The following is a 144179-nucleotide window of genomic DNA, read 5'->3' as shown; positions in this document are numbered from 1 at the left end:
AGAAAAAAGGTTGAGGCAGGAGGGGAACTCCTGAGAATCCCTCAGAGTGACAACGAACTGCAGGAATGGATAGAAAAGCTGGAGAGTAAGAGATTCGCAGCGATAACAAACCAGCTTAAAATATGTAGAACTGGTGGAGTTATACTGCCGTCTAGAGGTTGCGATTGGAATTAAAGCCATTGGCTTGAGTTAAGCAGGGTAGAATATATTTGGTTATTGTGATTGAAATCCTTGTATAAAAACATGCAAGTATTCTTTTTAGATTTGAATATTACTTTAGGGTGACCATACGTCCCCGTTTTCCGGTTACTGTGGGTTGATTGACAGAAATTCCTTCCACTCCGTTTCTTTGTATAATCACCGACATTCTACTATCTGTAGCCTATCAGTCTAGTTTGTTGAACTGACCCGCTCTTGTTTCAACTGCCGGTAAATCCAGCTTCAGTACACACTGGAGCGAGTGTGAAGTACTAACTGCATACTGTACAGTAGGATGTCAGTAACGTTCGATTTATATTTTCAGGAATCTCCTGGTTACCCATATCCCAAAGTTCCCAGTATGTCCATGTGTAACCCTGGCTACTTAGCTTTGACTTTAAGGCAGCAGGAGAATTCTTAATACTTAAGTAGGCTCTTGCATATTGCCTTTTTTGTTTAGTATGGGGAATTTTTAAAATGTCTGCTTTTTTTTGAAAATTTAAAGTTTTTTTGCAATTATTGCGGAGAGTGTGTTTGTTTCTGTAGGTTATATGCATACTTGTTTTCTATTTGTAATGAATATGTGCAACTGTTAAAATATAACCTGCTCGCGATACACTCTGTACATGTGTCTTGGCTACTTTGCTGTGCTCCCATAACGGTGTCCCCGGATTTGGTTTACAAAATATGATCACCCTAATACTTATATTTGATACATGTTTTAGAACGGTTAGTTATGTATATAAATAAGTTAATATAGGTCTACAAGACGAGCCTGCAGTATTTAGATGTCACAATTCAGTGAGTTGAACTCGCTCTCACCAGTGAAAGCGCTGCAGCAGGAAGCCAAAACATTGCAGTACTGAGGCACAGGGCACATAGTGCCTGATGAAGCTGCCTGGTCACCATGGCAACTTACCATTCCTTACCATTAGTCACTCGATGAGGGCGTTGCCATGGAAACCAGGGTCAGTGAGGCGCTGGTGGAAAAGTTGCAGTACAGCAGTGTTGTTGGAGAATGTTATGTGACCAGTCAAAATCACGAGCCGCCACTGGTTGAAATTGAGTTTGTAATCCAGGACCGGATCTTCTGATGGAACGGTAAATTGTGCTGGCTCTGTGGGAGTGGGTGCTAAGTGGGGAGCGGGGGAGGGGTACCTGATAGCAGGCGAGGAGTAAAGACAGATTCAGCAGACAAAGCTTCCTGGTAGATAAATAGAACTAAGACAAGGCAATCACGAGGGAATGTCGATGTCTTGGCGGCGGAGCTTTGAAAGTTTAGCGGAGGACCAATCTTTCCAATGAAGACGCGGAGAAAGTTGAGTAATGGAGCTGGCGCTTTGAACGGTGCTGTTGCTGGGCTGGAGACTGGATGGAGCAGGAAAGACTAACGCTGGAGCTCCTGCAGCAAAATACAGAAGCTGAATGATAAGATTCACTGGAGCAGGTAGGAAAAGAATTGATACTATCTTGGCAGCGCTGTGCAGAGAAGTGACCTGCAGTGAAAGGAGTGAGGCAACGAAGTTTAGATAGCGAAGACGTTAAGCTGAAGTCCGAATGACACAGTCTGAGCGTTTGCTACAAAACGAAACATTACACAGCAATGGTGCAGGTGATCAGGGCTTAAATAGTAAAATAGGTACTAATTGACAGGAAATTAGAAGCCCCAGCTCCATGCCCCCCGAACTGAGCAAGCTAACACTTAAACAAAAGAAATGCAAAAGCAGAGTAGCGTCCGTGTAATTTATGGAAATTTACTAAGTGATGATGAAATTGCTGTTGTTCCTGAACCTGTCCAGAAATTATTTTTCAATTTTCAAGGGGGGATGTTTATGTGGAAGTGAATTTGTAATTATAAAAACTTTTTTTTACATTATGTTGATGTATAAATTGCATTACTTTTCTTTAGTCCCTTTTTAGTGTTATGTTTGAAATGTGTAATATTATAAATAACAAATTGTTGAAATGATTGTTGTGTAATAAAATGGTATTCGCTTCTCTGTTGAATTGTTCCGGCTGGTTTCGTTGACGAAAAAACATTTTTCTGTGGATTTGTAGCACAAATTGCGAAACCGAATTATGCCATTTCCATTATTCAACACTTAATCGAACACACGGCAGCAGTGCTTTAGCAGGGGGCGGGAGGGTAGTAGTTGCTCCGCCAATTAAAACCAGGGCTCAGACTACGTCACCTGTCATTACTAGGACTATGGTTATCGAGATAAGCGTTTATAACGGAGGCTTGTCTCTGATGAAAAAAACACTGTCTGGGCTCCTCCAATTAAAACCTCTGCTCAGATCGTGTGATCTGCTACTGCAGAGTTTATGAAGACTTGTCTCCTTTGAAGAGCCAGTACCGCTGTTGATATAGGAATGTTGAATCTAGGGTTTTGGTTAAAAAATGTAAAATGTTCTTGCATTTTAGACAATATTTTTGTTTTTGTTTTACTGAACATTATATATATATATATATATATATATATATATATATATATATATATATATATATATATATATACAGTATATATATACAGTATATATATATATATATATATATATATATATATATATATATATATATATATATATAATGCATGTTGCAAAATAATAGCAGAATTTGTTAAAATAGATGCAGCTTGACCTGGTTTGAATACAGAACTAAGTAGGTGCTCAGAGGAGCACCTACTTAGTTCTGTATTTAAATACTACTGACTTTGGTCATTGTGGATTGTGGTGGGGTGCCCCGCCCATGTGCGTATTTTTGTGTTTTATTTTTTATGTTGTGTGTATGTATTGGTGCATGGAGTGTGGGTTATGTATCACAGGTTATTTAAAATGTGTATTTAGGCACGGGGATTGCACAGTCACTTCACGTGCAGAGTAAAGTGTGTATTTGTATGTGAGCACGGGGATGTGTGTGTGGAATAGTGGGAGACAGGAAGGCAGTTAATCCTCCCTGTAAAAACACGTGGTGTATAAATAGAGTGATCACGGGTGACACGAGGTTGGGTGTTCAGTGTGGAGAGAACGGGAGAGAAAGTCGGGAGTAAGCTTTAAAAACAAATACAATTGTTATTCGTGCTGGTTTTACACTTGATACTTGTTTTATTCAATATTTCTCCAGTGTTTGTTTTTAAAAGGAATTTGACTGATACTGTACCTGACACAATGAAGGTATTTCAGGTGTACTGGGGATAAATGGGTTATTGTCAATTATCACTAGGGGAAGAGAAGTGAGTGTGTTTGATTCCCGGAGACAGCGGAGGTCAGAGTGAAACTAATGACAATTAAGAGATTTAAAAGAGGATTAAATATAAAGATGGGGCATGTATCTATAAAAAAAGAAAAGTAAAGTCTATGTGAAGGGTGAGTGAGCAATAAATGATCATTTTAGAGGTAGGAGAGGTTGCTGATGTAGGATTGCCAGCAGGTCTAGCCATGACCAGAGCCCTTTTCCATTCTAATTGGCCTGTTAACCTTTTGTTTTTAGATTAGGGTTTGGACAGGGTATAGATTTAAATTAAAACATATATAAATGTAAAGTTTTAGAAAAATAGCAGGAGTGCGCATATCTGGGGCCAAGTTAGCTTGAGAGAGACAGTCAGCAAATAGGGTTGTGTTATTATTTTGCACAATATGAATTGTGTGTATGTGTTTTCACAATAAGTTAATTACCAATTATGGAATATAGCATAGGGGTTATATATATATATATATATATATATATATATATATATATATATATATATATATACACACACACACACACACACACTTGTAGTCAAAAGTTTACATACCCCAATAGGAATTTATCATTTCTAGACATTTCTCGAAAATGAAGAAGTAGTTTAGGGAAAATCTTTTGTAGCAAAAGTTAGGCTTTTGTGGATGAAGAAAAAAAGTTACAAGAAATAGTTTATTATTTATTTAACCATTTTTCTTTTTTGCAAAACTACAAAAATGCTATTTTTTTTCTTGATTTATGCACCAACAATTATTTATTTAAGTACAGTAATGAGATGGAGAGACTAATTCATGCAAACCTGCTAAACTTGGTCTGATGGAAACAAATGGATTTCATACATATTACATTTTAGGGCACCTACCCTCAGATTACAGTCCTAGACACTGTTCCACTCAATTACATTTAAACTGAGCAAGTCATTCAAAAGCATAATATTTTTCAAGATTTAGTGTGTACGACAAGGTAATGCCATTCATTTACTTACAAGATGAATCACTTGGTGTCTTCAATTATATTATCTTTCAATAGTACTTCTGAGGTCCTGCATACAGCTGGTCAATAATAAGATTCAGTGAAGCTTTTCAGTGGCCAAAGTGGCTGTGGTGTTTATCTAGGTGTAAACAAATTAGCTGAACTAACATAACATAGGAAAACTAACCAAGCTGAATCTGTATACAGTGCAGCTGAGGTGAGATTTTGCAGAGAAAATTCATTGGATCAACGACATGGATCAACAGCTAAGTCAATGCTTATCTGCCTGAGCAGTCTAGCTAGCAAATGCTTTATTTAACAATGAAAGTCTGGTTTATATGAAACGGCACAGAACATTCTTACACAGTAGGCTTGACGCTCTAGCACTAATCTCAGACATGAATGTAACTGGTTTGAACTTAGTTTATTTTGACATCCTTTTTTTCTTTTATTAAAGGGAAGAACTACCAGTACAACAGATTTCGTAATCTTCTAAATTAATATTATTCACAAAATAGGTGTATTGAAGGAAGACTTCTCTCGGGTATCTGGCAACACACTTGGCTGTGAAATGCAACAGACGACAGATGTCGTGTTTAAGTATAAAAATTTATTTTAAAAAAAATACATTTCTGTTCTTTGATAGAAATGTATCTGTTTATTATTTGATGCGATGTGTTCTAAATAATAAGTTTATGTTTCTACACTCATGGATATTTGTCATGTTCAATAAAGTCGCTAGCCTATTACTTACATTGGGGAATTCCTGAGATATTTCTGTGATAAGGCCAGTATAGTAATGACCACTGGGGGTGCACATCCCATGATCATCCCAGTATCATTTCTATACAGAAATTTAGAGGATATAAAGTATTCCTTAATGTGTATGTGTATTTTCCAATATAGCAAATACTGAAACCAACTTATACAATATAAAATAAAATACATTAAAGCCATATTTGCCACCTATGTTTTGGTGCAAACCCCTTTTGTTACCTCTTGTTTTAATTACCTGAGAGTTTATTGTTACCAGCACACACATGCAAAACTACCAGTGGCAAGTGGAAGTGGAAGTCAGATGTGTCATGCACATCATACTTTACATAACTTGTACCAACTAGTTTATCTCACACACAGAAAAACAACTAAAGACACTGCAAGAAAAAACAGCTCTTATTTTAACAGCAAGAAACTCTGAAAAATATGGTACCTTTGTTAGGATGAACACACAGTCCCCATACAGGACAGACAATATACTTTTACTTTGTTTTTCAACAAAATGTATTGAAAGCAGTAGCAGTAAAATAGCTGCTGTTTATTTGTTCTGCCCCTCATCTAGAAAAAGACAAAACTGTAATACAACAACCTCCTACCCTCCCCCCCAGAAAAACACAAAACATTAAAACAAAATGAGTTTCACAGACTTGTGCACATGAACATAAGGAATAACCTTGAAAAAAGGCTAAAATTCCCCCAAAAACATAATGTGTACTAATATATATATATATATATATATATATATATATATATATATATATATATATATACACACACACACACACATCCTTTTTAAATAATGTGTTTTTTATGAAAGTATATACTTGAGAAATGTCTTTCAAAGTAGTGTACGACTTTGATTACTGTAGCTCTGCTTTCCAGTCCTCTGAAACAATAATGGAGGACTGCTGCTTTGCTTAGACTGCTGGTGGTCCATCCTCCTTCTCCCCTGGATTGACTATCTCTAGACACTATGCTATTGGAACCAGATGCTGATTCAATGCACTTTTTTTAATTATATAGCAATATTTTCTGAATACGAGTAATTACTTGTGTAAAATTGCAATACCCTCATTGCAAATATTTATTTGTACTCAAAATCTGGACCAGTGAGATCTGGACCAGTGCGGTTGTAATGAGACAACTTTAATGTTCAAATTATTTTAGCCAACCAGTTTTCTGTTTGTCCATGTCCTTTGAATATTACAGAGAATGTATTTTGAATGTGAAAGACTACGTCTTTGACTGTGCACAGAAGAAAGGCGATTAGTGTATGCATTTAGGAGCACATGACGTTATCAAACATATAATATGCTCCACTGTCATTTGAGACACTGTAGTAATGCAAGGTTTAATATAAGGAGACTGAACAGTCCAGTATCATTACCAGACTCCTTTCTACAACATTTTCTCATACAGGCTACAACACATCCTACTGCTATCATAAGGCTTTTTTAGTCTTTGTCATGTGAAAAGCTTTCTTTCAGATATTTAACCAGGAGAAGCCTCTTGACAAAGTTAGCTACTGTACAGGACACAGTGAAAGGGCAACCGAAAGTCAGACAGGTATCACATGAAAATATATACGACTTTAAGCGCAGGATTTTTTTTACAACTTTTATAAAACAAAAATAACAAAAAACAAAATAAATAAATCAGAAACCAAAAAGTTGCTTTATATCAAGCAACAGAGATCGGTCAGTCAATCAGGGTTCCAGTTTTTCCATCTCGGTCACATTTTCAAATGTTCATCCCTGCCAAACACAAAAGCACCTAAAAAAAAATTCAACATTTACCACATTAACAGCCTCAACATACAAAAATATTTACATATTTATCACTTTAGGGTCTTCAATCTGTCACCATACAAATATGTAGTAGAGATGCAAGCTTTTTGGTACCTTTGAAAATACTGTTCTTTGGTGTAAAATATGAGAATGTAGGGTTTTGTCTTAAGAAGCTTTAATGCATGCATATCATCCAATGTTGCAAATTCTGGTGCAAACTCCTTTTGCTACCGTATATATTAATGTATATTAAGTAACTGCAATATAATGTAGATTTAATTCACCCTTGGCTGAGTGTAAAGGATTATTTTATTAAGGGGATTTTTCAGTCTGAAGCCTGGAGGGCTCTGAATAGCAACATTACATAACCAAGAAATAAGGAGTGCAGAACACTATTTGATAGCCTGTCTTAAAAAATGTATTTATGTATAGAAAACATAAACAAAGATGAGATCTGGTGCTCTTCTTCTCTGTTGCTCAGACTCCCTGTCATTGCAGGCAGTGGCTTTGCAGATGGTGCACAGTGAAAGAAGGGCAGGATCTGCCGGGCATTCCTACTGCCAGGGTTCTCCCTTCCACCAGGGTACTGCTCAGGGTCAGGGAGCTGCAAGCGGAAAAAGCAGTCTTCATGGGTGATTAACTCTTTGCATTTTCTTTCAGTTTGTTTTAGCCAAGAGAGCACAATATTTGCTGTCAGAAGTACTGATAATGATTCAGTTTGATGAGTGGTAGTTGCTTACCAATCCCTGCCCAGGGTTGGGATTCACAGACCCTGAGATAAGGAATTGTGTTTTAATTAGGCCCTCGGGGTATCTAGTTGGATAGTTCAAATGAAGTCCTGCTGGGCTACTGCACAGCTCAAGTAACCCTCTGCAGGACACTGCAGTCGAGATACAGAAGTAATTTGTACCAATTTGGCACTTAAGGGGACAGGGAAGCCATTGTAGATCATAGGTGCCATGCGTCACCCTATCTAGGAGCTGCATCAGTGGGCTATTCATTAGCAGGAAACAGCCAAATGCTGTACATGTGATAATCTAGCAGACAGGGGCCGACAGTAAGTGTCCGAAGGTTAAACTTGTAGTACTCAACTAAACCACAACCAGTTTTACACAGGTAGAATTATAGAAAAGGACTTAGCACACCTAATTATGTGTCACTCTTATTTGAAATTGCACACAGGTTCTTTAAATAGGGCAATATTGAAAACTGGGGTATAACCAGTAAAAAAGGAACAGAGGGAAGGATATAAAATGTTTGTTTAAACAGACACCAGATAGGAGATGAAAAGAATATGTTAACAGTTGGTTACTAAAAGCAATTAGCAGCAGCTTTTCAAGAATTAAACCACAATTTCAGCAGTCTTCTGCCATGGATTGTCACAATACAAAACTATTAGTATACTATCTAATGGAAGTCTGTGTGATCCAATAGTTAAAGGAAAGGGTTTTGTAACCAGGAGGTCCCCGGTTCAAATCCCATTGTGTGACCCTGAGCAAGTCACTTAACCTCCTTGTGCTCTGTTTTTTGGGTGAGATGTTGTAAGTGACTCTGCAGCTGATGCATAGTTCACATACCCTGGTCTATGTAAGTCGCCTTGGATAAAGGTGTCTGCTAAATAAACAAATAATAATAAAGTGATAATACAGCAGAACCTATAATATCCAGTCCTGTAAGATATGATACCTTCAATGGACCTCTGGTATGTGTCATTTACACATGCTGGTACCACTTGAACGGTACAGATGGAAACTGATCAATGCACATTTTATTATAGAATGGATTCATTTGCAGATACAAGCCAGACACTAGAAAAGATGGTGCGTCTTGGAAGGCAGTTTGGCTTCTTACATGCTGTTACTTCATGCAAAACAAATTGCCCTGTTTAACCATGCTCAATAAAAGAAAACAAGAAAGCAAAGGGTTAATATAATTACTGTATCTTTTAAAAGCTGAAACACGATTTCTTTTTTTTTTTGACCTCTAAAGCCAGTTTGTGTTTGTGTGAGTGCTTTTTGTTGCTGTTGTTGTTTTAAACATACTATCTGTAACAGGCTAACATGCACCTATGGTGCAAAAAAAAACCCAACCTGTTCCCTTACTTTGGCGTTGACTGAAAAATCATGGTAAGAACTGTTTTTGGAATGCTGTTTTGTAAATTGCCAAATACTGTATTAGAGTGCTTTGATTTGCAATCATTTTCACGGATTTTCTTTGTATAGTGTAGGTCCAGTACCGTACTTTGGTATTTTATACACAGATGTACTTGAATTTGTTCATTTATAATGCACTGACTGTAATAAAGCTGCTATAATGCAGTACCTCTGAGATATGATATTTTCACATATCTGATGGGCCCCTGGAACCAATTATATCGGGTAGGACAGGTTCTACTGTACTAATGTTATTAATAAACAGTAACAAAGATAAAGAAACAATAACAGTTTGGCTGGAAAGGCATCTATTTTGGACTTCTGCATGGTTGACTCTTGGCTTGTCGTTTTATGTCATTTGTTTTAAAGAGGCTACGGGACGTAAGTCCCTTTCCTATAAATAGCAATCCAACTCCCAACAGAGCCTCCCTAAAATGTGTGACTGATCAGGCATTTGGAAAATAAAAATTGGGTTACGCTGGCTTACTAAAACATAAGGTCCTAACAGGGTCTGCAAAATCTGTTCTGCAATCAGTCGAAACCTGTTTGACCCCTAATGAAGATGTGAGCTGACAGCCTATAAACACATGGCTTCCTTCCAAGTTGGCTGCATATGATAATATTAGGAAGGATTCCAACTAAATACTAAATCACAATATGCAATTCTAATTATTTAACGAAGTGTTCTCTTCCTAATTGGTTTCTCCCAGACATACTGTACAATTAAATTGTTTGGCAAAAGCAATAATATTTATAGTGTTTAGGTTTTTGCTTGCCAACGTTCATATAGCATATAATGCCAGCCAATTCAATTCTTTGAACATTTCATTTTTTTGAACTAGCACAATCTGGCTTCTGTGTATGCCAGTCTTGTGTAAAGTAAATAACACATGGAAAGTTATGCTCTCAGCAAAGATGTTCTTACTTGAATCTTCAGGGAAGGCTGTGGTTTTTGTTTGCTGTAGTACTGTACTGCACTTCCTTTTGAAGATAGTACTGAAAGAAGCCAGCAGATGGCACTATAAAACCACACCGAAGGAGCACTGGCATTGTTGTACACATTCAAAAAATCTCAAACTATGATTAACATATTTATTTATTGTACTTGTGGCAAATGTATGTGTTTGTATGGAACCCCTAATGGAAATTAAAACATTTTTTTTTTAACTGGAGCTCAGTATCTCATGCACAACAGTTAATGTACCATTCTCACCATGTAGTATTTTGTCAGCAGTATCTCAGGAGTACTACTGAAACACAGATTCATATTTACAGTACGTACAGCAGGATTATAATCAAATTCTTTCTTTTTTTCCTACCAAAACCAAACAAGTTATCAAGTTACTGAATCCCGAACAGGGCCTAGCATTAGAAATCTGTTTAGACTTTTGGGGTGCCTGACCACGATGAAGTGAACTATGCCTTACAGATTTTTTTTACCAACTTTGGCTTTCCATCAGTTTTCATTTTTCTAGATCTAAGTGCTGCATTGATGCTGTAGACCAGTGGTACTCAACTCTGGCCCTCCAGATCTACTCCAGGCCTTAAATTAGTTAATTGCCTCTTAACAGCTTCAATTAACTACATTACAACCTGCTTGGAGTAAACACCTGGACTGGATTAGATCTTGAGGGCCAGAGTTGAGTACCACTGCTGTAGACCATTCCATCCCACTGAATCGTCTTGGAAGCACACTGTCTGGCCTTGTCCTATCCTGGTTCAAGATTATCTTTCGGATAGGTTTGAGTTTGTCTCTGTTGGGGAGGTAAAATAGGCGTTATCGGAAGTTGTCTGTGGTGTTCCACAGGCCCCTGGTTGTTTTTCATTATATATGGTACTATTAGGTGACGTTATCTGCAGTCACGGAGTGAACTTCCATTGCTATGCTGATGATACCCAGCTATATAAGAACATAAGAAAGTTTACAAATGAGAGGAGGCCATTCAGCCCATCTTGCTCATTTGGTTGTTAGTAGCTTATTGATCCCAGAATCTCATCAAGCAGCTTCTTGAAGGATCCCAGGGTGTCAGCTTCAACAACATTACTGGGGAGTTGGTTCCAGACCCCCACAATTCTCTGTGTAAAAAAAGTGCCTCCTATTTTCTGTTCTGAATGCCCCTTTATCTAATCTCCATTTGTGACCCCTGGTCCTTGTTTCTTTTTTCAGGTCAAAAAAGTCCCCTGGGTCGACATTGTCTATACCTTTTAGGATTTTGAATGCTTGAATCAGATCACCGCGTAGTCTTCTTTGTTCAAGACTGAATAGATTCAATTATTTTAGCCTGTCTGCATACGACATGCCTTTTAAACCCGGGATAATTCTGGTTGCTCTTCTTTGCACTCTTTCTAGAGCAGCAGTATCCTTTTTGTAATGAGTGACCAGAACTGAACACAATATTCTAGGTGAGGTCTTACTAATGCATTGTAAAGTTTTAACATTACTTCCCTTGATTTAAATTCAACACTTCTCACAATATATCCGAGCATCTTGTTGGCCTTTTTTATAGCTTCCCCACATTGTCTAGATGAAGACATTTCTGAGTCAACATAAACTCCTAGGTCTTTTTCATAGATTCTTTCTTCAATTTCAGTATCTCCCATATGATATTTATAATGCACATTTGTATTGCCTGCATGCAGTACTTTACACTTTTCTTTACTAAATGACATTTGCCATGTGTCTGCCCAGTTCTGAATGTTGTCTAGATCATTTTGAATGACCTTTGCTGCTGCAACAGTGTTTGCCACTCCTCCTATTTGTGTGTCGTCTGCAAATGTAACAAGTTTGCTTACTATACCAGAATCTAAATCATTAATGTAGATTAGGAATAGCAGAGGACCTAATATTGATTACTGATTGTGGTACACCACTGGTCACCTCGCTCCATTTTGAGGTTTCTCCTCTAATCAGTACTTTCTGTTTTCTACATGTTAACCACTCCCTAATCCATGTGCATGCATTTCTGTGTCCCTAAAGCCAGGAATTTCTTCTGCCTGGGTGTTATTAGCTACTTGTCTTACAGACATCAAGCATTGGATGTCACAAAATTTTCTAATGTTGAATTCAGATAAAATAGAGCTTATGGTAGTGGGCTCACAGAACCAACTAAAAGTTAATGTGGGATTACAGAAATTAAAAGTTTGGGGGTCATTTTTGATCCTGATCTATCATTTGAGAATCATATTAGGGAAGTTACTAAAGTATATTTTTACCATTTGAGAAATATAGCCAAACTTAGACCAATTACTTCTGTATCTGATGCCAAGAGAGTAGTAATAAGCTATAGCAGAGATCACCATGTTAATTTTTAACCAATGAGAATGCAGCATTTGGTTTTGACAGGCAGTCCCGCATCCCAGTTCCGGTCATGTGTTTGTAATCTTTAAGCAATTCCGGAAGTCCCACCCATGATTGTAGTTTATCACATTAAAATGGGGAATTAAACAAAAGCTTTGGGTGTTATTTTTAATTTGTGTAATATGTGTTATTTCAGAAAAATAAATGGATCAGTGAAATGGGCAAAAAACAAGGGCAATACATGGGATTTAAAAAAGTTTTTTTTAGAAAAATAAAATAAATAATAAATTCCTTTAGGTAGAATGAGAACAGTTTCAAAGAGGGGAATGGCAAACAATTTATAAATGAATTAAAATAAGAATTTGCTTTGTTGGTGTTTGTGTTAAATAAATAATAAAAAAAGCAGTCATTTATCATATCGATAGCCCCTCTCAATAATGACATGGAACACTTCTCGTTACACAGTATGTCACTCCTGTTTTAAAGTTTTTCATACATAGGACTGTTATGTATTTACAGAAAACTGCATGAAAAACTATTCCGGGTAGCCTGTTAAGTGCTCAGAATAGCAGGGTGCCTGTATAAAGAAAACAAGTGTCAAATTGGTTAACAGAATTGGTTGACAGACCAGTACGCTTACACGATGCAGAAACCAAATAGGGAGCATTTTTAAGAGACATAGAACGGTGGTTGCTGACATTGAGTAGTGAGGTTGTTTGGACTATGGATGGCGGTGCACACATTCATTTAGTAGTACTGAAATATGTATTCAAAAGCACTGAAAAGAGCTGTGTTGATCGACTTAAACAACTAGGCTAACAATCTATGTTTTGCATGCAATTAAGTGCAGCAGGCAGCACGCTTCTTGTGCTGCAGTGTGTAGGAAATGCTACACTCTCTGCCCTTTGTGGTTCTTCCATCACAGTTCTCTCTCCACTATATCACCATTTCTGATGCTATCCATCCATTAAGTCATCTAGCCGGGGATCCTGGTTAACCAAAGCAGGCATTTCAAATGCATTCAACGTCATGCCTATACACTGTTCCTTACTCCATATCTTTGGTACTCGTTGGAAGGAGCAATTCTATTTCGTCACCCAGCTAACTTCCAGCTGCCGCAGCAGCCCCAAGTTCTTCGATTCGCTCCCCGAAGCCCACTGTGGGATTCTGCTCAACACTCATCAAGTCCCCTTCATGCTGCACTTACAGGGTGACTTTCTTCTCCCTCGGACCCCCAGCAGCACAAACAAAACTCAGGTCCCTCTTGTCTACAGTCGGCGTTCTCCTCTCAGAGGAGAAAACCACAGGTCCTGTCCACTCTCTCGAATTTCACGGAATAGCTTTGGACGGTCTCCGCTTCAAGGTGCGCCTCCCTCCTGATAAACTGGATTGCATTCCGTCCCTCATTCAATCCTTCCAGATCCTCCGCACCATTTCAAAACAGGATCTTTTTTGCTCTTGGAGCATTTCAATTTCACCATTCGCATCATATCTCAAGGCAGGACTTTCATCTCTCGTCTCCTTGCTCGCTCTACTACATTAACATTTCTTCAGAAGCCCGGAAAGACATCGGGAGGTGGTCTCTCCTCTTTCAGCACTGGAATGGCCTTTCTCTGGTCTACAATGACTTCATATCCTATATCCACCATTCATTCTGTATTGGTGCAGAAACCTCAGCATCAAAGTAATGTTATCCAGTATTTAATAAAAAATGACATGTAGCTATGGCTGTGTATATAAAAAATGACATATTCACTACATTTCACTGTCTACAAATATATATATATTTCAAGATGTTCACGATTTAAACATAATATTTATTCCGTCCGTATAGGTGCAGCACCAAAGTCAATGTTAACAGGTGAAGTCTTGTGTTCGTTCCTCTCCATGATATGTCTATGCCCATCAGAGTATTGCTAGTATGCCCGGAGTGCTTTTTGTTTACAATAACCCCTATTTATATAGGCTGCATCACATGGTAGTCGTAGTTGTGGAGTGGCCAGAAACCTTGAATGGGATGTTTGTATGCCTGGTGCTAAATCACCTTTGGTAATGTAAACAAACTGGCAAGACTAGTTTCTGATGAAGCAAAGTGTATGAATAAGGGAATAAGGACATTTGGGAATAAGGAAATTTGTAGAGATTGACAGCTAGTGTTAACAGAGAAGCAGTATAGCTGTGATGTTTCCAGTCCGAAAGAGGCTAAAACTCTTACGTTTAACATTTAAGGTGACTTATGGTATTGAGAGTAACACCTAAAACTTTTAATTAGAAGAGTGGTTTTGTGTTAGATCCTGAAAAAATAATCTGGATGTTGACAGTTAAGCTTGTGTGAGCCATAATAACCTTGGCTGCAGTAATCCCATTGTGGCATTGGTACAGTAGTTTAATATTAGGCACACTGGTGTATACGTTGTACCGGCGTATTAGTCGCTCCCCCCTTTTATTGGCCCCACATAAATGCCTAGAAAATCGACTTGTACCACAGTTTTTATGGTAAGTCTTTTTACTGATCAGCCTAAGCAGGGTTATCCAAAAGTATTGCAACATGACCATTGATACTATTGAACCCTCTTTATCAGGATGACTATAATGCTAATCATTGCAAGAAGGTCAAGGACAACTTCCCCGACTTTTTATTTGTCAGCACTTTAACCCATATTTGTTGTATTGTTTGCCAAATATGTCCAGGTATTTTCGTACTTGCACTGGCATACCTTACTGTTCACTGTAAGTCTCTTTTTGGCCAGGCCGTCATACAACTTTATTCACTAAATTCCAAAAGAAATTACAGAAGGGCAGTGGAACCACAATATTTTATTTCTCACTTTAAATGTAATCTTTGATAAGAAGTCATTTATAAGGGAGTGAATCTTGCATCCCTCTGTTGCTGCACAGTTAGACGTCTCTCTTGACAAAGTTGTTATATCGGAGCCATCTTGAATAATTAAATCAGGTATTCATGAAACCTATGGGAATGTGTATAAACACAAAACAGTCCTTTTGTGAACATGGTCCTTTATTTCTTTTTTAGTTTTCTTTAAAAATGCCAGGTCAATGAAAACTTCATAAAAGCAGAAATAGAATTTGTCTCGTTCATTGCTAAATCATTTTCCAGGCCAATATTACTCAAGCAACATCAGTGAACCCTTAGAAAGATATCAAATAACGTAACAGTTTTATACTTATCATTAGTGTTTTTCTCCCATGAACAGACTCAACCTGCTACCCAAGAAAACAATGTGACTGTACTGTATTTGTGTCTATATATACAGAATGCACACTTCTTTTTTTTTACTTTCTAAATTTTTTCTAATTTATTTTTTATCTAACTTAGTCAACCCATTTACAACGTACCTGGGATATAACGTACACACGCATATAAAGAACCAGCATCATGGAACCGAATAAAATGGTATTAAATCCTGTTTAAATTCTCCTTTTAGTACGTACTCTAAAAGGAGAATTTAATGGCACGCAGTGGTCTGTGCTGCGCATATTGTGTACTCGTAGGCCTACTTCTTGCTGTTTGAACTTGACCTTGCTCTCTATTACTGTAATTTATGCAGTATTATCATGGCCAGCGCTGAATGATCGTCAATTTCACTTAAGGACAAACTGTATGTTATTGGAGAAATCTTAAAGGGAAGAAAGTAGTCAGAATTATGCGCAAAGAGCTCAAGTTTAAAAAGCAGCAGTCACTGAGGCAGTCATCTAAGGCCCTGGCCACATTAGAGCAAAAAAATAAATAAATAATAATATCGACAACCAAGTTCAAAACCAATTTACCTGAACCCTAGCCCAACAGTGTTAGAGCGCTTCCAGACTGCCGTAATGAAACTGGGTTAGTTTAACTCAACTGTTGTTAAAAACACTTTGCTGGATGACTGTAACCCAGAAACCACTGTAATGTATACACGTTGTTCTTTTCCTCTCCCCCCTCGTAAATGTTGTTTATGTGACGGCGGGGCGAGGCACCTCGCACAACTTTGCTGCCCCAACCTAATAAGGCTAGTTTCACCCAATGTAACTAATGTATGCCGATCTACGCCACCCAGTGTTTTCCAGGGCACTCGGAGAGAATGAATAGAATAAACCTAAATAGAATAAAGTAAATACTAGATAGAAATATATCCCCCTCTGACCACAGGTTCAAATTCTGACTAGTTTGGTGCAGTTGTATTACCAGACCCAATACCAAGCAGGAGTGCAAGAGGCAGGTTTTTAAAGTTAATACACAATGGGTTTATTGCAGAAATGGATAGTAGCACATACAAGCTTAAAAGACTCCACCACTTGGCTAGGAGACAAAGTAACAAAAGAAAATACGAAAAAGGGACTCACTCTGTTGGCTGAGAGCCAAAGTAGCAAATAAATGGAAAGAAAAACTCATAATTTGCTAATGTTGCCGTTTTCTTCAAAAGGGCTTGGGCAAACGTGAAATCTACTTCAAAAGTTTGATGTGTTTATATAACCAGCAACATTTCTTATGCCTCCATTGACTCTTCATAGAATTTTTTGCCTAACTCTCTATATACCACAATGCTTTGCACGCAGTGAGACGGAAGTCTCCATTGAAAATCAGCAGAGTCGAGTATCTTGTTCAATAGAATATCTTTTGAAATGCCCTTCTAATAAACTGCAATATTATTGGCTGAAGCAGTTTTGAGTGGGACTGGATTTTCGTCGATTAAAATACTAGTGTGTGCTCCCATTGGCTAGAAAGGTTGCAGTGTTTTTGGCGCAGTGCGAGATTGACATTTGGAAGTTTATCTGTTTGTTGGGAAGTTTGCAGGGAAGTTCGTCTGGTTGATTGGAAATTTGCAGGCCTTTCTATTACTGAATTGACAAATTAATTAGTGAACTATTAGATGAAGTAACAAATACGTTTATGAATTGACGAATTTATGGACGAATTGCTGGACAAATTGACCAATTCAGGAATTGAGAAACGAATTGACAAATTAATGGCTGGATACTTTTGGCATAAATGGCGCTCCATATGAACCCTTAACTCGGTTCTAAAACGCTCATGTGGCCAGGGCCTAAAAGACTTCTTAAAATAGCGTACAGGCAATGATTACTGTACTGTACCTGAACTGACAGTTTGTATGGTAATGTTTTTTGACTTGTATATTATTATTATTATTATTATTATTATTATTATTATTTCTATAATTTATTATTATTGTACTGTGTTATTTTTTATTAATTCGTTTATTTTACTAATTACAGTACAGTATTATTCATTACATTACATGTTTTTTTTATAATTAATTTAGCTGACCATCTTTATCCAAGGCAACATAGAATTACTGTATTAAATAATTAAAATACAGAATGTTACATATTGTATAGTAATGCACAGTACTAGTTACATTGTTTTATATTGTTTCTTCTGTAATAAACCTTTTATACTACATACATTGTATATGTACATTAATCAAATAGTACTGTACTAGGTTTTGATTTTTGTGCTGATTTGCTGGGTATGTGCATGTATCTGGTTATTACATACCTCGGTTATAACATATGAGCTTTATACAAGCCTTTTTTTTTTTTTTACAAACAGGCAAAAGCTCAAAAACTTGTGCGAGCTCCAAGGGGCTTGTTAGCTGCACTCTACTTATCATTGACCCCCCTACAAAGCTGGATTGAACAATTCTTTAACTTGCCACCACTAAAATCACCAAACAAGAAATAAACAACCCAGGTATTTAATATAGGTGCTATTGGATAGTCTTAGGTAGTTTTAAAATTGTGATAGTTGTTTTTTTGTTTTTTTTTCAGAAATCAATTCTGAAAATGCTAATAAACAATTTTGGTGTAAAACGCTTTCAAAATCTGTCCCCATGTGTTTTCAGTGCCCACTGCTTATTAAAAGACATACATGATTAGATTCTCAAAGCTATACTTGTCATTTGCACATTTTATTCAGAAAGGGAAAATGCAGCCAATAATTATACTAAACTAGAAAAAAAAACACTTCAGGGTGAGGAACAGTAGCAGAAACATTTTCATATATGTGTAATATATGTTTTATTTTATGCATGTAAACCAAGCTTGCATTTTTTAAAGAATGTTTTTCGAAGTCTGTTTTATGAATACAATTTCTTAGTAAACTGAAATTTTAATTCTTATAGTTTTAAATTATGTTCTGTCAAATTCTTTTTTTTATTTTCCTAAAAGTATTACTTCTTTAAGTAAAATAAGTAATAGTCGCCCCTGTTTTCTTTAAATATTCTTATTTCAATACAGAGATACTGTATACATCAAAGCAGACACTCACAAAAGGCCCCCTTGTGGTACCCATACCTTCCAAAACTGTGTTGTAAACAGGATACAGATATCACTGCTTTGCTTCAGCCAAAATCTTTAGTTTCTTTTATTAAAAAAAATGAAATAATTTTCTGTATTCAATGTACTAAATCTACATGCAGCTTTACCTGTAGAATAACAAACTACAGTTACATACAATGCAGTTTCAATTATAGTGATCATAATTAAAATTTCTCTAAAAGCAGTTAAACTGCAGTTACAATGCATGTCAGCCACAATCCATAATCCGCTGGCTGAATGCAAGAATATTTACAAATTTCAGTACAATACAGTAGAAATTTCCCCGAAATTAAGAGACGCCTGAGGACTGATGCACATAATTTTTTTTTTTTTTTAGTTACAATGTATTTTTCTGTATTTACACCTGGGCTGAGTTGAATTAATTTCATACAGTGAATGACAGTGTTTCGGGCAGCCACAAATGTCCATTCCCTTTGGTTAATTCTTTTACAGCTTAGTTTAAAATAACATAGTTTATACCTAAAGGACATGCTAGCTTGTGTAGTGGATTTACTCTCCTCTATCCAAAGAGACTCAGGATTCAGGTTGATTATCCAGATATTTTAATCAATGTATACAAGGGAAGAGTCTACAAGAGACTGTTAACGTACACAAGGGTTACAGTAGATTTTATACAGTGTTTTACAGGGTAGGATGTCACAGAAGTTTGTGGTAAGGCCTTTTGTTCATTAAATGTCGTTCCAGCTGTGCTGTAGCCTACCAGAACCAATTGTCCTGGGCAGTTCTTTATTAATTATTATTATTATTATTAATTGTTTATTTAGCAGACGCCTTTATCCAAGGCGACTTACAGAGACTTACAGAGTGTGTGAACTATGCATCAGTTGCAGAGTCACTTACAATTACGTCTCACCCGAAAGACAGAGCACAAGGAGGTTAAGTGACTTGCTCAGGATCACACAATGAGTCAGTGGCTGAGGTGGGATTTGAACCGTGGACCTTCTGGTTACAAGCCCCTTTCTTTAACCACTGGACCACACAGCCTTCCAGTTCTTTCCTGGGGCCAAGGTGTAAATCCTTTGATCTGATGTGTTGTAACTGTGTTGTAACACCTCTCCTGTCTCAGGCAATCCTTCGTTATCACAGTACAAGATAGAATCAGAACAGAGAGTGTCTCAGAGTTATCAAAGTTGGTGTCCTGGGGATGGGGGAACACTGTTGTTCACAAGTCCGAAGGGCCAGCTGCAGCTGATGCAATCGCTGCTTGCTACAGTCTCAAAGGCACCTCACATTCAATTAAATGTATATAGAAATACAAGATACACACATAACACAAGATTTCAATAATTTTCCTCTTCACTTGTAACTCAGATTACATGGCAGTTTAGGCAATTGTAATACAGAATAGTAAAAACACTGGTGTTGAGTTTTATTTTTATATTAGACAACTTATGACTGCTAAAGACGTAGCATCATACACCATGTTAGATAAAATTCCAAAAAGAAAGGAACAGGCGGGAACAAATCACATAGTTAAAACATTTTTAAATGAACTGGTAAATGTGTGAAACTGTGAAATTCCTTATAGATTATATATTTTGTTATTTTTTCCTTATTAATTATTTCAATTCATTAGAATCGTAGACGATATTTAAACTGGATGTCTCTGACTGGTTGCATAGATCCAAAACCCCAGCGTGTGACATCAATGGAAGGGATTTCCTCATCAGGGTTTTCCAGCTCAAACTCAAAATATGTCAGCATGAGAAAGACAAACTGTTTGAGCTCATTTGTAGCAAAGAAGCGTCCCGGGCACATAGTGACTCCAGCACCCCAAGGCATGTTATAATATTTCAGCTTCTTACCATCTTTGAAAAAGTCAGTCTTTTTGATCCCCTCCGGGGTCAAGAATCGGTCATATTTAAATTTGTCTGGGTCCGGATGTACGGCCGGGTCCATCTGCACTGCAGTGTATGGGAACAGCGCCACTCTGTCCCCCTCTCGTATGCTGTACTCGCGTCCATCTGCCATCCTGAGTTTCATGTCCTGCATGACAGCCCTGGTGAGGACAGGGGCAGCAGTTAAGCGAAGGGTTTCCTCCACTGCACTGTCCAAAATAGGGGTCTTGAGAAGCATGTCTCTAGTGAGATTAATTAGTGGGCCCCCAGATGTGACCTCTTGGCCGGTTTCCTTTAAAAGCTGGTCCACTTCCCCCTGGACTGCCTTCATGGCTTCATGATGCTTCATGAGGAACAGTAGCAGCCAGAATGCAGATGGACCAGTGTTGCCCTGGGAAGCCCAGAGGAGCAGAAACATGTATCTGTCCTGCATGGATTCCTTCATTCCATTCTCAGCTCTCACCTGCTGCTGATCCAACACCCAGCCACTGATGTTGTCTTTGTTAGCTACCTTCTGCACAGACAGTATGTCCCAAAACAACCTCTTCAACCTCTCTGCTTCCATCTTTTCCTTTGGCGGCAGCACTCCATATGCCAGCCGGGGGAAGAGTCTATCGTACTTGCGGAACTCTTGGAACAGTTCCTCAGATTGGATCCGGTCTTTCTCTTTAGCTTTCTCCAAACTGCCAGCTTCCTTGGCAGTCTCGTTGCCGAAAAGTGCAAGGTAGCCAGCCCTGAAGACAATGTTGTAGCTATAGTTGAACAGTCCACCCTGGCTCCATGCTGTCTGCTCTTTCTTCGAGCCCACACTATGCAGCATCAGGTTCTGCAAGTTCTCCATCATAGCCTGGGTCATAACCACCAAGCCGTCGCCCATCAGGTGCTTGTTACTGGAGGTTTGCAAGACCTTGTGATCATTTTCCATTGCGTGATAGCCAAAGACCTTTTCTACCAGCTGTACAGCAAACTTGTTAAAATCAAGCTTGGCTTTGGCCTCTTTCACTACAGTGCCAAAAGAAAGGGGGTCCATGAGGAAGGTGAGGTAGTGACCTGCTAACTGCACAGTGAAAATGCTCCCATGCTTCTTTTGCATCTTCTGCAGGAACTTAGCTGTGTCCCTTCGGAAGTCCAGCACGTGGCCCAGCCATGGTATGGGGCCCCTGTCCAGGGGAGGCTCTCCGGGTCGTCTTTTACGAAAAGCTCCCAAGAAATAAAGGCCACTGAGGATGGAGATTAGCAAGGCAAGGAGGACTGGAAGCAAGAGAGACATTGTGTCTTCTTGTTACTCTGAGCACCGCTCTGACTGACTGAGAGCTAAGAGAAAGCTGCAAATAACACTAGACACTAGCTCCTCCCTATGGCCTGCTAGCCAATCAGGGCAGAGTGTACTGAGTGGGCGATTACTACTTTTAAAAGAAGTATCTGTATGTTTGTAATGTTTACTCACTGTACAGAACAGCAATATTTTAACGTTATCATTTTTTTACCATCAAATAAATCTTCAACATTAATTTTAAGCTCAAAACATATCAATGACACAGATCACATATCCATTACTTAATGTTTTCAAATCATTCGATTTACATACTTGCGTTTTGTTTACAATCCCCTGTATTTATAGTTTTCTTTGTATAGATTTTAGTTTAACTACCCCGATAAAAGAAAACAACAGGCTGCACCAGACAGTAGTTGTAAATCACCTTTGGTAATGTAAATAAACTGGCTAGGCTAGTTTCTAAGGAAGTAGATGTACATGATTGTAAGAATATAAAATACTGCAAGGATCAGCATCGCCTATCTGACAATGGCAAAACTAAGTCTCCCACTAATGTATCCCATTGTGTGTTGGGTTTGCTAATGATACATTCACCCAGAAATCATGTTATGGTAACATTTAACTGAGATGTTACAGTATCCTACAGTAATGTTAAATTATACACAGAAATATGATTTCTGGGTTAATGTATCATAGTAGCATGACAGTTCTTATTGGGAAAAGTAGGTTGGTTGATTTATGCTTTGCTTAAACATATCTTCAACATAAAAAGTATTTTTACTTATCAGCCTAAGCAGGGTTGTCAAAAATAAATATTGCAACATGACCATTGATACTACTGAACCTCTTTATCTGGAAAAGGTATAATGTTAATCATTGCAAGAAGCTCAAGGACAATTTCCCTGAATTTCTATTTGATTGCACTTTTTTAACCCTCATTAGTTGTATTGTTTGCAACGCATTTTCAGGTATTTTAGTACTTGCACTGTCGTGCCTTACTGTTCACTGTAAGTCTCTGTTTGGATGGTCCATCATAATGAGAGTGATTTCTCTGTGATTTTAACAGGATGGGTTTGATATTTAAATTAACACTGCTGTCAATAGAACATGATGGAAAACAGCAATACCTTATCAGGTGTATCAAGGTTTAGGTTTATGCTGTTTACACGTGTCAAATGTCCCTCTTGATAAGGGACTAACCCTCCTAACCCTTGTGAATATGGATACATTTGTATATGTTGAAGGTATTTACATTGAAGGAGCAGTTTTAGCTAAATACTGTATCTGTGAGTTGCCAGTGACCTAAATTAAAGTTTACCGTGTTCATTGTTTTTATTTTTTTCATTTTCACTGTTTTTAAAATCTATTGCCATACTTTATTTTATTTTATTTTTTTGCCACGCCTACCTATGCTGTTGCTTGCATTTCCTGTGACTTTTAGTCAAATACTTAAATACATGCAATCGCCGTGAAGATATTGTCAGCAGCAGCGCTGGGCAGAGATATAAACTCAGTGCACCAAGAGACTGACTGATTGCTGCTGACTGACTGATGATATCCACACTGACCTATTTGATTCTCCATTGTTGTGTTTCAGGAATAAAGTTGACTTGGCAATGAATAGTGACCTCTTCAGCGTCGTTATTCAATATTACCACACCATTAGAGGGTAACACCACCTCAAAAAAGTTTCACATTATACATAGATACATTACATCAAAATCAGCTTTAAAAAGTTTTAGCCACCTGTGGCAATGTGCCCCGTCCGTGTGCATTTCTGTGTTGTTGTATGTTGCATGTGCTGTGTTAATGTTGGTGTATAGATATGGCTGCACGGGATATAAATGGGTGTGTGCAGCACGAGTTATTTAAAATGTATAATTGTATTTAGGCACGGGATTGCACATCACTTCACGTGCATTTAAAGTATTTAATATGTGAGCACGAGGTTGCACATAATTAATTCACGTGCTGGGATTCAAGTGAATAATTAATTGGTAATTGAATCCCGGCACAACAGTATATATAGATGCACGTTTTACTCACTCGGGGTTGTGTGTTCGGTGAGTGGAGAACGGGTGTGGAGAAGGAGGTAAAATAAACGAGAATAAAAAGAATAATAATAATAACGACTGTTTAAACTCACCGTGTTTGTTTGTCTGTGCATCCACCGTTTGTTAAGTGTTAGTCCGTTTTGTTTGTCTATTTATTTTGGCCTCAAGTGCCGTGTCCTGTGTTTTGTTTTGTTCAAACCTTTTATTTCACAATAAAATGGCGCAAGCAAGCGCATTTACCATTTCATCCACCGTCTGTCTGTGTACTCCTTTCTGGTCTGACGTAACCACTACAGCCTGCTTGTCACACTACCTCCAAAAAGTTTTAGCCACCCCAGGAAAGTGACCAATCACATTATACATAGAAAAATTACTTGATACCAGCTTTAAGTAGTTTTAGCCACCTCACTGACGAATCACATTATACATATATATGTAACTGTATATAAAGGGTGATTCCTGGGCTACAGGCAAGACTTATTTATATTTGGTATGTAAATGTATCTTTTAAGCTGTATCTTATCAATAATAATAATAATAATATTGTGTGTACTTTCTCCCCATTCTTGTGTATACAAACATTACACCCGTAATCATTTTTTCTATTCCTTTTCTCTAATTATATATTTATTAATATATATTTTTTCTTGATGTTTCTCGTTCATTTCTTGTTTTATGACTGTATTGGGACATATGAAAGTTGTTTTTTTTCAGGCTGTAATTGAAACATTCAAATGTATCCTCTCTGTTAGTGTCGACATATTGCTGTAAAATCTGCACTGAAAATTAAATTGAACATTGAAAACTTACTCCCCTTTGCCTGATATTTCTATTTTATTTGTAACTTTACAACACTGTTATTTTCTTATATGTAACAAAACAGCTGAATGTTCAGGAATTGTGAAGGGGTCCTGCAGGAATCACAGCAGGATCTTTACTCCAGTCCTGCAGGAATCACAGCGGGATCTTTACTCCAGTCCTGCAGGAATCACAGCGGGATCTTTACTCCAGTCCTGCAGGAATCACAGTGGGATCTTTACTCCAGTCCTGCAGGAGTTATAGCAGTAATGCAGGAACTGCAATTATGTCCTCATGCAAATCCTGCAGGAATCGAGACAGTTCTACAAAGCACACCAATTGTGTATTTGTATACTATTTTGGCCCATGGGTCAGTACTACAGTACTACATTTGTATATGGAAAGAAAGCTGGCATGTCAACATCGCAGTGGCCTTGTTGTGATTTAATTCTTTTTCATTGGATGGAAAGACTCCAATTCCACAGACTGATTTATGTGGAAGGCTGTAATGACCTTGGGAAGGAAAGCAGGGTTTGTACGCAGTGACACCCTGCTGCCATTGTCCCAAATATGCATACAGGAGCTGTGCACCGACAGCGCCTGCAGCTGTCGGACCCGCTTTGCGGAGATGATAGCCAAGAGGAAGGCTATCTTCATAGACAGATGCTTCAACTCTATAGAGTGTATAGGCTCAAACGGTGCCTTCATGAGAGCCTCTAGTACAACATCAAGGGTCCATTCGGGGAGAATGGCCCTCCTGGGAGGGCGTAAACACCAAGCGCTTTTGAGAAACCGGGTAGCCAAAAAATGCGCACCCGGAGATACCGAATCTACAGGGGCATGGCACGCAGAGATAGCCGCTAAATACGCCTTCAATGTGGAAGATGAACCTGCAAGATAACCGGTATGGGGCAAGAAACTGGGTCATGACCTCCAGTCAGACACCAATTCTGAAAATACTTCCACTTATAGGTGTACAGCGACCTAGTGGAGTGTGCCCTAGCGCTCTGCAGAGTTCCCACAACCGCGTCTGATAGCCTTAGGGCTGTCCAGCGGTCCCGTTCAGGGGCCAGACCTATTATTGGAATCTCTCGCCTGACTGAGGAGATCCAGGCGAAGTGGGATCTCCCAGGGCTGGCCTTGTATGAGCTGGCATAGGGTCGAGAATCAGATTCTCCTGGGCCACCGAGGGGCCACTAGGAGAACTGTTGCTTTCTCTAACCGGACCTTCTCCAAGAAGGCCAGGTGCAACGGTACTGGCGGGAACACATAAAGGAGCATCCTGGGCCACTCGTGGGCTACGGCTTCGACGCTGAGTGGACCGCATAACCAGTGGAGGGAATATCACAAGGGGCAATGCATCATCTCCGCCAAGTCAAAGAGATCGACCTGCACCTTCCCAAACTGGTCCCAAATGCGCTGCACCACCTGCGGGTGGAGTCGCCACTCTGACGGATGTGCACCCTTCCTTGACAGGAGGTCCGCTGCCCAGATCGTCACTCTGGGAAGATGTGTCGCCCGTAGGTTCCGCTGTGCCATAAGGCCCTGGTGGTTGACATAAGCCACCACTGATGTGTTGTCCGTTCGGACTAGCACATGTTTCCCGTGCAACACTGGAAGAAAGTGCTGGAGAGCCAGGAAAACAGCCTGCAGCTCCAGCATATTTATGTGCAGGGCTATCCAACGGCCCGACCACGTGCCGCAGACTCCTATGCCTTCCCAGACCGCCCCCCAACCTAAGTTGGAGGCGTCCGTCGTCACCACTTGGTGAGATAACACCACTCCCATCCTCACCCCCTCGCGCAGGTGAGGGGGCATCCTCCACCATTGTAGGGCCGCAGAGCACATGTGAGACACTGTCAGACGACGGTGTCTGTCTCGCTTGGGGTGTAAGTGGAATGCATTGAGTCACGCCTGGAGCAGGCGCATGCGAAAAATAGACCCAGCTTGATGGCCGTCAGACCCAACAGTTTTTGGAACCGCACCAAGGGGACCGTCGATCCCTGTTGGAACAGGGAGAGGCAACCCTGAATAGCTGCTACTCTGTCGTCCGACAGGTATGCACGCATCATATTGGAGTCCAGCCGGAGCCCCAAGTACGTCGTGCACTGCATCGGTATAAGCCGACTCTTCGCATCGTTGATGGTGAGGCCCAGCCTCGCCAGATGCTGCGTCACAATCGTCATGTGGGCCACTGCTCCCTCTCGGGATTGAGCACAAATCAGCCAGTCGTCGAGATAGTTGAGTACTCTGATCCCCTGCAATCACAAGGGGGGACGGATAGCATCAACACAGTTTGAAAATGTATGAGGAGCTAGGGAAAGGCCGAACAGCAGCACGCAGAACTCGGAAAAGCTTCCTTGCACAGCAAAGCGGCCACTTCCTTTTTGAGTACAGAGACCTGAAGAGGGTCCGACATGGATGTGTGCATGACTCCTCGGAAGGGGGGAGGTCCCAAATGGGACACTGCTGCTGTACCCTTGAGCAAGGTACTTTACCTAGATTGCTCCAGTAAAAATCAAACTGTATAAATGGGTAATTGTATGTAAAAATAATGTGTAAAAAATAATGTAATTGTATGTAAAAATAATGTGATATCTTGTAACAATTGTAAGTCGCCCTGGATATGGGTGTCTGCTAAGAAATAAAATAATAATAATAATAACTGTTGTCCACGGAAGTGAGCACCCAGGTGTCCGAGGTGCAAGCATGCCAGTATTGCAGCTGTTGTGTGGTGAAAGGATGGATCTGAGGCCGCAAGCCTTCAGGGCCCTTGCTGGGACTGCTGAGGTTGGGGCGGAGCACCCCGAGGTGGCTGCCTAGGGCGACGGCCCTGGAATTGCCTCTTGGAACGCTGTTGTGTGGACACACCACACCCTGCATTCCTTGTGCTCTGTGGAGGGGCTCGGTTTCCCATCGCTGCTGTGCCTGTAGGCGATGCCTCAGGTCGCCCAGAGGGGCCATGGGCACTGGGATCGTCCCTGTGACGGTACGCTCCAGGGGGGCCTGCCAATGGCTCGACCTACCCCGCGCCGGAGCACGGGGAGGGAGCAGCGTGGCCACCTGTCGAAAGGAGCGCTGTAAAATCTCCTCCACAGCCAGCCCGAATGTATGTCCCAGGGATATCAGCGCATCCAGCAACGCCACCTTATCTGCGTCGGGCACCCTTGCTTGCGACAGCCATAGCTGTCTGCGAGCCACCACCAGGCTTGCCAGGCTCCGGCCTAGGGTTTGCCTTTGAAGACTGGCGATCTGGAGCAGCGTACTCGAGAGGAGGCGGAGCTCCGTGGCCACAGGCTCCGCTGCATAAGCCTTCTTTAGCACTGAGGGTTCGGGCACATAGGGTCCCTAGACAATCCACCCAGCAGCGGGGCCTTAACCAAGGCTGCGATGGTGGCGTCAACCAGGGGGAATCCTGCCAGGCCCAGTTTCTCTGTGCCTTCCAATGAAGCAAGCCGAGCGGCTTGCTTAAACCCACTCGTTGCTGACACCGGTCGATCCCAAGAGGAGCGTACCTCCTCCATAAAATCAGGGAACGGTGCGAAGGGCTGCACTGTGGGAGCCACTGCCTGCGTCTGAAACATGGACGCGCAGGGCTCTGCCAGTGTCGCCCAAGGGACCTGCAAAAAGTTTGCAGCGTGCCCCAACAGTGCCGGCATGGAGCTGGGCAATGGTGGCAAAGTCTCTGAGGCAATCCTCTTCTTTCTCCATCTCTGTGGGGAAGGAGTCCTCATCTGGGGAGGCTGCTAAAGATAGCATGTCCTCCTCCACCATCAAAGGCTGTGGCTCCGGCTCGGCCTGGACTCCCATGGGAGACCCAGGGGTCGAAGCTGGTGCGGGTGGTAGCGGGGCCGGGACCTCTACCGGTGCCGCAGGAGCTTACTGCCTCGACAGTAGCTCAAGGACCTGGGCCATCTGCTCCTTGAGATAAATAATATTTCTCGCCTGCTTCACCCTTCTCATCTGGGGGGAGGGGGAGCGACAGAGGTTTTGGCACAGGAGCCTGAGCCTGGGATGGGGCCCCGAGGGCTGCTGACGGCTCTGCCGTAGGAGACTGAATGTTTATCCCCAAGTCCCTTCTGAGCCTATTGCGATGTACCCTGGGCTGAAAAGCCGTGCATATGTCGCAGAAGTCCTCTCGGCCCATGGCCTTCGTGGCATGTTGGACCCCTAGGCACCGTGTGCACTGAACACTGTGTGCACAAAGCACCGTGTGCACCGAGTACCGTGTACACCGAATGCACCGAGGCGATATGCACAGAGCACCGTGCGCACTGAGTGCACGAAGCACCAAGCGCACCTTGTGCATCGAGTGTCGAGTGCACTGGGTACCATGTGCACCGGGGTAACATATGCACGAGGTGCTATACGCACCGAGGGCACCGAGCACCGTGCGCAACTGGTGCACTGAGCACTGAGCACACCGTGTGCACCAAGCACCACGTGCAGCTAAAGCAGCGGTGCCTGCCCTAACCGCGTCTAGTAATACACCTGGTCAGCAATAACAACAATATTACAGGGGAGCACACTGCTGTTGTTGTTGATTTTTTGAAGGCCCAACGCACCAAGGTGGGCGGGCCCGGGCAGCCAGTTAGGTCTACTCTACAGTGGGTCTAGAAAAATACAGCCCGTGGAGGACAAAGCCTGCTGTTGACAGCGGGGGTAAGGCAGAGCCTAGCCCCGGCGGAGGACGTGCTCTCACACGAGTGAAAGGCTGTAAAAGACGACAACACTCACTCCTTTAAATCAATACTGGACAGGCAGTTGACTCACGTACTACAGATAGGAAAGTAGTAGCCTGCAATGCAACCGCGCGCAGTTTGCTGAGGTAGAAAGAAAGAAAAAGGCTAAATCAGGAGTCAATGGTTACGTGAAAGCGCCAAGCCAGCTTGCAGCCTGAAAGGCAAGGGAACTGCAGTAGACGCAAAGTTATTTTTCACAATACGCTCAGATACCAACACAGAGGGTCTTACCTTAACGTCTTGAGAGGCAACAAGTGAAATGGCTTCCACGGTATGACGGTTTTAATCCCTCGGTAGGCAGGACTGAGGGCGTCATCCCAGGAAGGGGTCTATCGGCAGCTCTGGTATAGAGAGCCTAGAAAATACCTACCAATAGGCAGGCATATCCCATACGTAATGTTGTTGTTGGTGTTCATCTTCGAATTGAAAGGGAACTGACATTTTCACGGAGAACTACATATTTCAGGGCAATCAGTAAATCAGTGTTAACCGTTGAAAAAATACAGCCTTACTCATAATACATAAAAGTAAGACCAAGTGATTATCTGATAAAATGGCTCTGCAGTACATACCAGAACCAGATTCAGCAGTTGGGAACGTCTGATCTAGCTGCCCTGTGAAAATTGCAGAAATTTTCTTTAAAATTCACGGCAGTGTCACAGGTAAAGTATCGTACTTCGCGGAATGTGCACAGAACTATTTTATAAATGATGTGTACAGATTATTATTTTTTTTAAAACATCAAATATAGAGATAAATGAGATTAACAGCCTGTAGGTAAAGTGTATCTGCAAGGACAGCTTTCAGTTCCAGTAAGTCAGATGCATGTTCATCATTTAGGTCTAAAACAAATACAATGTGTAACCCATACTGGTCTTGGGCATTATTCGACTCGTCAGTGACCACTGACAAGCAACCAGACTGTTTTACCAATTCCATAATCTCCTGCTTGTGATACTCGGCAACTTTAGGTAAGTAGCTATTCATGTCTCAGCTGGGCTGATGAAGGAATCACTCCACCATTTGCTACACTCAGGGCTCTATTCATCAAAGTGTCGGTTTCAAAATTCGTTATTATGAATAGATTAAGAACGGTATAAGAACTGTTTGTGATTCATCAAATACGTATTTCGTCGTTTCCAATAACTGAATGATGTCATGTCATACCAAAAAGCGACTGTTTTCCACAATCCGACAAATCCTAAAAACCGTGTTTCCTAATTTGCATATCATTGACTATAAAAGTCAGAAAAGGGAAGCGAGCCATCATACACTTTTGGTGTAAAGAAGGACCTTTTTCAGTTGATGTTTACCACCACGTCTCAGCTGTTCTTAAACACGGACGGGCCTGCGGTATTGGCAGAACATGCCAATGCATTTGCAGTTGTAGCCCTTGCAGCATATGATCTAGAAAACCAGGTTGCTATGTAACATTTTTTCTTTTCTAAACATGCCGAATGATGAGATGAAAAGAAGATTCTGATACAGCTGCAATTTTCGACCTGTGTGAGGAACTAAGGGGAGATTTTGAAAGCCAAATGGCTATAACTCATGCTTTACCAGTGCACATGAAAGTTCAAATGGCACTGGGGTTCTACACCACTGGATCATTCTTCCTCTAAATTAAATGAGCCCCCAAACATAGAAACTTACTTCACTTAGATACAAGTGGCCACCCCCAAATTGTCAATCAATTAACCAATTTGGGGAATGGTGACATTCCACACTTATTTTTTCCTGCCAAACTTACATTAAAAATACGGTAACTTTATTTACAACCAAATCACACACAATATTTACAAGTGCAGGCCCTCAGCTTTGTCACACTGCAGTAAAAATATTTGTTAGCTGTACAGGTCATGTTGTTTTTCAGTTCTTTCTGGTTCTCCTCCTACCTCGCTTATCGCATGAACCAGGTGTCCTGGCGTGGCTCACCCTCTGCCTCTTGTTCTCTTTCGACAGGTGTCCCCCAAGGTTCAGTCCTGGGACCCCTGCTGGTTTCTCTCTACACCAGCTCCCTGGGTCCCCTCATCTCCTCCCATGGCTTCTCGTATCATCTCTATGCTGATGATGCCCAGAGCCTCCTCTCCTTTCCCTTGACTACTACAACTCCCTCCTGGCCTCTGTCACAATAATAATAATAATAATAATAATAAAAATAATAGGTGTTCAGCTGAATCAATTTGGATAATTCTAACAACTCTTTCCTTAAAGGGTACTGTCCTGATATGTTGAAATCAACAGTTCTCTTTGTTTGTTCAAAATGTGCTGCTATCACAATATGGAAAAAACATGTTTCTAAACAATATGACAGTGAGGGTGGAGAATCTCCAGACACAGTTCTACCACTGTATACATAGGAGTTCCCACTATTGTTTAGGTTCTGGCATCTATTGTCAGTGTTGTAGGACTCAAGAAGGTTTTTATCCGCTTCAGTGTTGAGAAACACCATTCTGCCTCTGCTGTAGTCATCGGAGTGGTAATGTTCAGTAGTTTTGTAATCTCTGGAAATGTTCTGTCCAAGTTTTTATATATCATCAGTTCAAGCATACTTAATGCATTTTCAGCATTTTTAAAATCTTCTGTTTCATACACTGTTTGTAAGTCAATGCATAAGGAAGTCTTACTAAGCACTGGATATGCTTGAACTGTTTCCTCTAGTACACTGTCCGGGAAATATACCTGATATTCATCAAAACAGTCACTCTGGAGCAATTTTGCAGAGACAAGCTGCTTTCTGAAGGCATACTATTCCTTTGCGTGAGTGATGATGATGTCACAAATTTGCAAGGCAGCTGTGTCATAATGTTCTGTGGTATGTGGGCCCCTTCGTCTTTTTGGCATTGGTGGCAGGTTCTCAGGAAGGCTGGATTCCAGTGTTTTAACAGATGCTCGGATGTTCTGAATGTTTTGAACAAATTGAGTTACCGCTTCATTTGCATCAACAGATGTGATATTCCTTGCCTGGAGTTTCCCATACAAAATATCTACCTTCATTATTATATTTTGGAAGTACAGGAAGTACAAAAACTCTCTGTCCATTGGGCTATGGCAAAAACCATTAGCTTCTCTAACTGTGACACTGTCAAAGTCTCCTGAATCACTAATTGTTTGAAAACACTCAGGTGATTGCACTGTTCAAACACTGTCCTCACTGCTCAACTATGAAAATTCCACCTAGTTTGAGGAGCAGTTGGTAGTCTTTTCTTTACAACTTCATCCAAAACAGCAGTTTTCTTTGGAGAGCAAGAGAAAAAAGCTGAAAAACCAGAGAGGGTCTGGAAAACAATGTGAGCTTCTGAAACTTGACTCGCTGCTTGTCCCATTATTAGATTTAGTTGATGGGCATAACAATGGACATAACGTGCATATCGATATTTTTCCCTTACAAACCTCTGGACCCCACCAGTCTCGCCACGCATTACACTAGCTCCATCGTAGCTCTGTGCAATTATTTTAGCCTTTTCAGTTTCTTCTGTGAATATGGCATCTAGCTGTTGCATAATGGTAGTGGAAATAGCTTCAGCATTTCCACTTTGCAACTCAGTAAATCCAAAAAAACGCTCAACAACACATCCAGTTTTGGGAACAATGTACCAAAAAACTAGTACACTTTGGGAAATATTTGTAATGTCACTGGTTTCATCATTATTATTATTTGTTTATTTAGCAGACGCCTTTATCCAAGGCGACTTACAGAGACTAGGGTGTGTGAACTATGCATCAGCTGCAGAGTCACTTACAACTACGTCTCACCCAAAAGACGGAGCACAAGGAGGTTAAGTGACTTGTTCAGGGTCACACAGTGAGTCAGGGGCTGAGGTGGGATTTGAACCGGGGACCTCCTGGTCCTTTTCTTTAACCACTGGACCACACAGCCTCCAATAATCAGCCTTATATAATTCATCAACTTTAATAGTGACATAATCAGCCTGTTTCAGTTCTTTCACAATATTTTCGCTGCAAACCTCTAACATGCAGCCTAGACATTAATTTTGAACTGTCTTAGAGGTGCCTTTAAAGACTGGCCTTCCTCAAGTATGTTTCCATTGCCTGATCAAGCTTTGAAACAAAATCTACCAGTCCAAGAAACACACCAGGATTGGAAGATGTTGATGATTCATGATGACCTCGTAAGGCCAATTCAAAAGCTCCACTGAACTTTATGCATTCAATAATGCGTGTAAGTATGTGTCGGTTTTTAGACACTTCTTCATTGTGCTTCTTTATAGTATTTTGGTAAGCAGTGCTAAGCTGGACAGCAATATTCACTCTCCCTAGCATACCTAGAGGCATTTCACATGTCTTAAGAACTCTTGAGTTCTCATGTTTTTTTCATTTAGAGGAGAGATGTTGCAGGTCTGTAACTCCGGTTCTTGACCATGCTGCGTCAGTGTCACCCCGAGCCTTAGCAAAAAGGAGGCAAGGAAAGCTAAAGAGTACATTGTTGTTTTCACTTGCACAACCCCATGGCCTAAGCTTATACTCCGACTCGTTAAAGGTTCGAGTGTATGCCCATCCTCCATCACTATTCACCTGCACTAATGTTATTGGAGGTCTGCTGGGTCCCAACCTTTTGATCTGCAGTTTCTGCACTTCCTCCATTGCAGCAAAATTATTAGCAAGAAAAAATTCTACTGTATTCATGTCTTCTTTTGATTAACTTAGAATATTAAAACCTGGCAATATATTCAGAAATTCCTTTGTAGACCACAGAATGCTTAGGGTCATTAAAATATATTTTGGATTCATCTAACCATAAAACCATAAAATCTGGTTGAAGAAATCATCAGGGTTCTTCAAGTATGCAATGGAAAACTCCAATCGCTTTTTTTTGTGTATTGTTTTTAACAAAGACATCTTGGTTTTCGCCCATGGACATTCATATTGTTAAGGTATAATTGAATTGTTCGCTTGTGAATTTCTTGACCATCTTCTCAATTCTTGTGTCAAATATTTTGCAGTAATCAGAGGATTTTGCCGGTCTGCTCGAACGATTCTTCTTCCAGATTTTGCAGAAATCTTTCACACCTGGAGCTAGTTGCAGTAGTTCCTGTTCTCATGTATTTGTCAATAATAGCCCACACAGTGCTTTTCAGTAAACCGAGTCTTTCTGCTATTTTTCTGGTAGTTTCTCCTTTTTCGATTAGTTGTGTCACTGCCATTTTGAGATCGCTGTACTCTTTAGTTTGAACCATTTTTGTTGTTTTTTTGAATCACACATTTCCAATTTATTTTTCAGAACTTGATGATTATGTATTTATTTATTCAATAATTATCATCAGGTGTTGGTTTTCAATCATGATAATTGTCAATAATTAGCAACAAATGGGTTTTATACAAAATATGTTGATTGCCCAAATAATTTTTTCCTTACATTAGAATTGTAGTAATTCAAAATGGGTTCTTTTTGTCAAAGTTCTGATTCCACCTTTGAATGTAAACATCAATCTCTCTTACCTAGTTTCACCTGAAGTCTTGAAACCTTGTGATTATGTTTTGTTTAGTCCAATAAAAGGTATCACATCTCCTTCTCTTTGTCTATCATCTCTGGACTAATACGGCTACTGATGTAACTTAAAAAAAAAAGGATGGTGAGTAAGTAGATTCAAGAAAATGCACAGAGTCCTTTTCTTCAATCAGTTGTTAGGTTTATTGAAATATGCAGGGAGTCTGGTCCCAGGTACAGGACAAACAGAATACTCGTTCTTACAATTGTTGCATGACATTAAATACCCTTCTGTATAGATGGTCCACCTCCTCTTTCTCTAACACTTAACCAATAGAAAAAGGTACAACACATTATCCTGTTACCATATATTTCATTTAGTGTGAGTGTGTGTGTGTGTGTGTCTGTGTGTGTAGTCTAGTGTGACGACCTCTGAACTCAGTGCATTCTTCAGACCCCTGGTGCCAAAAAGGTCCATACATCTGGCTTTTGTTATCCTCTTGAGACCCTTTGATCCCAGTGGAATTATCTCTTTAGATCTCTCTGAAGTCTTAGAGCCTGGCCCCTTCTGGTCCCCCTGAAGACTAGCTTTATGACCCCCTCATAAACCAGCTGTATTTTCTAAGCAAAAACCTGTTTAATTAGTTTTATACCCCAGTGGACTCCTCGAAGGACAAACGTCTTTCATGTCAGGGCTGGAGGTCAAAGGACTTGTTTGTACAGCCTTGCTTTGCTTTGACACAAAAGAATCATTTCCAGTTGTCATAACTTCAGGGTAACTTCTCTACCATATTGCCTTCAATTTACTTCTAATGTGCAGTTGTTTAAATATAGTTAAATATACGTTAACTTGGTGTTTTTCTTAGCTCTCTGCTACCATCCATTGCTCAATGAAGCTGCTATTATTTCTTGCTTACTCGGAGTCAATGCAGTGCAAGTATCTATATACCCAGAGTATATAGCCAGCCTTCATCTATTACAGCAGTGCTTGCATTTTTGGAACTAACAGTTTTTTCTATCCAATGTTAAATCACTTTTCAGAAAAATAACATGAATACAGCCGTCATTCCTCATGCGTAGCAAACTGCTATTCAATACTTGTTCCATGTTTTCCAACAGCTACCATTTCATCTATCAATAGAACAATTCGAAATTATAGAAATCACTTTCTTTGTGGTTTTTCTCTTTTTTTTTTTAACTGCCCAAATACTTGTGTTACTCATTTCTTCTCCATTGGCTGTATTGTTCAATGTGCCTGTAGTTTCTTTTGACCTGCCTTGTTGGTGGTGCAGGCCTCTAATCTATATACAAATGTGAGTTGAGCAGTCTAGGTCAAAAGTGGCCTGGTGGCTTTTTCACTCACCAATAAAGTTTAAGTGTCTACGTGTCAGTTTGTAGACAGGCTTCAGGGCGAGGCGTGAGGGGCTACTTCATTGTTCTTATCCATACTATATGAAGCTCACAGAGGACGCAGCATGATAATACATAATAGGACACAAAAACTAGAAGTTGAAAGCTTAGAGGGATATAACATGGGGTTAACTGTAATTATGTGTCTGGATGACAGATTAAAATCATATCTGGGATGTGGATGGAAGAATACTACCAACCAAACAAATTTTGAGTGCCTTTATTCAATTGAGCCAGTAAAACATGGCTATAATGATATGTTTTATTGGAAATAATACTGTATTAATTCTATGTATACAGGTGGAAAAATGCTGGTGTATCTAAAGGTTCTTGGCGTTGACCCTAATCCAGATATGCAGGTATAGCGTGTTAATATAGATAAGAATGGCCTTGCACACACATAAGAAAACACTTACAATAAGATGATGGAATGAGTTGTATAGTTCTGTTGCAGGAAATGTGGGGGGTGTGTTCACTGCTGTAGCTTATATAAGGAACAGCAGAAGGGGGAATGTGTGAAAACAGGGCAGCAGTGTGGAGTAGTGGTTAGGGCTCTGGACTCTTGACCAGAGGGTTATGGGTTCAATCCCCAGTGGGGGACACTGCTGTTGTACCCTTGAGCAAGGTACTTTACCTAGATTGCTCCAATAAAAACCCAACTGTATAAATGGGTAATTGTATGTAAAAATAATGTGATATCTGTATAATGTGAAATAATGTATAATGTGATATCTTGTAACAATTGTAAGTCGCCCTGGATAAGGGCGTCTGCTAAGAAATAAATAATAATAATAATATATTGGGTAAAATTCCACGGACAGTTGAAATTTGGTTTTGTTTGCTAAATGTACAACAGCTGGTTTCTTGCTAAATGTTAACCAAATGTCGATTGAAAATTTAATTGCATATCACGTCCATTTATATTACGTTTTGTTACCCTTGAAAATATGTAATAATGTCCCATTGTTTACATGTTTTTTAATTGAAATTACAGTTAATCTGACTTAAATGTTAATGGAAAGTAACAAGGAATAATTGAACGTAAATTTAATATCAATTGCATAGCTATAAAATATTAACTTAACATTAATTTAATATGCAATTGCATATCTATTTAATATTAATTTATGCCACGCAATATAAAGCGTTACCAACAAATCTAAGCTATGCTGTTTGAAAAGCTGTTTTAAAATATTGTTAGGTGGGTACTACTCAGAGAAAGCTAGAATTGTATAAACTATGATTTGGGGAGGATTTGTCACTGGGTACTGGTTAGAGATTTGCATCCTGTTCTAGATCTAGATCACTTCACATTTGATGTGCAAATTCACCTTATTCACTAATTGAATGAATGCACTTCTATCAATTCCTGTTAGCCAATATTCCAGTAAGAATATAATTTATTGTGAATCAACTGAATTTACTACAAAATATGCTCACCAATGAGTAATACACATGATCTTAAAATTGTGGATAAATTATAACCAGTGAGATCCATGGCAAAATTGAATATTATTATTATTATTATTATTATTGTGAAATTGTGACTGCCGAAGCTGAAGCAGGTGATACAATAGACCAGGCAGAGGTGAATACCCAGCTTAGGCCCATCCCTGAGGATGAACAACCGACACCACCAGTGAAATTGCCCAGGTTGCTGGCTCGTTATCAAAGCCACAAGAAACGCAGTAGCAGTGGAGATCAGCGCAAACTCCCAAATGGCCAAGTAACAGGAGATCATCCAAGATTTTGTACAGGTTGACCAAGGTGTACTTCAGTTTTGGGCTGATAACCGCCAGAAGTTCCCAAAACTTCACCCTTCGGCTGTTAAGGTTTTGTCAGTCCCTGCATTTACCTATTGAGCATGTGTTTGGCAGAGGTGGCTTTATTATGCGCACATCTGGGTTCTAAAACGCTCTAATAACTGGTAGTTTTTTTTAAATGTAATGAAGGCTGTAGCAGGGCAGTAAGAAAGCCCTGCACATGAAAAGTGGGCAGGGCCAAGCCCTGCTGTTTAAATGTATTGTTTATTTATATTTAGAACGGAGTCTCCCCCTCCGCCCGTGTTATTTTGTATCTGTGTATTATGATTTATTTATTGTATTTATGATGGTGTGTTATTGTTTATTTGTGATTTTATTGGGTGTGTGTATATATATACAATAGAAAGAAAGAAACGCTGATGTACAGGTAAGTAAGCTGGGCTGAGTTGAGTGGGGGACGGAGGGGGGTGATGCTGGGACGCCAGAATCACCGTCGGGGAGTCCACTTGAGGTGTCGTGGGCTAGTCGACGAAACACTGAGGATGGAAGGTGCCCACTTGAAAACCCCAGAGATGTACCCTACTTAGCTCAATCCAGACGGTTGTCATGCTGATGCGCTGGGGAGGCCGCACTTTGGTTGATCCCCGGAGCCAGCATCGCAGCTGTTGTGTGTGCTGATGCGCCAGGGAGGCAAAATAAGCTGATCCCTGGAGCCAGCATTACACTTCAGCCATTAACACCAGACAGAAGGATATCTACATCATCATATGGAAGGAAACGTAAATGGATGGAGACACATATGGATCACATTAGTTTACTGTAAAGCTACGTCTTAGTTGGTGCTTATCTTGGCGAGAGCCGAGTTCAAATCAGCATGAAGTTTTAACATCTACTCTCGTGTAATGGAAATCATTATATATATATATATATATATATATATATATATATATATATATATATATATATATATATATATATATGACGGCGAAGTGCCGTATGTTATTGTTTTGTTTTTATTTTAAATGTATTCTGGCAGAGGCGAGGTTGGTCACTTGTCCTCTGCCAGGAGTAATTTAAAAACCTTGTGCAGAAGGTGGCCATCTCCCAAATTAATTCAGTGATTAATTTGTTGCTAAATCGGGAGATGGTCACCTGCATATAAACCTCTCGGTTCCAGGTGGGTGTTCGAGAGGAGGAACGGGAGCGAGAGAGGAGTGTAAAAGTGAAATTAAAAATATGCAGGATCAGTGAAGGCATTTGCCCAGCCTGACCTGGCTTTTTTTTTTTTTTTTTTTGTTTAACCTTTTGTTTTTGCTCTGTGAGCAAGTGTTTTTATTTAAAAGGGGCAGCAGTGTGGAGTAGTGGTTAGGGCTCTGGACTCTTGACCAGAGGGTCATGGGTTCAATCCCATGTGGGGGACACTGCTGCTGTACCCTTGAGCTAGGTACTTTACCTAGATTGCTCCAGTAAAAACCCAACTGTATAAATGGGTAATTGTATGTAAAAAATAATGTGATATATTGTAACAATTGTAAGTCGCCCTGGATAAGGGCATCTGCTAAGAAATAAATATTTTATTTTGTTTTGTCATTTAAATAAATGGCGCACAGTGAGTCTTTTTGCCCTGCAGTACTGCATTTGTTTTTTTTCTGTTCCTGCATCTGGTTTGACGTCACCACAACGTCATCCTGTCACAAAGGCAAACTTGGTGACTGACTATAATGTAGACCGTTTGTGCTGGTACCTATGTGGTAGCAGCAAAGGATAAAAAGAAACCATTCCTAAATCTGTGGGACTCTTTTTTTTGACTTATGGGTAAAACATGTTTTTGATCATAAATATTTTTTTCCAATACTTAATGATAGAAATTATAGCATAGCAGCAACATGCATAATCAGTACTGCTTTGCAGGATGCTAAGCCCTTTTGTCACTCATTTCTTCTCCATTGGCTGTAATGTTCAATGTGCCTGTAGTTTAATTTGACCTGCCTTGTTGGTGGTACAGGCCTCTGATCTACATAGTAAAACCGAGTGTTAAGCATGAAATTTTGTTCTAAAAGTTATTCCCTTATCTATCCAGATTCTCTGTAGTTTACCAAGTAAATATATTGCTTAGTATGCTGCTTTAAGCGCATATTTGTTTTGAATATAGGGCTCCTTACCTTTTTCTCACTTCATGTATTCTGTTAGGGCGTGTTTCAGTGCTTCAGCATCATCTTTGGTTTCAGCACTAAGAACAATACCATGTGCAAATCATAGATCTTTCATTTGGTACACATTTACTTGAATGCCCAGATTTGAACATTCTATGAAGGCCTCAGTCAGTGCTTTCCACATAAAAATGAAACAGATCCGGTGAAATCAGACAATCTTTTTGTACGCTTACCACAGTCATGAACCGCACTGTAAAAGTATTTCCATATATTTTTATTGTTTACACAGATATGAATGTATTGAATGTAGTATTATTTAGTAGACGTAGAGATATTATTATTATTATTATTATTATTATTATTATTCTAAATTATACTATCCAAAATTCGGCCAGTCAACTTTTTGTTGGACTCAAAGACTCGACTCAGACTGGGACCCCTGAGGACTTGGTCTTGGACTCAGACAGTCCAGGTTTTGGTCTTGACTCGGAATGGAATATGGTGGACTCGACTCCAACTGTTGTACACATACTGTGGCAAGGGATAATGCTGGTTTAAACAGTAACTGGACATGTAAGGTTATTTGAAGTAATGGAGGGGGAGGGGGGTTGAATTTATGACATGGTCAGAGTCTATCTTTGATACAGTGATTTCAGGAACATGAGCCAAATCTCTAATCAATAACAGCAAGTTCATGAGGTACAAGGTTACACACAATAAAGTTGAATAGTTACGATATGGTTTTCAAGACTTAAAGCAACAGAAACAGAAGTGATACAGTATATAGTTTGTACATCACTGAAAGCAGGGTGTTAGATAGTGACTTTAAATATGCCTATGTGTCTGTTTGTATGACTCATTTTTATTATGTAAAATCTAAATCCAAACTTTTATTAACTCACCAATGTACTGCAAATTTAAGCCTGATACATGTTTTCTTTGTAATTATTACATTTAACATCTAATCATGTAGTCTAAATATGTTCATAACTTGGGTATTGTACACAGTACAGATTTCATTTACCTTTGCTAAAGGCCACTTTATTAGGTTGATCTACACACCGAGTCTGTGGGCTGTTCAGAAACTAAGAACATAATTGGAAGCTATCACAGTAAACACACAAGTAAATTACACACACAAAATCAACAGTTTCAGTGAAAAACTTGAAATACTCTAGAAGAAACTCTTGGAAACGTAAGCGGAAATGGCATAAATATTTCATTGACATTTTTTAAAAATCGAAAGCCTGAGTGGAAGAGCATGACTGTAATCAGGTTCAAGTTCCCTACAAGCCTTATAGTTCAGAAGCAGGACTTTCAAACTTACAAGTAGAAAGTAAATAACGCAGGCTATTTACCATATCCATCTTAGATCAGAACTACACACTTTAACTGGTGATAGAAATTCTGTAATGAATTTTGGCTCGCCACATATCTGCACTAATGTAAATGATGTGATGTCATCACATTGTCAAGTTCCATGTCTGTTTCCCCTGGCTTTTTTTCTTCTGTGCTGCTGGAAACACAACTCCTGGTTGCTTATGTCAGTTTAGGCGTAAGATGAGACAGAGTGGGACAAGACCCTTGCTGGTTTGCTTTTAAAGAATACTTTTAAACCTCCTGATAAAACTGAGGGTGTGCAATAGCCTTAGTTGCAGGTTGATATGATGGGGGCAGAGTCCTGCGTGGGTCCGATTTTTACAACCCGCTTCTGTCCCGGACCCGCTACTACAGGACCCGACCCGAACCGAACCCGCAATCCGCTGCAACACCATCTTTTTATACGCAACCCGACCCAAACCCGCAAGTGTTTGTCCTGCACCTACTGCCTGCATCGATTGACTCGCTCTCACATTCACATACAGATATCTCTACCATTCTCCACAGATTTAGTTTATACAATAGGCTATACAGCGTGGTAGCTCCCTCTAGTGGTCTGGATATATTATAACAGAGTAACATAATAACTGTCTACTTACTTTGCTATAAAAATACCTGTATATTACATTCGTGCCACCAGTTGAAAGGGAGCTACACCTGTACTTTCGTGGAGATGATGTACCAGTTTTGTGGCTGTCATTTACAAAAACATGATGACAGATTTTACAACCAACAAATCCAGTCACATGTTCATTATTTTCATTCGGATTCCAAAGTAACCACTCTTCTGATTTACCTCTTGAACTATTACCCACCACATGATATATAAACCCTGTGCTATCTTTTGTTTCACCTCGTCCACAGACATGTTAAATATCATCAAGCTGAAAAGGAGCTTGCGACGTATCAAACAAGCGGCTAAACAAACCGAGTACGCTAGTCAGCTGACTTCTCCCTAATCGCGTCCTGCTTGCAGGAAATACATTTACCCTCTACGTTATTTGGGAAATTGTTACAGACGAAAATGTTTTGGTGATTCAAATTCATACCCGAGACTAACCCGAAAATGACTATTTCTGACCCACACCCAAACCGCAAACCGCGAAAAGGTTCACATTCCGACCCAAACCCGACACGCTTTGCGGGTACCCTAGCCGACTCAGGACTCTAGATGTCTTCCAAGCGCTACGGACTACTTCTTATAAAATATTAAATATAAAATGGACATCCGCCTACACAGGATAAAAAAAGCAGCTGTACTAATATCTTAGTCTAAGGATATCTAATGTAGATTCATACACATGTAGTAGATTCTATGCATTAAAGCTCATATAATTAATATGGTTACTATCTGGAGTGATGGAGATGTAGAAGAATATGTATTAATTGCCTGCTCATTACAGTAAATATAATTGTCTCAGCTTTGACCTAAAAAAAACAGGTGTTGCATCAGAGGCGGATTAAGACTTCTTGGGGCCCTAGGCAGTGGCGTAGCTACTATGGCGCAAAGGGGCGCCACTGCGCCCGGGCCCTGAGCCCGAGGGGGCCCTTCTGACAGGGCCCAATAATAATAATAATAATAATAATAATAATAATAATAATAATAATGCAATTAGAAGTCTTAACTATGCACATATATTTGTCAGCGGTAGCGACAATGAACATCGCAAAACCCGTAATTGTAGCAAAGGTTTAAACTAACAATGAATAACAACACAGTGTTGCCACTCAAATGAATTTCCATGCATCATTTCCTTTGACAAAAATGTAACAAAGCGTATCAGTGTCAACTAGCATGTAGTAATTTTTAAAGGTTGCCACTGTACTTACATTCGTTAGGGTTGGTACTAGTGGGGGAGTGGGGGTGTTCTGACAATCTGAGCTACCTGCTCAGGATGAGCTACCCAGTAGCTCAGATTGTCAGACTAGTCTGAAAAAATGTGTTACCCCTCAGAATCAGCTACCTTAATTGAAGTTGTATTTGAAATGTATTTGCTTACGATTGTAAGTCGCCCTGGATAAGGGCGTCTGCTAAGAAATAAATAATAATAATAATAATAAAGTATAGCAGAAGTTCATTCAAAGGCAGTAAACTATACCCTGAGAAGCTTGCAGTCAATAGTGTCTATACTTTTTTTTTAACAAAATATGCTTTTTTAAAGGATTTTTAATACTATAAATCAGGTGATGCTTTGCAATGTGTCTGCGAGTTAAAGACTGTGGATCAGAGGGGGTGTACTATCTCATGGTGCAGTTTTTCATGCTACACCGGTTTTAGATAGCCCATGCATGCTTTTCTAAGCTAATATTTTACAACTTACCGAAAATGGTAGCTTGGATTTATGGGCGTGTATCGAAGAGGAAGTAAAGTAAAAAAAAATATCACGCCGCATGCGAATTTTGTGTGGGCATGTGTACTTTGTGTAGGTAGCTCATCCTGAGCAGTAGCTCAGATTGTCAGAACAGGGGCACCTACGTGCAAAGGAAAACACTTGTTAGCTGTCACTGCTTGTTATTCTCAATGCTCTGAGTACTCTGTGAGTCCATGCTATTGTTGGGGTTTATATTAGTTTTCTTTTTTATAATTTAACATGACAAGAGAAATTTTAAGTGGTGCGGCAAAGAAAAAAAGATGCCGAGATAAAAGAGGAAAGTTTAAGTAAGTTGCCTAAAATTGACAATTTTTTTTAAAAGTCAGTGATAGTGATGCCAACATCGTAGCTGAAGAAAATAGTGACTCCGATTTCAAAGAAAAAGTGTTGGACGATTTTTCTGCCACAGTTTTTATGACCTGTGATGATGTTACAGCCTCACAAAGTAGACCAACTTCTGATTCATTGTCTTCGGCTTCTGTTTCAACATCTCTTACAAAAAGTCTCCCTGATTCAGAATTAGAATTGAACACAATTTCAGAGTACCCTATTGACAAAGCGTATTTCTGAGATAATTTAAATTCTCAAGAGAAAGGTTTTGTTTTACAACATGGGCCCTGTAGGCCCGTTATGAATTTTCCACCAGACTCGTGTGGGTCTAATAAAGGCCAAGGTTTTAACTCAGTGTACTACAAACAAATATCAAAGGAAGAAATGAAACTTCAGCGTCATTGGCTTTGCTATTCGCCAGTGTTATTGTGAGCTGTGCTGGTTGTTGAGGGATCAAAGAAAGCCATCTGATGTGTGGACACGTGGTTTTTCAGACTGGCAGCATTTGAAGAGAAGCATTGATCGCCATGAAACTTCATCAGCTCACGTTCAAGCCTGTGTCAATTATGAGCAATGGTGCTCACATGGAAATTTGGACGCATCTTTAGAAGCACAAATCAGGCAAAAAGCTAACTATTGGCACCAAGTGCTTGAGAGAGTAATTAATGTGACGCAAACCCTGGTGTATATATAGAGTCAGTTATCCGATCTTTGATCAACTGTACTATCTAATCAACCAAACGCACCTGTAATCACGTGAATTATGTGTGGTGTATTACGCACACAGCTTCTGCTGCTAAAACGGCTACGAGATTTAGCTGCCAAAAAAAACGACTAGCGGACTGAGGCAAATGAAAGTTACAGAATTATTCAGACAGGCAAAACCTTAGATGGAGCATTGTGTGCTTTAAATTGTTGCAGTTAAGCAAATTAAAACAGTCGCCTCGTTCTTGATTTTTCTTCTATTTCGTCAATAAGGGCTGGAGATCCTGTCTATGTTATTGCGCAGCTATGAACTTGTATTTGATTCATTTCATTTGCACTTTATTACAATGCCTTAACAGCAAGTATCAAAGTATAGAAACATTTTACTACATTTTTTGAAGTTTAATGATTCCTTAAGTTCTGTAATGTGTCAAAGTTGTACTGAATTGTATTCTTTGATGATTTTCAAAGTTTGGTATATGGAACATGGAAAAGAAAAATAACAGCAGATATTATTCTGCTTGCTATGAATGATCAGCCTGTTTTACAGCATACACTTGAGTGACTAAATTCACAAATCTCCTATTCACTGTTAGTTCATAAGGATTAGCAGAGGAAGTGGGAGCAAGTGGTAAGGTCATCTGAAGTTGCATATTCTTGAGAAAAACAGGAAGATGGTTAAATTAGCCAACAGAACCTTCTACAACGAACAACGGCTGACAGCTGGAAAAAAAACGGACAAACCCAAGATGATAAACACAACAATAGCTGGTTAACATAAATGGTCATTTCTTGCTGACAAGCCATTTACAAGGCTACCTCAACACATATCATCACATCTTTGGAACACATCTCAATTGGGGTACACACACACACTACTTTCGTTTCTGTATGTGTGCATTAAGAAATCTGAACTTTTCTTTTCCTCCATGCTTAAGTATCTCACTCAGACCATGCAACAGCATGGGCGGACATTTTTAACCATTTTACAATTCTCTAGTTATAGTAAAAAGGAATAAGTCCTTAACTATCTCTTCCTCTGTAATCTCACACATCGCCAAACATCCTGTCTGTCTGGGGAAACAGGATAAGATCTGGTGACTTTGAATTTCAAAGGACCCTTTCAAATTCAGGCTTTGGCTGGGTGGGGGGCATGCAAAAGTGCCAACACCCATTAACAAGTCGCTTTACCATTGGTTATAAAAACAAAACAACAAACAAACATGTCACATGAAAAAAGTTTAAGAAATATATAATGTAAACACCAGTAACTAAATTAAAAAACAATATATATATATATATATATATATATATATATATATATATATATACACACATATATATATATATATATATATATATATATACAGTGCCTTGCATAAGTATTCACCCCCCTTGGACTTTTCCACATTTTGTAGTGTTACAACCTGGAATTAAAATGGATTTAATTGGGATTTTTACCATTTGATTTACACAACATACTTAACACTTTGAAGGTGCAAAAATATTTTTTATTGTGACACAAAAGTTAATTAAACAAAAAAAAGACATTTGTTGGTTGCACAAGTATTCACCCCCCTGAGTCAGCAATTGGCAGCAATTACAGCTGTGAGTCTTTTTGGGTAAGTCTCTACCAGCTTTGCACATCTGGATCCTGCATTTTTTGCCCATTCTTCTTGGCAAAATTGCTCAAGCCCTGTCAAGTTGGATAGGGACCGTTGGTGAACAGCAATTTTCAAGTCACAGATTCTCAATCGGATTGAGGTCTGGGCTTTGACTGGCCATTCTAAGACATTCAGGTTCTTGTTTTTAAACCTCTCCAGTGTAGCTTTGGCTGTGTGTTTAGGGTCATTGTCCTGCTGGAAGGTGAACCTCCGCCCCAGTCCCAGGTCTCTTGCAGACTGAAACAGGTTTTCCTCTAGAATTTCCCTGTATTTGGCTCCATCTATCTTGCCCTCAATCCTGACCAGTTTCCTGGTCCCTGCCGATGAAAAGCATCCCCATAACATGATGCTGACACCACCATGCTTCACCGTGGGGATGGTGTTCTCAGGGTGATGAGCAGTGTTGGCTTTGCGCCACACATAGCGTTTTGCGCTAAGGCCAAAATGTTCAATTTTGGTCTCATCAGACCAGAGAACCTTTTTCCACATTTGCTGTGTCTCCCACATGCCTTTTGGCAAAATCCAAACGGGATTTGATATGGCTTTCTTCTCACCACTCTTCACTAAAGCCCAGCATTGTGGAGCGTCCAGGTTATAGTTGTCCCATGGACGGTTTCTCCCATCTCAGCTGTGGATCTCTCCAGCTCCTTCAGAGTTACCACTGACCTCTTGGTTGCTTCTCTGACTAATGCCCTCCTTACCTGGTCACTGAGTTTTGGTGGACGGCCTTCTCTAGGCAGAGTCGCGGTTGTGACATATTCTTTCCATTACTTAATAATGGATTTAACGGTGCTCCTGGGGATGTTCAAAGTTTGGGATATTTTGTTATAACCCAACCCTGATTGGTGCTTCTCCAGAACTTTATCCCGGACTTGTTTTGATAGCTCCTTGGTCTTCATGATGCTGTTTGTTTAGATATGCTCTCTAACAAACTGGGGCCTTCCAGAAACAGGTGTATTTAATCGGAGATAATGTGACACTTTAATTGCACACAGGTAGACTCCATTCAACTAATTATGTGAATTCTGAAGGCAATCTGTTGCACCAGAGCTTATTTAGGGGTGTCACAGCAAAGGGGGTGAATACTTATGCAATCAAGACTTTTCAGTTTTTTATTTGTAAATAATTTTGAAAAATATGCAGATTTTTTTCCCCACTTCGACATTATGGACTATTTTGTGTAGATCAGTGACAAAAAATCCTTATTAAATCCATTTTAATTCCAGGTTGTAACACTACAGAATGTGGAAAAGTCCAAGGGGGGGTGAATACTTATGCAAGGCACTGTGTATATATAATGCAGATAAAATACAAACAGATACAACAATAACAACTAAAACAGATCCATACATACATATACATATTATAAAAATGCCAGCTCAAAGATATGTTTTTAGTCTGGTTTTAAAAGACAGAGTCTCAGCTTCCCTCACATGTGTTGGTGGCTCACTCCAAAGTTTGGAGGCTCTATAACAAAAAGCCATTCCTCCCCACTTAACGTACTTTACTTTAGGGATTACCAGCAATCCCATATTCAGGGATCTAAGGTTACGATCAGGGATATATGGGGTAAGCAGTTCTCCTAAATAGGTTGGTGCCAAGTTATTTAGGGCCTTATAAGTTAATAACAGTATTTTAAAATCAACTCTAAAATTTACAGGAAGCCAATGCAAAGAAGCCAACACTGGGGTGATATGTACCCCTTTTCTAGTTTTAGTCAAGATTCTAGCAGCAGCATTCTGAACCAGTTGCAAATGAGACAATAAACATTTTGGGATGCCAGAAAATAACACATTACAATAATCAATTCTGGAGGATACAAAGGCATGTACTAGTCTTTCAGCATCAGATGTAGAGATTATAGGTCTAAGTTTTGCAATATTTCTCAAATGATAAAAAGACGATTTTGTAATCTTTTTGATAGGTTTCTCAACTAAAAGAGTAGGGTCGGAGATCACACCTAAATTTCTCATTTCTAGTACAGGTTCAGAAGGTAGTCTCGCAACATTTTTCATATGTGATATATGATATATTTTTTCAATAACATTGAAAACTGTAAAACATTTTAAAATTAAAAACTTTTACAATTTAAAAAATTTTAACAAATTTTATAACATAAAATTCCGAGCAACAATTGTCCATCTTACCTTCCAGAGTTTTTTTGCAGTGCTCGCAGGTGAAATGAGGTGTCCAGGGTTTGTCTTGATCCCCGACAGGCATGCCGAAATATGCCTTGTAGGCCTCACACATCTTAGCAGATGCTTCCACTGAGTACTTTTTCGTTCTTGTCTTGATAAATTGGCCGCAGACATAGCAAAATGCGTCTGCCGGATGCTTGCAGCCTCTTGATGCCATCTCAGAAAAATGCAGATATGTATCCACTTAGGCAGCTGGAACTAAACTGAACTGGTGGGCTTAAGGCCCCTGTATTTATACTACTATTTATATTACTGGAAAGTTCTAGAAAGTTCTAGAAGTTACTCCAAGTTTACTCAGCACTGAATCTATCTGGAATGTTCTGGAAAATAGGTAAATTTCAAAATATCACGGTCCTGGTCACAAAAGCAAAGTTTGTGGGGAATAATAGCCATTTTCTATACTTTTGAGGCATAAGCAATTAAGAAATAACACTTACTACCTAGGAACAAAAAAAAAATTGTTACACGGTGTAATCGTAAAATTTTAGTTCTCTCCTCAGTTGATCCCCAAATCTGGGCGGCTGCAGAATGCTTCCAAGTCGCTGACAAGTGCAGACAAGCTCTACACTTGTCGTGCTGCGCACGCGTACAGCGCTTGCCTGCGCTGTGGTTGTTATGAAGCTGTCAATCCTGAACTTTCCCGCGAGGTCTCCGCTGTCACCAGAGGTTGCAAGCAGTGTAGGGAGATGGAGTTGATTCAAGCTGTAGTTTCAGTGAGCAGTGTATATGAATAAAAGGTGTGTGAGGTACACAGGTACACTACACACAGCACCTAATCAGTAGGTACTTGTGTACCAAGTACTTGTGTATGTTAACTTTATTCTATACATTATTAAAGGTAAAGTAATTGTTATTAATACCGGTTTGATTATCTATACAAATTGATTATGCTAACTAGTATCGGTCCCAAACAGTTTGGATAATTATAATATAATGTATATAAGGGTATGTTTGTTTGCTTGCTTTACAATTAAAATGGCTTTTTGCATAAAGTATTAGTCATATAATTGAGTCTTGATTATAAGTGTTCTTTTACAGTTTTATGTTTTAAATGTTTTGTAGCACTAAGCTTTTATATAAGCAAAATTATAAAATCCTCTAGTCTGCAACTTATGACACATCATGTGAAAGCTGTGTGCAACTATTCAGCAACAATCACGGGAAAACAGAAGAAGAAATCCTGTCAGGATTTTGGTCAGTGTTTTCACAAGGGGCACAGTGGGTACCAGTGCAATAGGTTCTTTCCTCAACACAGCGGGTGCATTCACCAATGTGTCAATCAAGACAATTTGCTATGTGCTCCTGGAATGGTGATGTTTGCAGAAATCTAAAAAGCACAACTCTGTTACGAATGCAAGTGCATTGTTACAAAGTCAATACATGACTAATTATTACGTTAACATTTTAAGCTGTTGTAAATATAACCTGCTTGTCTTTATAGTTAAGAAACATCTACTGAAGGTTGTGTTTCAGGTATTATCTGTATCATTTTTAGCTCATTTCATTCATTTCAATCTGAGTTGTGGGTGTTCTTGTGCTAGAAAACTTTAAAGAATAGTCTGTTCCTCTTCTGCAAATATTTTTTGCAATGTTATTAAGGTATTTCCTAAACTTTTTGTTCACAAAAGCATACAGGAAGGGGTTTAGGCTGGAGTGGACAAAAGCAAGGCTCTCTGTCACTTGAAGGGCGAAGTCTAAGTCCTTGCTGATCTTGCAGTCTGATATCACATGGAGGTCTTGCAGGGAATGCAAAAACAGGACCACGTTGTAGGGGAACCACAGCACAAAGAAGACAACCACTAAGGTGACGACCAGTTTTAAAGCTTTGCTTTTTTGCTTGGAACCAGTCTTGTTTATGATGCAGGCTATACGTGAGTAAAAGAAAAATATGGCTAGAAAAGGTAGGAGGAATCCAAGAACGTTGAGCTTGAACTGGAGGATAACCTTCCATAATGACATATGTTCATCACCATAATCATGGATGCAGATAACCTGCCCGTCATGATGTTGCAGCTTGATGAATACAGAATCAGGAACTGAAGCCAGGATCGAGATGCCCCACACCGCAGCGCATATTATACAGCTCTTGAATGTTGTCCTAAGATTTTTGGTGGAAAAGGCCCACGCAATTTCTAAATACCTGTCCAGGCTCATGCACGTTATGAACAAAATGCTGCTGTAGAAGTTTATTGTGTAGATCAGGGTTATCACTTTGCACCCAATGTTTCCAAAATACCACTGGGACTGGGCATAAGTGGCCCAAAATGGAAGTGTGGCTGCAAACAGCAGGTCTGAGATGGCCAGGTTCAGCAGATATATGTTAGTCATACTTTTCAGCTTTATGTACCTAATCAAAATGCCTGCCAACAGCCCGTTTCCAATTAATCCGAACACACACACAAATGTATACAAAACTGGGAGGAATATTCTTCCAAATGCTTTGACGTCTTGCTTTTGGCACACTGCATATAGTAAGTAGTCTTCATAATTGTAATATTCATCTTCCTCCCCAGAGGTTCTGCTTGTTGTGGAATCCATATTGATTTACACTGAAAAGGGAAAGAATTGACTGTTTAGTGACAGTGTTTCATTTATACTGATGAAGGCGCTTGTCTATGCATTTAACTCACTGTTTTAATAGAACCCAACAACTTTTCAAAGAGCAATGTTTTGTTCATGCTTCCTTCATGTTTTATAACACTTTTAAGAGTGTAGAAAATGCTGTGACCCCTGTTTAGAAAAACCAGCTTTCTAATGCTGATAAACAGTGTAGAGTGACAAGACATTAAACTGGGGGTTGAAATCTGCAGAGACTCTTCTCAAGGACAGCCAATAAAATAGGGTCTTCACTTTTGACACTGTTCCTTTTGAAAATAGTGCATAAAAAAGATCACAGATGATAATGATGGTACTAAAGTTTAAGAATATGGATTTAAAAACATTAGAAAGAATACCTTTAAAGATCTATGTGTGGACGTTGAATTATCACTTGTTCAATCAGTCGTCGTACAATATAGGGCTCTTCATGATTAATTATATATTATATTATAATATATATATATATATATATATATATATATATATATATATATATATATATATATATATATTATTCATTCTGCAAACTACCCTTCACTCTGGCTCTCTGTGTTTTTCACATTATTGCAGCAGTGTTTGTGACTAAGAGTTTCCAGTCATATGTTCTCCATCAGTTTGAATAACACACTGATGTCCTTTCCGATGATGGAAACTAACTAGCCCTTGTCTGCTTCTGAAATAATATTTGTGTTTTGTAATAACAATAAAAAAAATACTCCAAAATGCTCCGGAAAAGCAGCACTTTGCACTGATTACACATGGTAAATAAAGAGATTACCACATAATTGTTTACTACTGTATTTCTTATCCAAGTACACAAATCAATGGTTAATATCAAGGCTATTTTATACAGGAAACTGTTGTAAGTCCCTTTGTTTTGTTTTCACAGCAATAATAATTATTAGAAATGGCTTTAACCTGGAATACCTGCAAAAAGATGTAGGCTAAAACAGAAGACCATCGTGTTTATGTCAAAGTATAAAAATGTGCAGATTTTTGGTAGCTTGTTACAAGTTTATAATTTAGATTTTAAAAATACCTTGATAAAGTTGGTTCTCCAAAGTATTTGCAGTATCTTGAGAATGTTTCCCCTTTCCATTAAAATATTTTTCTTCACAAGCTGCCTCGCGGTACAGTATCCAAAATGTGTATTGCTGTCACACACGCACTAATAATACTGGGCTTTTTGTTTGTTGTTTACAGTGCTTAATTTGTGTCGGGGCATGCGGGGAAACAGCTCCAGAACATCTGGGTGTGCAGAGTCGTATTCCCGGTAACTCTAGTTAAAAATCTCATAAAATGCTTTCTTTTTAAATTCTCAACACAGTTGTATCAAGTCTGCAAGTTCTTGCGTGCGCGCTGAAGACAGACAGTCCGCTGCCACGTTTAGCCTACTTTATTTAAATTACTTTACGATTTGAGCTTGAGTGCCTTAAGTAAGATGACGCTGGCTGCAACTCTACTGTCGTTTTTAATACACAAATAAGCTTACTTGATTTGAAAAAAGGCATGAACGATTACTTGGTTTGATTAAATGAGTCGTACATAACAAAATATGAAAGCTGAACATTAATTTCAACAAAGAATAACGACAACCTTTTAATGGCTAAAAAATAGCCTATTTTGCCTTTCACCTCCGGTGAGTAAACAAGGTAAGTATAAACTAACCTTCTCCAGTTGTGTGATTGACTCTTAAGAGATATCTGTATCGAGTTCGTCTACAGTTCCCTTGCAATTGTATTGCTGGAAGTGGGCTCAGCACTTTCCTGGAATCAGAAACTTGGCAGCTGATTATAGTCTGCTTTCAATTGCTGCATGTGTTTCCTCTTTTTGTAGCTGTTTTGAAAGTAAAATTAAGAGAAAGGAGAACGTGATTCTCCAGCGACACCTAGCTTTGCTGCGCGCCGTTGTTGAATCGAAAACTGGGAGACCTCGGCACGCCCACTCGCTGTGAACGGCCTAGTGCCCCTAGGTTGTTTGTTACTATTGTATTTTCATTACTGCTTACAGTAAAAAAAAAAAAAAAACTAGTGCTTCCTACTGTTGAGCAGACCCTACGCGTTTCTCACCCATAAAAGCAGTGTGTAAGTCCAATATAAATAATTATTAAAAAAAGAGAGCCTCTCTCATCAGACTACAGTGCTCCACTCCGCTGTAAGCTTTGCTGATTGTATAAGCCACAGGCTAGACACACAGCTCAGTACTCTCGGTGCTTGAAGTCCTCAGTACTTGGTGCTCAGTGCTTCAGCACCCAAGTGTCTCGACGCCCTTGGTACCCTCGGGTCCTCTGTGCCTCAGAGCCTCTGTGACCTACAGCCTTGGTGCTCAAGCACTCCCCTGCATCGGTGGCCTCGGTGCCCCATGGTGCTCCATTGCCTCGGCGCTTCAACATCCTCGAGGCCTCGAGTGCCCTTGATGCTCCTGATGCCTCAGAGCCTCGGTGCCTATCCCTCAGTGCTTAAACACTCACTGCATCGGTGCCCTCGCTGCCGTGGTGCCCTTGATGCCCCCTGTCTGTAGGCAGTGCTCCACGCCGTTGCAAGCTACATGCTGCCCCGGTCCTGTGACTGCGATCCAGACTAGGCACCCTTGCCAGTACCCCGGTGCCTCGATGCCCGCTGCCTGTAGACAGTGCTCCACTCCGCTGTAGGCTACGCGCTGCCCCGGTTATGTGACTGCATGCAGTCCAGGCTAGATACCCTTGTCCAGTTGCTGTGATCGAGACTGTGTAAAACAGCTCTCTCTCGAGTTTTCTGGAGTTCCCTTGCAATTTTATTGCTGGAAGCCGGCTTGCCACTTCCCTGGAATCAGAAACTCTGCTTCTGTGAACTGAGCTGCGTTTACTCTTTTTCGTCACTTTCCGATTGTAGTCTGCTTTTCTAACCTTGCAGCACTTGCTGTTTTGTGTTTTCTCCTCTGTTATTGCAGTTAAAAAAAAGAAAGAAAAAGGAGACGCGTGATCCTCCACCGGGTCCCTGCTCTGCTGTGCCCAGCTGTTGAGTGGCATCCGCTGGCTTGTTTCAGCCAACCTACTCGGCGCGTTGGTAAAAAAAAAAAAAAAATGCAGTTACACGTGTTGCCGTGGTGACTGCTATTTTACTCTCACAACTTTACTGTTGTGTGCATGTATGTTTTTTTTCTTTACTGCTCCACTCCGGCATACGCTACTCGCTGCCCCGTTGTGTGACTGCACGTGGTCCAGAACCAGGTTATTGCCACGCTGCACCGTGCGCTTCCCTGTACTGCTCTCCTGATTGCCTACCGCAGCCACTCGAGCCTGTGTATCCACACCGTTGTATGCTATGCACTACCCTAGGTTGTGTTGACTTCACGCAGTTAAGGCGAGTTGCCTCTTGGTGCTTCGGTGCCCTCGATGCTTAGATGCTCCATGCCTTGGTGCTTAGTGCTACAGCATGTCAATAACATTTCTTCGGTGCACCAGTCCTGTATTCTACCTCACTGAGTGTCCTCGGTGCTTCTGCACCCTTGGTGCCTGAGTGCTTCAATACACAGGTCTACACCCTCCGGTGTTTAAACAACGCCCTTGGTGCTGTGCAGACATCACACATGGCTAAAAAAGCTAGCATGGCTCAAGCCCTTGCCCTGGCCCTGGCCCCAGCTCAGCCGATAACGCCGGCCCTGGAGCTGACCCTGCCTGCACCAGTGGTCACCCCAGATGTTACAGAACTGGATGTCAGCATTGCTGAGGAGGACCATGATGCGATTTCGATCATGGCCTCATGGGAAATTGGCTCCATCCTTCAGAAGCAGACCCTACCTTCCCTGACCATTTCTCTGGACCAGCGGTTGAGGAATTGCTGCAGCGCTCTCACCGAGAACGCAGTGCATCTCGGCAGGTAGCCTCAATGCTCCCCTCCTGTACTCTGGTACGGGAGTGAATGAGACGCTGGCGTCTATCGTACTCACCAGGCTGTCAGACCGGGGCGAATGGTTTATCACAGTGGACCGGAATGACGCGTATTTCCACGTTCCTATCTGTCCAGCGCACAGGAAATATATCCGCTTCGCCTTTCAGGGGACCGTTTTCCAGTTTTCCGTGTGACCTTTTCAAAGTGCATGGATGCCATCCTAGCTCCTTTGCAGCTGCAAGGGATCAGGGTGATGAATTACCTGGAGAACTGGTTGATTTGTTCCCAGTCCCAGGAAGGAGCAGTGGCCCACACAGCGATTGTGACAGAGCATCTGTCTAGGCTGGGTCTCACCCTCAAAGCCAATTAATACCAGTGCAAAGTACGATCTACTAGGGTCTCCGGCTGGATTCCATTATGATGCAAGCCTACCTGTCGGACAAGAGTAGCTGCCATTCACAACTGTCTGGCCCTGTTTCAACAAGGGCCCACAGTACAATTGGTGTTGTGCCAAAAATTACTGGGTCTGATGGCCGCAGCTTCGTCAGCCATCCAACTGGGGTTATTTCACATGCGCCCGCTTCAAGCGTGGCTCAATGCCTTTCGGCCACACCCCAAGCTAGACAGACACCGTTGGCTGACAGTGTCTCGCCTATGCTGGAAAGGGCTAAGCTGGTGGAGGCAAGCACCTACCACCTGAGCAAAGGCTTAAAGATGGGAGTGATTTACAACAGCAGAGATGACCCGTTGCCCCCTGTGGTTCTCCCTCCGGAGCTGCAGAGGTCCACTAGGCGTTGACGAATGACCCAAAGCACTTTTGTACGCTTTCCCACCTAAAACGCTGCTCCCTGCCTTCCTCGAGATGGTCTGGAGAGACGAGGCAACAGTTCTCCTGGTGCTCCTTGAGGTTGCAAGCTCACACCACCAAACTAGATGGCGGTAGCAAGATGTCCCTCATATGCTGTCTGCTCATTCTCCCTCGCGACGGCTTTGGTATACTTTCCCAAAAATATTGTTTTGGTGGTCATCTTTGAATTGAAAGGGAATGATAGGTTACGGATGTAATACTGGTTCCCTGAAAGAGAATGCAAAAGAGACTGAAGTCTACGTGCAGTGACTATTTATTACCTTGGGGGGCGGGACCGAGGACGTCACTCCACGGAGGGGCCTATTGGCAGCTTTGATATAAAATGCTCAGTAAATCCCTGACAAGCAGACATATCCCAAAAGTATTGTTTTGGCAGTCATTTTCTCTTTCAGGGAACCGGGGTTACATCCGTAACCTATCGTTATGTTGTATATGTAGCACATTGTATTTTTAATACTTGAAAACCCTGTAAATCGCCTTGGATACAGGCATCTGCTAAATGACACAATAATAATCTTGGTAATGCACTGAAATGTCCCTTTGGATTTAAAAAAATTAAAAAAATAATATATATATATTGTAAACGATCCAGTAGCGTGGTGCTGCTGACCACTGGTTTCCCGTTCCCACCAACTGGCACAGACTCGATACGTTTGCAGGCAAGTATGTTTTATTTACAATATTTACACAATACAGCAGTTTCTGCTAAAGGCTAATGCCCTGTACGGGCCACTGACTAACTCACTTCTTCGACCCTCTCTAAGCTACTTCAAGGCTACTACACTTCTACAGGCTTTGGCCTGTGCACGATCCACTTAAATGGGACCGAGTCCACTGAAGCGAACCACACTGGCCACTGGAGACGTGGAGACAGGAGAGTAGTACCGAGATTCCTTCCGCCGAAGTGAGTCAGTCCACAGGTAAGAACAGGGCCAGCTCTCTTCCTTAGAGCTGTCCTGGATCACAGGTAAATACAGGATGGACTCCTCCTGCTGGAGTAGTCCTATAACACAGGTGAACACAGAGCTGGCTCCCTTTGCTGGAGTAACTCTGCAACACAGGTAAGTATACAACAGACTCCCTCTGCTGGAGTAGTTCCGCCACACAGGTAAGTATACAACAGACTCCCTCTGCTGGAGTAGTCCTGTAACACAGGTAAGTGCAAGACAGGCTCCCTCTGCTGGAGTAGTCCTGTAACACAGATAAGTACAAGACAGGCTCCCTCTGCTGGAGTTGTCCTGGAACACAGGTAAACGCAGGATGGATCCCCTTTAAAGAAGAATCCGAGGAACACAATTGAGATGACCCCAGGCGTCCAGAGAAGTGAACAAAGATAGAACAAGTTATATCCAGGCTGTGGGGAAGGAACCCCTGCAGCCAACTCCTGGTCGTCCACGGAAGCAAATTGTGCCCCAACTAAAAGCAAGTGTCCACTTTTTCTGTGTAAACCATATGCAATGTGTCTTGTATCTGTATTACAAAAAACAATTTCTTGCACTTCCAGTCTAATAAATCCGTTCTTTCTGATTATTATTCACTGTCTCTACAGCGCGTGAATAACCAATACACCTCCTGGTTGTAAAGCATAAAACTAAACACCCTGCTGTTGTGACGGCGCTCAACCGCACAGCGCGGAACACCGCGGGCCTCTTTTAAATTGCTGAGAAGTAAAATAAACTTCGACTAGCAACACGACAAAAGAAAAATAAATAAACTTTCACCAAAACAAAAGGCTACCTCAACAAGAGGAAAATCGCGCTCAGTTTAAACTAAATACTCAACTATATTCTAAATACAAACGATCACTTTACCTTACGATGCTCTACCAACACACTGGAGTTTGCAGGCTTCTTTTCTGCAGAACAATAGGGTGGTGTTCCTCACAATCACACAACGCCCCGATGGTTCTGCCCTGCTTCCTTATAAACCCAGAAACCCCTCCCAATCAATTGGCACTCGGATTTCTGGGTTATGTAGTTTCTCCCCTAGTGCCGCCATTTCTTAAAGGCGACACTACCCTTTCCTCACTATATATATATATATAAAGAAGAATCCGAGGAACACAATTGAGATGACCCCAGGCGTCCAGAGAAGTGAACAAAGATAGAACAAGTTATATCCAGGCTGTGGGGAAGGAACCCCTGCAGCCAACTCCTGGTCGTCCACGGAAGCAAATTGTGCCCCAACTAAAAGCAAGTGTCCACTTTTTCTGTGTAAACCATATGCAATGTGTCTTGTATCTGTATTACAAAAAACAATTTCTTGCACTTCCAGTCTAATAAATCCGTTCTTTCTGATTATTATTCACTGTCTCTACAGCGCGTGAATAACCAATACACCTCCTGGTCGTAAAGCATAAAACTAAACACCCTGCTGTTGTGACGGCGCTCAACCGCACAGCGCGGAACACCGCGGGCCTCTTTTAAATTGCTGAGAAGTAAAATAAACTTCGACTAGCAACACGACAAAAGAAAAATAAATAAACTTTCACCAAAACAAAAGGCTACCTCAACAAGAGGAAAATCGCGCTCAGTTTAAACTAAATACTCAACTATATTCTAAATACAAACGATCACTTTACCTTACGATGCTCTACCAACACACTGGAGTTTGCAGGCTTCTTTTCTGCAGAACAATAGGGTGGTGTTCCTCACAATCACACAACGCCCCGATGGTTCTGCCCTGCTTCCTTATAAACCCAGAAACCCCTCCCAATCAATTGGCACTCGGATTTCTGGGTTATGTAGTTTCTCCCCTAGTGCCGCCATTTCTTAAAGGCGACACTACCCTTTCCTCACTATATATATATATATATATATATATATATATATATATATATATATATATATATATGGCAGAGAGCACTGTTCAGGCAGCTCGAGGTAGATGGATATGCCCCCCCAACCATTTCCGATGAGACGGACCTGACGGCCGAGTCCTCCTCTTCCGCCCAGACGGAACAGGATTGGTGTTCAGCTGCAGTTGATGACTGACTGGGTTAGCCGGGGAAGGGGGTCTCTGTACTTTCCTGGGTCCGGCCAGAGCAAGAGCTGGTTCTCCAAGTATATGGAGTTCCCCCCCAGACAGGTCGAGCTGGCCGCCAATACGGCGGAGGAAATCCAGCCCAAGAGTGCACGGGTCTAGGACTGGGGCAATCCACTCCGGGTGTTTCAACACCGGTCCCCCGATGTGGATGGTCAATGTCCCCTTCCCCCCCATCGGCGCCAGCTCCCCCGTCGCTGTCCACAACTGGGCAGTGGTCGCCTCCACTGGAGCCGGCCCCCACTGGTTTTGTTGTAGGATGTCCAGCCGCACAAGGGTGACCGTTGAGCCTGTATCAACCAGGGCAGAGAAGGGCACCCCTTCAATATGGATCAGAACACGACAGTGGTCACCCACAAAGTCCTCACGACCACCAGCACCGGGTTGACTGGCTCCGCCACAATAGGGGTATGTGCAGGGTCCACCTTCCCCTGTTCAAGTGGACCCCTGGGAATTTTCTGGTGTCGGGCAGGGGGCCCTTAGCTCCCGCAGGACGGCGCCTTGTAAGGCATTCAGTGCGGCGATGACCAGGCCGTTCACAGCCCCAGCAAAGGAGAGGTTGCCGTGGACTGTCTCCCGGGTCATGGCCCGCTACCGCTCTGAGAAGAGCGACGACCTCTGGGAGCCATGTTGTTGGCGCCTCAGTGGGGGTGAATGGCCCCGTCTCAAGCTGTGTCATGTGGACTGCTGGCCGGCTTCATCCCACTGAGCCCTGTCGCTCCGTAGCCCAGACCACCTCCCTCTCATGCGCTAGCTCCATGGCCTCCCAGAGGCTCTGGGGCCGGAGTAGACGCACCTGCGTAATTCTCCGGTCCCAATAGCCTCCCCAAACTGGTCCCTGGCCAACTCCTCCTGTACTTCGGAAGGTACGTGGACAAATGCGTGCCAGGTTAGTATCTCTATGGCAGCCGCCAGCTCGCGGAGGGACTCCCCTGCCCTCCTAGTCTGACCTCGGAGTTCATTGCTCAGCAGCCCTGGCTGATGGCTGCTGCCAAACCGACCGGAGGACCTCACTCAGCTCTGGGGTGACGGTCGGTAGGCAGGGCAGAGCGTCGTTTAATCCTGGCAAGTTGGAGGGCCTTTTCCTCGCCGGTCCATCCTTTAAGTCAGGCTGAACAGGAGTTCGAGTGCAGCCTGTCGGAACCAGAAAGTCTGCTACAGGAGGAAATGGAGGCAGCGGTCATCCCGACACCACACAGTGGCAAGCAGAGTGGAGTCAAGACCCCCCCCCCCCCCCCCGCTTCAATTGAAAGGTTGACTGGGATGCTTTCCACGCTCAGTTCAACCTTTCAATTGAAGCGGAGGGGGGGGGAGGGGGGTTAAAGACAATTAAAGACAGTAAGTTTTTTAAGGCACATGCAGAGGATATGCAGAACAACATTAAGCTGAAAACTCAGTTTTACAATGTATGTTTTATTCTGTAAGAAAATGTATTATTTTTACACCTACAGACTATAATAAAAATTACTTTGACTTGCAGTTTCTCGCTATTGTTATCTCAAGAAGACACTCGACAAAATATTAAAACAGAAGCCCTTTATTTATTAAGTCATAAAATGTAACATATACATTGTATTATAACTCTTAGTATTCACTAGTTAGGATGGACAGTTTGATTAACTTTCAATATGTGCAGTCGATAAACTTTGTCTCTGTCTTTCTCTCTCTCTCTCTCTCTCTCTGTCTGTCTGCCTGTCATTCACTCACTTTTCAACTCTCCTCCCCGTGCTCAGGCATGCCCTCTTATTTACCTCTTTCTAAACCATGCCCTCCATCCGCCCTCACCAATACCAGTCATGCCATTTGGACCCCAATCTCCCGCCATTCTGGAGCTGCAAATGCATGTCCAAGATTGGTGAGCCCAGACAGACAGGCAACCAACACTCCCCCCTCCCCTTGTTAGCTCGTAGCGTGGCACAGCAAAACTGTACAACATGTGAAACAAACATAAAGGACAAACAACTAGGACAGTCACCAAGTGTTTTTTGCAGCGCAAATGCCTGGGTTGTTACAATATCTTAAAAACCATAGCTGCACAAACGTTCGTTTCAACAGCATAAACCGGCACAAACGAATGATATATGACTCAACCTTTGTACTGTTTATAGGGGGGCCAACTTCACGGAGCTATCCAAAACTCATCTGTTGCAAAGTTTTGGGTTCCAACTAAAGTTAGCTGTGATTGGCTGAACATGTCGGCAGACAGCAAGAGCAAGCCCTGATTTCCTCGATGGAAGTGAGCGAGGCTGAGGGGAATGATTGACACTTTGTGCTTGCACAGTTAAAGTAAAATTTATTTAAATAAATTGTGGAGTAAAAGTACACAGCTCAAATGAAGAAATTGCACCCCCATAAGTTGAATTTTCATTTAAGGGAAGCTGTTTTTTTGTACACAGCTCAAATAATGAATTGAATTTCAATTTAAGGTATGCTGTTTTTTAACCTTGAGTAAATTTAATTTTGATTTACGTATGCTGTCTTGTTGTTAATAGATTCATTTGTTGTTGATAGATGAGTTAGTATTATAATATTCACTTTTTGTTACTTTCACCTCATACCAACGATCCCTCCCTTTAATTCAGAAATTCAAGCATGCACAGTATATGTGATAGCAACTTTTTTTTTTCCACGGCCTACCAGTTTCCATTGACAACTGGACGGTTTGCAAAATAAAACTGTATCATAGGAAAGCATACCAAGATGAAACATATGATAGGTGCAGGATAGGAGAGTAGGGTGAATCATTCATTGTTTTATTTTTAACTTCAGAAAATACATGGAGTTTATTTGTATCGAATACCAATAAATGCATACAACTAACAGTTTTAATTAAAATACAGTGTATTTTTTTTTTAATAAGCCAGTAGGTGGCAGCAACAAACAAAGTTGGCTGAAGCAGCAATAAAATAAAAAAGAAAATTGGATGTTGAGCGACTGTAAACCCAGTAACAAGTTTGGGACTTGCAGCCCAAAGGCATGCACTTTTTAAAGTTTTAAATATACAATTTACTAACTCAAGTACTTTGTTAAAAAAAAAAAAAAAAAAAAAAAACTCTAATTGGGGTTATTGCTATTTGAAAAATACCTTGTAAAATCCCTTGTTTTAAATATTCTAACAGTTAGAAATGCATTGGAGATAATCATATTCACTGTAGCCGCTGTTATGATCAATTAAATATAGACATCATTGTAAACCTTTTAAAAGGTGCAGCTTTCAAAATACATGTGTGATGATTAAAACTAGTCAAACTGTTTCACACGTATTTACAAAATTTAAAAAGCTCGTAACTTCTTATCAAAAAAGTACCTCCATAAATGGTAAAAGAAACACAGTACACAAAATGCTGGAACAACTATGTTGATTCACAGTTCTGCACGTATTAACTTGCGTGCCAAGAAATAGCACGCACTAAAAAAAACTGAAGGGGTGGCTTGCAAGTTTTCGAGAAGGGTATACGTGCAAGACGGACGCACCACGACTTGTATGGGTGATTGGTCTGCAGGGAAGTCCGTCGATGCAGTGTGCATTGTGGGAATTGTAGTACACTATATCAAAATAATAATAGGCCTAATCTACCCGCTACCAAACCACGCCCCGGTCTTGACTGCTTATGAATAGGCATAACAGTGACAATTTCTGTCTGCACTTCGGCGATAAAGAGCTCTTGTCAGGCCAGGTGAAAACATCGATCGTAGAAATAACAACACGTATATGTTAAGGAGGGTACGTGTCTAAATAAATCTAGGTGAATCGTGTTTAAAAATGCAATCGTTTTAAAAGCTTGGAATAGGAAATGAGGCAGATTTTACATTATACAGATAGGGGATAAGGTCAAGGAAGTGCTTACAAACGTACCACGAAATGTTCCTGTCAGGACACTGCACTCTGATTGGCTATCATATTATTGTTAATAAAACAACGAATAATTCTGTCCCTACACCGAAACCCTAACCTTTAGGTCAGTATCCTATACTGCAGTCATTACACATCTAAAGTAGTTCATGTTTGACAGTGAATAAGCGTTTTTGTTACTTTAAAAAAAGTGACCTCTTCCAGGGGAGCAAACTGTATAAACTGTCTTTTTAAATAAATGGGCCTTGTCTTTACTGGCACTTGTCACAACTACAATCTGAGTGTATTGGAGACGCTCGTTTATTCCTGGGATGTATTACACCCGTGCAGGACAGTTATGGAAAGTCTCGTAGTTCAGTCTGCTCACATAAATACACTAATCTGGGCACACCATGGGCCATTTTAATGTCTCTAATATAGTATGGACTTGCCTCCATATCTGACACTTTCCACAGCTCTTTGCTGTTTTGTTTTGCTGTCAGTGGGTATTTGCAACAACAGATTAGACAAGGAGCCTACCTGAACGAACACCAGTATTTTATGTATTCTCCACACCTTGCCAGGCTCAAGGGTTTTGATCAACTCCATGACAATACCCAAATAAATGAAAAATTACGGTAACACACAGCCCAAAACAACATTAAGGAGGGGGGCAGCTCTCCTTCTATCGGTAGCCAACCCTCTCAGGGTGTGGTGCCGAGGCTGGACACACTAGGGCTATCATGCAGTCAGAAACACCCACAGACTGGGCACACAATAAGAGCATTACAAATTAAAAACTGAACAACAAATGAACAATAAAAATCCCGTGGGGCACTGCTGATGTATCCTTGAGCAGGGCAGTGTACTTTACCCACGTTGCTCCAGTAAAATTAACCCAACATATAGATAGATAGATGTATGATTAGTTTACTATATGACTAACTAATATTGTAAGATGTCATAAAATAAGACGTTCGATTTTTGGGGGTTAAGTCCTAACTATTATTATTAGTAGTAGTCGTATTATTATTATTATTATTATTATTATTATTATTATTATTATTATTATTATTATTATTCGCATCATTATTATTATTATTATTATTATTATTATTATTATTATTATTATTATTATTATTATTCAGAAATCGGCCGGCAGGTTGTATGGGCATTGCTTTAAACCTACAACACCTCATTTTAGTTTGTATCTATTATTTTTTTGGTCACGAAGGTTGTCAACATAATTAGCCACGTCCACCCAATTTCAGCGGCTACCGGTTGCTATGCAGAAGTCACTTGACTCCGCGCAAACCTATTGAAAACCCATTTAGAACGCATTAATGGGGTCTTTTATCTACGTTAGTGTAACAGCCTGGCTGCATTTTCTCTGCAAAAAGCCTGTACCAAGGCTATGCACCTATTTGAGTGATTATACGGTTTTCTTTAAGTACAAAGTTTGGTTTAACTTCGCTTACAATAGAAACTACAACTCCCAGCAACGTCGTCCGTTGTGAAAAGGTCAGAGTTCACGCGATTTTTAATGCAATACTTACGTAAACTTTTTATTTTATTTTATTATTGTTATTTTAATATCTGACTTTTAAGAAATATACGTGATACGAGTAAACAGTTAAACTTGTGAGCTTGGTTAAATATACTGAGTTAAAATATTACGAAACTAGGGGGTTTACGTCACCTTGACGTTTTCCTTGTGACAGCCGGTGTTTGGTTTTTTCTTTTTAGCCGGTTCCATAAATAAAAGTAGAGCAGTACAGTACGACAGTATCTCTGTACGAAGAAACTACGCCATTCAGTTTGAAGACCACTTCCTAATTCTACATTAATAGGTAGGCCGACTACTTAACATGACCAGTGTTTTAATATAAATATAAACTATGTTTCTGATGTGTTCGACACAATCAGCATCTAACAATTAATTATATAACGTTATACAATGTGGAAATTACTTGTGTAGAATTTTCAGTCAGAATTTATTTTCTGTGACAATATAGCTACCACATGTCTTCATATGAAGTAGTCGGTATATCTTCTTTTTTATTTATTTTTAATAGTAGGGTTTCACAAATGTGTGATTTATTTTTTAATTCCTATACTGTATATCAGTAGGCCCAGCAAGTCGGTGTAGTTGTGGTATATTAAAATAAAACAATAAATAAATAAAATTAAAACAAATTAAAAAACCGGAAGCGCACCTGTGAAGATTAACTTTGTCAATCCCAGTGAAAACTGACCAGAACCTTCACCATTGTGGTATTTGTGTTATGTAAAAAGTATATAATTTAGTTGACGTCGTGTTTTTTTTTTTAAATAAAAGTAAAGTTGAGTATAGGATCTAAATGTCGCATTTTTTTTTTTTTTTACTAAAACATTCGTGATGTCGCTGGATTAACTGTAAGAACAATTATGTCCCTGCGCTGTTAATAACAAAGGGATAATAATCGCCACAGTGAGTTTGCGAGATTAAACTAAATACAAAGAGAAAACCCTAATTTAATTAATCTGCTGTTTTTTCCCCCCATAAAGAATACAATTGTGTAACGTTTGTTAAATACATTAGTTTTACGTATATCGGAAACAGCCCTCCCAAATTGCTACAGCTGCGCACTTCACCTTGAAGTCGCTTGACCTCGATTTTAGTTCCCTGTGCAGCGTGACCAAACTATATGCAATTCCTACTACAATCCGTAGTTTTTTTTGTTTTTGTTTTTTTTTTTCAAAACCATTGGCAACACATCAGGTTTTAATACACATCAGGTGAAATTGGAAATTATATGACAAAGTTGCTGGCTTTTGTTGTACAGTAAGGTCCAGAGGAGTATAATTATTTCTATAGCAACTGGGCAAATCTAATTGATTGCCAAGATCCTTTCTTAATATCTTTAAGGTTGTTTTTGGTTTTTTTTTCCCTTTATAGGGCAAACTGAATAGTTTAACTTATGTCCTTAATGGGTAGACTGAAATAGACTTCCATCTGGTACAGTTAGCCCAGCCCTTTATAATCAAAATACAACAAACATAAAATTCATCAGACACATCTGTTACTGATGGATACTGGGGATAACATTGTGGTACATACAACATCAGGTTGTTTTGCGCTTTTTTTTCTGGAAACTTGGTTATTTGTCAATAATGTGTGTAATTTTTATAACCAGTTTTTCTTTTAGATAATATTGAAATGTAATATTAAAACATAGAAGGGGGATTTGTCATTTAGCTTCAGGTATTTCTACTCTTTTCAAGACTGTTCGCTCAGACATTGAGTCACTGTCTGGGTCACCTTTTGTGACCGCTGCAATTGTAACTTCCTGTGAGCTGCTTTATTTCCTTAATGATTGTGCTGTGTCATTACAATATTGTGTCACCGCCATTCATCGGAATTGTTCATATAAGCAGCAGGGTAGTGGCTCTCATTGCACACCTATATTGTTTGCATCAACCAGAAATATGTGACTCACATGTTAGAAGGAATTATTTTTTTGTGTGTTACAGCGATCATGTCTTCCATTATATCTGCTTACCCAGATGATAGTCAGACATCAAAGTTCTGGCAGAAATCAAAGGAGTCTCCATTTGTTCCAGTTGGTATGTTGTGATTTATTATTTTATTAAAACAATGCTGTAGGTGATCACAGTTGCATCTTCAGGCAGACTGTTGTGTGTAATTATACTTCTCAATAATGTGTTATACCCTATATTATCTTCCTGGCAGAAGTGGGACATTAAAATTTGTTAATTATTCTAACTTGCATGTGCAGCCTTGTCAAATTCAGTAAGCCCTTCCTGTTGGTGTAAAAATGTCTGCTACAAGTAACGTGTAGTTAATGGGGCCTTCCATCTAGAACTGATGGATTCTGGGGATAAAATTGTGCTACAGGTAAATTTGGGTTACCCAAAGCATTTGTCTACCTGAAGTAGCTTCTTCTAAATGTACATACTGATATGGGTTATGGGGGGGGGGATTAAATCTGCATGTACAGCTTGTTCTATTTGTTGTTTACTTTTATTTAAAGGAATGGCAGGTTTTGCTGGGATAGTAGCTTTTGGCCTGTACAAGATGAGGACACGAGGAAACACTAAAATGTCTGTCCATCTTATCCACATGCGTGTGGCAGCGCAGGGATTTGTTGTTGGAGCAATGACTATTGGTAAGTGGCAAAGCATGTGCACCCTTGTCAGATTTAGTATGCCTCTTATGGTCTATACAGAAAACTGGTACTTCATGGGCCCCACATTTCTCAACGTATGGGTACTGGGGATACAATTGTGGTACTGCCACTTGCTCTGCTCCTACATAGCAATGCCAAAGCAGATCTGGATGGTTCAATTATTCATGTACAGTACTTGAATGATTACTTAGACTCTCCATCACATTGATCCTAGTTTGCTCTAGAATTGTTTGCCAATTTAATATTTTCAGGAATATTTGTCTGATGGTAAGTTATATTTGATAAAGAACAGATTTTCAATTAAATACCAACCTTGAATAATACATATTTATTTGTTCGAAGTGGATCCAAATACCATATTCTTCTGTCTTGGTTGATTACATACATGTGGCTTGCAGATGAAACAAGAAACATTTTAATGCATTTCTTCTTCATATTTCAGGAGTTGTTTACTCAATGTATAGAGACTTCTACTTGAAGCCGCGAGAGCAAGCAAAAGCCCTGATGGAGAAATGAGTCTGTTGGAACTTTCTTTAGCAATTTATGTGTTTTTTTTTTAAAAAAAACTCTATTATAATATCTAGTATTTGTTTTAATTAAGGAAGTATCATGAAAAACCATGACATGCATCATTTATCATGGGCCTTCAGGTGAGTTTGTTATACTTCAGCTACTCACCACCTATAACGTTAACACCATATGTCATGATTTATTTAAAAAAAAAAATGTTATGACCTGTCTTGTTTATTATTATTATTATTATTATTTATTTCTTAGCAGACGCCCTTATCCAGGGCGACTTACAATCGTAAGCAAAAACATTTCAAGCGTTACAATACAAGTAATACAAGAAGAGCAAGAAATACAATAACTTTTGTTCAAGTGTGTGTGTGTGTGTTTCGGGCAAAGCCCAGAATAAAAATTAACATAACTCGAACAGAGTCCGAACCACTCCCTCTGTTCATTCATTCCTGTTCTGAGTGGCAGGCAGACAAGCAATTAACATGAGAAGCCCCACTGACACTTGCGTAGCAGCAGCCGGATAGGAATCAAGATTATATATATATATATATATATATATATCTCTCTCTCTCTCTCTCTCTCTCTAATAAATATATATATATATATATATATATATATATATATATATATATATATATAAAATCTCAATTCCTATATAAAACCTCTGTCACACTTCGGAACAATATTACCCGCAACGTCGGAATAAAAATTAACATGAGAAGCCCCATTGACACTTGTGTGTAAAAAGGACAGTATCATTAATAATGTAATAACAACCAATAATAATAAGGAGTTGTATTAAACTGTCCAGTTGGAGAGATGGATGCAGTTACTGGGTGGAACATGAATGAAGTGAGTGATCAGGTAGGCTGGTCAAACAAGATCTTCAATCGTAGCTCTGTATCTGTCCTTTTCAACATAAAATAAAAGATCTTGTGATTCATTTCACACTTTGACAGGGCATTGTTGGGCACTCCTAGATCTGCCCAGGCAAAACCCGGAATTAAAGATCTTGTGATTCATTTTGGACTTTGACAGGGCATTGTTGGGCACTCCTAGATCTGCCCAGGCAAAACCCGGAATTAAAAATCTTATGATTCATTTTGGACTTTGCCCAGGATGTCTGCGAATTCCCAGTTTCAGGGTTTGCCCGTAATTATATATATATATATATATATATATATTATTTGTTTATTTAGTAGACGCCTTTATCCAAGGCGACTTACAGAGACTAGGGTGTGTGAACTATGCATGAGCTGCAGAGTCACTTACAACAACGTCTCACCCGAAAGACGGCGCACAAGGAGGTTAAGTGACTTGCTCAGGGCCACACAATGAGTCAGTGGCTGAGGTGGGATTTGAACCGGGGACCTTCTGGTTACAAGTCCTTTTCTTTAACCACTGGACCACACAGCCTCCTATAATATATAAATATATATATAATATATAAATATAAATATAAATAATCTTCATGTAGGTACGCGCAAAAATCTATATTTCTTTAATATACATGCTCCTACATCATGACGCTCCATTCACAGCTTCATTTAAAAACAAACTGTTGCCATTATCACTCTTGCTGCAACAGGCACAGTACAACAGAGAAGAAATAATAAATAAAAAATAGACAAGGACACTGAACCAAACAAAGAGGTTCATACCAATAACAAAATAATGTAAAATGTTTTTAAAAGAGCAAGAAAATACAAGGACAAAACCCATGAACCTCACAACGTTGTACTGGCGTTCTGTGAGAGGTACAAGAGAAACAAAATAAAATACTGTGTGATAATGTATTCTGACCCATATATTATTGCACTGAAGACTATTGTGGTCTATGGTATTTGGTTTAATAATGTTGAACTATTTATTTCTGTGGAGGTTTTAAACTAAATATAGAGTGTAAACTGTAGGGTCTGTGTGAGCCCTGATGGTTGTTTTTACAGTAATACTGGCTGGATAAATTAATGCTTCTGTGTTATGAAAACAGCCACTCTGTTCTCTACATCTCTGCTAACTCATAAATAATGAATAACCAGTATTGCATACTGATATTCTATGTAGTGCCTTTTATGAAAGATAATGTGTACTCTTACTCTATTCTAGAATTCGAATACTTGGCAACCAAAAAACTTAAACTAAATACTGTAACTTCAAGCCCATTTGACCTATGTTTTTATACTCCATTAGAATAATGCTTACAGGATACACATACTTTCATTTCAAAACCTTTTTTTTATGTTTTTAATAAAATATATTATGCCTGAGGAACCCTCAGTGCCCTTTGTGTTTCTAGTTGTATCTGAAAGTGTGACACTGTTTTAAATACTGTGCTATAAAATGTGTTCCAATTGTATATATGATGCTCTGTATACATTGTTTTAGTTCTCATGTTTAGTGCTCATGTTGTATGTTCTACATTCTTATGAAACAACGGTAACAAATTAAATATTAACATTAAATGAGTCAGTTGTAATTCTTATTATTCTAAACAGTGTATCTGGATTATTTTCTTTATCATAAAAAAGGTTCTCTTAATGCAAGTAAAATAAAATCTTAATTATGATTGTTTGGAAATTCAGGTTCCATTTTAATTTCTCTATACTGTAAATGCATTTTACTCTCTTCACAAAAGTGACACCTGTTACAGCTTGGGAAATAATTTATCAGAATGTGATGAAACTGCATGGACTTTTGTTACAGAATTCTTATAGGTGGGTGAGGTTCACATACTGTTTTACAGAAGGGGGCAGTGTTATAATGCAATCTGTTTTCTGGTTGGGTGTCCACTGAACTGAATTATGTAAGCCAGTAGTTACCAGTTGGCATCAGATCTAAAACAACAAGAACAGACAAATGAAATCAACCAAAGAAAACAGTGAATTCCTTCAGTGTGGGGAAGGTTATCCCCCCATACTGTAAATGCATTTCACTACTCCATCTTGGGAACTAATTCATCAGAATGTGATGAATCTGCATGGACATTTGTTTCAAAATGATTAGAAGGTTCCAGTCCACATACTGTTTTACAGAAGGGGGCAGTGTTATCAGGACAAAGGAGTAACTGGATTATTTAAACCAGAGGTTTTCAACGGGTTACTTCTCAGGGTCATAGGAAGTACGCAGCATGACTCAGAAATGCACAAATAAAAAAGAAAGTAAAAGAAAAAAAAAAAATTTAAATGTATTATATATTCTCTAAAACACTGTGTATAATTATGTCATCTTTCTTTAGCAGCTCAAAGTGAACTGCAGATGAAAACAAATGGCTTTTATATAGGTTAAGCGAGCGTGTTGATTGCGCATATGAAGAGTGCTCTGTGCTGCTCCTGATCTTTGCTGTTTTCAACTTGTTGTATCAGTGAAGCACAGTGTTTCTGCGGGGGGGGGGGGGGGGGGGGTTGGTTTATTTTTCCCCCCACCCCCAGAAGTGTAAATGCTCCGGTAAACATAAATAGTAGGCTAATCACAATACTCATACTTTGACGCTTATATATATATATATATATATATATATATATATATGCTCTTTGGATAATAATGCTGGCTTAAATAAAACAAATTAAAAACAATTAAGTATCATTGTTGGGTATTATAGTTTTATCTTGAGGTTAATGTGTTTTTGATGTTGTAAACATTTTAAATGGCACACGTAATTATGCTGAGGTGGGAAGTAAATGGTAAAGTGATGAACATTTACAGTGCAGACTATTTTGTATTAGTATAATGATTTGCCTAATAGAAAGCTAATATGAGTGTTTCCAAAGAGATTCCTTAATACTGTCTTTTAATTCTGTACATCCAAAGACATGTAATTAAGTTTTAAGAATTAAGCCTACTATTTGCCATTCTATCTTAAACCACCAGTTTGTCAGCCCCAGACTGTTGTGAAAAAATGATATATGAAATAAACAGGGAAAAAATGTGTGAATCAGATTATTCTGCCTTTCATTGCAAACCTCCCGACAGAAGGGGTACAGTTTTAAAAAAAGTTTGAACCTCCTGATTTAAATCAATAATTACTCTTCCTTCAGTGTGGGGAAGGGCTGTTTTTAGTTCAATTGTGGGCACTATAGTTTCAATTGTATGCAGATTTGGGATCTCTGGTTAAAACTGCCACCTACACAGTGACTGAATAAATGTTATAAAATAAAAATTGGTTAGAAACTTCAATCAATAAAGAGTATGACAATTTTTTTTGTGGTTTTATTTATGATTTTTTTTGTTTGTTTTGTTTTATTAACTGCTTTTGACATTAACATAACAGTTATCATTTTTATATTTTACATCTGTTAGCATCCAAGGTGCAGAATGGCCATTTATAAGGACTGTTCAAAACATTATGCATATGATTTTTTCCAAGCAGATTCTAAATATTTAACTTAAGAACCTTATACTAGTGTTTTGTTTGTCAAGCAGCTATTAAGTACACATTTGCATTTAGTTCAGCAGTAAGATACAGTATGGGGAAACCTCATTCTGTAACAGTTTACTATAGGTACACGAAAGAACAACTGATAGATGTCTTAACAACAAATTAAGCACAAAAGGCACTATAGTCAAGGACTTAAAACCATATTTCAACTTATTTGTGCCCCGATGAGGAATACAATTTTCCTCATGTTGCTTTGATAGAGAGACCTCTGGGGATGAAAATTAGCTAATCTGTCAATGGCAGGCCTACTGTATGACATGATTTGTACGACCATGATAAGGGCAATATTTTCAGAAACCCTGTCGCTTCATAAAGGAAAATGTTATTCCTTATGGGCCAAAAAAATAATAATTAAATAAGTATTTTCTTGTTTATACCCTGACTACTACGCACCGTGTGGAACTTTCTTTTTGGTATTTTGCGCCCCCTTGTGGTTAAATAAAGGGCCATAATAATAACAATAGAAGGAACATAAAAAATAAAAGAACTCGCCTCACGCTTAAGCGCTTATTCCCTAGTTACTGTTGTCATAGAAACACTAGCGTCTGCCTGGGAATCTCGTGGACTCAGGAAGCTCTTGGGGGGAAAAAAAACAAACAACAAAAACAAACAAAAAACAACAGAATGGAATGATCGGTTTAAGATCTTAATTTAACAGATATATTTGATATTGACTGAAGCCCTTCTCATACCTTGGTAAGTTATTACTAATATTATTATCTTCTTTAATTTACGCGGAGGAAAGTGGAAACCAAGAGAAGTAGTCTATTGCCATTGCAAGGGGTCTGTTTGTGTATTACATTACTCGTTCATTAAAAACTACATTGTATCAAATGTTTCACACACCGGTGTGTGTGTGTGTGTGTGTGTGTGTGTGTGTGTGTGTGTGTGTGTGTGTGTGTGTGTGTGTGTGTGTGTGTGTGTGTGTGTTTATTTATTAGTATTTTTTTTTTTAAGCACACCGGTAATAATGTACAAAAGTCATTGTTGGTCGTTCTGTAGTGAAACTAGGGTGGAGCTAAATGGACAATGTAATACAATACCGTCGTTATCTGAATTATAATGGCACAAGACCGAAGGAGACAATGATTGTATCGATATTTTTACTGAACCTCCTTGTCACCCTGTATATTCAATATTGTGTTACGTGTTCGGTGACTACCGCATATCAAGATTAGTGTATTCTCGCGCACTCTTTTCTTTGTCATCCAAAAAGCGCTAGATAAGTAATTAAATATCAATAAAAAAAACAGACAAAAAAGCTGATATTCACGTGTTTAATATTTATGATTATGTTGTGGTTTGGAATCACTGTCATTGACATTATGAGTGGAAGATTAACACTGGGCTCTACGAAATAAATGTAGTTGACATCAGTAGGTTCCAATGGGGACATAACTTATAATGCTTTTGTGCTTAAAGATCATTATAAGTCTCAATTAAAACACTGTAGTCATTTCATTTAAAATGTTGCATTATTGTAGCACCAAACAGCGTGTTTCAAAAGTCCGGAACCATAGTAAATTTATTTACACTTTTTATAATGTTCAAATTGCAAACCATTCATTTTCATTAGTAGAGAAGCAAAGACGACCACTATGAGGTTTATCAGCAAAGCTTCTGGTGTCTCAAACGTTGCAACACTTTTGAAAGGAATCCATGACTTGGCATTGGCTTTTTAGGATGTCTTTCATGGAATAACTGGCATGCATCCCTCTGGCTTTTTCCGGAAACATGTAACAATACAAGTTCCACCTTCACTTGAGCGGTATAATTAGCCATGGGAATATTTTTTTAATTAAAAAATAAAAAATATATCGTATGGTTCCGGACTTTTGAAACACCCTGTATCAATGCAAGGGTTAAAAGGCTCAATAGAAGTAAATTACAGCGAGGGTCTCACTTTAAAAGTTACAACAGGGTTCCTGTTTTAAACCCACCTAAATGATTTGCCTTATTGTAAAACTTTTCCTCCTGCTGTTTGCAGTCCCAGCTGTCTCTGCAATGGATTGTGATGATGAGAGGGTAAACCAGAGCCTGAGGCAGCAGTTCCTGGCCTTGCAAGAGCAGCAGCAGAGGAGGCTGCAGAAGCGTAGGGAGAAGCAGAAAGAGAAACTGCAGCCGAGTCAGAGAGCTTCTGCAAGCAGGGAGGCAGACCCCTTCAGTGCTGAGGATGACCTCAAGCTCCTGGAGCTGGACAGGGAACCTGCTGGGGGCCTTAGCACAAAGTGGGTGGACTAGCAACTGTTACATTCATAACTCTATTTGTAATCACCCAATGCAGGAGAATTCCAAAATGTAAACAGAAACTCATGCCAGTTTACAGGGGTTTGATCAGTGGTACTCAAAGCTGTGCCCATGTGTAAAACTGCCTGCAAGACGCCATGCCAACTGACATAATATGTAATCCGGTTGTAGTTGTATGGCCGCCATTACAATGTACTACTCTGTACTATCTTTTGTGCCATTTAATAAATATGTAATGTATTATTTTTTACGTTTTGAAATTGGTAGCTAAATGTCATTAGAGTAAAAGTATCATGCCCTTGACCACATGATAAATATACATATGTGCCCGATGCAAAAAAGCTTTGAGGACCACTAGGTTAGAGGCTGCTACAGGAGCTGTACTATTGTTTTTCAGTTATAATGGTAAACAATGTTTTATTATTATTTAGTTTTTGCAGACAAGGAAAATATGTACTGTAACTCCATGTCCTAAAATTGATTAAGGTTTTTTTTTTTTTTAATGCATACATTTCCAGGATATTAGAGGATGAAAATGAACAGCTTCAGGACCAGCTGAGGGAGGTGCAAGATGAGAACAGCAGGCTTTACAAACTCCTCAGTGAGAGGGACTTTGAAATCAAACACCTGAAGAAGAAACGAGAGGAGGACAGGTTTGCTTTAGCAGGTTTGCAACTCATAGCTCATTGCTTAGATTAAATTAAGTAGTGCTGCACTTGCAATGTGGCATCTGAGGAATGATTTTACCCTATCCCTTCTTTGGAGAAATTTGCTAAAATTACTTTTAAGGAATTTTGTAAATACAAGTAAATTAACCACAATGTAGGCCAGACAACCAGAATAAAGCAGTGATTACCTTACACTGACAACATTCAACATAGCACTGATAGACACCTTGCCTTTATTTAGTAGATTTCCTAAATATCCATAAAAACCAACTGTGCACCTGTACGAAATCGATCCACCCACCTTGAGAAAGGGGAGTTTTGATGCCCGTTGTGACTTTAACATATTTAATTCAACCTGAACCAGATTTGTACTTAACTCACAAAAGTGTATCTACATTGACTAATTGACTGCATTGTGAGAATATAGAAATCAGGATTGGGCTAGTCAGGGAATCCCTTGAATAGCTGACCTTCCGTGACGGACAGCATCATTTTAATATACTGTGCTGCTTTGCAAGATGCAGATAAGTAAAGGGGTAAAAGAGCATTTAGAAATAGTGCAGTGTACCAGTCGTGTAATTAGTACTGTATTGTGCTTGTCTGTCAGGTACCTCTGGCATGGCAGGTGACGTGGCAGCCACTAAAATAGTGGAGCTGTCCAAGAGAAACCGGGAGCTGACAGCGGAGATGGAACGGGAGAAAGCCAAGGTGAAACAGCATAGCAACAGGGTGAAGGACCTAGAAAAGGAGGTAGGTGTTTATTTTGTTAAACATAACCGTTGGGACATATAATATATATAGAAAAGAGATTCATAGTAGTTTAAGAAAGTGTGAAAGGTCTTCCGTGTTTGAGGTTCAGTTGCACCCTTTAAAAGCAGACCCAGACACAGAACAGGACTTTTTAAAGCACTTTTGTGCACTTTTATTAATTACAAAACAAATAAACAAACAAAAACCTAACTCCCATTGGAGTGCTAACTAAACTTTTCTACGCGTTCTAAGTAACCACTGGACGGCTAAGCCGTTTACCAGTAGCAAAACACTTTAGACACACACAGGTTCACACAGTACCTTATTCATTGACCATACAGGTCTGCTCTTCACATGGCTTGTCCTTCGTCAGCCTGGCACACAGCACTGACTGCAGGGTTTCCAACCCTTTTATGAACGGCTTAATCAGCCTCAGGTGCTTCTCATTAAAATAGAGCCAGGTGACTCCCCTCTGGCTCCTGGTAAACCCCGTGGCATTCTGGGGAATGTCGTCCTGCAGCTCCCTCCTGGATTACATATTTTCTCCTCCCCCTACCCTGCCACACATCCTGCGTCATCTCTGCCACAAAAGGTATAAAGATACATTTACCCATCCTTAATATTGATTGGTGATAGACAGTATAATCACATTTCTATAATGAGACATGTGTTGTTGGAGCCTGATGTCAATTCTGAAATGGTCACCATGGTGAAAAAGACTCCAAAATCCTCATTTGTGCTTCAAGTGGACCAACGGTGCTACTTAAAATGCATTTCCGAGAATATTTTGATTATAATCACTTCTTCTCAGGAAAGACTAACCTACAGTAATTAACAGTCTTTCTACATGGATATGAAACCTTGATTTAGAGGATAGTGTTTTTGTTAAGCCACAATGGTAAACAATGATTTACTAAAGTTCCTAGGCAAAGCATTTTCCAGCTTTACAGATTATCTCCTCAAATAAGGTTCTGCAAAAATATATTAATTTGGTTACAATTGTCTCAGTATTTTTGAACTTCAGTGGTATCAGAGTCTGCCTATATGCAGAGGTTCAATAAACAGCATAGTTTATTGTCTAAAAAAATCTGTTCTATGTAGCTGCAAGATGCATTGTCTGGCATTGGTGGAAAAGAGACAGGAACCATGACATTTACCTCAAGGACTACAGGGGACCTGACGGTAAGCTTCATGATTTTCAGCTATAATTTGTATATTAACCGTGCAAAACACCAAAACGTAACAATTTCATTTTATAGAACTCACATTACAAAATGATCAATTTCAATATTTTTTGAAAAGGAAAAAAGATCATAAAGCTAAAACCATTCCATTTTAAAGCTAAGCACAAATACATTTGTAAAGCCACAAATTATTATTATTTTTTTTTTTTTAAATTTAGTCGTTGCCAATCAGTTTTTATTATTTTCTCCCAATTTGAAATGCCCAATTATTTTTAGGCTCAGCTCACCGTTACCACCCCTGCGCTGACTCGGGAGGGGCGAAGATGAACACACGCTGTCCTCCGAAGCGTGTGCCTTCAGCCGCCCTCTTCTTTACACACTGCAAACTCACCGTGCAGCCGCCTCAGAGCTACAGCGTCGGAGGACAACGCAGCTCTGGGCAGCTTACAGACAAGCCCGCAGGCGCCCGGCCAGACTACAGGGGTCGCTGGTGCGCGGTGAGCCAAGGACACCCTGGCCGACCTAACCCACCCTCCCTCCCACCGGACGACGCTCAGCCAATTGAGCGCCGCCCCCTCGGAGCTCCCGTCCACGGTCGGCTGTGGAATAGCCTGGACTCGAACTGGCGACGTCCAGGCTATAAAGTGCATCCTGCACTCTAGCGAGTGCTTTTACTGGATGCACCACTCGGGAGCCCTCAAAAGCCACACATTTTAACTTTAAATTTCTTCCTGAAGTTTTCATACAGTGCTCACATGCTAATTTCATATCTTCCCTTTTCCTGAATGAAATAACAAGCACTGTAGTTTGTCTCTTAATACTGTGTAAATTATTACATTTAGGGACTTGCTTAACAGCTTGTAGGGTATAATGGGTCAGATTTATTGCACACAACTGCGGTGCTCTTAACATTCAGACCTTCATGGTTTGTAACATTTAGGGCCCAATTTTGATCACAAGGCAAGACACTAACGCTAAGGTAAAGGTCGTTAGCAGCTGATTGGGGCATGCTAGGTGGATGCAAACATGCTAGGTTGGTGTAAACAGGAGCAATCAGACTTTGCCCTGTGCAGTGATTTTGGTACAATGTTTTGCCCAAGTTGTTATACCTGTGCTACCGCCAGGTGTCGGCCAAAAGTTTGGAGTGGTCTCATTATCATTTTCATCTAAGCAATTTTAAAGATGGAGCAAAGGCTTGTCTAACCCTAACCCTAACCCTAACAAACCTTCTCAAAGCAGGTCTTATCAAAGAACAGACACTATCGCATGGAAGCTACAGAATAGCATTCATTACGTTTCATATTGTACTATTAACTGGTGGTGGGCTATTAACTATAATGGAAACAATTAATGTTTATTTATTATTAACAAAAAAACATAGAAAACCCATGTGTAATGAGATGTATTCCACAAGGGGAATCAGCTTCTCTTCATTTGCTAACCCTTTTTTTCTTCCCACTTTCCATGGATTGCCCAGCGCTATTCGTATCGCACTAGCATCCAGCGTTTGCGCTGTTCTGTATTACAACATGGGTGATATGCAGGATGCAACGCAAGCACTCTTGAGTTTGCACATTGCATTCCTGTTTTTAACTGTCTATTAAAATTAGGCCCTTACAGATTTGTTTTAACTGTGCAAAAACCTTGATTTAAATGTATCCCCTGATTGTGTCTTTGTAATATATTTTATATTCATCCCTTTTTGTCTCTCAAGCCTGAGAACCCAGAGGTTAAGGCTCTGCAGGAGAAGCTGTCTGTAGCTAATCTGAAAATGACTGAGTACCGCAACCAGATCCAGGCTATGAAGCAAGAAATGAAAATAGCACACAAGGTATTGCATAAGATAAAGTGGTGTGGTCTTAAGATATATCATTCATAAGTAACTAGCATTTAAAAAATGCTAAAAGAAACATAAGTTCAAAATACATTTTTACTAGAAATGTTTGTCGAACACGTTTGTCATTGACACAGCATTTAGTATTCTACTTATTTAATAGAGCTTGGTTTGTGTTTGTGTATTAATAGAAAACATACTGTACTTAGAATAATTATGAATCAAGGAATGTCAATCTTCCAATCAGAGAGTAAATAATTTTGTACATTGTATGCATCCAGTTCATTCACTGATGATCATTCTAAATCTGCAATGAGAATACTTTGGCTATACATAAACTTTCAGAATTGCAGCTGTATAACTATGTAAATAATCCCTACATTCTGTAGCCGTAAATAGTTCCAAAGCTAACTTCACGAATGCCATACATGCTGTTCTCATTTTACCCTTCTGCAGGTTCTGGCTAATGAAGTTGGGGAAGAAGTCAGCATTCAACAGCTACTAAGTACATCTGGAAACTGGCGAGGCCGGTCTCAGCAGATCCTGGCATTACAGAACAGGGTGAGGTATCAGGAGGTCATTTACTGTAGGTTTTATTGCTTTACTAAAGGACATTTTCTGCAAACTTTATTTGCGTTCCATTAATATCATTATAAATCATGAAGTCACAATGCCAAATTTCAGAACATACCAGTACATCTTATTTTACCATAGGTGTCATCTCATGCACAGTACATTACCAAGCGACAACAATTCTAAAGACTTGGCTAACAGCATTAACTGTCGAATTATGTGTTTTTTTCTCATTAAAACTAATAAGTTAATATATACAGCTGACCCTGTCTCTTCTTTTCCTCGGTCCTGAGACCAGGTTTGTTAATAGAAAACGAAATTTGCGAAAAACGCCTTATTTGCGTTACATTGGACCACAAAAACATACAAAATATAGGACCAATATTGAACAATCAGTATTCTAAACGTCTGTAACCAAGGGCTCTCTGGCTGACAGTAGCACAGGCAATTTCAAATGAAAAATGTTCGGTATTCTGAACAAATGGACTGAGGAGATATAAGAGTGTCTTCTATTGAGCACTTTGCTTTTGCCCACCCAAAGTGCTCATGCATGAGAAGACACTCAACCTGAAGAGACAGGGTCAACTGTACATGTCAACTTCTATAATAGATCATTTCATGATGTCCATTTAATTGGTCATTTAATTACCTTTAGTTTTTCATTAAACCTGTAAATATAAAGAGGTTTTTGGCAGTTAAAAGGACTATCGGTTGCATATTTGCAATCCTTAGGTGCGGGATCTGGAGTCACAGCTAGGACAAAGCTCTCAGCGTAGGCAGGTGCCAGCTCTCACCATGGAGGAGGAGATGCTGAGTCTGGGCGCACTGCAGAGAACCCCAGTGCAGGACAGAAACCTCAGCCGCATTCGCACCATGGAGAGAGAGAGGAAGGAAACCTCAGAGGTGAGCTTGAGAAACAATCATAAAAAAAGAGTTTTACCCATAAATTAGTCATACAACACAATTATTGGTTTCATCAGAAAATACATTTAGACATTTTTTTATTCTCTATATACTTTCTGGCTCTGGGTACTAATCCCACATGCCCACAGATGTGTTCCACAGCATCCTTGTGAGTAGCCCCACAGCTGACCCATGTTTATTAAAAAAAAATAAAATTAAGATGTGTATTTACAGACTGTTGCTGTGATCAATGTTTTGATGGCTTGTGTGCAAATATATACTGATCAGCTTGTTGTAGTTTGCCAGTTATTAAACTTGTCTGGGTTATTAAAATTGCCTAATTTTATCATTTAAGTTTTATTTATGACCAGCTGTTCATAGGATTCCCTAACTCCATAAGATAATACGACTAACCACATGAAACGTGTACCATCAGAAGTCTAATTGAGTATAATTGATTTTTGCAATAATGGTTGCATTTATAGTGTACTGTTTAAAAAAATAGTATGCACTTTAAGAATGTAATATACTGTATGGTATGTATGTTTTTAAGGGATGTATTATATTCCTTTTATGTATTGCCTGATTGTCCACAATCATTGAACTATTGTTGTTGTTCCCAAGGCAGTATTATAAATGAGTCTTAAATTAGATGAGTGATGATTACTTGGGACTTGTGTTATGCAATTTGTTTTCCATTCACAGAAACTAACCTTTGACTACGAAGTTCTACAGAAAGAGCATGAGGAGTTAAAGAAAAAGCTGGAGGGCTCCAAAGCTAGAAACAAAGCACTGTGCAATGAGGTGAAATCCCTGAAGGGTCAGATCTCCACCCTCCTGGAAAAGGGCAAACATGACGACGAGCTTGTAGATGCTTTACTGGTACGAGCATTTTCAGAGATTTTTAAAAATAATATCTGATCTGATAAAAACAAGAGTAAAGTTAACAGTGACATTGTAAGTGATGGTGACAGTATGCAACAAAGGTGTTTTCAATATGTTTTAGGCTCACTTTTTTACTGTTTTCTCTTTTGTTTGGAATGTAGTGCTTATGAAATATGAGGGAGATAATAACAATAGCTACAGTCAGCCACCATGCTGGGTGGGGGCAATGCAAAACTCCCAAAAACTCCACCAATACATATTGATCTTAATATACTTTTTACAGAAGCAACAGAAACAATTGCAGGTTGTTTTGGGGCGCTTGAGCCAGCAAGAGCAGAAGACCCAGGAGGTCCAGCAGAGCCTGGGACAGCAGTTCAACAGTGAGGCCCAGAAACACGGCTCTCTCGTGGAGCAGCTAAAGCAGATGGTCGATGAGAGAGAAGCCAAGGTCAAAGAGCTGGAAGAAGAAATCCAACAGCTATCACTGAAGGTAAACTTATTAACACGAGCAGTGTGGAGTAGTGGTTAGAGGTAAACTTAATAACATGAGGGGCTCTATCCCTGTTGGGCTAATCAAGAGCTTAAATCACATGATGCACATGTTGATTGTCCCGTCTCTGTCCATCAGCATCATGACTTTTAAGAATGTCATGTTTTAGAAGTGAGATGCATTACGTTTTGTTGCAACCATTTAATTTTACACTTAAATAAAAAGCATCCAATATATCTGAATGAATTGTGTTTATAAAAATTAATTGTGCATAATTTCAGAGATACTTAGGTGAGGAGACAAAGGTACCAGAGAGACTTCACTCAAGAGAAAAGATAGATAAAGATACTGAAAGCACTTCCAGACCTCCAACAGCAGGGGGCGATCACAGTGGAAGGATATCCTCTGCCCGGTAGGAACAATGAATTTTCATATTAGCCATATTTCATTTTTATTTTGTTACCACACACTTTCTCATGTTCTTTTTCAACTTTACTATGTAAAGTAATGTACTTTTAGTGTATAGTTATATTTTATGATTCCTTTTATCTTTATCATTTTATCATGTGTCTGTCTATTATTCTATCAGCTAGCTATATAAGTTTAAATCCAAAGAACCAACGAAGCATGTGATTAGCATACATGCAATTTCTCCATACCGAGCCTGCCTGTCTAAATGCAGGGAAGAATGTGTTTCTTTCATGTCTCCATATGCCCAGTATAATCTTAATATAATAATCATAATGGGCAGCAGTGTGGAGTAGTGGTTAGGGCTGTGGACTCTTGACTGGACGGTCATGGGTTCAATCCCAGGTGGGGGACACTGCTGCTGTACCCTTGAGCAAGGTACTTTACCTAGATTGCTCCAGTAAAAACCCAACTGTATAAATGGGTAATTGTATGTAAAAAATAATGTGATATCCGTATAATGTAAAATAATGTGATATCTTCAGGAGGCTGTGTGGTCCAGTGGTTAAAGAAAAAGGCTTGTAACTAGGAGGTCCCCAGTTCAAATCCCACCTCAGCCACTGACTCATTGTGTGACCCTGAGCAAGTCACTTAACATCCTTGTGCTTCGTCTTTCGGGTGAGACGTTGTTGTAAGTGACTCTGCAGCTGATGCACAGTTCACACACCCTAGTCGCTGTAAGTCGCCTTGGATAAAGGCATCTGCTAAATAAACAAATAATAATAAAATAATAATATCTTGTAACAATTGTAAGTTGCCCTGGATAAGGGCGTCTGCTAAGAAATAAATAATAATAATAAATGTAATCATATTTAGTTGCCTTATCTTTTTCTCCAATCTTGCAGGACCATTTCCAAGCTGGGGCACACACTTGTTGAATCAGTAGCTACTCACTCCTCAGGGGGCAGCTCAGGAGGAAGGTTAGTCAAACAGTATAACCTAGATTTTTTAGTCACTTAAATTTATTTACAAATAATCATATATACTATACATTTGAAATAAAGTATATTGCAGCATAAAAGTAAATTAGTCCACATGCCACTATTAGTTGTTGTGAAAGCTCTTCATTCATTTTTGATAAATCTGGCATGCCTGACTTCTTTTGTTATTTTAACTTTATTACAGTATAAGTGCTGCTGAATTAAAGTCCCTGCAGGTGCAGTGCACTGAATTCAAGGCCTTGTATCAGGCAGCAGAAGTGGAGAGAGATAAACTCATGGAGCTGCTCACAGTCCTGCAGCAGAGGTAACATTTGTCTTTCTACACACCCTGGCCTATATCTTCAGTGATACACATACACTTATAGGTTATTTATAAACACATATGCACAGCTAAGCATGATTTAGGTTTTCTCATAGACTCTTGAGGAAACATGCACCCATATAAAAGCATGGGAGCACACAGACAAAGAACAGCTGTATCAGTTCTGTTTTAGTTTGATGAGCTGGGGGATTCTGTGAATGGTACATGTGCTGTGTACATATTTATTGGCAATGCATCACTAGCTGAACTGTTGACCATGGCTTGTGTGTTAGAGTGCAGGAGGCCAAGGAAAAGTGTCTGGAGGCTGAACAGAAGCTCCGGGGAGAGCGCCGGAGAGCTGTGATTCTGGAGCAGCAGCTTGAAAAGGCAAAGCTGGATTCAGGAAAAGGGCAAGGCAATCAAAAAGACAGCAACAGAAACAAAGCAGGTACAAGTGAAATCAATTACATTTAAATGCATAACTTTTCACATGGTTCTTCGTTTAATCTTTATACAGTACTTTATCTTGCAGTACTTACTGTACCAGCTCCAAAGATGGAAGAGTACTGCTTAATAATGGTTTTTAATGGGAGATGTAGAACAGCTTGTATCAAATTAGTTTTCTGTTAGTAAATGTATTGACATTTGCTGCTTCTAGATGAGACATCCAAAGATATCTTGAATATCAATCCTTTAAAAATGCATTTGATTATTATTATTTTTATTATTGTTATTTTTCTCAATCGATAGGTGTTTCTGCCAACAGTACCAGACTTAGCGTGAATCAAATTGACAGTAGGGACTTGTCTCCTGGTCGCTCCTCTGGAATACCTTTGGAGGTTCAAATTGAAGAACTAAATACAAGGTGAATCTTCAGTTTGAGCATTTATTACATGTGATTAAAAATGAATGTACTATCCTATTAGAAGGATATACAGTATAATCTGTCTCTGTGTTTGGTCCACCAGGCTTATTATTCAGTCGGATGAGAATAATGCCCTGAGAATGGCGCTAAAGAGCGCACTGAAGACCAAAGAGGAGGATCTTAAACTGTACCATGAAATGATGGGGCAGGTGAAGCAGGTCTTTCTGCAGGCTCTGAGGCAGCACAAACAGGACAAGAGCAGTTAGCTACAGCCAAACCAGACCCCACACAGGGATACCTACATAGATACAGCTGAATCAAAATAACCAGCAGTATGTATTTAGGTAGTTGGTGGACATCTTGAAAAGGTGTCCATAGACTCATAAAACAGTAACATCCCTAAGTCACAGAACCTGCTGGTTTGTGTTTTTTTTGCATGCAAGCTGTAATAATTCTGTTGTAGTTTTGAGAATTATAATAAATCTCTTAGGTTAGTCTGGAAAACTGAAGTTAGTCTTCAAACTCAATTAATCAGTCCTTAAAGTTTGTGAACAAGCCTGTTATTACTGTTTTTCATCTAAGTTATAATGAAAAAATATGACAATCTGGATTAATGACTACACAGACTATGTTTGCTGCATATTAGAAATAATGACATAAGTCAATAAAAAAAGGCTAATCTACAATGAAGGAATTTACTGAAATACATTTTTGTTGTACAACTTTAGTTTAACATTAAAGTAGAAAATAACTTTCATGTCATACAATGGACTTAATTGATCAGTCTGATTGTAAAAAATGAAGTGAATAGCAGCCCCGCTGTCATCTCAGTATGTTGTTTTTCTGGATATTTTTTTGTTTGTTTTTTACAAAAACCTTGACTATTGATGATCATTGAGAACTTGGATTAGGAATCACTGATTCTGGTACTCCTGATTCATTAGCAGCTGTGCAGTAGCCACCATTAACATACATAAGAGATTCAGATGCTCTTTTTTTTATTTATTTGATAACAAAATATTTAAGTTTCAGTAAATGTGTTTTTATAATACTTCAGCTAAAACCCATTTTGCATTTAGCTACCCCTGCATACATAAAATCAGATTCAGATGCTCTTGTTAACTTGTGTTATAGAGCGCCCTTGTAACTTTTATTAAAACTGGCTAAGCAGTTCTATGATATATGAACAAATGTTAGGGTGACTGTGACAGGGCGCAAGCGCTGTTGCATTGGTGTTCTTCCAGTTTGGCAGGGATAGGGTTAATACTATCCCTGCCAAATACAGGTGCAGACTGTGGCTGGGACTTAATTGATTAATTAACAATCAATTAAGACCAGCCACAGGTGTATATAATGAGCAGCCTCTGCACTGGTGGAAAGACAAACCCAGGGCAAAGAGCAGAGCATTCCCTTTTCCTTTTTCTTTTCTTCTTCTTCATGGACTGAACGCAGGTAACTACTTCCAGAACATCAAGAGATGATTAGCTGCCAGCCCAGCCTCTATAGCTGTGCCTGCTTACAAGCATTCAACTTGTTTAGTACCTTGCTTTACCTGGGAGATTGTGTAAGTAGATGTACCATATTTAAAAGAAGCATTTCTCTTTCTTTTGTGAACCATTTTATTTCTTGTAAATAAATACGCACAACAGTGCTTTAACTGCAATTCCTACGTCTCTGCCTGCTATTTGTATAGCATTAAGAGCTGCCCCACACCGCTGCTCTCCCACACTGATACACATATAGAGAGAAAGGCACTTTGAAATATACCACTCTCAATAATATGGGCAACAAAAAAAAATGTCCTTTGCAAGTTGCATCAATATTTGATAAGTGGTTTTCCACATATATTTATAAATTCAATTCCAGCAGTTATACCTATGACATTATTATTATTATTATTTATTTCTTAGCAGACGCCCTTATCCAGGGCGACTTACAATCGTAAGCAAATACATTTCAAGTGTTACAATACAAGTAATACAATAAGAGCAAGAAATACAATAACTTTTGTTCAAGCAAAGTACAAGTGTGACAAACCACAATTCAATAATACAGCAGATAATAGTGATAGTTACATCAGGATATGATTAAATAGTGATAGTTACATCAGGATATGATTAAATACAAAGTACTACAGGTTAAACACTTGGCAGATTACAGTAGTACAGGATTAAATGCAGTAAAATAGGGGGCAGATAAGAGCAAAATAAAGCACATTTACATGAAGGGTGATAATGTCCCAGGATACAAACAGGGGAGTTCTACAGGTGCTGTTTGAAGAGGTGAGTCTTAAGGAGGCGCCGGAATGTGGTCAGGGACTGGGCAGTCCTGACATCTGTAGGAAGGTCATTCCACCACTGCGGAGCAAGGGTGGAGAAGGAGCAGGCTCTGGAGGCAGGGGAGCGTAGCGGAGGTAGAGCCAGTCTTCTAGTGCAGGCCGAGCGAAGAGGTCGAGTGGGGGTGTAGGGAGAGATGAGGGTCTGGAGGTAGCTGGGTGCAGTCTGGTCAAGGCATCTGTAGGCTAGTACAAGAGTCTTGAACTGGATGCGAGCGGTGATCGGGAGCCAGTGGAGCGAGCGGAGTAGTGGAGTAGCGTGGGCGAAGCGAGGCAGAGAGAACACCAGGCGGGCAGCAGAGTTCTGGATGAGCTGGAGCGGACGGGTGGCGGACGCAGGGAGGCCAGCCAGGAGGGAGTTGCAGTAGTCTAGGCGGGAGAGTACCAGGGCCTGGACCAGGAGCTGGGTAGCATAGTTGGTGAGGAAGGGTCGGATTCTTCGGATGTTGCTCAGGAAGAATCGGCAAGTGCTGGGAATAAGAGAGGCAGGGGTCCAGGGTGACTCCAAGGTTCTTAGCGGAGGAAGAGGGAGAGAGTGTGGTAGATTCCAGAGGAACAGAGATAGAGAGATCAGAGGAGGGGGAGGAGGAGGGAAAGAAAAGGAGGTCAGATTTAGAGAGGTTGAGTTTGAGTGAGTGCATCCAGGAGGAAATAGCAGAAAGAAAGGTAGAGATACGGGAGGAGATGGTGGAGTCAGAGGTAGGGAAGGAGAGGAAAATCTGATCATCATCAGCATAGAAATGGTATGAGAAACCATAGGATGCGATGAGGGGGCCCAGGGAGCGGGTGTAGAGAGAGAACAGGAGAGGACCCAAGACTGACCCTTGGGGGACTCCAGTTAAGAGAGGGTGAGGTGTGGAGGTTGCTCCACGCCAGGTTACCTGGTAAGTGCGGTTGGAGAGGTAGGAGGAGAACCAGGCCAGAGCAGTGCCAGAGATCCCCAGGTCAGCAAGAGATGATAGTAGAAGAGAGTGATCAACAGTGTCAAAGGCAGCAGAGAGGTCGAGGAGAATTAGGACAGAGGAGAGAGAGGCAGCTCGGGCACACTTAAGTGAGTTGGTGACAGACAGGAGGGCGGTTTCAGTGGAGTGAGCAGAGCGGAAGCCAGATTGGAGAGGGTCAAGCAGAGAGTGGTTGGACAGGAAAGCAGAGAGCTGGCGGTGTACAGTCCGCTCGAGGGTTTTGGAGAGGAAGGGTAGGAGGGAGACAGGACGGTAGCTCTGGAGGGAGGTGGGGTCGAGGGTAGGTTTTTTGAGGAGGGGAGTGATAGAGGCTTTTTTGAAGGCAGAGGGAAAGATACCAGAAAGTAGAGAGGTGTTGAGGAGGGAGGAGATGAAGGGGAGTAGAGCAGGAGCAGCAGCTTGAAAGAGGTGAGTGGGGAGGGGGTCCAAGGCACACGTGGTGGGTTTGTGACCCTGGAGCAGGGAGGAGAGGTCAGAGTCTGAGAGGGGACATGAATTATAATTAGTCTTTTTTGGTATGTTGAGCAGTTTATTTAACCTTTATAAAAGAAAATCTACAGCATATGTATATATTATTGCAGCAAAATGTATATACAGTACTTGCAAGATTTAGTCCATGGGGTTCCAAAAAGTCTTGATTGAGGGCACCCCCCCCCCCAATAACAATAGGCATCGAGACTGAGGACCCCACCCTGAAACTTCTACAAGGTACTTCACATCTATGTGTATCTAAACAGAGCTATTCAAGAGTTTATGTTTTGTAATTGGGGATGGGGTTCATTTTTGATAAACATTAAAAAAAAATATGTATAAGGTCACTGTGGTGTTGGATCATTCCAGCCACCCTGGGACACAAAATGGCTGTTTAAAAATCTAAAAGTTACTGTATGCCACATTGTTAAGAAAGTGGATGTAACTCCACAAGCTTCATAAGCAGTATTTTAAGACCATTTGGTGTCTAAGAATGCTGTTGTTTAGTTATTACTCTCTAAAAGGCACCCACTTTATTTTAAAGTAAAACCGACCTAAAAGGACTGAAACAGATCAACAACGTTGCTTTATAAATGTTTCAATTACTTTTTTTCCCCCCTAGTAACTGTGTTCTTAGTACTTTGTGTTCCCAATCGTACAGGTATGTTCTGCAGCTCTACCAGGAGTAGAGAGTTGTTACTGTATGATACAAGTAATACAAGTTTGACGCTGGGGACTTCTTATTCTTCAAGTCCATCATTAAAATGGCTGTAGTTAATGTAAAACTTTTTTTTACAGATTGTGTTTAAGGGAAATGCAAGTCTTGGATGTAGAGTACATTTACTATAATGTTAAGCTTTCCTCTCAATCATATTATAAGTTATATTCCCAGTGGAACTCATTAGCACCACCTACATCGCTAATTTCGCTAAGAGTAGATCTCACACTCAGACTGCCAATGACAAAGCATTCTCAATGTTTAAATCACAACAGGTTCTATATAAACAGATTAAGTACATTGTTATCAGGTTTTCGTCTGTTTAAAAAAAAAGGTTTAAAATGTATTTCGATTAATGATGTATAATATGTTTATAAGTGTTCAGTGGCTACCTCAAATCCAGTTGAGAGTGTACTTTCTCTTGTACTCTTTGAATGACAGATCTGACTCGCTTCACTCGCGGGCATGACAAAGTGCAAGACATACACTCAACTTGATTAGAGGAAGCCACCAAACACTTAAACATACAACATATATCATTTACAATTCATATCTTATTTTTGATTAATAGAACAGACAAACTTTTTTTTTTTTTTTTTTAAGTCAGATATTAACTTACAACAAAGTGATACACGGGATGCATTCTTCCCTTTACTGTACATGTGGTTTCTGCAGTCCAGCTACTGCTGGGAACTAGACCCCCTGTTTCGTGGGGATTCAGCAGTAATACAGGCTGCTATTCTGTGTGGGATTTTACTTTTTAAATAAAGACTAATAATATTCAAGTAACACATTTTTGGACAAAATACAAACAAAGCATTCTGATTGGTGTGTTTTGTTGGCAGTAAAGCAGGGTCCACGCCTGAGCGACCAGTTGTGCAACCAAATCGCTCTCGAAATTGCGCAACTTAAATCGCCTGCAACTGCTTTGTCCACACCTGAGCCACTAGTTGAGCAAAAGATTCCCGCGTTTAGAAGTTTGTGCATGTAGTCGACAATTTCTTTCATTGCTGCATCTCCTAAAAAAAAAAAAGCTATAATTTGTTGTTTACTGTCCATAATACCTCGCTCTCCTAAACCAATTCTGACAAACGCTTGATCTCCCCAGTTAACTTTAGTAGTTCACATCTTTTTAAAAAGGACTGCCTCTTTAGCACAGGAAAGTAAACTGGCAGGAGATTGTAACAACCAATCATATTTCGCAGCCATGCACATGATAAACGGCACTACAAATCGCTCAGCAGATCGCTTGAAAGTAGAGCTTGTCTCTACTGTAAGCAACCAGTTGCGCAACTCCTTGCAGAAACGTCCCCATATAAGCGATTCAGTTGCATGCAGCCAAGTTGTGTAAATGATCACTCAGGTGTGGACCCGGCTTAAGAACAGTGCTTGGGAGTACCACGCAATGGGGATAACATACGTGACCCCTATCTAACGGAAATAACACTGCACCAAATGCCTCTCTACTGTATATAAAACACCTGCTTAAGGTGCTACCATTATTGCCAGATTGCCAACCGTCCAGGAAGGGTTTTCACACTAAGTTTAAAAACAGCGTTACTGGTTACAATGGATCTGCTAAACTATGCATGGCTATTACAGACCACTACTTATTTTTAATTGAATTCTCTACTGGTTATTTGAATCTCAATACAATCTCTTCTTCAGTTTTCAATTACTTCTTTAGAGAACTGGAGAGTTTTCTGCAGTGGTTTCAGAATATATTTTGCAAAGCCTTCCCACTGTATTTAATCTTCCCAGGAGCTCCTCGGCACCCTCTCAGCATTGGAAAGTTTCAGTCTGGGAATCTGGCTTGTCTGATGTCCTCTTTCTGTATGTGCTGGTAACACGACTAGGGAGACACAAATACACGTTTACATTAAATAGTACATTCTTAATTGCAGTAGCTATCTTTTGTCAACTATCTAACTTACAGTTTCTTATAGTTTTACCTCTGAATTAGCTATTTGAAGGAGCAACTAGGTATGGGTGTGAAAAATCAGAGTTAGATTCACTATGTATCAGTTTCAATCATCACATCCTGCCCTCAGAATCATGGCTAGCTAACCTCCATGCAAATACGTAATGTGAGCGCACACAGGCTTGCACACGGGACTATTTTAGAAAAGCGTTTGGGAAAAGGTATTCCAAATATACAGTACTTTCTAGGCTTGAATGTGGTACAACTCACCATACTAAGGTATAGTGAAGAATATTTATAAACATATTAGGTCCCCAGTACACGTTTCTTCAACCATGGAGACACTAATTTATTTTCTCAAAAAAACAGCATGTACCCATGTATAAGCCTATGCCCCTATTTGCACACTTAGAGGTACATTTGGTACACCAGAGTGTATTCATTATTAACCTGTCCCCATGCAACGATGACCCATTTTTTCTATGCGATATTTCTTCCCGATGTATTTCTTCCATCCACTATAGGTCGGGTTTTGCAGGGGGCAGGGGGCAGGAACATGGTTACACGCTGGCTATGTTTACAACAAAAATAGAGGCAGCGCATTCTGATAGGAGCCCTATTATTCTTGAAAATAAAATCCACTTGACCCTTTCCTTTTTTATTTTGATACAGATTTACAACAACTTCAGAATATCACGCAAAAATCATACATTAGTTAAGATAACTCTGTATTTTAATACCCACAACAAGCTGCTCTTAAGTGCTATGTTACGTAACTGCATCTTGTTTGTGCTACAACAACAATTATACAATAAAATCAATGAGCTTGCCTCCAGTGCAGTTAATAGAAAGTCATATATCCCTCCAATGCCACAGGGGTCCATCATGTCCCTGATGAGATGGAGTTCAGCCCCCAAGTGCTGAATCCTGCAACAGAAAGCAGCAGGGACATTTTTTTTTTTTTTTTTTCAAAGTTAAAGGCTAGCTGGTACATGAATCAGAATTGTATTGAGAAACTGTACAAGTATGTATAAATTGTGAAGTAGCATTTAGCTGAATGTATTATTAAGCTCAGGGTTGAATCAAGTGTACGAGAAGTTCAGTTTTCTCAGTATTAGCCTCCATTATATCCACACTGCAAGGGATGTACAGCCCCAGCTGGAGATAATACTATAACTATTATTATTATTATTATTATTATTATTATTATTATTATTATTATTATTATTATTATTATTATTATTATTATTAAAAAGCAAATGAGTATTGAGTGACTACAGTAGCCAAACCACAGAAACACAGTAATTACTGCCAGTTTTCATGGGGATTTTGTGATGTGGCCCAATGCCCCCTTGGCTCCTAGCAGGATTTAAACCAGAACTCAGGGCGTAGAGCAGTGTCTTAGACCAGGCCATTAGAACTGAGCCTCTCACACAGAGCTGAGCCACCGAGTATTAAGGACTCTTCCACGTATATACCTTGCTCTGGACACCACATAAATGAGCAGAGGCAGCAGGTCGTCCATGGGCAGTTTGTACTCCCTGTCCAGCACCCAGGACACGGTCTTCTCAATCTCTTCAAACGTCCTGAAGAGAGTGTCAATTTTATCTCGAGGGTCTGCTGTAGTGCTATCACAAAAACAAAAAAATCTAGCGTTTGGTCTTTACATAATGAGTAAAATAACTTTGTACGTAAACCATTATTTGTATAGATGTTAATACTGTGATTTGTCACCTCTTTGGAGGGTGAATGGTTGACAAGGCCATGAAGACTATTTTGATTACCATGGAAATTAAAACTACAACTGGCCTTGATCTGATATCTTGAGCTGTCAGGAGAGTTGTAGGCACCTGCAGTTTCAGATAATTAAGGGCTTGTGCTGGGAAAACTAATCCTAAATAATGTATTTCATTTTTTAAGCATTCTTTTACCTTATTTTCTGGAAGCACTCGATGGCTGAATGGAAGCACTGATCCTTCACTTGAGAATATCTCTAGGGATGAAACAAAGACAAAAGTTTTTCTTGTCCTCAAAGTCTCAGTAAAAACCGCAAATTTGAATTTCTATGAAGACTATGCCAAGTTTCAGGCAGGAATACACCAGCAAATATGATCATTAACAGCATCCCTGCCTATCTCTCAGCACCGCAAAGATGTAAATCAAAATGTAAAGGCAGCACAAGCGCGCCAAAGCCAAGCAAGTAAAAAATGTGTGAATACAGGCTTTTGTCAATTGTTTTTATTGCTTATGTCAACTGTATTTATTATCTAATAAAAAATGTCTTTTAACTCGCAAGAATTGTCCTGACTGAAACATGTTGTCAAAACCCAGCTTCATATGCTCAGTAATTTCCTGTATGGTCTTACCTGGTTTGCAGTCAGCTGAAGGTCCTTTAGTGGCCATAAATGCCTGAGAAAAACAATTCATTGTTGTTATAATTCAGGATTCATAGAACCTAAAAAGACTTTGAGGAACCAATATACTGTATATACTGTTAGGCAGTTAATTACTTCCTTTTGTGTCCCTGTGTCTTCTGAAAATACCAGCATGCAAAAAAAAGCTTGTGGCAGGGTAAAATATTCTCCCTTGTTTATTGGTGGAGTTTGGCCTCCTGACAGGTGGTGATGCTCTGTTCACTAACTCACGTTCCTTACCAAGATGATACGGACCTCAAGTCTAGTGTCTGATTGTGCCGGCCATCTTGGTAGAGGAAAACCTCACATGTACTACAGACGACATTTCCTTGAGTCTTAGATTAGCTGCACCTGTTCCTTAGGGATAGGTGCAGGACTGATTCAAAGGGTGGAGTCTGGAGTATATAGGGGACATGTGCATGTTAGTGAGTGAGCCGTGCTGGGGGATGCCAGGTGAGGTGAAGTGAGGTGAGGTGAGGTGAGTTGAGGTGAGGTGAGGTGAGGTGAGGTGAGTAGAGGAGAGGAGAGGATCCACACTCTACACAGCGAGATATAGGAGATTAGGAGGCTGTGTGGTCCAGTGGTTAAAGAAAAGGGCTTGTAACCAGGAGGTCCCCGGTTCAAATCCCACCTCAGCCACTGACTCATTGTGTGACCCTGAGCAAGTCACTTAACCTTCTTGTGCTCCGTCTTTCGGGTGAGATGTAGTTGTAAGTGACTCTGCAGCTGATGCATAGTTCACACACCCTAGTCTCTGTAAGTAGCCTTGGATAAAGGCATCTGCTAAATAAACAAATAATAATAATAATAATAATAATAATAATAATAATAATAATAATAATAATAATAATAATAATATACAAATTGCTTGCTGCCTGACTTTGTGCTGTGAACAGTGTTTGCAGGATTGCTGAGAACATCGATCCTGCTTCGGACTTGATACACAAGTTCACTTGGGTAGTTCCGTGGGTGGATTACCTGGCTGTCAGCTCCTGCGTTTCCTTGGATCCCTTGTAAGTGCCATTGCTGGTACTTGGAGTGACTCAATCACTGACTTTTAAAACCAGTACCCGGTGTTACCGGCGTGTTTTGTGTGCCTTGTTTATTTCACCCCACCCCGTAATTACACCTGTTACAAGACAGGTACAGTCTAAATAAACATTTGGTTTTGAACTGCTACTTTGGACTATCCAGTTTGTGTACATTGTCCTCCACTCAGTGCATTTTCCCACAAGGCTTTTCCACTGTGAAATACTGCAATTTACTTTACAATCACTAGATGGTGGTAAAACACATACGAATCACAGGGACTGGCTTGCTGCATGTAATCGCCCTAGATAAGGGCGTTGGCTAAGAAATAAATAAATAATAAAATAAATAATCATGTGCATCTAAGTTCTCAAAACTATAAAACACTCTAGTTTTACCTTCCACACTATTTTACCACGATGGTATCTGCTTTTTCCGCATCACAGTCAAATGTCTTTAAGACAACATATGAAGGGCTGTATTCACAGAACTGTTTTAAGCTTTTTGGACTGTTTTTTGAAGAATGTCTATAAAACAGTTTATAGGTCAAAAAGTGCTTTGAAGAATAAATTAATAAACCCACCTTAAAACAATGAATTTGATGTAATTAATCAAAACGGGCCTAAAAAACAATCATTAAAATATGGAATGTAGTGAACCCACTTACTTCTGTACATCAAGAAACTCCAGCAGTTTAGCGTCTGACAGCAAGCCAAGGTGCACGATGCCCTGCCAGTAGAGGGCATCGCCCTGCTCATGGTACAGCATATAGAGCATGAAGAGCTCGGGGTAGAACTTGGGCAAGATCAGCGGAAGCACCACAGTGTAACAGTTCATTTCATCCCTGTAGAGAACAACCCGGAACAATGGGTCATAGTGCATTGAACTGAAGACAGGGCAAATAAATAAATAAATAAATAAATAAACACCAGCTATACCAGGGTCAACAGGATGAAGAGTCATTATAGGGAGCCAGGACATCACTGATTTAATACGATGAAGCAATGTGTTTAAATTGTTTTTCAATCCTTCATGAATGTGTTTCCTTTGTAAAACTTTAGTTATATTTGTGCAGTCTTGCATATGGAAACACATGAAAATTGAGCACCTTGTATTTGCCATTAGTCAATGTTGGTTGTACCTGCTTTTTGATTTACTTACATTACAGAACGCGTGTGCAAAAGACTGGCAAATCAACGGCTTTGCCATTTTAGTACAGTGGAGGAATGTAAATTGTGATTATACACAATTTAGAAGGGAAAGGCTTTGAGAAAGCTATTAGATTTTATAGATCAGATAGATAGATAGATAGATAGATAGATAGATAGATAGATAGATAGATAGATAGATAGATAGATAGATAGATAGATAGATAGATAGATAGATAGATAGATAGATAGATAGATAGATAGATAGATAGATAGAGATAGATAGATAGATAGATAGATAGATAGATAGATAGATAGATAGATAGATAGATGTTTTTTTCTTTTAAATACATTGTCTCTTTGTCTTCACACTCCTTGTTGAATGACTCAGGGAGGTAATCCCTGAAATAGAAAAAAAAAAAACAGCAAAGGAATTTAACTTCCAATTAACTTGTAATGAACCCCAAAGAAAAGATGTACTGTGCCTTTAAGGTGTTGTCATTAAAGTCACTCCCCTCTTCTTAGCATATCATATCTCCTACTACACACAGTCTTATAGGTATGCAGTTGTATTTTAGTTGGGATAGCTAACATGACAGGATGGAGAGAGAGAGGGAGGGAGTAGAGCAGAAAGGTTCAGGTGGAACCAACTGTATTCGGAAGCCAGTAAAGGAATAAGCAAAAGGTTCAGTCTAAATGGTATGCATCTGTGTGCTACTTATTCTACAAACACAACCCTACAAACTGTAGTGTATTTGTACTTGAATAAGTAACATGCACAATAGTTCATAATGACAAGAGCCCCCTCCCCCGTCAAACTCTGTGCCACTCTTCTAATTGAGAACCACCAATACCTCAGACTACATCCCCACATCTCTTATGCCCCAGTAAGATGTACAGAAAGTGGTGCCTTCTTACTCCCCTTACCTGATAATCTCCAGTAGTTTTTTTGCATGGTATTTGACTTCTTCCTGGGCCATGGTCAGTAGATGCTTATTGGCACCCATCCCAGAGTAGGTGGCCTGGAACACCAAGGCCTGCGTCTGCAGAATCTTTCCCAAGGGGTGCTTGGAAGACTGGAAGGACTGCAGCACAGAGAGGCAACAGATTCATTTACCATTGTACATGGGTTCCAGGTTTCTTCAAAAAAATACAATTAAGTTTGTATTTTTTCATTTATCTTTCCACTTTGCAACAATTATTTTCTTGCAAATCCATGATAATAAAACTAATGATACAGTTAATATAAATAGTAATAGTACATCATTCAATTTTAAGATTTCTAACAGCAATTGGTTAAACAAATCATTTGTGTTTTTGTTTTTAATAAATACACTAATCATCTGTATACAAATCTAATTTTAAAAAATCTTTATGAAAACCAATACCAATCACTTTTTGTCAAAATGTATGTGTACCTTCTCCAAATATTGTTGTAGCAGTATATAATCAGGCTGTTTTTTTAGGTTTTCTATGAAGTCAGTACTCACAGAGAATTCCTCTGGTTCCCTATTACATTGAAAAAAAATTATATTAATGCAATAAACTTAAATGCATGTATTCATACATATTATCCATGTACAATCTACCATCTGCTAATCCACGCATTTTATAGGCCTGACCTAAGTTTACTCTGCAAGTCTTACCGGTATATTTTCAACAGGTGACCTTGGCTTTCAAGAGATGTCACTTTAAAGTGTAAAAAAAACTTGAAGACATATAAGTTGAAGATAAATATTATATGATTACAGTATGTATATTTGTGTTTAATAGTGTTTATGTGGGGTTTCTGTTTGTGTGGTTTTATTAAGTGTGATCGAGTGCCAGCATAAAATGGGTTCATAACGCAATAGGAGGCTGTGTGGTCCAGTGGTTAAAGAAAAGGGCTTGTAACCAGGAGGTCCCCGGTTCAAATCCCACCTCAGCCACTGACTCATTGTGTGACCCTGAGCAAGTCACATAACCTCCTTGTGCTCCGTCTTTCGGGTGAGACGTAGTTGTAAGTGACTCTGCAGCTGATGCATCGTTCACACACCCTAGTCTCTGTAAGTCGCCTTGGATAAAGGCGTCTGCTAAATAAACTAATAATAAAGCATATTATAAATTCAATGCAAGTCAATTTAATCATTTTAATGATTCCCTGTATTTTGTTTTGCTTTTGAATTTGAAAATACAATGCTGAAAAATAAGTTATGTGATTGTCTTTTAATGGTTGCTGAAGCATGCTAGAAAACGATCTGTTCTGAAAAATGTGCTTCCCTGCTCTCAGTCTAAAGTAAAGCTCCAATAGACTTTGGGGAACTGAATGCCCAACTTGATACACAGCGGCACTTGATATTTCTCACTGGACTGTTTTTTTTTTTTTTTAAAGCTACCTGCAGCAACAGTCCATCGCACAAAATGAAATAAAACTTTCCCAACCTTCAAGTGTGAAAATGAGTCGCTTGCTAGACTGATCAATACATGAGCATACCATTGAGTAAACTGGATTTTGTTTTGTAATTTTGCAAAACCTGATACATACTATGGACCCAACTGCTTATTACTATGAATGTTGCTGCATTGTGCCAAGAACATGAAGAGTCTTTATTAAGAACATTAAATAAATCAAATGATCCAAAACACTGTTCTAAATGACAACCCAGTAATCCAGACAGCAAGTCCAGCAAGCCTCCCTGTATTGTACCTGTTGCAGAAGAGATATTCCGTAGTTACTTCAGTATGGGTTTCTGCTATTATCCCTGCACCATTATTGTTGTTGGGAGTCTTTCTCATTGTCCTGCCAGTCTCTATGTGGAAACCGAGGAAGGACTCATCTGATTCTTCAGTGGAGCCGGCTTGAAGGTACTCCACAAATGGTTCATAGATGCCCGTCCATCTCTTCTCGACAGGCAGCCCATGCAATCCCATCTGTCTAAAATAAACATTCATTTGTTCTGTTAGTATTTTTAGATAGTTCATATTTGAAAAGCCTGGCCTGTTGGTCAGTGCTAAGCATGGTACCTTTTATTTACATAAGGCAAAATATAAACATGTTCAGAAATACATTTGTACATCTATGTATTTAAAAACAAAATGTCCATCCATGTTTCAACTTTTATTATGCAAAAGTAGAGCCATAGATACAGAGAGAAGCTAAAACTGAAGTACTGTACATGGGACTCAATTAAATGTAAAATATATTGTAGTGCTGCTTAAGTGCTGTGCATGTAAGATCTGTAGACAATAACATGAACACTATAACCTAAACAGAATCCAGGTCATGATCAATATGGAAAAGATCATTAGCTATTCTATTCATTAAGAAAAGAACATGTTTATTTTTTAAAAACACATTAAATGAAACAATTGGAAAAAAATATGTGGGTCACAGCTTGCATCAGAAAAAAACATTTTCTGAAGCCTGTTTTCTGCAATGTGTAACAAACTTCACAGAACTACAATAACCTTTTAGGAGTGACTATCACCCCTATTATCTAGGCTGCCAAAGGGTTACGGGAGCACCATAACCAGGTAGGTGGTTGGTACTTGGAATGGTCACAGAGAGAACAGAAACAAAGTACAAAGGGCTCTTTGAAATACATTTCTATAGGGAGATTGCCATTATCAAATACATGGGTAACCAGGGCTTGTTTACTCACAGCTGAGCAACTGATTCCGCTGTTTCTTCATGGCCAACTGTTTTCAAAATGCCACTTGCTTGTAATCCATTTCCAAATGTGTTGCTGAAAACCCCCTCAATTGTGAAACCATTTGGAAATGTCAGCTTTCCCTAAAAATATATGAATAAAAGCAAATTTTTTTTTTTTTTTTTTAAACTTGTGTTTATTAAATTTCTTGAATAAAAGCAAATTTATCTTTTTTTAATACATGTTTTTAGTTGTACTGCTTCTACCTGCCTTACCAATGTCTCCAACAGCAGGACCAGCACTTCATGTTGATGTGACTGTAATGGATGGGCTGATGGGGGGGGGGGGGGGGGGTGGGCTACTAGATCGTTTTTTAAAGTTAAGTGATTAGAAAGGTTACAGTAGTTTGTGTTTCAGCAGCATAGTCCATACGGCTATAGCCATGATGCACTTAATGGTCTAAATTATTATTATTATTTATTTCTTATCAGACGTCCTTATCCAGGGCGACTTAGTCGTAACAAAATACATTTCAAGAATCACAATACAAGTATTAATACAATTAAGAGCAAGATAAAATACAATTACTTCGGTTCTAGCAAGTACAAGTATATGACAAAATACGATTCAATAACAGAGCAGATAGCGGTGTCAGTGATAGTTACATCAGGATATAATTAAATACAAAATACTACAGATTAAATAACACTTGTGACAGATTACAGTACTCTAAAGTACATGATTAAATGGTATTTAGATGTTCACCATTGGACCAATAAACAGAGGGACTATGTTAAATCATTATACCTTTCCTTTGAGCATTAAGTCTTCGGTAAACTCCCCTTCATAAAGAGAATTGTCTTCAGAAAGCAAAATCCCTTTGCCCTGAAAAAAACAAACAAAAAAAATACATTGTTAAAAACAAAACATAGAATGCTTTGACATTTGAGAAAACAAAATTATAATTTTTAAACTAAAATATTCTATTACAGTATCTAAGCAAGCTTGTTTCAATCACATTGATCCACCCATTGTACTAAAATAAAAACGTTCCTATATATATGCGGAAGATAGGCTGAATAACAAAGGATCTACTGTAAACTTAATTTCGAGTAAAAAATGTTTTTACCATCTATACTTTCCTAATATTTAATTTCTTACCTGATTACTCTATCACCAACCAGGCTTCCTAACTGATATACATGTTCAACATTCTAGTCAATAATGATCTATTGATTTATGCAGAAACAGCATCACAGAAATACACAATAGGATATTAAAACAGGCAAGAAAAAACAACTAAATACTACTTACTGTCAGTTTGTCGGAGTTGAAGATTCCCTTGTAGCACAAGCCGGACTGAGTGACCACAATTCCATGTCCATGTCTTTGGTCTTCCAGCCACATTCCACGGTAGCTCTCCCCACTGGACCAAAACATCAGACACTGTCACAAAATGAACCTTGCTGTACATTCTATCCTACTACACCAAAACATGTTAATGCTGACATCATGCAGTGTCAATAAACATATGCAGTACTTGATCTAAGGAAAGTAATTCTCCAAATTCAGCTGTCTAATAATTCAGGTTTAAACATAGTTCCATTTCCATTATTGGTACTTGCCATATAAACAGAATACTCCATGGTGTGGTTGTTTCACTCATGAGGATCACTGTAAACAACCTTTGACCATCCTCATTCGTGGACTACAGAATTTCATAAACATTCATGGTGTATCCTCCATGTACTTCACAAAGCGAACAGTATATTTCACATATGTACAGACGTGCTCAAATTTGTTGGTACCCTTACAGCTCATTGAAATAATGCTTCATTCCTCCTGAAAAGTGATTAAACTAAAAGCTACTTTATCATGTGTACTTGCATGCCTTTGGTATGTCATAGAATAAAGCAAAGAAGCTGTGAAAAGAGATAAATTATTGCTTATTCTACAAAGATATTCTAAAATGGCCTGGACACATTTGTTGGTACCCCTTAGAAAAGATAATAAATAATTGGATTATAGTGATATTTCAAACTAATTAGTTTCTTTAATTAGTATCACACATGCCTCCAATCTTGTAATCAGTCATTCAGCCTATTTAAATGGAGAAAAGTAGTCACTGTGCTGTTTGGTATCATTGTGTGCACCACACTGAACATGGACCAGAGAAAGCAAAGGAGAGAGTTGTCTGAGGAGATCAGAAAGAAAATAATAGACAAGCATGGTAAAGGTAAAGGCTACAAGACCATCTCCAAGCAGCTTGATGTTCCTGTGACAACAGTTGCAAATATTATTAAGAAGTTTAAGGTCCATGGAACTGTAGCCAACCTCCCTGGGCGCGGCCGCAAGAGGAAAATCGACCCCAGATTGAACAGAAGGATAGTGCGAATGGTAGAAAAACAACCAAGGATAACTGCCAAAGAGATATAAGCTGAACTCCAAGGTGAAGGTACGTCAGTTTCTGATCGCACCATCCGTCGCTTTTTGAGCGGAAGTGGGCTCCATGGAAGAAGACCCAAGAGGACTCCACTTTTGACAGAAAAACATAAAAAAGCCAGACTGGAATTTGCTAAAATGCATATTGACAAGCCACAATCCTTCTGGGAAAATGTCCTTTGGACAGATGAGTCAAAACTGGAGCTTTCTGGCAAGTCACATCAGCTCTATGTTCACAGACGAAAAAATGAAGCTTTCAAAGAAAACAACACCATACCTACAGTGAAACATGGAGGAGGCTCGGTTATGTTTTGGGGCTGCTTTGCTGCGCCTGGCACAGGGTGCCTTGAATCTGTGCAGGGCACAATGAAATCTCAAGACTATCAAGGCATTCTGGAGCGAAACGTACTGCCCAGTGTCAGAAAGCTGTCTCAGTCGCAGGTCATGGGTCCTCCAACAGGATAATGACCCAAAACACACAGCTAAAAGCACCCAAGAATGGATAAGAACAAAACATTGGACTATTCTGAAGTGGCCTTCTATGAGTCCTGATCTGAATCCCATCGAACATCTATGGAAAGAGCTGAAACTTGCAGTCTGGAGAAGGCACCCATCAAACCTGAGACAGTTGGAGCAGTTTGCTCAGGAAGAGTGGGCCAAACTACCTGTTAACAGGTGCAGAAGTCTCATTGAGAGCTACAGAAAACGTTTGATTGCAGTGATTGCCTCTAAAAGTTGTGCAACAAAATATTAGGTTAGCGGTCCCATCATTTTTGTCCATGCCATTTTCATTTGTTTTCTTATTTACAATATTATGTTGAATAAAAAATCAAAAGCAAAGTCTGATTTCTATTAAATATGGAATAAACAATGGTGGATGCCAATTACTTTTGTCAGTTTCAAGTTATTTCAGAGAAAATTGTGCATTCTTCGTTTTTTGTGGAGGGGTACCAACAAATCTGAGCACGTCTGTATATACACACACATTCTATACATATAAATGACTCATGTTTTCTTGTGTATGGTGGTCTAAACACTGAATTTTCTAATGACCTGCACTTAACTGAATGAAGGGCAGTGAAATGTGATGCCATTGCGTTTGAAGGTGAGTACCTGTCAATGCTTTCCCAGACTCCATATCCAGTTTTCTTGTCATTTTCCCAGTGGCCAACATATCTTAATGGCTTGCTATCAGTTCTGCAACCTTCTAAAATCCCAAAGCCGTGGCGCAGATTGTCTTTGAAATAACCTCTGTACACTGTGTTATTGCTGTACCTAGAGAAACAATAAATACATAGTCATTGCATAATCCAAACATCTGTAACTACATTTAAAATGCATCCTAAATATATTTTGTATCAATTTTGTCAGTGCTGGTGACAAAGGCCAGGTCATTTACTCAGTTCCTGCTGATTTTGTCTCCCTAACCCACGGAAGCACCAGCCAGGACGCAAATCTGACTGTAAGACTCACCCTGCACACTCCAAGGTTGTGCCTTGACCATTTGAACCACTGACTTTTTAATGAGATACAGTAGCAGCCCCTAAGGTTATTCAGTATGTTATTCATTTGCCTTGTTGCTACTTGGAAAGATGAAACTCGGCTCAAAACAATTCAATCATTCTGAAAGGAAAAGTTCTATTAAATATTAATTTAAAAAACATATACTATACTTACTCACAGATTCCATATCCGTGCATTCTCCCATCTTTCCAGTGACATTTATAGCAGTCGTACCCCTCTGTCTCTTTTCGAGGAACGACACAGACTCCAAACCTGGCCAAGAATGGCAGAACAGCAAAAATGTTAACAGTATCTTACATAGAAGACTTAGGAGTTAATCAACCTATACACTGCTGGTATAAGCCACAGCTGGACTCTTAGAACATTTTATATAACCAGGGATTGCATCAACCTCTTATTTTTAGGGATAATCCCAATGCTGTAAAATGCTCTAAGAAAGTCCAGCTATGGAATAACCAGGTGGAATATATGTTGATCAAATCAGCCAATGTGTCAATGCCCAGCTGTAAAAGTCAGATTGTGCCATTGGAAATGAGATGGCACATCAACATTATCCACTCTTGAATATATACATTTTGAAAAAACCTTTGCCTTCTTACCCATGCTCTTTACCATCTCGGAAGTCCCCAGTGTAGTTCCGTTCATCATCCCATCTTAATGTACCTCTGTGATAAAAAAGCAAGTTTTTAAAATAATATACTCCATGACCTTTTCAGGTCATGGATTAATAAAACATGAAATAGCAACCATCCTTTCATCCCAGTTGCCACACATGGCCAAGCAACCTGTATACAGATATGAATTCCTGTGACTAAGTTGCACTACATTTTGTATTGAATAACGTCGTGTATGTCTGTTTTGTAAATGAAGCTTGGCTCTTTAGGTACAGCAGATAGTGTGCTGATGTTTGATCCTGGAGACCCGGGTTCTATATCGTGTTAAGGATGCTGATGTATCTATCCAGCAGTTCCTCACATCAAGCAGTTTGGAATTCGAAAGAATACTTACTTGCCATGCGGCACCCCCTTATTCCAGTGGCCTTCATAAACTGCATTCTTGAACCTTCCTTCGTTTTTAAATGTGTATGCAGAAAAGCGAGAGATGGGGGGGCTGCTGGGACTGCGCCCATTGACTCCTTTACCCCACAAGGGAAAGTCCCTCTTCCCAGCCAAGCACTGGCGAATAGCTTGATTCAACTTCCACTGCCACACAGCCTGAACACAAAAACAGAAATTAAAATCGACTCCTGATTTCTGACAACCTAGCTAGATCTTTTCTGTGCTTTGTTGTACTGGAGTTTAAACAAACCTCATTTCAACATATGTCTAATATTGAAGTTTCTTTTTAGAATTTCTAATTCCCTCACACTACATTGTTACAATTAAGAAGGTGTCTGGACAACAATCCACTACCACCATCCTAACCTCCCAAGGTAAAAAAATAATAATAATAATTTATACTTTATACATGCTTAATGAAGGTATTAAAGAGCAAGTGCAGTAAAAACATTTGCACATTCATTTTTGAGAAGTCACATTTGACCAAGTTTATACACTGTGAGGTATTTGAATGCCATAACCCCAACGACAATCCCCTCGAGTTTTTTAACCAACTGACAAAATACCCAAACTAGCCAGAAAATGTGCTCTCAGCATATACACACATATGTCACATTGAAAGTATCAGAGCTTAAGCATGTACAGACCTCGTGCTGGGGCTCCTTAGCGCTTAGTGTGAACGATTCTTCTGGAGAGGTCACCTTCAGACTCCTCCTGGAGAGCAATGTAGCAATACATGAACATTTCTGAATGCAGATGTGTGATTATACCAGGAATCAAAGCAGTAATAATGTTTTTTTTTTTTCTTTCTTTTTTTATAAATGTAGTTGTCGCCAATTTTTTACCTCGGTTTTCTCCCCAATTTAGTATGCCCAATTATAATCTGTATCCTCAGCTCACTGCTCGCAACCCCCCCACCGACTCGGGAAACGGCGACTAGAACACGCGCCCTCTGAAACGTGCTCCTGCAAAGCCGTCATTTTTCGCACTGCGGATCCACAGCGATGCCACCAGACCTATGGTGCCGGAGGACAACACAGATCTGGCAGCTCCACTGCAGAACCACAGGCGCCCTATCGGCCACAGGGGTCGCTGATACGCGGTGAGCCGTGGATTCCCCTGCCGACCTAATCCCTCCCTACCCGGGCAGCGCTCGGCCAATTGTGCGCCGCCCCCCTAGGAACTCCCGGTCACGGTCAGCTGTGACATAGCCTGGATTCGAACTTGCGATCTTCAGGCTATAGGGCACATCCTGCACTCTGCGCAGAGCGCCTTTACTGGATGCGCCACTCGGGAGCCCCGTAATAATGTTCTTAGATCACGTTCGGAGAAGAAATCAAAGTCTGGAATGGGATATTGTTGTGGAATTATATTGTGGGACCATAAGAGTAGTTAAAAAGTTAAACATCTTTATATATGCACAAGCACCTATAAATTCTAACAAAGAATGCTGGCAGTGGTCTCCATGGTAATAAAGATAAGACTTGAGACCCTCTGCTCAACTTGGGTAACTCCCTAGAATTCCCAGATGGTTCATGCCCCAACTTTGTTTTTGAAGCAGCAAGATACTGACATGTGTAAGTTGATAAACACCCTCAAGGTCACAGCAAAAGACGAGTTATAGACAATTGATGAATGCATTATTTTCCATGTAATCAATATTTACACTGAAGCTGAGATATCTGAATATCTAAAAAGGAAGTGCTTTAAGAGACCAGGTCGGCAGGTCGGCATCAAGGGGGGCTGTCTGCATATAAAGTTGCAACTGGGATTGCGTCAGCATCAGCCAGGTGAGTTTATTTGAGGTTTATGGAGAAGCACCGATGATCCCTCCCCCGAATCGCAAACTAGGCTTCTAATAAAAGAGCAGCAGTTTACCTGCTGGGGTTCTCTTCTGTTGTGAACTCAATCCAAAGAGAAGTGAGATCATAACAGTGAATATCAGATCCCTGGAAGAATAAGAACACAAGTATAACAAGTTTACTTTTCATTATATTATGCTCTCAACTACATCATTCACATTGGAACTAGTATCTCTACTGTGTAGCACTTTTTTTTTTTTAACTGAGGTTTAAAATTTGTAAATGTAGTTCAAAGAGTTAATACATAAAAAAAAAAACACAACAGCAGTCCTCTTCACCAACAAAATCACACAATGCACTCTGCAACTGTGCTGCCAATCTGTTGGTTCTCCACTTATTTGATTTCAGGATATGCAAATATTTCAAATACAACACTGAAGTTAAACTGCTGAACCGTTTTACCTTTGCTGGATGTCATATTATTTGATTGCAGCGAGGCCATTGGAGGGAGTCTGAACTATAAAGTGATTAGGTACCAAGAATTAGCAGCATCTTTTGAAATATAGCATTGTCTTTGAAAAATAAAATAAAGCCTTGGTTTTCACTTCTTTAAATGCAGCACAATGCCTTACTGGCTGTGCTTTTACTGTGGTATCCTGCTGTAAACTTCTGCAAGGGAAGAAGCTTCTATTGATTGTACAGGAAATAGGGGATACGAGAGGAGACAGGACTTGAGGAAAGCAACTGTACTTCGGAATGAGCCATAGAAAAGAACTGATCAAAACTTGATTCATTTGATACAAATGTGTTGAAACTTACCTGAAGTAATACGAAAACATCGTCGAAGAGCAGTATTCTGTCATGGCCGGATCTTCCTGGAGAGACTGAGATGGGGATGTTTCTGCTTTCTTCTCTTAGCCTCCTCTCAGGGATGCGCAAAACATCCTGAGATGAAAAGATCATTTAGAGAGATTGGTATTGATTTCCTTACGTCAGGATGAGTACCACAGATAGCAAAAACTTTCATTTTGCTAGTTTACATGCAGGGTGAAAAAAAAACTATTTATATAGTAGGAGGCTGTGTGGTCTGTAAAGAAAAGGGCTTGTAACCAGGAGGTTCCCGGTTCAGATCCCACCTCAGCCACTGACTCATTGTGTGACCCTGAGCAAGTCACTTAACTTCCTTGTGCTCTGTCTTTCGGGTGAGACGTAATTGTAAGTGACTCTGCAGCTGATGCATAGTTCACACACTCTAGTCTCTGTAAGTCGCCTTGGATAAAGACATCTGCTAAATAAACAAATAATAATAATAATATAGCCTGTAGCCCAGGAGTTCCCAGACTTTCTTAGCATCCTGACTGAGAACCCCCTCCTGAAATAGGCAACTATATCACTGCACTTTATAGTTATAACATACATAAATATAGTTGCCTATTTTGCTCTCCTTACAATCGCTGTATAATGGTACATTAAGGTACGTGATCCCCTCGGTCTGGAGAACATTTTTTTGTTAGCATCATTTGGGAGAGACAAAGTTTGTATGCGAGAAAACCATCTTGCGGCCCTCGGTTTGGGAACCCCTGCTCTAGCCTAAAGTCCAGAATCAGGATGTCTATAAGCAAACATTGATGCACATGCAGGGTAATGTGAACATTTAGTAAGTTAATAATTTTCCTACTGTACTGTATTTTGAATTAGAAACACTAAAATGATGGTTTGTGAGCCATTCATGTTTTTTTTTGTTTTTTTTTGCGGATTTAAGTTTGCCCTGCTGTCTTTTGCCCCTAATTAATTATAACTCCAAACACACTAATGCATTACCAAAATTGTTAAATTTCTAGAAGCCCTTTTTTATTGAGTCACATTTAGAATGTGTCTCTAGACGGTCTGATTATATGTCACCACAGAACAGGGTAATAACAAGGATGTTGTTGAACCCCACCCTTCTACACCTACCAGGCACATAAAAAAAAACACAGTCTGAAAACAAATTAAATATAAATAGCCTAATGTTACAACCTTCTAAAAACAGAGGTCTAGAGTAAAGTGTTGTTCATCAGATTTTAGACAGGCATACCGTTACTTTGCGTTCCAGTGATTTCCACAGGGCATTAGTGCCGGAGGCCTCATCCAGAACCTGGTTGATATACATCTGCAGGTCGACAAATCCCTTGAGAGCATCACGGATTACTTCACTGCTTGCGGTCTGAAACCAGGCAAAGGTTCTTTAATACAGTTTTATTAAATGTAGTTCAGTTTGTTAACTGACTATCAAACCACCCTCCCCAGATACCTCTAAGGTAGGCCTTAGTAAGTTGTCACAATCAACACCTCTAGCTCCAATTGTCTCTGCCGATTTACACATCCATCCCAATAAGTGTGTGGCTTGTCTAGACATACGTTAAACTTATCAAATTCCAAAATGCTAACAGCAGGTTTTATCCACCCTGCAGGTTTTGGGGGTTTGCTCCCTCCTTTGAGTTTCACATTGATGTTGCTTTATTTTCAGCTGAATAGTTTAGCACAAAAAAAAAAAACAGTGAAAACAATGTAACAGAACAGAACAGTACCTTATGTGTTGTTTCGTACAATCGTGTGAGGATGAGGGTGTATTGGTTCACCTGATCTCTGATTCTTTCGTGGAGGATCCTGTACAAACTAACTGACACTGAGTTTTCTGCTTTTTGTGAGTTGGTGAGAAATTTGTTTAGATTCACTTTATTCTTCTTAAAATAACAGCTGCAGATTTAAAACAATAAGACTGATTTCAGGAACAGCAACGGCCGTTGTAACAGTTTCATATGTGGATATATTAATGGTTTCACAATGGTATGAGCCAATACACAATGGTAGTAATTAGCAGAGCCATTATCATCGCAACATGTTTTGATTCACTGCCAGTATTTCAACAGTATTTTCTTACATTATAAGGAAGGGGAACACAGTTCCTCACAGAGGATCAAATAGAAATAACAATAGAAGATGTAATGTTCATAATTGTAAAACTGTAAAAGTATAGAAGGATTGCTATTACAAAGTTAGTCCTGTTAGAGACTGCAAGCTCAATAAAAAAAAGTGTGATTTTAAATTAATAATTTAATAATAATAATAATAATAATAATAATAATAATAATAATAATAATAATAATTAATTTAACTCCATACCTTGTCTTTTTGGAGAGATAATCAAACCCTTCAACCACCAAAAAGTTTGTAAAAGACGAGAAGTATCTGAAAAATAAGAAAAGGAAAGCAATCTGTTACTTTTGACTCAATAACACATGGTATAAGCAGCTTACTAGTTTTTAAGCAATTGCAAAAAGAGTCACTGAAAATGATTACAAGCATCATAAAAAGGTAAAGTGACTGTAAATTAAAGATCAAAATGAAATTTGAAGCTACTCACTCATTAAACTAGACAGCAATTACTTTTCACACATATAATAAAATGAAGGGTATAGGGTAATCATCCAACATTTTAGGGTACACTGAGCCTTTAAGGCTCTATAGTTTAACCCATTGTGAGTACTGTATGTCTCCTCCACCACGCAGTACACTGGGAGCAGAATAGCAGCAGAGTTAGTATTGGAGTTGGAGCGGCTGAAAAATCAAGATGGAGTAAGACGGATTAGGGCAGAATTATTTATTCAGGAGGGTTTGTCCACCAACACCCAGCTACCTCCAGACCCTCATCTCTCCCTACACCCCCACTCGACATCTCCACTCCTCCTTCACTAGAAGACTGGCTGTATTTTCTCTATGCTCCCCTGCCTCCAGAGCCCGCTCCTTCTCCACCCTCGCCTCGCAGTGGTGGAATGACCTTCCTACAGATGTCAGGACTGCCCAGTCCGGCGCCTCCTCAAGACTCATCTCTTCAGACAGCACCTGTAGAACTCCTCTTTTCCCTCTGGACACTTATCACTCTTCCTTAAATGCGCTTTACTTGCTCTTATCTACTCCCTATTTTACTGCATTTAATCCTGTACTTTAGAGTACTGTAATCTGTCACAAGTGTTATTTAATCTGTAGTATTTTGTATTTAACCATATCCTGATGTAACTATCACTGACACTGTTATCTGCTTCGTTATTGAATTGTATTTTGTCATACTTGTACTTGCTAGAACAAAGTCATTGTATTTTTATCTTGCTCTTAATTGTATTATTACTTGTACTGTGATTCTTGAAATGTATTTTTTACAAGACCACCAGCATTTTCCATACTTACTGTATGTAGACTTCCTGGACTCCTGTTTTGTTGCTGATGATATAAATGTCCTGGAGACTGACAGGCTTGTCTTGTTGTATCAACCGCTTTAATGTTTTACACATCTCCCCCGTCTGGTCCCAAAGAGCATGGAATTTCTCATTCAACACCAGGAGCTGCGTCATCTGGCTGTGCCATTTCTGATCAACCGTATCTTTAAAACAAATAGGACAAACAACTCAAGACCTTGAATTAAAGGTACAGTAAACTGATTTGTAAATGCACTTCAGTTCAGTTCAGTTATACAATTATCATAAATTAAACAGTTTAAAAGTACAGTTAAAGTGCATCTGCAGTGTAATTGAAATAAAAAAATGAAAATCTGACCATGCTGTCTCCTTAACACCAGTGCTACAGTGTGTATCTATTACATCTTGTTATGTTCTATGTCTTCATGACTCATGGCCCAACTCTCCATCCAGGGAAACTTTGCATTCTCAATGTCAATGATACTGGTAGTCTCCAGCAAGAGTAATAGGGGATAGATCTGTATAGAAGTGCTTACTGTGATGCAGGAGATGATGGAGGACATTTGTGTTTATATCAGCCAAGGAGTCCAGGAACGTCTTGTCAGTCTCCACCAGGGATCTGGCAGCAGATTTTTCCTTTAACAACACAATCCAGACATTTGAGGCTACTCTCATAATAGCTAACAGCATGTAATTTCATGAACATGTACACTTGGATATTCAAGCCTTGTTGTTGAACTTGGCTGGTGGCCCAAGTTATAGTATAGTATATAGATCTTATTATTCTTCAGTTACCCCTACTGTATATGAAGCTTAGGTTGCCTCGTATTCTTTAGTCCTTCTGATGAGTAAGTGGTGAGGTAATATTAAAATTAGGTATTTCAAATTGGGTAGAGGTTAAATCATTTTGAATGTTACATGGTACTGCATTTATTCAAAATGGTTCAGGGATAACCTCAAATATGAGAAAAAAAGATGAGTTTGTTAATTTAGTCTAGGTCCAAGTCCAGTTCTAAAAACCTGAGGCTAAATAATATAAGGTCTTGCAGAAATATACTGCATCATTCATTATTGCAATATTTAATTACTGTCCATTTTCTTATGTTCTTATTTGGTAGTTTTGGACAAAGTGTTTTTTACATAGTTATATAATGTGAATGGTACTTTGAAGTGGGATCCCGCTGGGTCAGGTGGAGAGGAAGAGAACGGAATGGAAAAACTTGTGGAGCGCTGGCTGGAACTGCCAGGATGCGACATGAGGACTGGCAGCAGGACGCCAATATTACCAGCAATTTTCATCTGGTCTTAGGAAGAAGGAATCTTAAAAAAAAGAAAGAAAAAACACACTTTAGACATTTTAGGTAAACACAACAACGTGATATCCAAGTTGTTGCCCTGTATTAGAATTATATAAGTGGTTCCCAAGCTATAGCCTTTAATAGCCCAGTGGTGACAATCAGTTCTCAAGATATATCATTGAAACTGTAAGCAGAACTACACTGACTGGGAAAAAAGGACATGTAAGTAAAATGAGTAAATCTGCAATGTATGAACATGTATGTGCTTTGAGAGCTGTGTGAAAGTGTTGTGCAACTATTCAGCAAACAGTCATGGGATCTCAGTGACTTTACCAGGGTGCCTGTGCAATTGGCTTGTGCCTCAAGATAGTGGCTACATTTACTAGTGTGTCCACCTAGGCAATCTTCTGGGGCCAGTTTTTCAAAACTTGATCCAGATTTTGTAATTCTATATTTTGTGATCAAGATTACTTTTATCTGGATCGTGTTGATCTGGTTTTTCAGAAAATGTCACTGTTGGACTACATTTATCCAGATTACAAATAATTACGATTATGAAATCTGTTTAAAATAAAAATTCTATCACAAAATATGGGATTACAAAATCTAGATCAGTATTGTCCAGATTACAAGTTTTGAAAAACCGCCCCCTGGGTCTTCAGAGCTATGCATTGTGGACTATTAAGTCCATTTGCACACTTTGGCTTGTCGATGCAAATGTCTTGCTTTAAATCAGCCACACTCTTTCATACATTGGCCGATGGACTGAATGTTTTTAGAAGACGAGATCTTTCAAACGTGCATAACATGCTATCAGATAGCAAAACATACTGTACCCGCAGTCTTTGAATCCTATTAACAAACAAAAAAGCTGACTATAGTAACACAATATCGTTCTTACCTGATGTGCAACAGTACTTGCATATCCAAGTATTGCTCATTCTTCTGGGTATCTTCAATCACCACAAGAGTAGGAATCCAAACGTTTACACTAGTCCCATCCGTAATTGATGATTAAAAAAATCCACCAGCAAATGAACTGCAACAAACAGAAAGGAACTTCTGTGTAAATGAGACTGATGCACAGAATACTGCATTGAACATTTTGCATACATGACTTACTGGAAGTGAAAAGAAAAAAAACACATTTTTATATAACAGCTGAATAAGGTGTTTGGATATTCTTGTAACTGTCATCTGGGCTACTGTACAGTACACTATGTTTTAAGAAAGTTAGTGTCAGCTTGGAGAACATCCTCTTTCTACTATAGTTTTCAATCTTTTGCAGGAGTTGCTTTTTTTTCTTACTTCAGTTCCTTTTTTGTTAACTTACTTGAATCCTTGTATTGTCTGAGGGATCTTTATGGCCTTTACGTTTGAGCTGTAACTAAAGACCAGATACACTTCAAAATACAGGCAAATTAACTGTATGAAACTCCAATATAGCACAAGTGTAAGTGACAGTGTAGCGACAGTGTAGTTAATGGACCTGTATTTGAAAGTACACCTGAGAAAACTCAGTTATTTCCATTAAGGATAAAGAGCTTAAAATAAACTTAATACAAGCCTGAACATGAAATCCATTTAGTTTAAAATGAAAAAAAGGAATTTTAAAAAATATGTTTTCCTACCTGTAATTTTAATGGGTTTAGACCTTGTGGGTGAATCTTACTTAAAATACTTAGCCTGGAGGACTGAGATAAGATGTTAGATTCTGGCTTAGCATTCATGGATGACTGTAAAATATTGTTTATATTTTGCAGCTGACACCAGTTTCTGTAAAGCTGAATGCGTTTTTTTTTTTTTCCTTTTCATTCAGACTTATTGACAAACAATCTAAATCTTTCTGTATTTCTCAACAGAGTGAAAATGCTGCAGTGGTTTTAAAAATGTATCTTTTTCAAAGCTTTTTATTCTGAAAAAAAAACCTGCCAATTTTACTGTATATATAAAAAAATAATAATAATTAAAGATCTACATATTATTATTATTATTACGTTTTATCATACAGGAGTTTAATCCTTGTACTGTTGTCTTGTTGCCGTCTAGCTTGATCTACCGTAAATGCCTGTCTAAATTTGTTTACTATCTTACTTACACACGGCAGATCCCATTTTAGTACTGGACAGCTGATATGTGACCTGGTTTTTGGTTGTGTTTCTACTCTGAGGCACCAACTTTTGGATGGGAGAGCTAAGCCAGGTATTATTTTGACAGTGCAATAACATATTATTTCTGAAAAAAAGTGGTATTTTGTGTTACCTACCTATACATAATTGTTTTAAAAACGAAAACAACAAGCATGTCATCCCCAACCACGGTTGTAAATGATGATGTCTATTAACAGTACAGAATAGCATAGAATAAGGAGATGGCAAAGAATAGTTTCATTACAATTGAATAAGTGCTATTTAAGACCTACAGTATATGTCATTTGGTATTAAAATAACTAAATGACAGTATGAGTGGATTAACTTCCTCTGTTTTCAAGGTACATGTAGAATTGTAAGTGTGACAGGCAGTTTTACAGACAGACTGACTTCCCCATATAGCTCCAGAATCTAATATTCTCAATAACTAACTAATGTTAATACCAAGTTGCATCCCACTTTAATAAGTGTTTTTACTAGACATATATGCCAAAATTTAAGTGTGACATATAAATGGACACATGTAGGGACAGGCAGACAACTCCATTTATCCCCAGAATCGAATGCTCTAAATAATGTTAATACCACTGTGGGGAGATAATAACTATTGCAGACAACCAAATATTTCAAAATGGTAGCCAACCTTCCAACTAGGACAGCATTTTACCCAGTTTTTGCAAAAAGTAAGTGTCAGTACCCAACAGCAAGGACTATACTTGTAGACATAATTAATCCATTCTGATTGACTGAGCACACCTCAGCATGTTATAATAAATATGACGGCCATACCTAAAACTTACTAAAATAGGAAAAGATTTAAGCAATACATTTAGTAATGGTCTGAAATTATTAACCAATAAACATCAAGGGAAGGAAAATGTTGCAATTTGTGACTGGTTTTTAGATGGAAAAATACATACTGCTACTAAATACTGAAACCGCACATAATAATCACAATTCACTGAAATAATTTACTTCTGTGTTATACACTTTGAATACTTATACTTGTGTGGCATTTTTCAGAATATTTATAAAGGCCCATGAATGAAAACATTATATCAACAAGTAATTCACAATGCCCAATTGATAAATCATAAAACATGATCTACAGTGTATGTACTAGCTCATTATTATACAGTATACTGTACTAGCTCAGACATTATAGTGCAACAGAAGACTGACGTGCATCATTTCCAAGTGATGCAAATCAACCCCAGGTGAGTTTCACTTGTGGGTTTTCATAAGCAAACAAATCAGGAGGGAATGGCTCTAAATATAAGGTAGGTGATTTCAACTTGCCTAAACATAACATACACATACTGTATAAATTAATCATTTTCACAATCTGCCCTTTTTAACTTCTTACATAACTCCCCACTCTACTAGGATTGGATGACAATGCAACGTGCTCTCTCGCAGTAAAGGAAGAGGGTGTATTTAAGGTAATTGTCCCAAGCAAATTACGTGAAACTTATTCAACACACCCCTGTCCTTTTTAGCATTAAATGACTTCCAAAAAGATAATTATCAATAATAATGCGATTATCAATAAATAAAAATGGTACAATAAATAACCATGGCACCAAGAATGGGGGTGTCTTACTGTGTAAATGTTTAAGCAAAAGCTCTGGGTACAGTTGCTAACCTGCTGGAGGGCGGATGGGAAAGATCAAGCTGGAGGATGCATGATACCAGGTTCTGCAGGAGCATTTCATATGCCACGGACGTACATTGGGAGCCATGGGAGCACATCAGGACATTGCAGGAGTGTGTCAACACAAACCAAGGCAGTAGTAAGAGAGGGAGATACTGATCAAGCTTTGAAGGTAGATCGGGGTGCACTTGGGTATGCGGCTACTTAAATAGCAGTGTAAGCAGCAGTCACAGAGTGGCTGCTGTTAATAACATGAATTTGGTGACCATGGGAGCCTGTGGATCCACAACTCCACAGAAATACACAGACACACCCCTCCAAACTTACTGAGATGCACTGGATCAGGGGGAGAGGAGGGCCTGTGTTAGACTCAGCACCACTGTGCCTTGAATGAAGCTCTGCAGCGTGTACCCCCAGATCAGTATGCGTGTCCACTTCAGAGAAAGAAGCACCAGTGGAGGATGTACAGCTGCACTCATAACCCAACAACCTATCCAAAGTCAGAAGGTCGTATACATTGAAAGCATACAGTATTTGACTAACATCCAGAAACTCTGCATCAATCGAGGGGCACTAGTTGGCCATTCGACAAAACAGAGTAAATTGCAAAAATGTTGTTCTAACTGCTCAGATGACAGTTGAGCGTTAGGATTAAAGGGTGTTGACAAGAACGGTAGTGCTCAAGGGTGTTGGTCCTGAGTTCTGGGAATAATCACATTAATTAACATTGAAAGCTTTTGGCTTCTATTACCAGAAAGGGAGGGTCACTAGGTAAACAAGCATTCACTCTCAGAAACACAATGGGACACATACAGGGAATAGTGTGGAAGTGAATGCCCAATTTAAAAGTTTTACTTATTTTTTTTCAAAGTACTGTATTAATAAAACTGCTATCCTACCATTCACAATTGAACTTTTTTATATCAGCATGTTTCACATATACAGAGTGACAACTGGTGGGGTGTACTATCTCCATTAAAACCAGTGCTTTTGTGCCCCTCAATGAAAAAATGTAACTACAAACCGCCAATATAAAAATGAACAACAGCATGTGTGTTTGGGAAAAATGTCAAAAATAATCACTGTTAAAATTACCTCTATGCAGAAAGTTGTTCACACTCTTTTGATTCTACTACAATAATTCCTCTATGAAAATGTGCTTTTCATTAAAAAAAAGAAATTGGGACTCAAATTGGGTCTTAAATATGTCAGACTTCTTTAAAAACACAGTGTGGCACACTACATCTTTAAGAAACATGCTCTGCCTTCAGTGGCTGACACTGCTATTCTTAGTCTGGAGACTGGCATTCTGGCAACTGCTACAATAACAGCACAGACTAGCTTAAGGCAGATTCTCAGGTTACAAAAGCAGGGCTAAACTTGTGGAAACTGCTCCCAGATGATTAACGTTTCTTTCTTTCTTTACACTTTATTTGTAATATTAAATAACCATGACTTTACTGGTTGAGACTGGGATATCCAATTTAGGTTGGTGACGTGTGGTGAGGCAGGGTTGACAAGGACGGCAAATTTGTTTTAGAACGTTAAACAATAGTTACAAAACTCCAAGCACTTCTAAAATAGAGTGCACTAACAGCAAACTGTTACAAACCAGTACATTCACAGATAAATATACATTATCAAATGCATGAGTTGATAATCATTTTTAAAGTGCCATCAGTCAACTATTTTTGCCTCAAGTAATTGCGTAAATGTATTTGGACAGGTGACTGGAACACTTGTGATGCGGGTTACAAGAACAAACTTTTTCGCCGCTGGCTACATGGTGTTAAGAGGCACTGTCTCGTCATGCCTGTGAAGTTGCAACAGCAGACGTTGTTGCTCGCACACGAGGGGCACAAAGGAATCGTAAAAACGAAACAGCAATTAATGGAGATGGTTTGGTGGCCTAATATTGATAAGGAAGTTTAGCTACTTATCAAAGCCTGTCATGCATGTCAACTAGCTGGACAGCCATGAAGACCAGAACTGACAGTACGTTCTGAAATGCCAGAAGTACCGTGGGAAAGTAATTGCAGTGGATCTATGTGGACCATTTCAGTCAGGCGAACATTTGCTAGTGAGTGTGGATTACTATTCCAGATGGGTGAAAGTAGGAATTCTGAAGAATACTTTGTCTGTGACCATTATTAGCAGCCTGTCTACACAATACGTTTGCCACCCACGGTTTGCCTGACGTTATCGTTACAGGTTACAGGTTACCATGTCTATTGAATTTAAAAAAAATTCCGAGAGAAAATGCGATCCTGCTTCAACAAGCTACTTCATACTGGCAAGCTAATGGGGAGGTAGAGAGCCAGAACAGAACTTTGTCTAAAGCTATCAGAGCAAAGCATTCCAAAGGGAAAGGTTGCCGTTAAGAACTGCCTGTATTCCTTTTAGCTTACAGAAACACGCCACATTCAGTGATGGGGAAAAGCCCAGCTGAATTATTGTTCAGTCAGAAGCTGAGAACAAAGTTTCCTCAATCTGATTAATTTGTCAACAGGTATCATCAGGATGGAAACCAGAGCATTGATTGCAACAAGATAAAGCATATATAGATAAATACAGAAGCGCAGCGTATTGCCACATACAACCAGGAGACAGAAAACTACTTCAACAACCAAAATGCAACAAGCTATCAACTACATATGAACATGACCCTTATTTCGTTGTGGAAGAGGAATGGGAACTCTGTAACTCTAAATAAATAGTTGCCCGTTGGTTGAAATTATTTGTCATTACATTCCTTTTAATTAAGACACACTTGATAGCAACAAGGGTAGAAATACAAGTAACAAATATTAACGCTGAAGTGGGGGTGGAGCTGCCAGGGGCCTGTTTAAACATCATAGTTATCTCACGGAGCGTTACAGCAGGCAGCACAGAGCTGGTCCCTTCCAACAGGTTAGCTGGGTGTAGAGAAGTGCTTTCTTCAAGTCTTTTTTAAAATTCTTCTGTTAAAATATCCTCATCTAAGTAAAACGTTAAGATAGAAGTGTACTTCCATGTTTAAATATTTTGCATTTTGTGAATATCAATCAGCATTTTGTAAACAGTGTTTGTTTTAAAGGAGTATGCATAGCTACAGTACACAGTATGTATTAGCACGTCACAATCAAAACATATATACTGTATATATATCTTAAAAGCTTGCTACACTTACTGTATACACAGGTACAATTGCTATTTTTACTGTATAAGCCAGTACCTTGTGAAAAACGAATTTACTTGATTTGGCTCATAAGATGTGCTGGGCCAACACACCAAACAGTGCATTAAATCAACATGCTGTGCAGAGGCTTGTATGTATTACCTAATGAAATTCCTTGGCTCCCACTCTCACACACACCTTATTTCTACTATCATAAGCAGTGTGGAAGCTGGCATACACAACAGTACAAGCCTAATTCCTGTTTCTTCTTATACTGTACACATGCATCGAGTGAGCAGAAACAAAGCAATGACCCTACCAATTACTTGGAAGTCAACCAGGTTGCTCAATAGAAAGAAAAAAATCTAATTTTGAAAAATACTGTACAGCATTTGGCAATGACCTGACACTGTGAGTCAAAAATCCCATTCCAGTTAAATATTGCTAAGGGCTTCTACCAATACCTTTCAGCAGTGGGAATAACACTGCTATTACCTGAAGCATGAGGCACAAGTTTAGTGACTTAAGCAAAAGACTAGAAGCCAGGAGATCTCAGAGCAGCCGCTGATCCGTAGCGTGACTTGGGACAGTCATCTCATCCTTTTCATGCTTCAGTCATAAAACTGGATAGAATTAGACTCCTATTGTGAATGACTTTATGGGTAAATATACATGTGTGTGTTCACAACCAATAAAAGAAACACTGTAGGAACATAACTATAGTTTAAAAACACAAGTTCTCCTTTAAATTCTACTGACTGCCAGGATCGGCGAGTGACAGGTCAACGGGACCCTGTCACATATACTACCCCTACTTTAAAAGTCAACACTCCTGCTAGTGACCCTCACAGGTCACTGAACTTGCTTGTGATACAATTGAGCACACCAAGGAGACTGAATGATGCTGGCAGATATGCAGCAGAGAAAAACTTGGTTCTCATCCCAGTGAATGTTTATTTTATATTTTGATTACATTTGAATCACTGTGTCTGTTTTAAAAGTAAGGAAATGCATAAGCCTGGGTAAATCCTGGTTAAGTAAAAATAAATAAATAAATAAATAAAAACAGGTCAAATATTTTCCTTACTGTTAGATAAGAAAACTGGAATATTTTTTCAGCCACTTTAACTGTAAAGTTACAGTTTAATGAATGCCTAGTGACAAATCTTTTCTTGAAAAAAAATAGTGCCCTCAAAAATTATAAAACTATTTTTTTTATATATTTATTTTCCAAAAGCATATTTGTTACCACTGTTTTTTAAAAAATAGACACATACATACAAACATAATTTAAATTAGATTAGAAAACATACAAAAATAGCTAAAATGCTTTTAGAGAATATTTCCATTCACTAATAGAGAAACCAAAGTATTTATGAATTACACTTGTCTTGAGTGTTGCAATAAACCATGGCTTTTATGAAATAATGACAGCAAGTGAAAGCAAACATTACAAAGCGAGTAATAATTAACAGTACACTGACACTTCCACATGGTAAAATAAAGTTTTTGTCCTACCGGCTGCTGCTGTTTGTCTTATATTTCCCTCTCTGTGTTTGGGTGTTCCATGTTTACTGTAAATGCCCAGCTCTAGTAACCACTCAGTCTCTTCTCTTCCCGAATCAAGTGACCTGCTTCTGAATAGAAAACAAGGAAGTCAAGCAACCAACTGACAACCTTCCCAAGATGCTTTGCAAACATTCCAGGACCACACACAAACTGAAGGCTATGCCTTTATAGCTCCTGCCAGCACTGCACTCCCCACTTTGAAATTCTGAACTGCAACTGCAAATAACTCCCAAATAAGATCCAAGTATAAGAGTTCAAGGTGCAATCCTCTATAACTTTTCTTTTAAATGCTAGTTGAAATCTGTGAACACCTGATGAAAGTGATTCAAACAATCACAAATGTCTCATTTAGCCCCACCAATCACTGTGGAATTCCTTGGCTTGTTATGTCAACACCTGGATTTTTCAAAACAGCAATAGCTAATGAAAGGGAGTGATTGACAGTGCATATTGCGAGACACAGAGAGAGATAGAACCCTATTCATTGAAATGGGCACATTCTCCAGAAAGTTCCGCCCACTCCTTCACTACCACACTGCAAGAGAATTGTAAAAGACAGAATTTTATCTTGTTTTTACAATAATGGTCTTTCAATTAATAGATATTGTAGAAGGTGACAGCTAGTGTTTCCACCTGTAAAAAAACAAACAAAAAAAAACAAACAAAAAAAAACTTTTTTTGAATGCAGTATTCAACAACAAACACTGCAATAACAACATTTTGTAAACTACAGTATTGTTAAAGTGTTTCATGATAGAGATTCTGTGTGACTATGACTCTGATGTGGAACAACATGCAGAGCCCAAATATCAATAAACACATAATGTTAGGTTACTTACGTTACCGTAACCCTGGTTTCCTGAAAGAGAAGACGACCACCAAAACATTACTTATGGGATATGCCTCCTATTGGTAGGTATTCACTGAGCTCTTTACATCAGAGCTGCCGATAGGCCCCTTCCTGGGGTGACGTCTTCAATCCCGCCTACCGAGGGATTAAACAGTCAACCCACAGAAGCCATGTTCTCTTTTTGCATCGATGCGAACCAGGGTTGTGTTAATTAACCTAACATTCCCTTTCAATTCGAAGACGACCACCAAAACCTTACTTATGGAAAAGTATACCAGAGCCGTCGCGAGGGAGAAGGAATGGCAGCATACGAGGGATGCATCAGAACCGCATAACCCAAGGTTAGCGGTGCGAGCGTGCAACCTCAAGGACCCTCGTGCCTACTAAAGGCAAGGAGGGATCTATCACATTGAGGCGATATAACCTAGAGAAAGTATGCGGCATAGCTCAGCTAAGCTGCAATATAGATATCGGACAGCGAGGCCGCTCTGAAGAGGGCCCAAGATGTAGCCAACCTTCTGGTAAAATGCGCAGCTACCCTCCGAGGTGGGGGCAAGCCAGCAAATCATACACAGTCAAGACTGTGTCCGCAATCCAGTGCGACAGTCGCTGCTTTGAGAGGGGCTGTTCTAGGGTCCGTATACTGTAACAGACAAAGAGATGGTCAGTATGACGCAGAGCTCTTGTTCTATCCACGTAACACCTCAACGCCTGCAACGGGCAGAGGAAGTTCATTCTCCTATCCTCCTCCAAAGAAAATGGAGGTGGATGGAAAGACAAGTTCCACAGACTGGTTCATGTGGAAGGCTGTGATCACCATAGGGAGGAAAGCAGGATTTGTACGTAGTGACACCTTGCTGCCATCGTCCCAAATACGCATACAGCTGTGCACCGAGAGCGCCTGTAGCTCACTGACCTGCTTTGCGGAGGTGATGTGCAAGAGGAAGGCTGTCTTCATAGACAGATACTTCAACTCTATGGAGTGTATGGGCTCAAACGGGGCCTTCGTGAGAGACTCCAGCACATTATCAAGGCTCCATTCGGGGAGAACGATCCTCCTTGGAGGGCATAAGCGGGTGGGTGTTGCAATAGTAACTAAGTTGCCCCGCGCCACAAGGTCATTCCAGTATGTTTAGGTATATTAACATTTTTTAGGTTTAGGTATATTAACATTTATTTATTTATTAACAGAAATGTTATGATTACATTTTTCCTACCACTTACGAAAAAGTTCTGCTGGATTCCTAGGAAATCCTGTTGAATTTGCAGGGCCACTGCTCCCTCTTGCGACTGGGAACAAATTAACCAGTCGTCGAGGTAGTTCAATACTCTGATTCCCTCCAACCACAAGGGGGCCATGTTAGCGTCTATGCACTTTGAAAATGTACGAGGAGCTAAGGAGAGGCCGAAGGCAGCACGGAAAACTCATAAACGCTTCCCTGAAAGGCGAAGCGGAGGTACTTCCTGTGCTCAAGACGAATGGGAACGTGGAAGTACGCATCCCGTAAGTCCACGGTTGTAAACCAGTCTGGAGAATGTGACGATGAGTCAGCATTTGGAACCTCCTCTCCTTCAGAAACTCATTGAGGAGTCTCAGGTTTAGGATGGGGCGAAAGCCGCCGCACTTCTTGGGTATCATAAAGTATCTCGAGTAGAAACCCTCTCCGTAGGAGGTGGAGTCTACAAGACGAATGGCTTGCTTGCACAGCGGGGCAGCCACTTCCTTCTGGAGTACCGAGACCTGAAGAGGGTCTGTCACGGATGTATTTGTGACCCCTCGAAAGGGAGGAGGCCCCAAGCGGAACTGTAGCGCGTAACCATTGTGCTCAGTGGTGAGCACCCAGGTGTCCGAGGTGCAAGCGTGCCAGTATTGCAGCTGGTGTGTGGAAAATGGATGGTTCTGAGGCCACAAGCCTTCAGGGCCCTTGCTGGGGCTGTTGAGGTTGGGGCGGAGCACTCAAAGGCGGCTGCCTAGGGCGACAGCCCTGAAACTGCTTCTTAGAACGCTGCTGCATGGACGCACCACGCCCTGCTTTCCCTTTACCTTGCGGGAGAGCCCGGTTGCCTGCTGCTGTTGTAGCCTGTAGGTGTCACCTCAGGTCACCCAGCGGAGCCGTGTGCACCGGGACTGTCCTGGTAATAGTACATGCCTGGGGAGATTGCCATCGGCTCGACCTGCCCCGCGTTGGAGCATGGAAAGGGAGTAGCGCAGTCATTTGCCCAGACGCCTCGCGTTCCCAGTGGGAGCTCTGCAGAATCTCCTCCACCGCTGGCCCAAAAGTATGCCCTGGGGATATTGGCGTGTCTAATAATGGCGTCTTATCCACGTCAGGGACCATCGCTTGCGACAGCCACAGCTGTCTGCGAGCTACTACTAGGCTTGCCCTTGAAGGCCGGAGATCAGGAACAGCATGCCTGACAGGAGGCGAACTCGGTAGCCACCGGCTCTGGGAGCGGGGCTTCCCTCAGTATGCCATCCATATATGTGGTCAGTATACCCGCCGTATTTGCAAGGCAGGTCTCCTGCACCTCCGCTCCATATGCCCGTTTGAGGTGTGTTTCCGTAATCCTGCACTGCGGGTTCAGACACACAGGGTCCTTAGGTAATCCCCCCACCAGCAGAGCACTGACCAAGGCCACAGTGGTGGAATCCACTGGGGGAAACCTGGGGAAAGGCTGCGGGCAGGGAGCTACAGCCTGCGTCTGGAACACAGTGGCTCAGCTGCTGTCATCCAGGGGACCTGCAAAAAGGTTGCAGCACATCCCATCAGTGCAGACATGGAGCTCGAAAGTGAGAGCACACTAGCTTCCAAGGCAACCTTGGAACTAGGCTCCGCCTCGATAGAGAGCGCAGGCTCCTCTCCTTCCTCCATCTCAGTGGGGAAGGAGCCCTCACACCAGGAGGCTGCTAGAGATATATCGTCCTCCTCTGCCACCAGTGATGGTGCTTCCCGCTCAACCTGAGCTTCCCTGGGGGAGACAGGGCTGGTACTAGGGGCAGTGACGGCGGAGCCGGGGCTTCGGCTGGAGCCGCAGGTACCTACTGCCTCGACAAAACCTCTGGGCCCTGGGCATTCTGTGCCTTGAAGTCCATTATGTCCCTCGCCTGCTTCGAGAGCTTAACCCATCTCGCTTGCGGAGATGGGGAGCGGCTACGAGTGGTCGACACCCAAGCCTGCGCGTAGGGGATATCCTACGAGGGGCTCTGGGACAATCGGAGGAGAGGGGGAGAGGGGGACTGGGGCCCCAAGGGCCGCTGACGGTTCGGCCACAGGACGGAGCGTCCATCACTGTGGCCCTAGCCAGCCTATTGCGAAGCACCCAGGGCTGAAAAGCCGCACAAATGTTGCAAAAAGCCTCGTCCCAGAGGGCCAAAGTGGCGTGCTGGACACCCAGACGCCGCACACATAGAGTATGCCCATCTTCTGGGGGCATGTTTGCCCTACGGAACGTGCAAGCATGGAACCAGGACATGCTCGGCGTCACTCCTTTAATACTGCCTGGTATAAAAGCCTCAGGTGGCGCACAAAGTGCCTGCATGAAATGTAAGGCACGGGAACGCTTAACCACCATGTTCACCGGGGTACTGATGCACCAAGAGCACCGCATGCATCAGGCTATGCGTGCCCCAGGGTACTAAGTACCGTGTGCACCAGCTAGCACCATGCAACAAGAGCACCGAGCACTGTGCACCTAGCCTTATTGACGCTTAGTGCAGCGAACACCGTGTGCGCCGAGTGCACCAAGCACCATGTGCACTGAGTACCGCGCAACGAGCATCATGCGCACCAAGCGCCACGTGCACCGGGTGTACCGAGGGCACTGTTCGCACCAAGTACCACGTGCACCAAGTACCGCGTACACCATCTGCACCACGTGCACCGAGGCACTGAAGTACCGCGCGCACCGAGTGCACAGAGCACAGTGGGCACCAGGTACCTTGTGCACTGAGCACAGTGCACGACGAGGCACCAAAGTACCAAGGGCTGAGCGTGCACCAAGGTACTGAAGCACCGAGGAGTAGCTAAAGCAGCAGTGCCTGCACTGACCGCGTGTAGTCACACACCTGGTTAGCGCGCAGCATAAACCAGGGAGACACACAGGCTTCAGCCGCGGTGGGCGAATTGAAAAACAAGAGGGGGAGAAACACACTTTTCTTTTTTTTTTTTTGAGGACCCGACACACCGGTGTGGACGGGCCGAGGCAGCCTGCAAGGTCTACTCTACAGCGGGGCAGGTAAAAACGCAGCCCCGGTGGAGGAAAATACACGGCTGACTGAATGGTGGTCGTTGTTGTTTTTTAAACTGCACTGCAGCTAAATCCACAGCACAATGCAGGCAAGCTGGCTTGTGTGATCTGGTCACGCAACAACAGTACCATTTTTTATTTATTTATATTTCGCACTACTGCATACACGGCAATCGGCGGAATAACTCAACAGCGGGGTTATAGCATGGCCTAGCCCCAGTAGAGGAACTGCGTTCTCCCCTAGAGTGTCGGCCAAAAAAGACACACACACACACACACACTCCTTTAAATCAATACTGCACAGGCAGTCACTCAGATATGACAGACAGCAAGAAAAGACAGACAGCCAGGCTGCTGAACAAAGGAGAAAAAAAGGCTTTATTTTAGAGTTGCTGATTCCACGAAAGCGGCAAGCCAGCTTTCAGCATGAATGCAGGGGAACTGCAGTCGACTCAGAAAAGCTATTTTGAAAAACCTTACCTTACCTTACCGTCTTTAGAAGCAAAAAGAGAACATGTCTTGCGGGGGCTGACTGTTTAATCCCTTAGTAGGCGGGATCGAGGACGTCGCCCCAGGAAGGGACCTATCGGCAGCTCTGATATAAAGAGCTCAGTGAATACCTACCAATAGGAGGCATATCCCATAAGTAATGTTTTGGTGGTTGTCTTCGAATTAAAAGGGAACTACAAATTAATGAGAAACTAAGATATATTCATACATAAAAATATTAAGTAGCTTTAGTGACATTTGAATTGGTTTTTTGGGTCCTCATTCAAAAAATAGCGACCCAGGGGGCTCCCGAGTGGCGCATCCAGTAAAAGCACTCGCTAGAGTGCAGGATGCGCTCTATAGCCTGGACGTCGCCGGTTCGAGTCCAGGCTATTCCACAGCCGACCATGGACGGGAGCCCAGAGGGGGCGGCGCTCAATTGGCCGAGCGTCGTCCGGGGGGAGGGAGGGTTAGGTCGGCCAGGGTGTCCTTGGCTCACCGCGCACCAGCGACCCCTGTAGTCTGGCCGGGCGCCTGCAGGCTTGCCTGTAAGCTGCACAGAGCTGCGTTGTCCTCCGACGCTGTAGCTCTGAGGCGGCTGCACGCTGAGTCTGCAGAGTGTAAAGAAGCGGGCGGCTGACGGCACACGCTTCGGAGGACAGCGTGTGTTCATCTTCGCCCCTCCTGAGTCAGCGTAGGGGTGGTAGCGGTGAGCTGAGCCTAAAAATAATTGGGCATTTCAAATTGGGGAGAAAATAATAAAAACTGATTGGCAACGACTAAATTGCCTGTCACACTCCATATGGTGAACAAGATAAATGCCTTGATTTTCCACCAGCTCGCACTAACCTTTTGTCATATACTCAAATGTGGCTACAATGCTATAAATGCAATCATTCTAAATTATTCTATACATCTGCATTCATGTGATTTTTAGTTTGCTTTGAGTTTATCTAGAGAATCAAAAATGCTGAGAGTGAACAGCCTTACTCTGTCCATTAAAAGCATGTGACAGTGTGAACTTTCAACTGTTCCAGCCCCTACTCAACATTTTCATGAGAGCAGGCAGAGCTGGAGTTGAAAGGTCACATTGGTGTGGCTTGAATGGACTGAGGAAGGCTTGTCAGTCCCAGCCCTTACAATTTTTCCGACAAGCTCAAAGAAAGTGTGTTGGAGAGTGCAGCCAGCGGCTGGTGTTGAGTCGCAGGGAAGCACGCAGAGCACAGAGAAGTTTGGTGTAAAACCAATTATTTTTATTTAAGAACAATAATTAAACAAAAAGCTAATTGAACCAAATATCAAACAACTTGAAGAAAGAAAAAGTGGAAACCAAAAATAACTATTTATAGTCACCTAGTCACAGGTACTGACTTCAATAAATAAGTCCAACCATAGAGCTGCAAAACTGCTCTCTGATCTACACAAAAGGAAGATCCTGACTGAACCAAATGACAGCCTTTATACCTTTCCAGGCCTACTCCTCCCCCCAGAATAAACCATTATGCAGGTGGTTATATAAGAACAAAACAGCAAACAATTATCAAGAATAAATAAAGTATTCAAAAAGAAACAAAATCAATGAATATGTATATATACTAAACATTAATCTAACACATGCATTAATACTACGCTTTAAAAACAAGCAGAGGGAAACTTAACTAAAATCAGCTATCCCCCCTTTCAGTATCTTCTACAGGTACAGCCCTGCTACAGGAAGTCAGTACCCAGGGAAGTCAATAAAAGCTTCCCTCACCAACATGGCTGGTTCCCCACTTCCTGTCAAGATGGAGGACCATACCACCACACCCAACTCAGGTTGCCTAAACCATTGCATATCAAAACATGCATATTAAAATAACTGTTGTTCATTTTAGCTTAACAATAGTACTGCAATACATTGTTCTGGAAGTGTGCACCCTTCCAAACCAACTGTCTAAACAGTACTCTTGATTAACCTTTCTTTTGTTTTTCAGGACACTCCCAACCACAGGCCTCCAGTCCTGATACCCCAGGTAAGTGAATTTTGTTTTTATTATTTTCCTTACTAGACCCAAGGTTCAGCAACACAATACACAAACAGTTAAAAAACAATTTGCAGAAAATGTCCAGATACATACTGAGACAAATGTGAGGGTCTCCTCCCTCACATATCCCCCTCCTTAAGCTTTCCCGTGTTCTACAGGGACACGAGAAAGAAAGTCTGCAATCTGATTCAAGGCTCCTGCCCTGTACTTTACTGTATATTGAAATGGTTGCATTGCCAGGTACCAACGAGTGATACGCGCATTGGAGTCCCTCATCTTCCCAAGCCACTGCAATGCTCGATGATCTGTCTCCAAAGTAAACTCACGGCCGATCAGATAGTACCGTAGTGAATCAAGGGCCCATTTGATTGCCAGGCACTCCTTCTCAACTGTGGAATAACGAGTTTCTCTTGGAAACAATTTCCGGCTAATGTACAGTACTGGTCTCAAGTTCTCCGACTCCCCTTGCAGCAATACAGCTCCAAGTCCTGCATTGGAAGCGTCAGTTTGGACAACAAAGGGCTTAGAAAAGTCCGGGCTCTGCAACACAGGTTCCCTACACAAAGCTTCCTTAAGATCTTGGAATGCTTTGTCACAGGCCACAGTCCAATTAACCTTATTAGGTTCACTCTTCCGAGTAAGATCAGTGAGGATAGCTGCTCTGGTGGAGAAATCAGGGATGAACCTACGGTACCATCCTATTAAGCCAAGGAATGATCTCACTTCCTTCTTGGTCTTGGGTGGACCACAGTTCTGAACTACCTCCACCTTTGCCACTTGTGGTTTGATGACCCCATTACCCAGGCGGTATCCAAGATACTTGACCTCTCTTTGGGCAATGTCACACTTTGCAGGATTGATGGTAAGTCCAGCTTCTTTGATGCTTTTAAACACAACTTTTAAATGTGTCAGATGATCTTCCCAGGAAGTACTATAAACAACCACATCGTCCAGATAGGCTGCTGCAAAGTCTTGCATACCTTGTAGAACTCGATCCATGAGCCTTTGAAAAGTCGCAGGGGCCCCATGAAGCCCAAACGGCATAACCGTAAACTGATAGTGCCCAAAAGGAGTACGGAAGGCTGTATATTCTCTGGAATCCTCTGCTAAGGGAACCTGCCAATATCCCTTACACAAGTCCAAGGTGGTGATAAACTGGGCTTTCCCAACCTTCTCTATCATCTCGTCAATTCGAGGCATAGGATAGGGGTCGAATTTAGACATTGCATTGACTTTCCGAAAATCGATGCAAAATCGGAGGCTGCCATCCTTCTTTGGGACAAGTACGACGGGGCTGCTCCACTCACTGCTGGTAGCTTCTATGACTCCCAAGGACTTCATACTTTCCAACTCATCACGCAACCGTGGAATCAGTTTTTCTGGCACCCTGTAGAACTGCTGTCTGATGGGGTCGACATCCTTCAACGGGATCCGATGCTCCACTAGTCTAGTGTATCCTGGTCTTTCTTGGAACAAGCCAGGAATTAAACAACTAGAGATCTCTCTCTGGTGATCTGCCGATAGATGGCTCAAGTTTGGGCAATGTGACCTTTCATCTGTAGGAAAGTATTGCTCAGTCCGATCTTCCTCCTCCTCTACAGCTCTAATCAAGAGATGCTGCTGAGGCTGTTCAGGACGACTATACCATGGTTTTAATAGGTTAACATGGTAAACCTGCCTAGTCTTGCGGCGGTCTGGCATGGCAATCTCATAAGTCAGCGGGCCCATCTTCTGCAAGACTCTATATGGACCTTGCCATTTAGCCAGCAGCTTGTTTTCTTGAGATGGCAATAGCAACAACACATCTTGACCACGCTGGAACTCTCTGGTACGTGCTGATTTGTCATACCAGGCCTTCTGGTTTTGTTGTGCTTGCTCCATGTTTTCCTGTGCCAATGTCGTCATCTTTTGCAGCTGGTCGCGCATTTGCAGCACGTAGCTAACAACCGTTTGGTCTTCCGCATGGCTCGACTCCCAGGTCTCTTTTAGGATATCCAGCGGCCCTCGCACCTGCCTGCCATACAAGAGTTCAAAAGGTGAAAACCCAGTTGATGCCTGAGGGACTTCTCTATAGGCAAAGAGAAGGTATGGTATCCATTGATCCCAATCTCCTCCTGTCGTGGACACAAATTTTCCCAGCATCGCCTTCAGGGTTCGATTAAAACGCTCCACCAGGCCATCTGTCTGAGGGTGGTAAGGTGTGGTCCTAATACTTTTAATTCCCATCAGCCTGTAAACCTGGTGTAATAGTTTCGATCTAAAATTTGTACCCTGATCCGTAAGAATTTCTCTTGGGATACCTACCCTTGAAAACAATTGTATCAATACATTAGCTATTGGCCTAGCCTTGACATTCCTCAAGGGAAATGCCTCAGGATAGCGAGTTGCATAATCACATATGACCAGTATATATTTATGGCCTGATCTACTCCTCTCCAACGGACCAACCACATCCATGGCTATGCGTTCAAAAGGTGTACTGATTATAGGAAGAGGTGAGAGGTGGGCCTTAGTCCCCTTCCCCCCTGCACATGAAAACTGACACTCAGGACAAGACTTAACAAAATCCCCAACTTCTGTGTATAGGCCTGGCCAAAAAAAACGACTTGCAATACGGGCAAGAGTTTTCTGCTTCCCCAAATGACCCGCCCAGGGGATTGTATGTCCCAACGTCAAAATCTTCCTTCTTAAGGCTTCGGGAATGACCAGTTGCTCTCCTTCCTTACTCTGACGGTACAGTAGGCCTTTAATTAACACAAACCAAGCATCGTTTAAATGATGGCTTCCGTGCTCCCCCTCAATACTAGACAATCTAGTGTACAGAGACTTCAATGTCCCATCAGCTCTCTGTAACTGTTCTAGGTTGTCAGGAACTTCCCACTCCACAGACACAGGAGGTTGGTTCTGACTCAACTTGTCACTCTGCGTTAACCGAGTGGTTCCTCTCAACTTTTCTTGGCGCCTCTGAATCCTTGACTTCTTAGGCCTTATTTCTGATGTTTCAATCTCTGCATCAAAAAATGGCAAGTGATTCAGAGACTCAAGTTGCTTTCTACTCTGTGCTCTAGTAGTCACTACATTACAGGGTCTAGCTACTCCCAGCAACTCCCCTAGTATAGGTATATCTCTACCCAAAATTACACTGTATGGCAACTCATCAACCACACCCACAGTTACTAAAAATGTCTGATCCTGAATAACCAGATAAACATCTGCTGTCGGATACATTTTCTCTTCACCATGCACACAGAGGACCCTAATGCTAGCTCCCTCATTCAAACTCCCTCTAGAGATTAAACTACTCACGACCAGAGTCTGGAAACTCCCAGTGTCTAGAAGAGCTTGACCCCATTTACCATTAACAGAGACTTGCACTAAATTCTCATACACACACTTTTCCTCCACTGGTTTAGTAGGTCTAGGCACATAACACAAGTTTGATGGTTTAGGTTTCCTCAATGGGCATTCTGGTCTATAGTGACCTGCCTGACCACAGTGATGGCATATTACTTGTTCCCTAGCAGATTTACCAGGCTGATTGGGTAGAAACTGATTTTTAACAAATGGACCACAACCCTTCCTCCACCCTGCAGACTTACCCGGTGTTGGTGTTATGGACCCCCTGGTGTAACGGTAGGCCTTCATTCCTCTCCGAGCCGAGACATAGACATCAGCTAGATGGGCGGCCTCCATAGCAGTTGATGGGTCGTGTTCTTTAATCCAGGTGCCAACCTCTGGATTCATCATCTTCAGGAACTGCTCCAGGATGATAGTTTCACCGATCTGTTGCACTGTGTGATTGTCTGGTTTTATCCATTTCTCATACATTTCTTTGAGACGCACATAGAGTTCTTTTGGGGTCTCCCCTTCCTGGACCTCCAACGCTCTGAATCGTTGACGGTAAGTCTCTGTATTTATTTCATATTTTCTTAGTATAGCAGCTTTCACTTTCTCATAGTCAAGTGTCTCGTCAGGGTGCATAGCCACAAAGGCGCTTCTGGCTTTCCCTGTTAAAAGTGGAACCAGCCTCACAGCCCAGTTAGTTTTCTCCCATGCGCAAGCCACCGCCATGCGCTCAAATGTGGTTAGAAAGTGCTCTATGTCATCTGAGTCTTCTAGTTTCTGCAGCTTTGGCTCTCTCCAGCCCCTGGACCAACCTTGCCTAATATCAGCAGAAGTGTCCTCTACTTTTCTGCCCTCACTGCTGCTCTCAAGGACTCCTCCTTGAAGGCTGTGATGCACTTCTCCTTGAAGCTGGGTGAACTGATGATGTAAATGTCGATATCTTTCATCCTGTCTGACACTCTCTTGTTCTATTCGCTCCTCTCTGGCTCTCTGCACCTCAAGATAGCTTTTGAACATCAATGCTAGTTCATTCACCACTTGATCACCGCCAGATACTGGTTGCACCGCAGCTTGGGAAGTTGCAACTCCACTTGCCATGGCTCCTTCTTCAGAATCCTCTGGTCTCTCTCTTCTCCGCTTTGCAGGCATGTTGCAAACTTTCTGCTGCTTTCCACCTCTCTTCTGTGCTGATGTAATTTTAGAGTGCCTCCTGCTGGCCACTGATGCATCCCACCGCTGCCACCAAATGTTGGAGAGTGCAGCCAGCGGCTGGTGTTGAGTCGCAGGGAAGCACGCAGAGCACAGAGAAGTTTGGTGTAAAACCAATTATTTTTATTTAAGAACAATAATTAAACAAAAAGCTAATTGAACCAAATATCAAACAACTTGAAGAAAGAAAAAGTGGAAACCAAAAATAACTATTTATAGTCACCTAGTCACAGGTACTGACTTCAATAAATAAGTCCAACCATAGAGCTGCAAAACTGCTCTCTGATCTACACAAAAGGAAGATCCTGACTGAACCAAATGACAGCCTTTATACCTTTCCAGGCCTACTCCTCCCCCCAGAATAAACCATTATGCAGGTGGTTATATAAGAACAAAACAGCAAACAATTATCAAGAATAAATAAAGTATTCAAAAAGAAACAAAATCAATGAATATGTATATATACTAAACATTAATCTAACACATGCATTAATACTACGCTTTAAAAACAAGCAGAGGGAAACTTAACTAAAATCAGCTATCCCCCCTTTCAGTATCTTCTACAGGTACAGCCCTGCTACAGGAAGTCAGTACCCAGGGAAGTCAATAAAAGCTTCCCTCACCAACATGGCTGGTTCCCCACTTCCTGTCAAGATGGAGGACCATACCACCACACCCAACTCAGGTTGCCTAAACCATTGCATATCAAAACATGCATATTAAAATAACTGTTGTTCATTTTAGCTTAACAATAGTACTGCAATACATTGTTCTGGAAGTGTGCACCCTTCCAAACCAACTGTCTAAACAGTACTCTTGATTAACCTTTCTTTTGTTTTTCAGGACACTCCCAACCACAGGCCTCCAGTCCTGATACCCCAGGTAAGTGAATTTTGTTTTTATTATTTTCCTTACTAGACCCAAGGTTCAGCAACACAATACACAAACAGTTAAAAAACAATTTGCAGAAAATGTCCAGATACATACTGAGACAAATGTGAGGGTCTCCTCCCTCACAAAGTGCAAAAAAGTTTAACTCAATATTGGACAGGATCCAGAATCAATAAATATTGTAGCACCACTTTTATCCATTTATAACATTGGGAACTTAACTGCTTAAAAGTGTCAGTATCATTCTGAAAGTGGTACTTCAGGGCTCCTCTTGCTCCTGGCCAACTTAAGGTGTGGCGTAGTCGCAATCATTTCTGACCTAACATTCATCTGCGTGCGGTACTGGTCAAAAGTGACCTGCGACCTCATTGAGTTTCGTAGCACCCTGCCACATGTAGGTATTTTAAAAGTGCTTTGGTCTTTCCTTTTCTTAAGGGCCTAGTTATTATTCACAGACAGGTTTCTATGCAATACTGTCAATAAGAGGATTTGAGACATCCCTGTATACAGAGCAGGATATACAGACTTGGACAAAGAGATTCCACTTGGCATATCATATTTTCACATCTCCTACCTAACCTCACAAATGCTGTGTTTTACATTTTCACATGTGACATATGACATACCATTGTTTGTGTGTGTCCAACCCCTGTAAATAGTTAGATATATGAAAAAATGTGCAACAAATTCCGCCTGGGTAACACATTTTCCTGGGCAGTGGCATATTGGAATAACAAGTGTATATTTTGTTTGTTAGCTGACAAAAGTACAGTAAAATTTAACTCTTTTAACCAAGCCCATTTATAGTTCTACACAAGTTAAATATGTTGTTTTCATCATTCTATACATGGTCTTGGTTAGATATAGTGCTGGTATAAAAATAGCATACAAATTGAGTTATATGAATGTATTCAGAAAATCAGCTTCCGAATTTACTCTTGTCCAATCCACTTCTAGTCATAGTCCCACCATTTTGATCCAATTTTGATGTTGGCTTGAATGTTGTCAAAATATACTTTGGTACCTAGTGCCACAGTTTCCTTGGGATTTAACATTTTTCACAGTTTTGTATAATTTCTTTACGGTGCAGGGAAAAAACTAACATGCATTTGTTACTGTTGTGCTGTTTGTTTCAACTAGATATCGAACACTTACATTTGAGCTTTTCTTTGCCTTAAGCCATATTACTCATCAGAACCATCCCATAATGACTATTGCTTAAATAAATGGCAACTGGAACAGAACAGCGAGTTTTCTATCAGGGTGCGGTCCTATATCTATTGTTCATTCACAAAGAACATATGTGCAGATTTCTATAGCAACTATTTATACAATGTAAAACTAAAAAAGTGCATATTCATTTTAACACAAATAATTGATCTCTTCTAGTATGCTAAAAATGAATCAATTTTGATTAAAAAAAAAAAATCAGGGAACGGAGTACTTTTTTAATAGCATTTACAGCCATTCTTTACATATTTGTCTTTAAACAAAATATGAACTTTCTCCTAAACATGACACTTAGAAGTTACAAATCCAGGAAACTGATCTGAGTACCATGAACTTAGTATGGTGTATAATATAATGCAGTATCTGACCAAAATATTTCTTGTATACAAAAGCAAATTCGAATAAAATACAGTAAGTAAATGCATTGTGTGTAGGGTGTGCATTATTGCATCATCTCGTGCAGTTTGGGCGAGAGGCCCTCAAAACAAAGCTTTCTGCTCAAAGTGTGAAATAATAGACCTGACTGATGGATGGCCCTGGAACATGTTCCCGTTTTCTCAATTAGCAGTTCCAAAAATCTGTTCCTGTTCCACATCAGATAAGGGGAACGTGGCTGAGTCTGTTCCACTGACTCAACATAATGTACTAGGTGTTGCTTATTATTATTGAACAAGGAGAATGTTAGGTTGCTTACCATAACCCTGGTTCCCTGAAAGACAAGACTGGAGGAAGGCAGGGAGCAGCAGTATCAGCAGGAAAGCATACAAAAGCATTTTGGGCCACTCGTGGGCTAGGGTGTCGATGCCTAGTGGACCTCCACAGCTGCGGAGGGAGAACCACAGGGGGCAATAGGTTGTCTCTGCCGTGGCAAAGAGATCGACTTAGGTTTCCACAAAGCGTTCCCAAATGCACTGCACCACCTGAGGGTGCAGTCGCCATTTTGACGGCTGGGGACCCTCCCTGGAGAGGAGGTCCGCTGCCCAGTTCCGGGAGATGGACAGCCCGGAGGGAAAGTAAGTGCCTCTGTGCGGTGTAACCCCAGGGTGATTCACGTATGCCACTTCTGACATGTTGTCCATGCGGACAAGGACATATCTGTTCTGGAGCACAGGAAGGAAATGCTGAAGTGTGAGGTGGACCTCTGTCAGCTCCGGTGCATTTATGTGCAAGGGATGTCCAGCAACCTGACCAAGGTCCGCGGACGACTCTGTCCAGATCGCCCCTCAACCAGAGTTGGAATGCGTCTGTCGTCACCAATTGATGGTTGTGTATCACTCCCCTCCTTACGCCCAGATGAAAGGCTTGCCTCCACTAGCGTAGGGCTTCCCAGCACAGGTGAGACATGGTCAGCTGACGGTGCCTGTCGTGCTTGTGGTGTAGCTGAAAGGCACTGAGCCACACTTGGATCGGGCGCATGTGGAGTAACCCCAGTTGGGTGGCTGATGAGGCCGTGGCCATCAGACCCAATAGTTTTTAAAACAACACCAATTGTACTCTGAACCCTTGTTGAACAGGGCCAGACAGTTGCGAATGGCAGCTACTCTGTTGTCCGACAAGTAAGCTCGCATCTTAAGGGAATCCAGCCGGAGACCCAAGTAGACCGTACTTTGCACTGGTATTAATCGGCTCTGGCATCGTTGAGGGCTGGGTCTCACAGTCAACAGATGCTCATCACTATCTCTGTTAGGCCACTGCACCTTCCTGGGACAGATAGACCAGTCATCCCGGTAGTTCAATCACTCTGATCCCTTACAGCTGTAAGGGAGCTAGAATGGCATCCATGCACTTTGAAAAGGACAGGCCGAATGGCAGCACGGAAAACTCGAAGACGCTCCCCTGAAAGGCGAAGCGGAGATAATTCCTTTGTGCTGGACGAATAGGGACTTGGAATACGCGTCCTTTCGGTCCACTGTTATAAACCACTCGCCCGGCCAGAGAGACTGGCAAGTACAGCAGACGCCAGCATCTCATTCTCTCCAGTACCAGAGTACAGGAGGGGAGCATTGAGGCTACCTGCCGAGATGCCTTGCGTTCTCAGTGAGAGCACTGCAGCAATTCCTCTACCTCTATGGTCAGGGGAGGTAGGGCTGCTTCTGAAGGAAAGAGCCACCTTCCCATGAGGCCTCCTCATGGACCTCCTCAGCAATGCTGACATCTGGTTCTGTAACATCCAGGGTGACCCACGTGCAGGCTTGAGCCTGCTGCCAAGCTAGGGGCTCCCAATGCCGCATATGGCTCAGCCGTGCTAGCAGGGGACGTTGTGCAGCATGTGCAAGTGTGGAATTTAGCCATGCGTGATGTCTGTATGGCCCCAAGGGCGTTGTTTAAACACCGGAGGGTGTAGACCTGTGTATTGAAGCACTCAGGCACCAAGGGTGCAGAAGCACCGAGGACACTGAGTGAGGTAGAATACAGTACTGGTGCACCGAAGAATCGGAGCACCGAGCGCCGGAGTTATTGACATGCTGGGGCACTAAGCACCAAGGGCGTCTAGTCTTGTAGTTAACACAACCCGGCGTAGTGCACAGCATACACCGGGGTGGATACACAGGCTTGAGTGGCTGCTGTAGGCTATAAGGAGAGCAGTACAAGGAAGAGCACGGTGCTGCACTAGGGTGCAGCGCAGCGATAACCTGCTTCTGGACCGCGTGCAGTCACACAACGGGGCAGCATGTAGCATATACTGGAGTGGAGCACAGACTCAAGGAGCTGCAGTGTGTTAGACAGGAAGAAAAAGTGTACTGCTTTTTTTTTTTTTTTTTTAACTGCAAAGGCAATAATAGGAAAAAAATATAGATGGGCACACACAACAATTCAGCTATAGCAGAAACACAGTCACCACACCAGGCGGGTGAGCTATAAATTTTTATTATTATTGTTATTACCAAGCATGCCGAGTAGGCGGCTGAAACAAGCCAGCTGATTCAACTCAACAGCGCGATGCAGCAGAGCTGGGTCCCTTGGAGGAATCATGCTTGTATTTTATTTTTTTTTTATTTTTTTTTAATTGCAAGGCAGTAAAGAAAAAATACATACACCCACACACAACAAGAAGTTGTGAGGGTAAAATAACAGTCACCACGGCAACGCGGGTAACTGATTTTTATTTATTTATTTATTTATTTATTTATTTATTTATTTTACCAGCGTGCCGAGTAGGCGGCTGAAACAAGCCGGCTGATTCAACTCAACAGCGGGGCGCAGCGGAGCTGGGTCCCGGTGGAGGAATCGCGCTTCTTTTTTTTTTTTTTTCAACAGCAAAAGCAGAAGAAAACAGAAGACATTGTAAGGTTAGAAAAGCAGATTAGAATCGCAAAGCGATGTAGGCTGTTGAAAAGAAAAAGAGTAAACACAGTGCAGTTATGCAGCGTTTATAGCTGAGTTCACAGAAGCAGAGTTTCTGATTCCAGGGAAGTGGCAAGACGGCTTCCAGGGAAGGGAACTCCAGAAAACTCGAGGAGAGAGTTGTTTCACACAGTCTCGATCACAGCAACTGAACAAGGGTGTCTAGCCTGGACTACATGCAGTCACACAACCAGGGTAGCGCATAGTGGAGCACCGTCTACAGGCAGAGGGCATCGAGGCACCACTTGGACCAGGCACCATGTGCTCCAGGTGTACCGCACTGTGAGCACCACACACCAGGTACCATGTGCACCGAGCAACCGAAGTACCAGGGGCTGAGTGTGCACCGAAGCACCGGGGGTCAGTTAATGCAGCGGTGCCTACCCTGACCGCGTGTACTAACACACCTGGTCAGCGCGCAGGATACACCAGTGGGACACACACGCTGAAGCCGTGGTGGGCCAAGAAACACAACTGAGAAAAACAACAGGCCCGATACACTGGGTTGGGTGGGCCGAGGTAGCTCTACTCAACATTGGGGCAGGTCGGAACGCAGCCCCGGTGGAGGAATTACACGGCTGACTGGCTGCTGTTTTTTTAATATATTTATATATATATATTTATATATATATATATATATATATATATATATATATATATATATATATATATATATATAAAAAACAGCAGGGTAGGGTAGTGTGACAGGGTCGTGTGACAGGGTCGATAGACACGCAACAACAATAGTATAATAAATTTATATATATTTCACCCAACTGCGCACACAGCAGTTGGCAAATCACTCAACGGCAGGGGTACAGCAAAGCCTAACCCCAGCGGAGGAACTGTGTTCTCACCAAGAGTGTAGGCTGAAAAGACAACACACACACACTTTTAAATAATACTGCACAGGCAGTCGCTCACATATGACAGACAGCAAACAGTAAAGACAGCCTGCAACGCAAGCGAGGCAGGCTGTGAAAAAAGGCACAGAAAGCACAAGAAGAGCTAGAATGGAGCCGCTGATTCCAGGAAAGCGGCAAGCCAGCTTTCAGCACGAATGCAGTCGACTCGGAAAAGCTCTTTCAAAATATGCTCAGTTGTAAACACAAATGTCTTACCTTACCATCCTGAGAGGCAAAAAGAGACATGGCTTTCGTGGGCTGACTACGTCACCCCAGGAAGGGGCCTATTGGCAGCTCTGATATAAAGAGTTTAGTAAATACCTACCAATAGGCAGGCATATCCAATAAGTATTGCTGGTCGTCTTTGAATTGAAAGGAAACAAGATACTGTACATAAGTACAAACTTCCCCCTATTTTATGACTTCTTAGTTGTGTATTAAAATGCTGTTTGAAAAACATGAGTAATTATTTATTTTATTATTTAGCAGACACCTTTATCCAAGGCAACTTACAGAGACTAGGGTGTGTGAACTATGCATCAGCTGCAGACTCACTTACAACTACATTTCACCCGAAAGACGGAGCACAAGGAGGTTAAGTGACTTGCTCAGGGTCACACAATGAATCAGTGGCTGAGGTGGGATTTGAACTGGGGACCTCCTGGTTACAAGCCCTTTTCTTTAACCACTGGACCACACAGCCTCACACAAAACGTTGGCCCCGGATATATATTCAAACATTCTCCCTGGAAAACAAATAAAAATAAAAAAATAAAACAGGGTTCCAAAACAAAAGGGTTAATTTTTTAAATGCAACTAATTTCTATATTATTTATAAAAACACAGTAGTCAATAGCAATGTCAGGTGCATAGGAAACATCAGTGCTGGGCTGCTTTGTAACATCCCTGTTTGATATTCACCAGCAATGATTAAGTGGGTCCAAATACCTTCTTTCACTGTCCATTTTTAAAGTCAGTTAATGACAGTCCAATTCCCAACTTTTGCTGGAATTTTCTGCAGGGCTTTAAGATTTCTGATTTAAATTGTGGGTAAAGAAATGTGTGGGTTAATTTACATAACATCAGTGCTTCCTCAGTGGTAAAATGTTGTCCTTTTAAATAATACAAGTGAAAATGTTATGTTTTTTTTAAGAAAGCTCAAAACATCCACAGAGTCTGAGAATAGAAGAAGAAAAACAGTAAGGCAGTAACATGAACCTGAGGGTTATGATTTAAAAAGTAACAAATAACCAAACCTCTGCAATTATTAATTACTACACTGAATACAATGAAACACAAAATGTTAATAGATTCATTTTTATTTTAAAAGTCACTGTACTGTAAGGATAGCAGCGCCAGAAGTAAAATATAATTTAATACTTAAATATAATTATACTTTTGCAACAGCTATACTGGCACCATCCTAGATTTTACCAACATGTTTGGTCCTACATAACGTAAGTTACAGTAGTTTTTCTCTATCCCCCATTCTAACTTTTAAAACAATGTCTGTTGAAAAACTAATCTATTTAAGATGTGTTTGTCAGCTGTTTTGTTCTAACAGACACTACACATTTTTTTTAACTTTATTTTTTCCATGGAGATATAGAATGCTAATGAGCTATAGACAAGCATCAGAAGATTACCAATTGTTCAGGTCAACCATGGGCCAGAAAAAAAAAAAGCTTTAGTTGATGCAATATATTAGTGTGCCTCTAATACCATGATGAGCTGCTGGATGTGCAGTCACTGCTGACAGGTCCCTACATTGCAGCAGAAGATCTTTGATGCAGAGCAGTAAGTTTTGTACTTTCCAATGACAGTTGGTGCAGCAACAACAGGGCCTATGTACTGTATTATGTTACTTGAAAGGCATTACTGCAATATTATTGCATTTTAAAATATCCATAGCAAGTGGCATCATGATTATTGATATTATTGTTACAGCTGGACAGCTATCATGCAATGCAGAATATATAGTGGACTGTAGAAACTCCTTTATATATGTAGACAGATACAAATAAAAATAAACCAAGAAACATAATCTTATGTAGATAGACAGAGATATGGTTAGATAGATACATGCATTAATAAATACAGCGAGTTCATTTATTAATATGTAAACAATATTATTCTAGTTTACAAATAAAAACATAATAACAAAAGGATCATTTGAAGAATGTTTGATTTTTTTTATACTGTTTAAAAAAAAACAAACAAAAAAAACCTTACCTTATTAAATGACTAGGGATGTTTCCTGTTGAACATCTGCAAGTCCTCTTCTCAAGGTCTAGGGACTGCAGTGTTCTCTATTTTCAGTCAGTTTGAGAAGAATTAGAAAACTGCCCTCTGCTGCACCCCACAGGAATTACAGGTGTATTAAATTATAATTGTGAAGGCATATGTAGGTTTCCCAGACCCTGATTAGCACTAGTCTTGGACTACCTGGTGTTACATTGGGTAAGGTAGTCCATGATTATTGAAGAAGGAATCTATGAAAAAGACCTAGGAGTTTATGTTGACTCAGAAATGTCTTCATCTAGACAATGTGGGGAAGCTATAAAAAAAGGCCAACAAGATGCTCAGATATATTGTGAAAAGTGTTGAATTTAAATCATGGGAAGTAATGTTAAAACTTTACAATGCATTAGTAAGACCTCATCTAGAATATTGTGTTCAGTTCTGGTCACGTCATTACACAAAGGATATTGCTGCATCAACTGAGTGTAAAGAAGAGCGAACAGAATTATCCTGGGTTTAAAAGGCATGTCGTATGCAGACAGGCTCAAAGAATTTAACCTATTCAGTCTTGAACAAAGAAGACTAAGCAGTGATCTGATTCAAGCATTCTAAATTCTAAAAAAGTATTGACAATGTCAACCCAGGGGACTTTTTCAACCCGAAAAAAGAAACAAGGAGCAGTGGTCACAAATGGAGATTAGATAAAGGGGCATTCAGAATAGAAAATAGGAGGCAATTTTTTACACAGAGAATTGAGAGAGTCTGGAACCAACTCCCCAGTAATGTTGTTGAAGCCGACACCCTGGGATCCTTCAACAAGCTGCTTGAGATTCTGGGATCAATAAGCTACTAACAACCAAACAAGACGGGCCGCATGACCTCCTCTCGTTAGTAAACTTTATGTTCTTGTCATTGTGGGAGATTTGGAATGTCCACTTCAGGGTTATTGTGTACACCTTTGGTTTGCTAGTTTCATGCACATTAAATGACTGAATCATAGGCAATTTCTTACCTGAAATGCAGAGATCTTGACAATGCTGGCTTTCAACAAACCACTGCATGATCAAGTTCAGGATACCATATTATTGAGGTGCTTACTATACAAGCCATACACTCTTCCTTGACCGACAAAAAAACCCATTTCACATTAAAGAAGGACCAACACAAAAAGTAATTGTTTTAAGAAGTTTATTAAAAATAAATCAAAATAGAAAAGGAAAAAACAAAAGCAAAAACAAAAAAAACAAACAGAAAAAAACACAACCCAACACTTAAACATGATACTTCCTTCGGTGTCGTGACCAGTTAAGATATAACCAGTGGCAGCCAGGCAATTTTTTCTGGTTCATCATGACTAATGGAGCATGATGCGAGAAATCTAACACTAAAATGTCTGTCACGTTTAAAGGCAGTCATAGCAAAAGCCAATTAGAGTACTATTGCATAAATACAAAAGCACTAAGTGTTTACATAAAACTGGATAAAATCCATATACCGTAGCATGAAACATGATAGCATTTGCATGTAATGCACTTCCGATTTAAATGACTGTAGAGAACTGTAAATTGCACCTCTACACTGGAATGTAGAAACAAAGTGAGAAATATTATCTAAATAATTGCATGCAATCTGGCAGTTGGCGTTCTTGCTGCTAAAGATGAACTGATCCAATGTTTTATGCCTTTAAAACAGCAACATATGAAACTCTGCTTAAGTCTCTTTTTCAAGCCAACATTTTGAAAGTTATGGAAATGCCTCTTAAAACACGCTTTCAACCACTGTTGGAAGGTATATTGCCTACTAGTGCTCATTGGAGATAGGTAACCGCAATTTAAAAAACAAATAGCTTCTCTAAACTTACACAAAACAAGCATCATGGATGATTGCAACTTATCCATTGGAATCACCATGGTGCATTTAAAACTCAGGGCTAGACAGTCTGATCCTTCGTTCAAAACGGTAACAAGTTGTCACCATGGAATTCATAAAAATTGGGGGTAGGAAAAAAAAAAGATAAACTTGCATAGTATACCTGTATGCATCAGTAAATTTTATAAGTGCCAGCAATACAGTGTGTGCACCACATACTTGCTGCACCACGATGCAATACTGTAAACAAAATGTGTGTTGCTCTTAACAGAACAAATGCATACTGCTGTACAGATTACCCAAACTGAATCAAAATAATTCCTTTTCTCCACATTCGGTTTACTGGGTACCACTTAAGCAAATGCTTTTTTGGGTCCCTTGCATAAAACACAGGTTACATAAACCAACACAGATTTGAATCTGTTCTTAATTCACTGCACTTTCATATGACTTCCCCTCACCCCCACCCCCTTCATGTGGTTAATTCAAAGAGACATGTTTCTGGGACTCCACCATAGCAATTGTCGAGACAAAAATTTAAAACAAGTAAAATGTCTGACAGACAACTAAGACCCCAGAAGCAGAAACTATGAGAAAAGCAAGTTCTGTACCATCTTCATTTTATCCTGCACTGGAGAAAATCGTGGGTCCTGACATATTTAGGGAATATTTCAAGAGAATAAAAACACTGGCACTGAAATTCAGAGAGAACACAAAACACAAAAAAAATAACCCCTGAATATTCAGCTACTTGCATAAAACATCATACAAGATAAATAAAACATTTCTGGTACTGCCATCTTTTATCCCACATAGACAAATAAAACAAAAAAACACCACATAATCAGGCTTTTTGTGGAAACAGGCAGGTTCTCCAGGAACATCCATTTCCATCAGGTTGAGCTTTCAAAGCACTATTTGTACAACAGCTTCATCTGGTGGGAAAAAATATATATACATACACACTGCAGTTTTCATGGAAGTTCAGCAACCTAACTTACCTTCCCAATAGAGGGAAGTTTTGCCTTTGTGTATCATTAAGAGGAGTCCTCTCCTAACAAACCATTGTTCCATTCAACATTCTGTTCATTTAAAATGTTAAACCTGAAAGAATGCAACCTGGGAAGTTTGTAAACACAAAGCAACCCCCCCCCCCCCCCCCAAAAAAAAAAAACAAAACCCTTCCAACATTAACATAACATTTAACAATTTTCTTTTTTTTTCTTCTAAAAACAGTTATTGCACAAATGATAAACAATTTGTTCCATTATGTACACATAGTAAAAAAAAAGTCTGTAATGAGTATGAAAAAAGAAAGGACAGGTCATCTTTGAAAGACAAAAAGGGTAGAAGTCATGAAGTTGCCATTTCTTTGACAGTAGTGCTTAAAACAGAAAGGCAGTTGTGTCCTCACGCTCTTGCAGGTCATCAACTTGAGCCGTGTCCAGTACTGAATGAAGAAAAAAGAAAAAAAACCCAAAAACCAAACACACATCCAAAAACAAGTCTTCACAGATATTCAGCACTGAACAAAATCATCTGCAAGATGGGTTCTTAACCACCGTACAGGAAGCATGCAAAGAATCAGCAGCAGATATGCAGGGATATCCACAGGCTGAATTAGAGAATGC

General features: G+C 40.3%; 6 protein-coding genes and 1 non-coding gene across 15 annotated transcripts in view; 3 read left to right on the top strand and 4 right to left on the bottom strand.

The window, feature by feature from the left end:
• Positions 1 to 19314: 19314 nt before the first annotated feature.
• LOC117399933 (5-beta-cholestane-3-alpha,7-alpha-diol 12-alpha-hydroxylase-like) lies at positions 19315 to 21951 on the bottom strand. The gene has a single exon (XM_033999391.3). The coding sequence runs from the start codon at positions 21895 to 21897 to the stop codon at positions 20362 to 20364; it is 1536 nt and encodes a 511-aa protein (XP_033855282.1). The 5' UTR covers positions 21898 to 21951; the 3' UTR covers positions 19315 to 20361.
• Positions 21952 to 47821: 25870 nt separating this feature from the next.
• Positions 47822 to 53424, bottom strand: LOC117400160 (atypical chemokine receptor 2). Of its 2 annotated transcripts, none has more exons than XM_033999622.2 (2): positions 53188 to 53424; positions 47822 to 51470 (listed from the first exon to the last, which is right to left on the bottom strand). In XM_033999622.2, the coding sequence occupies exon 2, from the start codon at positions 51457 to 51459 to the stop codon at positions 50413 to 50415; it is 1047 nt and encodes a 348-aa protein (XP_033855513.2). In that variant the 5' UTR covers positions 51460 to 51470; positions 53188 to 53424; the 3' UTR covers positions 47822 to 50412. The 2 variants fall into 2 exon arrangements, with proteins under 2 accessions (XP_033855513.2, XP_033855514.2); XM_033999623.2 differs by lacking the exon at positions 53188 to 53424 and adding an exon at positions 52559 to 53158.
• Positions 53425 to 64832: 11408 nt separating this feature from the next.
• Positions 64833 to 70307, top strand: LOC117399301 (HIG1 domain family member 1A, mitochondrial-like). Of its 2 annotated transcripts, none has more exons than XM_033998396.3 (4): positions 64833 to 64980; positions 66644 to 66736; positions 67165 to 67299; positions 67763 to 70307. In XM_033998396.3, the coding sequence occupies exons 2-4, from the start codon at positions 66649 to 66651 to the stop codon at positions 67834 to 67836; spliced, it is 297 nt and encodes a 98-aa protein (XP_033854287.2). In that variant the 5' UTR covers positions 64833 to 64980; positions 66644 to 66648; the 3' UTR covers positions 67837 to 70307. The 2 variants fall into 2 exon arrangements, with proteins under 2 accessions (XP_033854287.2, XP_058878945.1); XM_059022962.1 differs by having other exon boundaries at positions 64851 to 64977; positions 66643 to 66736.
• On the top strand, positions 66905 to 67034 carry LOC117400787 (small nucleolar RNA SNORA5). Its single transcript, XR_004544249.2, has one exon. It is a non-coding gene; the product is annotated as a small nucleolar RNA SNORA5 (small nucleolar RNA).
• A 2503-nt stretch (positions 70308 to 72810) lies between the features above and the next one.
• ccdc13 (coiled-coil domain containing 13) lies at positions 72811 to 86124 on the top strand. The gene is made up of 16 exons (XM_059022961.1): positions 72811 to 72973; positions 74265 to 74505; positions 75043 to 75191; positions 75800 to 75942; positions 77044 to 77124; positions 78841 to 78957; positions 79417 to 79521; positions 80266 to 80436; positions 81142 to 81318; positions 81605 to 81811; positions 82093 to 82223; positions 83125 to 83199; positions 83405 to 83524; positions 83815 to 83969; positions 84272 to 84386; positions 84490 to 86124. Exons 2-16 carry the CDS (start codon positions 74282 to 74284, stop codon positions 84650 to 84652), a joined length of 2133 nt encoding a protein of 710 aa, XP_058878944.1. The 5' UTR covers positions 72811 to 72973; positions 74265 to 74281; the 3' UTR covers positions 84653 to 86124.
• Positions 86125 to 88195: 2071 nt separating this feature from the next.
• Positions 88196 to 120008, bottom strand: LOC117400280 (ALS2 C-terminal-like protein). 6 transcript variants are annotated; one of them, XR_009328543.1, is made up of 29 exons: positions 119852 to 120001; positions 112274 to 112411; positions 111239 to 111394; positions 110611 to 110710; positions 110067 to 110259; positions 109005 to 109070; positions 108410 to 108578; positions 107917 to 108045; positions 106659 to 106784; positions 105916 to 105986; positions 104685 to 104751; positions 103988 to 104193; positions 103579 to 103644; positions 103133 to 103231; positions 102569 to 102730; positions 100328 to 100439; positions 99821 to 99898; positions 99026 to 99156; positions 98071 to 98298; positions 96803 to 96893; positions 96312 to 96469; positions 95736 to 95786; positions 94904 to 95080; positions 93160 to 93202; positions 92725 to 92786; positions 92272 to 92421; positions 91624 to 91720; positions 89811 to 90724; positions 88197 to 89734 (listed from the first exon to the last, which is right to left on the bottom strand). XR_009328543.1 is itself a non-coding variant. In XM_059022959.1 (29 exons), exons 4-29 carry the CDS (start codon positions 111371 to 111373, stop codon positions 90668 to 90670), a joined length of 3024 nt encoding a protein of 1007 aa, XP_058878942.1. In that variant the 5' UTR covers positions 111374 to 111394; positions 112274 to 112411; positions 112706 to 112759; positions 119852 to 120001; the 3' UTR covers positions 88197 to 90667. The 6 variants fall into 6 exon arrangements, 5 of the variants coding, with proteins under 5 accessions (XP_033855882.1, XP_058878942.1, XP_033855881.1 ...); XM_059022959.1 differs by adding an exon at positions 112706 to 112759 and having other exon boundaries at positions 88197 to 90724; XM_033999991.3 differs by having other exon boundaries at positions 88196 to 90724; positions 92272 to 92379; positions 119852 to 120005.
• Positions 120009 to 141853: 21845 nt separating this feature from the next.
• The window catches only part of LOC117400483 (terminal nucleotidyltransferase 4A-like), a 26532-nt gene continuing 24206 nt past the window's right edge, over positions 141854 to 144179 (bottom strand). For both annotated transcript variants that reach the window (XM_034000526.3, XM_034000525.3), the window contains one exon: positions 141854 to 144179. This exon is cut by the window's right edge and continues 261 nt beyond it. The gene's annotated coding sequence lies outside the window, so the exon portion shown is untranslated.

The sequence above is a fragment of the Acipenser ruthenus genome, chromosome 4, assembly GCF_902713425.1.
Source record: "Acipenser ruthenus chromosome 4, fAciRut3.2 maternal haplotype, whole genome shotgun sequence".
Lineage (NCBI taxonomy): Eukaryota > Metazoa > Chordata > Actinopteri > Acipenseriformes > Acipenseridae > Acipenser > Acipenser ruthenus.
This window is presented reverse-complemented; position numbering and strand designations above follow the sequence as displayed.

Excerpts from the sequence above, each read along its gene's own strand:
- LOC117399933 (XM_033999391.3), bottom strand. The coding sequence starts at position 21,897 with ATGTCTCTCTTGCTTCCAGTCCTCCTTGCCTTGCTAATCTCCATCCTC.
- LOC117400160 (XM_033999622.2), bottom strand. The coding sequence starts at position 51,459 with ATGGATTCCACAACAAGCAGAACCTCTGGGGAGGAAGATGAATATTAC.
- LOC117399301 (XM_033998396.3), top strand. The coding sequence starts at position 66,649 with ATGTCTTCCATTATATCTGCTTACCCAGATGATAGTCAGACATCAAAG. Across the intron at positions 66,737-67,164 it reads GTCTCCATTTGTTCCAGTTG|GAATGGCAGGTTTTGCTGGG; the intron begins GTATGTTGTGAT and ends TTTTATTTAAAG. Across the intron at positions 67,300-67,762 it reads TGTTGGAGCAATGACTATTG|GAGTTGTTTACTCAATGTAT; the intron begins GTAAGTGGCAAA and ends TTCATATTTCAG.
- ccdc13 (XM_059022961.1), top strand. The coding sequence starts at position 74,282 with ATGGATTGTGATGATGAGAGGGTAAACCAGAGCCTGAGGCAGCAGTTC. Across the intron at positions 78,958-79,416 it reads AAATGAAAATAGCACACAAG|GTTCTGGCTAATGAAGTTGG; the intron begins GTATTGCATAAG and ends ACCCTTCTGCAG. Across the intron at positions 81,812-82,092 it reads TCCAACAGCTATCACTGAAG|AGATACTTAGGTGAGGAGAC; the intron begins GTAAACTTATTA and ends GCATAATTTCAG.
- LOC117400280 (XM_059022959.1), bottom strand. The coding sequence starts at position 111,373 with ATGAAAATTGCTGGTAATATTGGCGTCCTGCTGCCAGTCCTCATGTCG. Across the intron at positions 108,579-109,004 it reads TATCTCTCCAAAAAGACAAG|CTGTTATTTTAAGAAGAATA; the intron begins GTATGGAGTTAA and ends TTAAATCTGCAG. Across the intron at positions 99,157-99,820 it reads ACTTAATGCTCAAAGGAAAG|GGAAAGCTGACATTTCCAAA; the intron begins GTATAATGATTT and ends ATATATTTTTAG.